This window comes from Hippoglossus hippoglossus, chromosome 16, assembly GCF_009819705.1.
Source record: "Hippoglossus hippoglossus isolate fHipHip1 chromosome 16, fHipHip1.pri, whole genome shotgun sequence".
Lineage (NCBI taxonomy): Eukaryota > Metazoa > Chordata > Actinopteri > Pleuronectiformes > Pleuronectidae > Hippoglossus > Hippoglossus hippoglossus.
The window spans coordinates 18,689,733-18,833,911 of record NC_047166.1 but is presented as its reverse complement, the minus strand read 5'-3'; the positions used below and the strand labels follow the sequence as shown (position 1 = coordinate 18,833,911).

Sequence of the window (144,179 nt, the reverse complement as noted above, 5' to 3'; positions counted from 1 at the left end):
ACAACCAGGAGTTGACTGATGGAATTGTGATTATATTTTGAGGCCATGATCCTCAAGAATTGCCAATGAGCGAAAATTTCAACCTGTACAACTTCAAATCAAATTGACAGCATCAGAGTTATGAGTGTGTGGAGATTATTTCATTTCAGTATAGCAATTGGGAAAAAAAGGCAATCATTTTTTTCTTAAACCTTTAGCAGACACAGAAACACAGAACAACATATCCTGTCTCTTAATATTTTGAATCTGGTGTCCATGAATGCGCAGCTCCTCTTAATAATTGGTCGACACTGTGCGTTGCCAAATGGCGTCTTTGCCAAACAGCCCTGCTCCTGTCATAGCATCAGGACACCCACTGTGCCAACACAGCGGTCTAACTGAAATGAAAGAAGGGGCAGCTATTTTCACACAGTGCAGATTCTGTCTGAAAACTTTTTTTATTCCAAAGAGCCAAAGAGGGGAAACTTGACTTGACCATTGAATTCTGAAGATGAACGTTAGACAGATTCCATCAAGATGCAAACCGCCTGATATGTAGCTCGTCCTACTTGTAATCTCAACACTGGGGAAGTGCTGGATTTAAATGTTGGGTTTTGTCAGAGATTAACAATTTGATCACTGCAGGCCAACAGAAGACATCTGTCACAAAAATACTTCTGAAGATATATCCTGTTGATCAGTCAAGGCCAAAGATAACATCAATAACATGTTTCCACAGTGGGGGAATGTGCTTTTATGGCTTAGGGGTTAAATCACTGACCATGAATGAAAAAGTCAGTGATTTAAGTCAAGATGAGGAGCTTTGTTGCATCTTTCGGCTGGAGCATGTATCTAAAAAAGAACTGTGAGTTGGTGACAAATTCTGGCAACACCTTGTACCTTTTGCTGAGGAACAGTGTGATCTCAAGTGGTAATTGCTTCTGTTGGGCTCTCACTGTGAACACTTAAGTGGTTTTCATGTACAGAAAACAAGGCCTATAATTTGTTCAACCAGAGCTATGACTGCATTATCCTACTCACAAGAACGAAAACAGTCAAACTGTGTGTTTTCCTTTTGATCTCTGGCTTCAGGAACCAGAAGTGTTGTAACAAACACCAAACTCTGTTTAGAATTCATGATATTTTGAAAGTTTCCTGGCCTAATATCCACGATGAACGCTGGCATTGATTTTGAACTTGCTGGACCTGATTACAGCAGTTTAAGCTCCTTATGAAGTTTATCATTCCCTTCTCACAGAAGATTGTCACCGCTCCCTTGTTACAAAGTAAGAACAGCGTGGGAATGAAAGATATGGTCAAGTCTTTATAGACTTACCATAACAACACAACACTGATTAATACTGTGCCCACATTCAGCAACAGTACATTTCTCCCTCTGTGTGCGTCATTCATTGACTTGTTACATAGTTTGATTTGCAGAACAGAGAGTAGTTTATATAAGCAGCTGAATAAAGCATTAGGTGTATTAATACACACGCAGAGATCAACTAAAAGAACATTTTGTGAAAGGTGTGGGAATGCTGAAGAACTGGTTCAGGATAAAGACGTGGACCAAAACAGGGAGTTGACAAATTCTGGGAATCTGACAGATGGGCAGGAACATAAACTCGACAGTCCTGATGAATTGTTTCCTTTGCACATGAAAGTATTTCAGGGTATGAATATACCAGATACTGAAAAATGAAGAGAGAGACATCACAATTGACTGGAAGGTATTATTCAAAAATACATCAGTAACAGATTTAAAAGCAACGTTTACACAGTTACTAAGAGTTAGATACACTTCTCTGCGTCTCTATTAAAGTTGACCACCTCAATTAATTTAATCAAAAGTAAACAGAGGAAGAGTAATACATAAAAGGTCTACAGAAATTAAGACTATTATAACAACAATAACCAAAAGATAGGTCAATTAAATGCGGACTATTAAATATTAGGTCACTTTGATCTATCTATCTATATTAGTCAATGATCTGATATCTGATCATGTGGTTTATTCAATATAACAAACCTGGTTGGAGCAAGAGGAATATGTTATTTTAAATGAACATACTCATATCAACTCTCACATACCTTGAAGCACAGGTTGAGATGGAGTTGGAGCAATTTTTCCATTCTGACGAATTTATCAACTAATTTGAAAACCACCTTCTTAGTCTCTCAGACCCCAGATGGAAAACAACAGTTCTACTAGTCACTGTATATCATCCACCAGCCATCTGAGTTAGTGCTTAGCACAGACAGGCATGGAGAAGTTGACAGCAATAGTCTTACTGCTGCATTTTATTCTCTGATAGACTAATAATGAGAAAAAACTAATTTAAGGAGAATTCTATCACATACTCACTGCCATGTGTTGATACATTATTATTATTATTATTAGTAGTAGTACAGCAGCAGTAGGGGTGGTAGTTCAAATTGTATTTGTTTTTTATTATATATTATCAGAATTAATATTATCATTATTACTAGATACTAGAATAAAGAGGATTTTATAATTTATAGGCTTTGTAATCAAATTGCCTGTGTTATCAATATATTGTAAAGCTATGGATACAATGTTGACTACAGTGTAGGTGTTTGCATTAAATGTCATAGGAGTAAAGAGTAAAGCTCACATAACTCTGTCTGTGTTGATTTGGCAGAGTTATAGTTGCAGGACATGCAGAAACATACCCTGAGTTCTGGTTCGGCCATCGTCAACCCCAGAGGCCAGAGACTCCATCATCTCAGCCCTCTTACAGTGAAATTCCGACGGGGCCATGAGGCCCTTGGCCACAGCTCTCTCCATTGTGCTCTCCAGCTGTCTGCGGTAGCCCCCTCTGCCGTCCAGACCAAACTGCCTCTGCACAGTCAACATACCACACAGGTTAGGTTGATACACTGCAGTTTTGTGAAAGCACAAGACTGAAAGTTTGTACATACCCAAACTTGTACAGAGTGGAACTACAGGCTACAGACAGTAAACATGACAGTGGAGCAATCAAGAGGACGTACTGTGAGGCTGTATAGACTGCAAAACTGGGTCAGGAACCAATGATAAGTTTGTATGCCTTAGCTCCAGTATATCATATCCTGCGATTTATATGGGTTAAATAGGGTTCAATACCCTGATTGGCAGAACTCTATTATTTTTGTCTGCCACTTGAGCTCAAATTGCCCTGAGCTGGAAGGAGCTACAAGCATGCAATTTGGCCCAATAACTTAAAATTGTTTGCATGTGCTTCCAAATAAATATGAGACCAGTTGGCTAGATTGTGGTGCAGTCAAAAAAATGCAAATTGGAAAAACCCACCATGTTTCACACCAAAAGTTTGATATACTTGAAATTTGATGCTCTACAAAAAGCCTCTTGGATGTGGGTTAGCTCGATGGGATTTTTTAAAATCTCATAAAACCATGGGTTAGTATAAAGCTTGTCAACAACTGTTGACTCAGTCATCACAAAACTTCTCAAAATGTTCCAAAGTCATACCACAAATGTTTCAATTCAAATTAACCAGTGGGAGGCAGTACAAATGCAAAGTAGAATTTACCGACCTGTGATTATACCAGTGAAATTTCAGTCTACATTCTTTTTCTTTGAAGACTCATATAAGGTCACCATGGCGTTTTGTCTTTGACCACTGACATCTAATCAGTTCATCTTGGAGTCCGGGTGACAACTGGTCCAATTTTAAAGAAATTCCCCAAAGGCAGACATGAGATATCATGTTCAAGAAGGCAACAGGTTTTATGAGGCCACTGTGACCTTGACCTTTAGCCTTTGACCACCCACAACTAATCAGTTCATTTTCCAGGCCAAGCGAATGTTTGTATCAAATTTGAAGAAATTCCCTCAAGGTGTTCTTTAGACATTAACTTCACAATCTTCAAAGTTGGATTCAAAGTGCCAACTTACCAGCTTGTGTTGCTATGCTTCTGTTCTATTCATTGTGCTTAATACATAGAGTCTGCTCATGTCGTTCAGTGTCTTGTAGTAATTTATATTTGTGCAGATGTCTGTCATGTCTGCTCATAACAGTGAACACCGAGTATAGAGCGGAGAGATGTTTACAGAATGAGACGTAAGGGCAGAGTGTGGATTCATTTTGAGTGAACTTTTAATGAGAGGTGGAAAGTGTGTACTCGCAGCGGTTGTACAAGTTTGAAACCAGACCAAGGTTGATGACATCCCGCAGAGAACTATCATCCCATATGCTCATTAGAGTGTGAGATTAATCTGTGTTAGTTATTTTGCTGACTAATCATCAATAACAAAAATTGAAATGAATTTAGTACATTGAAACCCCTAATTATTGCACATTTCCTGAAAAGGAAATGATACTGCCACAGTGAAAACTCCTTTGCTGTAGTCTGCACACAGCTGAGATGTGTGGAAACTGTGAATATTTTCAATAGTTTAGTTACTCCAGAGACTTTTTACTCCTACAGGGTTGGATGGATGAGATCTGTAGTGGGAGTATTTGAACAATGACACTTTTGGCCCTTTACTCTGAAGAAATAAAAAAAAGAATTCATCTTGGTTGAACAATAAAATAAGGAACTGCAGTTTAGTGGAGTTTAGATAGACACAGTGTTCTGCAGTGTAGAATCGAGACCTGCAGCTTCTTGAACTCCTTCTCCTCCTGGGCCTCCTCCTGCCTCCTCCTCTGCTCCTCCTCCTCCTGCTGCAGCTGTCTGGCCAGTGCCAGGTCGGAGCCAGGACTCCCTGCTGCAACACAGGTCAGCCAAAAGTTAGGACGGCAGTGGTTATAGAACTGTTCCTGGCAAACACATTAGACTTCGTAGAAAATTTGGGGAAAACGGATACACAGTGTGTCCACCTGCACAGTTCCCTGCTGCTCCGTGGTCTAAATGCAGTTCCACATGTTCCTGCAGGGAGACACTGTCACGGCACACAACAGAGCACATGGGGCACTCAAGTCTCTCCTCCCCTACAAAGCAGATTGCAAAACTCCATGTAAGTCCACAAACAAACTTTATGTAAGGGTTGACCACTTAGACGGAGGCTAATGATCTTTTCTCTGCTCCAGTTGATATCACCTGTTGATGGTCCAGTTAAAACCTGTTAAACCTACAGCCTAGTATTTACAATTCATGCTCCTGTGATTGTACTATGCAGGATGAAATAGTTCCTACAACAGTTAATACTGAAGTAAGTGCTTTCTTCTTCTTCTTTCTAATCTGACTCAGACCTGAACTGACTCTAGCATCAGTTCCGCTTTGATTATTATACCTATCCGATTCACGCTACTTGGGGTCAGACAGAGGTGCATACAAATCATGAAAAAAGTGGGTATGACAATTTGAGAGGCAAAGTCCACCAGAAAAATGGGACTGTAATAATGGCAGAGACAGGTCAACTGACTCTACCTCACAGCACTGGGCAGCTCCTTCAGCGACAGACTGATACAGCACCTGTCTGAAGGAGAGGTATCGCAGGTTGTTCCTTCCTGCAGCAGTGAGACTATACAACCAGCTCGCTCCCAGTAAAAACTACATTCACCACCATTGGACTGTATCTTTAACATTTTAAAGTCTCAACTGTGCAATATTCATCTGTGCATGTAATCCGTTCATGTGCAATTCATTAACTGTAAATATCCTCAAACTGCATATATTTCTTCCTGTCTTTACACTGTACTAGTTTAATTGCATTCATATGTTCCTATATTTCTATTTTTTGTATTTACACTCCTTACACTTAAGTATTGCATGTAACTTATTAATTGCTGATGTCTTTCTGACTCTTGCTGCTGTAACACTGCACATTTTTTTGTGTGACTAATAAAGGACTTCTTATCTTACCATTACACACTAACTCACTGTCAGCATGGAGATCATTCCATCAGATGCTCCCTGCTGTTTGTGTCACTATGTGTCACCATCTTAATTTAGAATTCTTGTACGCTCACGTTTGTTAATCAGCACTAAACACAGTCAACAGCTGAGAGTGAAGGTAATGTCATTAGTTCTGTGGCTATTTAATCATAAATGGGGGAATTAGAAACATTAAAATTTAGACCTGATGATGGCACAGTAGGAAAAGTCAGATGATCAGAAAAGGTTGTGAACGCAATGGGGGTCCATACAAAGCAAGAAAGCATAGTATCTAATAGTAATAATGGTAGTTCACACCGGATCAAACAGGTGGACAGACAGACAGACCTTGCCACTATAGTCTGTGTCACATACAGAGAACCAGTGAACCAATCACAGTCTCCTACAGAATCATGTTGTGTCTTCTTCTGCAGAAAGAGCATGACACATCATTTTGTTGCTGTATACTAACCAGTGCAACGAAAACAAACAATGCCATCTCAGCTTACAAAAAACAGTCTTGAGAGAGACTGCTGACTGGTGAACAGGCCAATCGTGCTGATCCTAAACAAACAGAAGCCAGAATAAAGATACAGCATGTACATATCTGGCTTAAGGCGCTTTAACAAACAATGAACTCTTCTGTCTGATCTAACTAAGCAAACTGGGCTGGTATTTGTGGAACTTGTTTGTTTTGCCTGAGAATTTTGAAGAGATCCTTATGATTGGCTGCGTGCTGATTACAACCGGTGAGAAGGACAGAACCGCACATTCTGTACAGGACCGCAGAGATGCTAATCTTAGAGGAAGAAGGTTACCTTCAGCTGAGCTCTGTTCTTGCAGGTGCAACTCTACATGTTCGTGCAGGATGACAGAGCTACTGCAGACCAGTTCACACATGGGGCAAGTAAACAGCTCCTCTGTAACAAACAGGGCAATTCATGTCAATGCTGACTTTATTTTGCAAATAAGTCTGAAAAACTTTAATCACCTCTTCTTGTTAGAGACAGTCGCTTCTGTTTGGCTTTGTTGTGCTGTTGTGATTTAGGTCCATTACTGTCCTCATTAAAGTGCCTGACAGACGCCTGTCTGGTTTCAGGGCTTCCAGTTGTCAACCTCAATTTGGTAGATGCAGTTTTTCCAGAAGACGAATCCCCACTTTCAAGTGTCTTGTTCTGTTTAGGTTGTATCAAGACAGTGGTGACACCAGTGGCACCGGTGTGTGACACGTCTCCAACTTCATCCCAGCTGTCTCTGGCCAAGCAGGACTGAGAGGTCTGAGGCTTCTCTCTCTCAGTTCCACCAGTGTTTGTTGCAGTAGAAGACCCTGGAGGGGATATGAGGTGAGCCGCACCCTGGGCTGTTTGCTGCCTCTCTGGATGTGCATTGCTGATATGGAAACAGAGTTCTTCATATGACACTCCAGACAAGGAGCAGAGAGGGCAGTGCAGTTCATTTTCCAGATGGCTGAGAAGAAGGTGAGTCTTCATGTCCTCTTCCAACAATACCTCTTCACCACAGATGTCACAGGTCAGCATGGCTGCAGCCTACAGACAGAAGCTAGTTTCACTTTCCCACAAAATGGCTTATTGTCACACCTCACAGTATAAACAGAAGCATGTATAAAGGTGCACTTTGTTAAGAAGACTTTGGATTGTAGTTTGCATTGTAGTATAATTTAAGAGAGCATAAACCACTGGTGAATTTGAGTTTGGGGAATAGTAACTCATTTTCTGGTCCCACAGAGAAACACAGGAAGCCGGTGATGTGAGTTGTCCTTGTCAGGAGTGACTCCTACTGTCTGTTTTGTGTAAAGTGTGGTTGAAACTGGAGTGAACATGCTGAACAAGCTCAAGCCACCATGGCAGCGTCATGTCTGACCACTTGTATGATGTTGCTAAATGAAAAAATAAACACTGTTTGTACTAGAATTCAGCTCTCTCTCTCTCTCTCTCTCTCTGCATAAATTCAAACAAAATATAACTAATACTAGACTACACGTCAAATTTGTTCAACTGTCTTTAATGTGAGTGGTCCTTTGCAAACATTACTTTTCAGGCATCAACTCTTCTGTCATCAATATTAATGTGTGTCATCACCTCTCATTCTCCAGCTCAATGGAAACAGGCCTGGCACTGAAACAACCTTGTTTAGAGACATCTACATCAATTCAGCAGTTAAATATGAATGTAACCCACTCCTCAGTGTGCCTGCAGACTGTGGCCCCTCTCCAAGCACCCTGGGACTCGGCCCCTGTGTTTCTAGGGTGAAGGTAGTGGACCACTAGCACTGGACACTGGAACTCTGGATTGTGGTTTGGCCCAAGACAACTTTAGACTCTTTAATCAGTAGTTGCCGGAGTTCAAGTTAATTCTTTTACCTGTGATACATTGACATATATATTGAAGGTCTTGTCGAAGAAAACCTTAGATGTACTTCACACCACCTTCATGTCACAGAGGACACAAACAGCGGTGGCAGTTGTTTTTGTTTCTCTTGTCATCCCTTAATCTTTGTTCATTCATATTGCCTAAAATGAATATGCATGTCGCAAAGAACTAAACGTGCGTGTTCTTAGGGTTCTTACATTTTTGACTAGTTTTAAAGGATATGACGAATCTGCGACTCTGGAATGTGTTCAAATAGACCGAAATGTAAACGAACAGCACCAGTTAACTTTGTCGCGAGTTAAACTAGAACACCGATAACATTGGCGGAGGAGCCACATTTCTCTTGTTTACTGATGAATGTAGCACAGGGGTAAAGTGGGTTTAATGTCTCTTGCTTGAATCGCACGTTTCTAAATAGTTAACTTTTGTCGATGAGGAGTGCTGCCCGTTACTCCGTGAGTAAGCCGAAATAAAGACAACTATTTATTCCCGAAGTCTGCTAATGTTACAAGGTGTGCAACATTGCCTTTCGCAAAGCTATCCGTAAATTAGCCTCTTTTTGATTGGACTTTGGCGTGTGAGGTGGACAGTGAGTGTTACCAAGCAGCGATGGGCTGTGGAATGAGCACGTGTATTTCTCACCTCTGTCTAAACGGTCTGAACATGATGAAAACGTACTCACGGTGTGTTTCTGTCTGTTCTGCAGTGAAACCTGCGCGATGAGCCGGCGCCACAACACTGTCACACTTCCGGCCAAACCTTTCAAAATAAATTCACTTTCAAACTGTATGCTGCCAACAGAAACAGATAACCAAGTGTCTTTTTGTGTCCCCCCCGATCATTTCGTTTTTCAAATAGAATAAATACGTGTAGGTGTGGCTTCCAAATTCAAATATATTACAGAAAACAAGGCATATCACAACCATGATGGCATATAACGCAGTATCCCAAAAATACTGAGCGGTTGGCAACAACAGGAAAATAGAGAATACACGATACAAAACACACACGAAAGAAAAATAAAGACAACAAAAAAGAACACACAAGTTCTCAATCTGGAATTAAGGTACATACACACTCGGGAAAAGATCAATAAGTCATCAAAGTCATGTCGTTTAAATATACAGAAAAGGGTGGGTTGTTTTTAGGAAACGACATTTGTGTGAGAAACACTTTGCTAAAATCCACGAAGTCACCCAGGCTGACCTCACGCAGCTGGCGGAAGTGACGTTGGCTGTTGTTGACGCGAGGGGTTTGCTGGGAGAGTTTTTAGCGGGACGCCATTTTGCTCCTGGACGCGGAGGGAGAGCAGAGGAGGTTGAAGTGATCGAGCAGCTGTACGCGTTCACAGGTACATCCTATCTGCAGTGGGTAAGACTCAGTGTTGTGGTGCTGTGCTGTGGAGGCTGACGTGGCTGTCAGGGGAGCTAATCCCCGCCGAGATGTGGATAAAACGCGGCATCAGCTGACGGGCTAGCCGTGCAGCTAGTTCAGTAACTGACCAGGAACAGTCCAAACACATGTAGTGACGTTGCCCGCAGCGGTGTCAGTATAGTGAAGTGCTACCACCGGTCTGGGGACAGCTCATGTCAGTACCGATCGTGAGCATGTACGGTGAGCTGGTTGTTGGAGGGTACTGGACATGACCTCCTTCTCCGGGCTGGTTAACGCCGCTTCACTCGGCCTACACCGGAGAAGCCCCTGACATGTCACTGTCCGTCACTGTGTTCGATCCTGATCTGTCTTCCAGCCACTAAGATGAACGAAGACACACTTGAACCTGAGCGGACATGTATTGAACAACACCTGCACCGCTAATGGTGTTAAACCACACAGTGCTGAGGTCCAGTTGCCTATGTGCGATGACTGGGAATCTTCCCTGAATGTTAAAGTCATCACTGTGTGGAAACTGACATGTGGTACCTGAGCATGATCAGGATAATGAGGGCGATTACAACCCCATCGATAAGAATCGTCTAATAGACAAACTGCGCCACCAGTCAGATCCATCATTTCCAGTTATCGGTCATCTTCAGTCTGGTTGGACCATCTCAGCTCGTAGTTTGACTTTACCTGGTATATGTGTTTGTATAGTAGACAGTATGTTGTGTTATCATTTTATGGTAAATGCGTCACAAACGTGTATCAGACCTTGAGGGAAAAAAAACTGCGTTTAATTGTATAGAGGTCGGTGTATTATAGAAATGTTTCTGTGGGACTCATTGGGTCAAATCATCACACTATTGGTTTGCACTTTTCCAAATCTCACTGGCCCTATGTCCCTTACCATAGGTCACAGAGAAATGGCTCTTGTATTGATCTTTATCAGTATACCATCCCACAATGTGTGAGGTTCAGTGTACATGTTGCAGCTGAATGCCCCTCACCTCACCATCCCCTTCTAAACATGAAAGAGAACCTGTTGTAGCCTTCAGTTGTCATAAAAGCACAAAAATTGTCTAGTTTGGACGACTGTAACAAAAACCCTTGCACCTTGCGATGTGCATTTATTGTTTTTCTTCTCCAGTGCTCGCCATAGTCTCATCAACACGCCCCAGCCATCAGATATTATTGAAACCACACTGTAACCTTTGATGCGGCCCAAAAGTGTGGTCATTTGACATGAATGACACACTTGTATATTGCTGTTTGTATTGGATTTATTTTCATTGCATTTTGTAGTGATTGTGGCGGAGCCCCCCCCAAAAAACTGCAGACTGAAAGTATCTAGTAACTGGAACAACCTGCCTCTGGATGTTTTCCTGTATTTGTACCAAATAAATGTGACAATGCTTAAGTCACAAGAAATCTGCACATTGACCTACAATATCTTTTTCAATACCCCCCATAGCTCCCTGTTAAAGAGTCAGTATTCATTTCTGGTCGTTTGTTAAAATTTTTTAGTGTAGCCATAAACCGAGCTTGCTGTTATAAAACATACACAACTCAGCCAACCACACCTTAATACATGTTAAATTAATTATAATCCATTGATGTCACAGTTTTGCTCTTTAGAACAAAATGCTGTCTGATTGTCTTACATCCTCATTATTTCCAGAGTGAATGCAGCTAAATGCTAACTGCTTGTCCACCCTTACTCCTCAGACACCATGGCGACTGAAGGGAAAGACGGCTTCAGGATGAAGAGCTACAAGAACAAAGCGTTGAATCCTCAGGAGATGCGTCGAAGAAGAGAGGAGGAAGGTATCCAGCTGCGCAAGCAGAAAAGAGAGGAGCAGGTAAACTTTTACCTTGAAGCACTTCATTAAAAACCTTTCTAGGTTAAGGCTTCTTTTTTTAACCGCACAGTCACAATGACAAATGCAAAGTTATAGTCCTGGCTGCACCATCTCTGTGGGCGTCTACAAGTGCACGTTTGGATCTTGTGTATGCAGCAGTGTCAAATAGGGATGTCGGGATTAACCGATTTTACCATAACCGCGGTTTCATAACCATAAGAATTGTAAAGACTACGATTATCTACTGATGGTGTCCTGCCTCTCGCGAGTCACGTAATTTGTGCATGCGCTGTGCTGTGAAATCTCCTGTTGTGAGTCATGTTTTGTGTGTGCGGTGCGCTTGTTTTGTGTGTGCGAGCCACCTAACTGAAACGACAACTGACGTACAGCCTTAAAAACTGGAGGAGTTCACAGCAAGAGGAGAAATCCTTGTTTACTTTCGGTCGTTCGGTTTCTCTCTCTTCATATTAACTGTTATAAATTACTTTGAATATGTCATTTTGTTCTGATAGAGTCCCCTAAAATGGCTTAAATCTAACACCTGCACTCCTTGTTTCATAACTGGGATCTCTGACTATGCTACTATCCCCCTACCAGCAAGTTAATCATGTGACTTTGACTCTTCCCTCAGCTGTTCAAGAGGAGAAATGTATCTGTACCTACAAATGAAGAATCGATGCTGGAATGTCCAATTCAGGATCCCGACGTCAGCTCCACAGTACCTGTTGCCGGTGTAAGTGTTAGTTTGCTACTGAGTTCTTTCTTTCAACTTGTCTGGGTTACATTTGTATCTATAACGGTGCTTGGCTACCAATGATTTCAACAGGAGTATGGTTTTGAATATGTATCTTTTTTGCAGGATGGGATAATAACTCCAGACATGATTCAGATGATATTTTCTGAAGACCCAGACCAGCAGCTCATTGCTACTCAGAAATTCAGAAAATTACTCTCAAAAGGTTTGTGCCGTATTTCTAAACAGTAAATAATTTGACCTGTAGTTTAAGTCATAATCTCTCACAGCGCTATTAGTGTCTACTTGTTGTTCCACTCTTTCACTGATTTAAAACAAGAGATTAAACAAAATAGTATCAACTGTAAAGAACAAACACACACACAAGTATTACAATTTAGTAAAAACATACAAATTCAAATCTTGATATTTTTTGCTGAAGGGTTATAGTTTGGGTGATCAACTGTGTCGCAAGTGGAAGAACTTAACTGCGCTGATGTACGTTGGTGTAATGTTACGACTCGAATGTACACGCATTCAGAAGTGCATGTGAACTGGCTTCTAATCTCTTCATGCATACGTGTTGATTTAAACCACTTTCATTCTTTTGATCGGTCACATTGAAGAAGGGATGAGTTCTGATCTGTTCTCCTGCACAGAGCCTAACCCACCCATAGATGAGGTCATTTCCACTCCTGGTGTTGTGAATCGTTTTGTGGAATTCCTGAAGAGGAGTGAAAACTGCACGCTGCAGGTGAGAGCTCCACAGCGCTGCACACAGCCTCTGATGCTGAAACCATTCAGGTTACACATGAGAGCTATGGTTTTGGAATAGATGCATTTCCGAACGCAGTGCAATGTGAACAGTGTCCAGAATTAGAGTTTTGGCTCTCTGAGATTTGGATAATTTATACCAGTGAAAATATTGAGTGGTACAAGTTACTATATAAAGTGCCTTGAATGTGTAATATGTAATGTGATTTGGTGCCATACAAATATAATTGAATTTTCTGTTATTCATTTCTTTGAAATAATACTTGAGCAGTGTAAAGAATAATACTTAATAGGTTATGTTCTTTATAATTTGAGCCCTTTGTATTTAATCGTGATGTAAATGATTGCCTGTGTGCTGATTTCAGACTGTTGGCTGACTGAAGTGCCGTGTGTGTTGTTTGTTTCTAACAGTTTGAGGCAGCCTGGGCACTGACCAACATTGCCTCAGGTACCTTCCTTCACACCAAGGTTGTGATTGAAACCGGAGCAGTTCCTATTTTCATTGAGCTGCTCAACTCTGAGTATGAGGATGTCCAGGAACAGGTGAGAGGCTCCAAGATAATGTGTTATTATAGACATCGAACAATATTGTTTCAAAAGTGAATATTAGGAGTCTGTTGGACTATGTTGACTGTGTGTTTTGTTTCAGGCCGTATGGGCACTGGGGAACATAGCCGGAGATAATGCTGAGTGCAGAGACTATGTGCTGAACTGTGGTATCCTGCCGTCTCTGCAGCAGTGAGTGTCCTTCCTCTCTCTCATTGAATGTGTCAATCATTACATTTCAACATTATATAACAATTGGATCCTGTTTTGTTGTGTCCAGGCTTCTTGCCAAATCCAACCGTCTCACAACAACCCGCAATGCAGTGTGGGCTCTATCCAACCTTTGCCGGGGGAAGAACCCTCCTCCGGACTTTGCCAAGGTGAGTCCTCTTGTCATGACTAAATTGGAATACTGTACCTCCAGTATTTCTGCTTTCAGCATTAATTCTTGATCATCCAGCGGTGGTAGTAAACTGTCCGTATGTCTTTGTTGTCCTTGTCTCTTGTGTGTGTCAGGTGTCTCCTTCTCTCAGCGTGTTGTCCAGGCTTCTGTTCAGCAGTGATCCAGATGTGCTGGCTGATGCTTGCTGGGCTCTGTCCTACCTTTCTGACGGCCCCAATGAGAAGATCCAGACGGTCATTGACTCTGGGGTGTGCCGCAGACTGGTGGAGCTGCTCATGTAAGAAAATTACAGTTTTACATCCTGCCACGATTTTATGTTTGGGCTGGAATGTTGTTGTTGCTTCACATTGCTTCATTTAACAGTTGTCGTCTCGGAACATATGAGATGTGTTTTTGAACTGCCAATCAGAAGAATGAACATGCAAGAGTCTGTCCAGTCTCAATTATCGCTGTCTCTTCTCTCTCATCTCTATATCACTCACCCATTGTTAGAATTCTCACCGGAATTCACAGATTTCATTAGTTGAGTAGCATCACACAAGATGATTTACAAAGCATGCAATTGGTCTGAGTTTCCTGGGACACTAAACCAGTGCCGTAAAAGCTATATAAGGGTTAGGGGGGGTAGATCCTTGTGCAGTCAGGCATATTGTTCACAATTCAACGTTCTTTCTACACCTTGATTTAGGCTCAAGACACAAATGTATTTGTAAAAGCTGGCAGGGGCTCACACTGCTCGCCCTGATTCACCAATTTTACAACACTTATTTTCTTCCCCCGAATCTCTACAACAAATCTGATGAGAACAAAATAGCACCACCCACAAAGCCACAGTGGCCACATGCATGGGAAATAGCCACCACTGTGAAATGGTCTTGAGTCGAAGTTTTTGGTGTCCGGTGATGTCCACTGTTGTTTAAAACCTGATAAACTGAACTGATGTCTGCACTTTTCTGAGCAAATCGATGCAGAGCACAGATGTAACCTGATCATCTTTAAAAGAATACTCAGTTTTTCCGTGTTTTAGCATAAATAATGTCACATTTTAATATGTCATTCACAATCTCAACACTGTTTTATAGGCACAGCGACTATAAGGTGGTTTCTCCTGCTTTACGTGCGGTGGGCAACATTGTAACAGGAGATGACATCCAGACTCAGGTACAAGCTCAGCTCCTGATTCCCCCACTTTATTTCTTTAATGGCTAGTTTACCAGTGATCAAATACTGTATTATGATATAGATATTAATGATAGAAAAATTACAATCTACTGTCTGTTTCCATGTTTGTTTTCTCAGGTAATCTTGAACTGTTCAGCACTGCCGTGTTTACTGCACCTCCTCAGCAGTCCCAAGGAGTCCATCAAGAAGGAGGCGTGCTGGACTGTGTCTAACATCACAGCAGGAAACAGGGCTCAGATTCAGGTAAAGGCCGCCTTACCTGGGTTTAGTGTTTCATGTCTGAAGAAAGGTTACCATTAAGTGCAGCTTACAATATAATTTTTCCTTGTAGAATGTGATCGATGCCAACATCTTCCCAGTACTCATTGAAATCCTTCAGAAGGCAGAGTTCCGCACAAGGAAGGAGGCAGCGTGGGCCATTACTAATGCCACCTCCGGGGGCACTCCTGCACAGATACGGTGTGTTTACCGGACTAATTCACGGCTTCTCTATGACTCTGAACAAGAGCAGTGCACAGACAATTCAAGATTTGATCGTCTGCTTTAGTTTTTCTGTCTGTTGGTAATGATTTCAGATCAAAAAGACACATATTTACAGTTAGGAAGTTTTTTAAAGATGATAATAAAATAATATGGATAATTTTAGCAGAAAAAGAGAACTTAAACTTATATCGTTTGTCCCTGTGTAAACAGGTATCTGGTGTCTCTGAATGCCATTAAACCCATGTGTGACCTGCTGACTGTGATGGATTCCAAGATCGTGCAGGTGTCTCTCAACGGTCTTGAGAACATCCTCAGACTGGGAGAACAGGAGGCCAAACAGAACGGAACAGGCATCAACCCTTATTGTGCTCTCATTGAGGAGGCTTATGGTACAACTCTCCAGCATATCACACATCCCAGAAATGTACAAAATGGTCAGGTTTTGTCACGTTGACTGAGCTAACCACTACTTGATTTATTTTTTAATTTTTTTACACTGCACACACAATCAGGGAAAAACAAGCAATAACCATGCGTGTCACAGACAGGGTAACACAAACTTAGTGCAGCTTATATCAACTGTATCAGCCTCGAGTTGGGTTCTGAAAAATGTGAAAAACCTACCGTTGGGTTCGGTTAGTTTTCTCTCGGGATTGGATTGGTTCAGACAGAGAAATGCAGCCTGACCCGCTCTTTGCTGCATAGTACTGTAGTTTGCTCCATGTGAGATATTTTAAAACCAAGACAACGGAGGTGCCCCCTTGTTTGGGAACACAAGTCTCCTCTCAGTGTCCCCGTCTGGTTCCGACACTCCACTCATCTCTACAGGCTTAAGTGTCTTTGTTTGACAAGGTCTCATCAGGCTTTTATCAGCTTGACCACATACCTTTCATGATGGCAGCAGCTGATATAGTATTTAAGTTAGCTTACTTTAATTGGCTAGAAGATTGCCCTCTAAAGTGTGACAAACAGCTGTGGAATCTACACACAGCTCTATGGTGTCTTCTGTCACCACCCACATTCTTCTCACACTCTGCGGACAACTGTGTCATTCAAACTATCCTCTTCACATCCACACCTCTCATAACCATTAGAAGTTTACTTTCAAAGTATTGTTTTTTTACATTGGTGTTGTAATGTAGAAAACAATTAATCTGTGTATGTGTTGCTGCACCTCTGCAGGCCTAGACAAGATCGAGTTCCTGCAGAGCCACGAGAATCAGGAGATCTACCAGAAGGCCTTTGACCTGATTGAGCACTACTTTGGCGTGGAGGAGGAGGATGCCAGCCTGGCTCCACAGGTGGACCAGAGTCAAGGCCAGTTTGTCTTCCAGCCACAGGAAGGGCCCATGGATGGTTTCCAGCTTTAACCCCACCTCACCTCCTTCTTCCTGGTCTCTGAGCCTCGGCCTGCTGGCCTGCAGACTCTCCTGGGATCTCATCTCTGCTGGGCCAGCTCCACCAGCTCCTCCCCACATGGCCACTTCTATGGCTTCACAACAATGCATACTCTGAAGAGACGCAGAGATCTGTGGATAAGGAGATGGAAAGTGACAGCTCATTTGGGTCCTTGATACCGTTTGAAACTGTGGGAGCCTGAATGGAGGGTCAGCTCTGCTGGTTTGCATTCCCTTGATGAGAGGCCTATGCCATGGAAAGCCAATTCACTTTAAGAAGAATTCTCTGTTTTAGCGCTACAATATGATATTCCTTTGACTTCCTGTGATATTTTTTTTTATCATTCTAAATGAAGTTAATATTTATGTTTCAATTAGAATCTACTGTCTCCAAATCAGCATCCATATCCCTTTTTGAATGTGAAACTACCTCTTTAGTCTTCAGAGAGAAAGAAAATGAAAGAAGTGGAAGAAAAGCCCTAAATGAACAGATAAAAAAACAACGCATCAGATTTATTTTTTTTATTTTTTATTATGGCTTAAATCCAATCTTGAAAGATTCAGTGTGTAGTAGCTGACCTCTCAGCAGGCTATGGGCAGGCATTGGCCGTAAATACAGTATTACTGTACATCCTGGTCTTTCCATACTTCTGTAAGTCTGAAGCGGCTGCATGTGCTCTCTGGATTCTTTGTCCTCTCCCGTGAAAACACCTGGAGACTCAAGGTTTTTTATTTATTTGTCTTCTGAGAGCAGTGAGGGAGCCCCTCAGTCTCTTCTGAAGGCAACGGCTTCCTGGATTACGTCACCGCCCTACTGGCCCGAGTGAGACTGTGACAGTGTCGGCTGCGACTGCTTTTGTTTTTGCTGCTTTTTTTGAGTGGTCTTTATTTCAGAAAGCAGTATGAGAGCAGGCCGGGTCCTGTCAGTTACACGATGCAGTCTGTGCAACAACCCTGTGAGTTAAATGAGATCTATTTTCTGTTTGTCTCTCTGAACTAGCACCATGGTTTATCTTGTTTTTTTTTCTGGCTGCAATCATTTCCTTCTTGTGATGGGATTCGTCAAATGATTTGGGAGGTTTTGTATATTATATATACATGTAAGAAAGTGTAAAAGTATTTAAGTGGCAACAGGAAGGTGTGATGAGCGATTATGTTTTCTGTCTTGTAATGCATTATTAGTATTTTCAGTCACTGTGTTCACACACCACTCATCCTGAATCACTACTTTTCCTTTTCCATACCCCGGACAGTTTTTTAGTTTTGAGTCGTTGTTTTTTTTCTTCTGAGCTGTTATACTTACATCTTTATTTTTTCATGTTCTCATTTCGTGGTTAGTCTAAAGATGGAAGCGCAGTGTTTTTGTTCCTACCTTTGGCTCCACCCCTGAACTATGATTTGACCGTTTTTTTTTTTTATCATGCGCATTTAAGTACAAAAACATTAATTGGTGGAGAACCAAACATGAAATGAATCTATATTTATGTGAAATGGAAAATGTTTGTAATGCAGAAATTACATCAAGCACATTGAATTGTGTATAGTTTTCTAATATTTCTGGTTTGTATAATTGTATAATTTTTTTTTTAGTTTTTGGTAGTGTCTTTGTTTTCCCCTGAATTTGCTGTGTTGTTGTGGCTCTCAGTAGAAATGTGTTAGAACTCCAGCAGCTCGTGTCCAGGAGTGAATTACTGTATGCAGCCACAGTCTGTGCTTCCTAACACTGACTGGATGACGGAGGTGTGACAGTGAACCTGGTACAGGCTGTCTCTAGTGATGCCTGTGGGGTGATGCACGCTTACATTGTGTAACAAGAATTAATAAACTGATCTGTTGGCTGCAAACCTTACTCACTGGCATCAAAGTTTTTATTTTTATTTGAATTCTCATGCTCTTGTTTTAACTGGTGAATTGAGCTGACTGCTACGTTTACTCTCCCACCAGTCAGAGGGGCATATTTTTTACTCCTACATTTATTTGACAGCTATAGATAGCTTTTTTCCAGATTACTTTTTCTTACTAGTGAGTAGGATAGTTAATATACATTAAGAACCCAAAAGTTTAGATAAAGCATTAACTGCCAGTGCTTGTTGATAGGCATCTGTTATTACCACCCTCTGGGCAGAGGGGGAGCAAGCAAGGGTTGCAAGTGGAGAGCATAAGGGACTCAGTATAGCTCCTTGAGAGTAGCAATGTAGCAGATGGGCGAAAAACACTCGACTACAAAACCAATGACACCAGCACCTGTAACGTTTAGGCTGGTCACACTCTACAACCGGTCCACTCCCAAATCCACCACACAGCAGTGTGTAGCACTAACGTAGCTACACTCACACAAATCAGTGGCCTGATGGTGAGTAAAACACTTATTTCTCTCGTCGACAACACATTCGTCTTCCCCAGGCGAGAAAACATCAGCAATACTGGTCAGTCAGTGCCCAAGTTATTTAAAATACATTTGATTTAGGATTTTAAGAGGAAAACTAAACACACCTGAACTAAACTTATGGGAGAGTGGATGTTCAATGTCTAAATATCATCATGAGCCTGAGGACGTACAGTGCATCCGGAAAGTATTCGCAGCACTCCACTTTTTCCACATTTTCTTATGTTTCAGCCTTATTCCAAAATGGATTCAATTCATTTTTTTCCTCAAAATTTGACACAATGCCCCATAATGACAAAGAGATAAAAGTTTGTTGAAAAGTTTTGCAAATTTATTAAAAATAAAGAACAAAAATATAACATGTACATAAGTATTCACAGCCTTTGCTCAATACTTTGTTGAAGCACCTTTGGCAGCAATTACAGCCTCAAGTCTTTTTGAGTATGATGCTACAAGCTTGGCACACCTATTTTTGGGCAGTTTCTCCCATTCTTCTTTGCAGGACCTCTCAAGCTCCATCAGGTTGGATGGGGAGCATCAGTGCACAGCCATTTTCAGATCTCTCCAGAGATGTTCAATCGGGTTCAAGTCTGGGCTCTGGCTGGGCCACTCAAGGACATTCACAGAGTTGTCCCGAAGCCACTCCTTTGTTATCTTGTGTGCTGTGTGCTTAGGGTCGTTGTCCTGTTGGAAGATGAACCTTCGCCCCAGTCTGAGGTCCAGAGCGCTCTGGAGCAGGTTTTCATCAAGGATGTCTCTGTACATTGCTGTATTCATCTTTCCCTCGATCCTGACTAGTCTCCCAGTTCCTGCCGCTGAAAAACATCCCCAGAGCATGATGCTGCCACCACCATGCTTCACTGTAGGGATGGTATTGGCCAGGTGATGAGCGGTGCCTGGTTTCCTCCAGACATGACGCTTGGCATTCAGGCCAAAGAGTTCAATCTTTGTTTAATCAGACCAGAGAATTTTGTTTCTCATGGTCTGAGAGTCCTTCAGGTGCCTTTTGGCAAACTCCAGGCAGGCTGTCATGAGCCTTTTACTGAGGAGTGGCTTCCGTCTGGCCACTCAGGCCTAATTGGTGGAGTGCTGCAGAGATGGTTGTCCTTCTGGAAGGTTCTCCTCTCTTCACAGTGCAACGCTGGAGCTCTGTCAGAGTGACCATCGGGTTCTTGGTCACCTCCCTGACTAAGGCCCTTCTCCCCCGATCGCTCAGTTTGGCCGGGCGGCCAGCTCTAGGAAGAGTCCTGTGGTTCCAAACTTCTTCCATTGACGGATGATGGAAGCCACTGTGCTCATTGGGACCTTCAATGCTGCAGACATTTTTCTGTACCCTTCCCCAGATCTGTGCCTCGATACGATCCTGTCTCGGAGGTCTACAGACAATTCCTTGGACTTCATGTCTTGGTTTGTGCTCTGACATGTACTGTCAGCTGTGGGACCTTATATAGACAGTGTGTGCCTTTCCAGATCATGTCCAATCAATTGAATTTACCACAGGTGGACTCCAATCAAGTTGTAGAAACATCTCAAGGATGATCAGTGGATCATTTGAGTGTCATGGCAAAGGCTGTGAATACTTATGTACGTGTTTTTTTCGTTTTTAATTTTTAATAAATTTGCAAAAATTTCAAAAGAAAGTTTTTCAAGTTATCATTATGGGGTGTTGTGTGTAGAATTTTGAGGGAAAAAATGAATTTAATCCATTTTTGAATAAGGCTGTAACATAACAAAATGTGGAAAAAGTGAAGTGCTGTGAATACTTTCCGGATGCACTGTATATAAAATAGTCCAAACGGCTAATAACTCAACCTTTAACCACGGAAGTTCTTAAAGTATTTTAGGATGTTTGAGCTTATCACGTCATGTATCAAATGAAACAATGAAATACCCGTCAGGATGTTAATTCTTAAATGTCACTATATTCCTAAGTGTGGGATAGAATGGATGACAAGACTGTGGTATGTCAGCTCAAACGTATCCATTACAATGTGGCGGTTTTTCCTCAGAGCAGGTTACATTCCTCACAGCTGCGCCAGAGTTTCCAGTTTCTGTTGATCTGCTTGGCTTGTACTTTCCCTGCAGTCACTAAACAATGCTTTCCAGGAGATCCTGTGTCTTTCAGTTGTACAGTTATCGCAACCCTACTTTCCGTTTCTCAAAAACACAGGGGTAGAGCAGAAGGTCAACGGTTCAACCCCTGTCTTCCCCACTCCACATGCTGAAATGTCCTTGGGCAAGATACTCGTTAACAGAGTTAGTTACCTCAGGGGCAGAGGAGGGACCAGAGACAGGAGAGGAGCACGAGGTGGAGGATACACAAGGAACCTAGACAACTTCAACCTGAGGGGCAAGAGAGAATATGATCGACACAATGGAACAGTGTTTTTCGTGCACACCCAGTACTAGACCAGGACACTTTATTGATTGCATCACACACAGATCGCGTGCCATTTACAGCATCTCTTATTGGCTGTCATTAGTCCTCACACATCACCTGCTTCCACATAAACTAAAGCTAAGTATTTACAATTAGAATTATTATTATAATTGAGAGCATATTTTACATACATAGGTCAACTCCCCCACTTGCTCTCACATTGTTCTCTCCTAAACAAAACAACAACATTAGGCTCATGCATATTTTACATAACTTCCAAACAAAGTTTTCAAACATTAACAACTTAAACTTTGTTGCAGGTTTTGTCATCACGTCTGCCACCATCTGATCTGTTGGACAATATTCCAAGTTTATCTTTAAATTCTTCACAGTTGACCTTACAACATGATATTTTATGTCAATATGCTTGCATCTCTGTCTGCCTACAGGATTTTTCGCCAATGCTATTGTGCTATTTATCCTCGTAAACCTGAGGTGGTGTGTATTGACATCCATCAATGACTTCTAGCAGTTGTACTAGGTACATACACTCTTGTGCTGTTGCAGCTAAAGCTATATATCCTGCCTCACAAGTTGAGAGGGCAACAGTTGGCGGCTTTTTGGTTTTCCAGGATATCAAAGGACCATTCTCATTTAAGCTTACACAATAACCAGTTGGGCCCCAAAACTGCCCCTTCTTATAGAGAAACTGTTCTGTGTGTGTGTGTGTGTGTGTGTGTGAGAATGGCAAAAACTGAGTGGTCATCAAAACCAGAAAATATCTAAATACAGGCCATTTACCATCACTTCAAGAACAAGGATGTTGAGAAGAAGTTAGCTGTGCAATCTGATATGTTAAGTTGTCACATTTTCCCCCAGTTATTTTTTTTCTTATCGTCTTATTTGATGTTGCACAACCAGAGGGATGAGTTCAGAGCAGGGGATTTTTTTACTGTGAAACCTGATGACGAGCAGCACCTGAAGCCTTTCACCTTCCCATCAGGACTGATTACGTCATTTTGTGCAATACTTTCGATGTCCTTTTGATTTTCTGCAGCAGTTAATTAAATTGTGTCTTTGTTTTGTCTCTGCCAGCATCACATAATTATGGTGGCGGATTAAATAATCTTCACAAACATATAAACAGATGAAACAGATAATAAGAGGAAGAAGTCGCTCTGTGGTTTGACAGCAGTTTGACATAAAACTCAGACACAGCCATGATAATAACCTGGTCTGTGTAAATAACAGAGCTGTGCTTTCTGCCTCATACATCCAGAACACCTGTCCATACACAGCCTCTATAAACTGGCATGAGGAACATGTCATTTAGCTTTTATCCAAATCAACGTCCAATTATTGTATTCAACATCTATGAGGGGCCATTCAGGGTTCAGCATCTTGCCCAAGGACACTTTGCATGGGGTGGGATTCAAACCACGACCTTCTGGTTGAAGGAAGACCGTTCTACCCCTCATCCACAGCCACCCCTTTTAATATGGGCTCCCATCAAACACGCTCAAATGACTGGATCACACAGCAGGTGCCAACTGTTTTTACTGAGCTCAGTAAATCCATTTTTTGGAGCCTGCAACATGGAATCCAAAACTCAATTCATTTTTTCCTTCAGCACAATTTAAGTATTTAATCTCACCTTTTTTCCTCCAGCTGTTCTTGTTGTAGTTGATTCACTTTCTTCAAGTTAAATTGTATGAACTCATGATTTAGCATTTTGCTAACAAACTCACATTTACTATATGCTGAAGTACACAACAAGACAGTGTGTATGTGTCCAAATGCAGACTTTGAGCAGCTTCTTGTGCAGTCTGTTCTTAGTGTGACATCCTACCACTTGATTTCTGAGACATTTTTAAGTGTTATCTTAAGAACTTTAGCTTTTCAGCCATTCTCAGTCAAGCAGCTTACTCATATTCACACAAAGTGGAGGAACCTGTTTGGCTGCAGAGAGTCCTGCCCAGCTCTCACCCTCACCTCTGGCTACCTATAACGGGTTCTTGCCTTCAGGTTGGCTAATCTTAAATTGCTTATACTTGTTTGAGTGTTTAATAGTGTAAAGAGTTCTAAATAAAATAAGTACTACATTGTTTTCTTTACAAAAGGTTAATGCCCCACCAACGTTCCACACATATCTAACAAATCACATCCCAAAAATCTGAAATATTTTTGGCAGAGCCAACCCTTAAAAGTGATGCAACAATGTTAAGCACTCATGCAATGTTAATGGCTGCATTATAATGTCCTTTTATAGTCTTGGTGTCCACTCAAAACATTTCACACTATGAGTCACATACACCCATCACACACACAATCAGATGGTGCTTCTATAAATAGCGCTTCTCTATCAATCATCCATTCACTCACTGACAGCACAGTCATCGGGGGAAATTTGTTTGCAGTATCTTGCCCAAGAACACATTGCTGTGTTTGTCTTGACTATGTGACTAGACAGTTGTTAGTTCTTCCTCATTACTGAAAAATCCTCACAAGCTCATCACAGAAAACACCTGAGTGAGAGTTTATCACCCATCCCACAGACACGGTTAATGCTGGTCATTGTGGTTAAATCCTCTCAGGACTTCAGCGAAGGTCCATTTCAGTGGCCATTTAAAGCTTATTATCTTATTGACGGTTCAAAAATTTGATTGAAAATCACATTGAAAAAGATATATATGTGTGTATATATACACACACACACACACACACTCTTCTACTATATATTCTATATTATATTTATGTCTTATGTTTTGTTTAGTGTGTTGTATTCGTAAATTGTTTGGCTTTTTTGCTGATTTCCCAGGGAGTAATGCATAGATCTTGATTTAACAAAACAAAAAAGACACCCAGATTTAGGGGACGAAGAAGACAGAGAAGATCTGATGGGAGCTTATGACTATCTGCAAATAGGTGCGACCTAATTGAATTTAAGGGGACTGTTGAGCTTTGGCCAGTCTGACCTGAAGCAGCACAAAAATTCAAAAGCAGAAAAACAAGTTATGTCCACTGTGCCGGTCTTTGTTATTCACATTCTCCGTCCTTCGTTGTTAAACACAGTCACCAGTTTAGCATTACCTTGTAGCAGAAGCAGTCATAAATTAGATACAGAGATGGTGAGTTACAAATGATCTGTTTAGAGCCCCAAATTAACATGACACAAAAAATATTGACACTTAAGAATTATGTATCTATTTATTTACTTAATTTACTTAATTCGTACTGAATAAAACTTCAAACCATGGTTAATGTTAAGGATATAAATCAGTCATAAATAAGACAATGTTCCTGATTGTTATGAAATTATGATTGTGATGCATTCAAGCAACAAAATATACATTGTTGAAAATGTTTTTTAAGTTTATTTTTTTTCAAACAATTGTAGTTGTCCCACTTTATCAAACATGATTGATAATGTGGGACAGCATGCTTTGGGTAATCTGGGACAGTCACTTAATTTTCTAAAAGGTGTAATGTACATTTAGGGTCTTCCTGGAGTAAAAAAAAAGATAAACTACAGAGGTGTAGCATAATGTCAGCAGTTGTCAGACTGGAGTTAAGGGTAAATACAGTTTGTCCCTGTCTGTTTAAACTGATTGTCTGGTTAGCAAACTAGCACATAATCAGTCAGCTCTCTAAAACAGAGATGATCCAAAAAGAGTCCGTCCTGTGTTCTGCAGCCACTGGTCTCACCAAACATGTGGAGAAGACAATGGGGTGATCGATGATGATGAGTCTCTCACCTGCAAGGACTGTCTGTTCCCTGAGTCGCCCAAATGGAATGACAAATTACTGAAGAATAATCTGTTATTGTTACTTGCTGTTGATTGAATTTTGATTGATTTTATAAAAATGTGATACACCTTTAATAGAATGTTTTAAATACATATTATAATTTATTTATTTAGGCTAGGGTTCTTTATGAAAATGATGTTTACATGTTATAATAATACACATTTTCTTATTTATTTTATTTTCCTTTTTTTTATAATGCTTTTTAAAAATAGGTAATATTGAGCTTGACAAGCATAAAGCAAGGTGATAAAAGCCTATTACAAGTGTCCCATTACAAAGAGACCCCTCCCAGATGATCAAATTCCGGCAGAATTTTCTTTTTTGAGTATGATCTCTCCATTCGTTCTTCTGATGTGGTTAGAAAACATCTTAAGCATTACAGAAAGGTATAATTTGTGAAAAACAGATATTGGAATATTTACCCGATTTCACCCTACATTTTGTTTTGCAAAGTTAGGAAAGCAATGTTCAAGCCACGCCTGATGTTGCATTACACATGAAGAATGCTCCAGTGTCTTTCACACAACTACGTATAAAGGGATTAATTAACAGAAAAAATAAAAGGTCAAATAGCTGCGTCCCTCCTCACAACCCATTTTAAATAATGACAGTTATATGCTGTTTCTTCTGAGGAAGTGTTGTGTTGCTGGACCTAGGTAACCAGCTGCAGGTAGAGAGGGTGGCAGAGCACAGATGAAGTCACGACCGATAGACTGTTTCTCTGACACTGAACTCCAAGATACGGAGATAGATTCAGAGGTTTTGCTGGAATATTGATACACATTGTTTCTGAAAGCACTCGTGGTGTTTTGTTCCTTCTTGAAAATGATAACGTAGCACTTTGGTAAGAAATGGCAGCTGAGGATGCCGTAGTTGGACATGAGAATGACCACCATCTCCACAGCCGAAATGTAAATTCCTGAGGTGGTAACGTAGACAGGAACAAAGAGCATCCAGGAGATAAGGTAGAGCAGCATACTGAAGGTGATGAACTTTGCCTCATTGTAGAACTGTGGAAGTTTGCGGCCTTTGAAGGCACAGATCAAACACACAAACGCTAGGAAAGCTATGTAGCCCAACATCACCCCGAAGGCCAAATATGAGCCCTCGTGACACTCCTCCAGCAAAGTGGTTGGTTGCATGACGATTTGATGAAATGGGCTCTTGAGGACTAGCCAGCAGATACAAATAATCACCTGCAAGGCCACACAGAGGCTGGCCATGACGTAAGGCTTGAAGAGCCTCCGCAGAACCTCCTGCAGTGCAGGGTTGAACTGGAAGGCCAGCAGGATCTGCAGGGTCTTGACCAGGATGCAGGAGACGCACAGAGTGAAGCTGATACCGAAGAGCACCTGTCGAGCCTTACACTGGAAACTGTTGGGCCGACCGACAAACAGCACAGCGCTGATGTAACCGATGACCAGAGAGAATAGGATGACCTGGCTCAGTGGCCCTCCGGCAGCCTTCACTACAGGAGTGTCGCGCTGATGTAAAAACAGAGCTGACACCATCACAGCCAGGATGATACCCAGGGCAGAAAAGGTCAGGAGCACCACAGCAAATCTGTCCTGCCAGGAGAAGAAGAGCACGACTTTGGGGGTGCAGCTGGAGCTGCCCTCTGCTGACCACTCTCTGCTTATGTCACAGCTCAGACACTGATCCATATCTGCAGGGATGGAGGATTACAAGCACAGGTACAGATTAAAACAATAAAAGATCCTATCTGACTCCACAGAATCCCACACCCATCCTGGTGATTAAGCTAACTTGGCTCTGGGTAAACATAAGCATGAGCATAACCAGGTAAGTGAGAAGTGCTTAGTTTATTTTAAAAGATGTTTATCAGTTTCCATCACTTCTACTGCCAAGCAGGGAGTTTCCAGGCATTCAGATCTTTATCAAGTTGTTATCAACATGAAGTGTGACTGCCTTGGAAGGAACATCAGTTTCTACAGTAACAAGTGTCACACCAGCTCACACTTTGTGGTTCTTAGTATTTCTGTAAGGGACAAGATTTTACTTAATTTATTTTGTGTTGTTCTTTCAGTCTATTATTGTGAACTAGTATACATGTTGAAAAGTAAAGAACAGAACCTTTCCATTGTGGTTACTTGTTTGTACAACTGATTATGTGGAGAGATTTGTCTATTCAGGAGCTCTACTTGCCTTGCAACCAGAGGAAACTGGGTCTAAATTGAGTTCAGCTATCATGGTTCCTGCTTCCTGAAAGTCTCTGCTCTGCAGGTCACACTCTCTAATGGCTACGGGACTAACCTGACATCTTGTTCCATCGTTGTTGTCATGCAGTATGATGCTGACACAAGATCATTTACACATGGACACAGAAACCGGACACACTAGTGTTCTGTTTATACTGCAATGTGTATCTGCATATAGGGTGAATTCAGGTAATCTTGGACATTGGGTAATGTGGGACACCTAAGCTTCAGTCTGTTCATTTCCTGTTCTAACCAAATCTAGTCAACAGGACTTTTACTGTAGGTTACCATGGACATCATGTTACTGAAATCACATGACTTCATGGGGGGTCACAGAAAGGGGCAGGACCAGTTTTAATCAGAGGCTCCCCCTTGGAATTGCATGACAAGCTCAATGACATCGGATTCTGACAAGATTAATGTTGTGCAATAATGCATTAAACGTGATACCTAAAATGGTGTGCCTTTCGGCATTCAATAAATTTGGTTACCAAAATGATAACAAACAGCATCAAAGGGTTCATTGTTGAGATGTATGATTCTAAATTTCCACAGGCAAATCAACCTCGCCTGTCAGAGCAAAGCAGCCGTGGAACAAGAGATAAATGCCCTGAGATCGCAAAATGCTCTTCTCCTCCAGGAGGTTCAAACTGCTAGTAAGAAAGCCCTGCACTATTTAGAAGACCAGCACTCAGCAGAGTCAGATCTCTATTCACACAAGGAGGAATTGTTAAAACTTAGATTAGAAGGCCCGGCCTCACATCAGTTTTTCAGCCAATGTGATTCTTGTTATTCCGATTCACACTCCTCCAATAGTGTACGGTTAACTCCCTCTTCACTTCCAAGATGGGACAGAATCCCATCCGACCCGAAGTCTTTGGGAATTAAGTCACCTCCTGATCCTCCACTGACAGGAAGAGGTAACAGCTTCCTAACTTCCCATCTCTCTGACTCTGACACTGACATTGATGACGCATGTAGTTTATCCTCAAGAACACATTGTGCCTCATATACTTCGCATCCACTGATGCATGACACATTTTTCCATGCACAACTCTCCAAAGGGGGGACTTCAACATTCAAGAATGTTTTAGCACCTCCCCCTCAACCAGAGAGACCTGTAGCAGGTGATGCACGTGCCTGGACCTCACAGTGTCCTCGCTTTGATTTGCTTGAGTTTCTAGCTAAAGATAATTAACAATTTGATCCAGACAACTGTGATAACAATATTGATAATTACTTTATGTATACTTCCATGTATACGCACACATGTTGTACTGATGACACAGCAAGAAAAACCTTCAATGCAGCAGATCAGGAAGATGTCACAGGTGGCTTGGGAAACTATTGTCACTTCCAAGGCTACAGTAGGTGCAACCGAGCCTGTCAAAACAAACAGCACGGTGTCAAATTCATCCGCAGCCTCAAAACTTCATCCTCACAACAAAACAAAGGGGGGGTGACAACAGGCAGCGTAGGGACACAGAGCGTACCCGCCATGTCCACCAACTTCTCAGAGATAGGCATTCCCAGATGTAGCCAGATGCGCGCTCCCTCCCTGCCGCTGCGGGGCGCTCTACCTGTTCTAATGGCGCACCAGTCATTAGGCGACGTCAGGCGTCCCGTATTTAAGGAGGCGGCCGTGTTTGGCTCGCACTCCTTCCGTTTCCGCTCCTCTCCGGTGGGTCGTGGATAGCGCGGAAGAGCTACCTCTGTAGCCGCGGCGTGGTTGTGCAGCAGCCAGCGCCTCCTCTAATTTTTTCCCCCTCGTACGCAGCGTGACTGACTGCTGGCGTGGGATCGCTCCGCCGGGGGACCTTCGGGGTGCAGTTGCGGGTCTGCTTTGTAAGTAACGTTGTCTGCCGTCTCTTGCTTCTCTTACCCAAGCTGACTGTTTATGTCATGCAACAGCTGGACTCATCTACGGCTGGGGGAGACTCCCACCCTCCGGTTTTCTGTGAAGGTGCCTTGGCTTGCAGGGTGGTGCGTATGGCCCCATTATTCACCCAATTCAGTTATGTTGTCATATTAATTATTAAATTTGTTTATTTCGCCCTCCTAGAGGCCCTGCTCCTTCGTCGGCCGTCATTGGCCACCACGTCTCAGACGGACCTGCTGTTTTGGCTTTACCGGAAATTGCACTATCCTAAATCACACTTTTAATGAACTGTTGCAGCTAATAAGAGCACGGCTCCACAGTTGAAGACTGCCCGGGCTCAGGACCAAGGAAGTGGGTTCTTAAAGTATTGTCTCGTGCACTGTGGCTCTCCACGCTACACCTTCACGGCGCGTGGAGTGATCACCACAAAGGGACGCCTAGTTTTTTAGCAACCTTTAAATCCCGTTTATATTGGTTGGTGTTTTGTTGTTCTGTTTTGTTTTTGTTGTTTCAATGCAGACATGTTTTAATTATTTTATTGTTGGTCAGGTGCTGTGGGCCTGAGGCGGCGACCCAATTCCTGGTGGCGGCGTTTTCTTCACAACCCGTTTTGTTGGTTTGCTGTGTCACGGGTGGCGAGTTTATTAATCCTTCCCCTTTTTCTTTGGTTGTCGTCGCAGTGGTAAATCCCAGCCCTGTCCCTGTGTTGCTCCTGTCAAGCGTTTTATTGCATGTTAATTGGTGTTCTGTTTGTTTTCATTTTGCTTGTTGATTTATGCATTTATTTGAGTTATATTAAAGTTCTTTTTTTTATTAGTTAAACACGTCTCTTGCCCCATGATTTAAACGAACCTGTGCTGTTGCACTTACAATACTTGAGTTATTTCCTGGAGGTGAAATTCCCCAGGTGGCGTTGTGGCAACCTCTCACTATCCCCGCTTTCCCACCTCGCTACACACAGTAGAAGCTGTAGGAAGCCATACTCTGACATTCTGGCCCAGACAAATTACTACTGCTCAGAAGATGACGACAGCATCTCTGAGTACAGTTCAAAACATGGTTATGACCAAGCACACAGTGACAGCGCCTCTGAAGTCCTCTTGGACTCTGGCTCCCCAGAGCGTTACAGCCCTGAGCAACGACACAGGCGATCCAGAGCTCGCTCCTCACGGCCATAACCAACACCGTTAACCCCGGTACTGACAGTGGGTATTAAGTTTCTTACAGTTAATAGGAAAACTGTTTTGTTAGCAACAGCAGCAAACTCCAAAACCTAAATTCTGATTCAACTTATATACCACTGCCAACTTTGTAAATATGTTTGGATCGACTACTTTCCATTCCATAATAATGTAGTCCATACAACACATGTTAGGACATTAGCATATTATGACAGAAACAATGATACCATCATTTTGATTTTGAGACTTTGAAAAATTATGACACCCTTTCGCAGAAAAAAGCTGCCTGGAGGTTAAAATTGTTAAATCTGCCAGATCAGACTGAGTACTACATTGAGTAGGATCCAATGAGTGAACACAAAACTCTTGGACATTCCAAATATGACCTTATCATTGTATGTGCCACTCTCTCTGCATCCTAGCGTACAATTTGTCAAATTTTTCCTTTTTCTCCCTAACCTAGTGAAGAGCACAGGTTATTCATATTGTACTGTCATTGTAATCTTTATTATTATTATTTGTCTAATTTTAATCTTGCTTAGCCAAACTAGATAGTATAAACAATGCCCAGATGTTACCATCCAAATGAACTGACAATTGACTTTTCCAGCTTTGGACTAAACATGTTCAAGTTCGCCCTCAGGAACACACGTCCGGTGCGATCCTGAGAACCTGGTATTTGTGAACTACAGTTCGGCCTACATGTGTAGTCAAAAGCCTAAGGCCGCATGTCCTTTGTTCTGGAGAAAACCAGAAACCTCCAGAACTGTCTCCCAGGGTGCCTCAACGTCACACAGAGGTGTGAAAACCGACCGGGGGCACAAGTTTCAACTACTATTGGTCACTCTGGGCCCATGACCTATGAGGTCACCAAGCCAATATAAGGCCAGTTCTCCCCCCTTCTTCCTCTTTCCATGCACCCCTCCGAGAGGAGCACACCGCTCTTCCTCGATTCCTCTCTCCGATTCCTCTCTCCGAGAGGAGCTCGAAGATGCAGCTTTCCACTCACCTCAACAAGGAAACCTCCTAATCCAAGCTCTACCAACCTTCAGGCAGCGACACGAGGTCCGGCCTAAACAACGAACAGCAAAACCGTTGCACCGCACAGCAGAACCACAAAGACAGGAGACGCAACCCAGCAAGACGACTTCACAGAACTTCGAACAGCACAGCAACCTTTTTTTTCCCCTTTCCATGGACGGGTAACACAACTGGGCCTAATAATTATACTAGGCTAAGCAAAGACTGTTTATTTGATTCCTTGTGATGTTTATAAGTTTGATTTGTGTTGCTGTGATATTTTGGTTACAAGTTATTTGAAAGTTAATGTTAGTTATGCTCTTCAGTCTTTCCTTGCATGCATCTAGTAACTTTCTCTAATTTGGCACCAACACAGAAACACGCATATCTCAGCACCCATCTCTCTGACCCCCGCTACATGTCGTAAACATTCCAAAGGGGGGAGTCCGTTATCTTTAGAGTGGCCAGCCGCCTTTTTGGAAGCACGCTCACTCACACAGACACACACACACACGCATACTCACATACACATCTTTGTTTAGTAAGTACACCGTTAGTAATTTGTCTTTTTATACTTTATTACCTTCATAATAAATGTTTTTCTTTCACAAATGTTTTTTCATTAATGTTGCATAAGTGAATTTTGCCAACCTCTACACTGTCAAGAACTCTATATCCTTCAACTTAGCTAACTATCTATATGGTAATTTTGGTTATAGTTATTAATTTAATTGTTAATCAGAGTTCCAAATTTGTAGTTAGTACTTTTATGAGACTTAATCAATAAATTGGCTATCTTTTCCCTTCCTTTGAAGGGTGGTGCCCCGAATAACTTTAATCAATTAAAGTTATTTAATATTCATATTTTTAATAATTTTCAATGTTTTATTTTGATATCCAAATTTATTGAATGCCGAAAGGCACAGCATTTAATGGTATCACGTTTAATGCATTATTGCACAACATTAATGTTAAGGATACAAATCTGTTGTAAATTAAACAATTTGAAACAAAAGCTTGGTAATTAAGCATTGCTTCAACAAAATGAAATCTGTGCTTTTACTCTGAAGACAAAGGCAGAAAAAGGTAGATGCAGTTACATTCTAAGTCAACAGTAGATTACTGATAAACTGATGAATTACTGATAAACTACACATCTTAAAACCTAATTTTATAGACTTGCTTTCATGTGATGTTGGGTTTTTACTGTTTTTATCATTTTCTTACACCTTTTATTTTACTTGTTCATTTATTTTTATTGTCATATTACTGCTTTTATGTGTTCAAATTTTCATTTACTTTTCTTGCTTTGCTATTAAAGCACTTTTTAAAATCTTTCTTTTAAAAAGTGATATATAAATAAAGTTTATTATTATTGATATCCTCCCTCTTTGCTCCTTGGATGTGATAACACCTGGGTTTCTGTACTTGTAAGCACACACACCCCTAATGACAGCTTTTATTTACTGTGCACGTGTAGTAAATGTGTCCAGTGAATCCGATGTGTGCAGGGGTGACAAACCTGTTTTATTCGAGTAGTAGTTCGCAGTACAGTTGATGCACTCATAACAACAGGTGTGTTGACCTTCGGCTGTTTTTTTTAACTCTCCAGGGACGCAGCTATTGGAGCACTTGGAGATGATGTCCTGCAGAAATCAGAGAGATTACATTCAACACTTCATTTCATTATTCTTGTCTTATTTTGTATTATATTTCTTATATCAAATGTATTAGATTTTTCCTGAATTCTGCTTTTTGTATATACAAACTGAAATGGTGTTTTCAGCTTCAATGGTCTGCATGGTTTCAGTTAACACATTTTGCAGTAATGCATGTGTGTCACGTTCCTAAGGGCAGCAGGATTAGGGCCTACCTTCAGGTCCTGGAGGTGATGGGTGCTCACATTGGTGTAAGTGAAGTTGTTGGTGTTTAGGTTGTATTCAGCCACAACCTCAGTGATATGATTATTTCCTCCATCTGAGTACCACATTTTCAGGTCGTAGCCCAGGTTGATGTCACCGCTGCCGTCAAACTTATAGGTTTTTCCTCGAAATTTAAACTCTTGCGAAAACAGAGGTTTCAGCAGCTACAGGATAGAAAACATTTCATTATCAGCCCAGTACCTTGGAAAAGTCTAAACCGCACTATCTTGATGTGACAATGATAAATAGCCCTGTGCAGAGTCCATCTCCTATCCCTTTGGCTGTGGGGTCTGCTGCTCACTTGTTGCACTTCAGCTCAACTCAGTGTCAGAGACCTCTGGGTACCTCCACAGCCTTGTTTTTACACACACACACACACACACACACACACGTGTAATTACCTCCCAGGGTTGCATTGTGCCTGGTGTTTTGCAGTCTCTGCTCCTGCAGACAAAAGCCACAGTCTGAGTAATGGCGCTGACAGCCATCTCAACACTAATGATAGTGGGGGCATGAGTGTGTTTCCTGAGATTTTTCACAGCTTCTGAAATAAGCTTAGTGTCTTCAAAATCTTTACTGGCATTTAGCTGCCAATAGAACTCCTTCATGAAGGGGTTATTCCTTGTAAATTCATGTCCAGCTGCCTCCAGCCTGCTCAGGTAGTCCTTAATTGATGACGGGTCTCCACTCTTGAAGGTGAAGCCCACAACGTATCCTATGTCCCTCAGAGTCGCGTTTACTTGCACAGAGTTGCTAGAGGACCAGGTGTCACTGGCCACCCAAACTCTTCTCATTGACTCCATGTTCTGTCCTGCTCTCAGTGTCTTATGCTTCAGCTCCTGGAAAAGATACCTCATGTGAGTTGACTTGGCAAATGATACAATGACCTGCACCTTGGGATTGTTGAGAATGGTTGTGGCAGTGTCCCCGATATCAGAGTAGACATCATGACTGGTCACAGCCTGAGGTAGAATCGATATGAAAGCCACACAGATCCCCTTTTCAGAGGCCTGGGACACAAAGTGTTCCAGAGCTGATCGGCCATAATCTCCATCTGTGGTAACTATTCCCACCCAGTTCCAGCCGTAGGTGTGGAGCAGACTGACCATGGCAGCTGTCTGATGTTTATCATTAGGAACAGTCCTCAAAAACGAAGGGAAGCGGCTCTTATCACTCATAATGACAGCAGTTGATGAATAGCTGATCTGGAGAAAAAAACAGATGATATCATTTTTAAAGATGTGACCTAATGGTTGAATGAATGCACTTATTGGAAGTCACTTTGGATAAAAGTGTCAGATAAATGATCTGTAATGTAATTTAATATGTATCTACTCAGATCTTGAGTTGCAACTTACAACCTCTAATAAACACTTGTTCGTATGTCGTCACCTTCCTAAAATAATGGCCTAAGTCATTTTTTGACAAAAATGATTTTTATGCCTAAATCATCTCCTCATGATGCTGGCCACCTCTGGTAAAATCGCCTACATCCTCAGTTGAACAGATCATGCAATTCTACCCCTGTTGTATAATGGCCTATGTCAAGAGTGTGACTTAGGCTGTTTTATTTTGTCTAAGTCAAAAGACAATGTGACTAAGGCAATTTTACAAGCTTTTCAAGATGGCGGCTGCATCAAGAAGAATGAAAATCTACCTAGCCGCTGAAGTTATTTCCATGATTCAGGGCTCGTCCCCTATTGGTAAGTGATGAGGTTTACTATAATATAGTCTAGGCTATAAATATTGCATAGTTATTTAGTCTTTTAATCAGTCTTTTTAGTCAGCATTTTAGTCAGCAAAATAGCTAAGTCCATGAAGCTAGCATTTAGCTAGCAAGAGTGGAAAGGCTCCAGAATCTGTGGCTGTTACAAGTGATAGGCTTTCAGGATCCTCTTTACTTTTGTGTTTTTATTTAATGAAAATCTCACTTGAACATAATATTAGTAATCATAACATCATTTGACCGGTATAATAGTATGCCTGTTGTGCAGTGTCTAGAGGCAGCTTGTGCACCCCTAGGGGTGCATGCACACCACTTTGGGAATCCCTGATGTAGCTTAATACAAGTGACCACAAGGCAATGGATGTTTTTCAGAATGATCACACATTTGTGACTGTACACCTCAAAGGGTTGAAATGTTTTTCCTTTTTGGTAGGAGATGCACTTGACAATTCTGACACCGATCAGGCCTCATCCACTGAAAATGACAATGAGACCGTCGTTGAAAAGATGAAGCAGCATGTACCAGGCCAAGACTCTGTTTCAGATGGAGCAGACAATACCTTAAACACTCCCGTGGATTTAGTTCAAGATGCCAAGCAGACACATCCACACCATAAAGAGGACATATCTGATGATGATGATTTCATAAGCGATCCAGACTATACCCCATTCTGTAATGAGTCCTCTGCCCCTGAAAATGTAGACAGCCTAACCATGGTAGCAACAACTCCAGAACAGCAGGATGAGGATGAGGATGAGGATGTGGATGAGGATGAGGATGAGGATGAGGATGAGGATTTAAACAATACGGTCAAAAGGAAAAGAAATAAAGGCCTTAGTCCGGGAACATGGAAGCAAAATGAATCGAAGGAGAAACGTCTCAAAGGAATGTCATACAAGAGCAAAGGTGGCAAAGAAATAAGTGTAAAGGCTGTGGGTCCTCCCTGCAACTCGAAATTATGTCAGCGAGTCTCAACTCGAGACCGCAAAGTCATTACAGAAGAGCAGCGGCACTGGATCTTTCAGAAGATTTGGGCAATGAACACCTGGGAAGAACGTCGGTTATACGTCACCACTTTGGCCACAAAGGTTAAAATAAAGAGTGGCAATCATGCAAAGCTTGAAACTGATGTCAAGGATTTCCTTAAGGACTGCTTGAGGGACCTGCCCACTGTTGATTCACACTACTGCAGAAGCACAGAGACCTACAAAGACAAGAAGTTCCTTCAACCAGGCACAACCATCTCCCAACTACATCGGGAAGTATTCTGTATTCATTCCGCGAAAAGATCAGTGTGATGTTTATGTTTCATTCAAGCATGGGAATATCAGTAAGACTGCACCCGAGGTATTTGCACACCTTCAATATCGCCATTTTGAAGGTGTGATCAAAGACCATCCAGAACTCAAGCAGATCATAGTGTGGAGCGACGGTTGCGGTTATCAGAACCGCAGTGCATGTGTGGCGAATGCATTCTCTGAGCTTGCAAGGAAATATGGCAGTAATAACACAGAAATACCTTGTTGCAGGGCACACACAAATGGAGTGTGACAGCATGCATAGTACTATTGAATGCAAAATAGTTACGGATATCTTCACCCCGAAAGACTATGTCATCATACTCCAGACTGCAAGAATTAGGCCATCACCTTACCATGTGAAGGTGCTCAAGCATGATGAGTTCCTGAAAATGAATGGATCTTACTTCATTAGCATCAGACCAGGCAAAAAAGCTGGAGATCCGACTGTGCATCACTTGCGGGCTCTTCAGTTTAGCAGTGAAGGCAAGGTCCATTTCAAGCTGTCCTTCTCAGAGGACTCTGCGTGGGAAGCACTGCCACAGAGGGTACAGGTGCCAAATGAGCCGATAGCATGGATAAGAATGTTTCCATGTGCTCTGCCAATCAAGGAGAGAAAGTTCCAGGACCTCCAATCAATGAAGCACGTCATGCCCGTTGAGTGTCATCACTTCTTTGACAATTTACCACATTAATAGGCATCAGTCAAGAACCCAGCAAAGAAGAGCTGGAGGGAGAAGTGAGGAGATGCACATGCCTCCTCAGCATTATGTTTAGTTAGTTTGTTAGTAATGCTTTATTGTTGACAGAGTTGAAGGTTTAAAATTGCTTAAGTCACAAAGGCATGTTCAAAAATTTGCCTAAGTCATTTATTCCTCTTATTGTACATAATTGACAGACATTGTTATTAGTATGTCAATAGTCATCTATTGTCATAACCTTTTTGAGTGAAATTATTAATAAATATCATATATTCAATATTTGGTAAACATTTTTGTGTTTTCTGAAAAACCTGAAAAAATGACTTGGGCCATTAGTTTAAGAGGGTGACGATGTGTAAATTTCCAACTTTTTTGTTTGGTCACAGTTTTGTTTGGTAACGCACAAAACTGCTTCACCTTTAACTTTCCCAGCAAAAAGGTTAAGATGCATATGTGTCTCAATTCAGGGGCTGCATCCTACGGAGGACACAGGGGCCCACGAAAGAGGAGGTCTTTGTAGAGGCCGAACTGAAGTTATATGGTCTGGTTTACAGAGGATTTTTTCAATTTTCAAGTTCTCCATCAACAGAGGATGCAGCTTTATCTGTGGATCCTCACTTTGAATATGTCCTGGACTGTGCAAATGTTCATGATCATAAAAGGTACGGCTGCTGATGTTTATCAGCTGCCACTGCAAACCTGTTCTGCTGCTTTCTATAACAGTCAACGCTATGTGTGTCAGTGTTGCCACAGAGGGTCAGCAGCTTACTTGAGGAATCATCTGGAGTGTCAGTTGCCTGGCGATGGCAATGGATACTTCAGAGTAAGAGGCACCTATAACAGCCATGACTGGCTGTCCACAGGCAGAGGTGTTGCTCTCTGTGTAGCAGTTGTCCCGCTGCATGAAGTCTCCTATGGCTCTCAGAGCTGTGCTGGGATCATCGCAAGAGTCCGCGATTAGGTAACCCAGAGTGACGTTCACAGCCTTGAGCAGAGGGGACTTATTCATGACCTCGATCGCATTGATCATAGCCAGAGCCAAAATCAGGCTTCTTTCATCAAACCTGTGAGAACAATACATTTATTATTCCAATAATAAATACAGGATGTATGTGATAGAATGGAGACTGTGAGGGACAAGAAGACAGAGAACAAATAACTGTGTGACAAATAAAAATAATTCTAAAACTAAAAATCTATTTCTTTTACTTGAAATCTCTACATATGAGACAAAGGTTGAATTATCCAACACCCAGTCTCTGGCGGGTGCGTTCTTCATCAAATGAGTCTAACCCACACAATAAGGAGGTAAGGTTGACTCGTCTCAGTGAACAAAATTACATCTTGAAGTGTCAGTGAGAAAATCTTTGTATGTTTCCTAATATGTATTTGTTGCCGTACTTCAGTTGAGTGTTACCATCTCATAATGCATTTTCTTCTTTCTATTTTTTCTTGACATTTTAGAGGGAAATATTACTTTTTATTCCACCACATTTATATGAGAGCAACAGCTCGCAAGTACTATGTTAATTGTTAATTACCAAAAATATTAATTTAACCCTAACCCCAAAGTTTGGTACAGTATATTGTAACTGTGTTTCTGTTTCTGATAATACTTCACATTTGACTGCTATCAATATTATTATCAATATTTAAATATACACATTGACAACTTTAGTACTTTTACACTTTGAATACATTTGGAGTATCACTTTGAGTGCATGATTGCTACATTTATTTGTTATGGCACGTTTTGAAATATGCTGTTACTACTTCAAGTCTCTGAAAACATTTTTGAGAAACAAATGTTTGGATAATTGATTTCATTAATCTGGATGATATCACCTGATACATGGCTGTGGTTGTGGTATGAAAGAGTGGTCTTTGTCGTGTGCATCCTCATGAATGGGAAAGATTCCTGCGATGACGATATCTCCTGCAGCTGTAGCTTCCATCCTCCTGGTATAATTTTCAGTGGCATGTCCTGTATCCATAATAAAAAGGAAAACTGTGATATGAAAGTTGATTACAAGAACAACCCAGGCCATATCACTATCCTCTGTGTTTGCTGTCTGAGCTCTCGCTGGTTTTTCACCTCTGGCAGAGTGATACCTTTTTAAGCATCTTCCCAAGGCTAAAAGAAAACTCTCTCTTGCTTCCTCATTCACACTTTTCTCTTCTCACATTCTCCCCTGTAGCCCTGCCCACTTCATGACTGACAGTGAGGGAGTCATTGTTCTGCAGCTTTCATCATATCTGCTCTTGTGCCTACGCATTTTGCAGCCCACAGCACATTTTCAAATGTTGTGTTGTGTAAAAAACGAAATGCATCAGTTTACGATCATATACCACAGAAAAAGATTAAACCCCCACGTTAGAGGAGCTTTAACTAGACAAATAAATCCATCATTAAAATTAGTACTTGGAAGAATTTATATTGTATATAGCACCTTTCAAAACACAGTTATAAGGTGTTTCACAAGTTAACAATGAAACATTTTAAGTAAACAATAAAAACAATTGCAAAAGCAGTTTGAAGATCACCGACAATAGAGCACTGACTGTTGAAGAATTAAAAAGAGTAAAAAGTAGATCAAATAAAAACTAGGGCTACGTTGTAGCACTAACGGGCCCGAGCACAGGCATTTTGAAGCCTGTTGCGGTTAGTGGAGAGAGCGATCAATGACCAAGCGCACGTCTCTGCGTTGCATGTGTTTTGCGCACTGCGGCAAGGACAAATGCTTCACTTCCTGCGTCCGTCGAGCGATGTCGATCCTTGCCTGCTAATTGCTCATTACGGTCCACGCTATCATTTGCACATCACACTGTGAACATTTTATGTAAATCGAATGATAGTTGTAAAACAAAGCGTACTTCCTGTTGCCAGTAGGTGGCGCCAGCACTATTATTACATACAGACTAATAGATCTGTTCAAGTAGGGGCTCTGATGTAGCGTGAGCAATTTTGTGTCAATTGGACAATGTTACAACAACTTAATTATCACACTGATCAGTAGGTGGCACTATGACCCTGAACTAATATTAATATATGGATGTGTTCAGGTCAGGATTGTGATCATAGGTCAGTAGTTCGGAGCCGGTTGGATAATGCAGAGTGGATTTACAAAGTACTTCCTGTTTCATGGCGAATCAGTAGGTGGCGCTATGACACTGAGGAAATGTTGACACATAGAGCTGTTCAGGCTTGGTCTCTGATCATGAGACATCAGTTTGGCGGTGATAGGATTATGCACACTGGACTTATGACAACATCGTCTCCTTTGGCGAAGGATGATCCTTCGCCGCACCTCAATGTTTACACGGTTTGAGGAAATGTCACAATTCTGACCATGATCCAATGACTTGACTGAGCTCTTTTGAGCTGTATATTGGAAAGCAGCCAGGAGCAGTTCATCAAAGTAAAAACATGTCACTTCCTGTAGCCAGCAGGTGGCGCTGTGATTTTAAGTCAAGATTTCTGTGTAGATGTCACCAGGCCGGGACTCTTGTCTTACATGTCTAGTTTGGAACTTGATTGGGACAAATATGTCAGTGATGGTTGCGGTCAGTGGATGAGGAGGAATACATCCAAGTGTAAGACATGCAAAAAACAAGACATTTCCTGTTCCTGACAATGCACAGTGGAGTTATGACAACATCGTCTCCTTTGGCGAAGGATGATCCTTCGCCGCACCTCAATGTTTACACGGTTTGAGGAAATGTCACAATTCTGACCATGATCCTATGACTTGTCTCAGCTCATTTGAGCTGCATATTGTAAAGCAGCGAAGAGCAGTTCATCAAAGTATAAAACATGTCACTTCCTGTAGCCAGCAGGTGGCGCTGTGATTTTAAGTCATGATTTCTGTGTAGATGTCATCAGGCCGGGACTCGTGTCTTACATGTCTAGTTTGGACTCGATTGGACCAAATATGTCCGAGATACAGAACCTCAAGTTTTGATGGCGTGTAATCAAACTTTGACGCCACGCCACGGTCACACCGTGTGATGAAATCGAATATACCGAGGCAGATTATATCTCCATCTTGTTGAGATGACATTCCCAGAAGTTGAAGTTGATCTGATGAAAGCCCTAGGACAAGTTCATCAGAGTAAAATTGTAGAAAATGGCCAAAATGGCCACCAAAGCCACAATGGCCACCAAAGCCAAAATGGCGGGCTTCCTGTTTGGTCTAGCATATTTATCCAAGAGACTTTTTTGTTTGTCATGAAAAGACACATGTCCCTATCGATTTTTGTAGATGTCGGCCAATCGTAGTGCCAGGGCTATCCTTTAGGGTGCGCTAGTCAATTATTTTGACACGCCCATTCCTTAAAACCATATAAATGTGCTGTTGCTGCACAAATGTAGTTTGAGTGAGATAGAACAATGAACACTGAAGTTACAGCAATTTCGTGTGTCACGGCGAGTTGATGAACTTTAACGCCACACCATTAATATGGTGTTTGACGAAAAGTCCCAGTAATCTTATGCCTACATTATCAATGTCTTGAGACCCGTTTGATACAGTTTGACATGGTTGCGGTCAGTGGATGAGGAGGAATACATCCAAGTGTAAGACATGCAAAAAACAAGACATTTCCTGTTCCTGACAATGCACAGTGGAGTTATGACAACATCGTCTCCTTTGGCGAAGGATGATCCTTCGCCGCACCTCAATGTTTACACGGTTTGAGGAAATGTCACAATTCTGACCATGATCCTATGACTTGTCTCAGCTCATTTGAGCTGCATATTGTAAAGCAGCGAAGAGCAGTTCATCAAAGTATAAAACATGTCACTTCCTGTAGCCAGCAGGTGGCGCTGTGATTTTAAGTCATGATTTCTGTGTAGATGTCATCAGGCCGGGACTCGTGTCTTACATGTCTAGTTTGGACTCGATTGGACCAAATATGTCCGAGATACAGAACCTCAAGTTTTGATGGCGTGTAATCAAACTTTGACGCCACGCCACGGTCACACCGTGTGATGAAAAATCGATCTTTGAGGTAGTTTTCATCTCCATCTTGCTGTGATGACACGCATCTCCATATGAAGTTGATCTGATGAAAGCCCTGGGACAAGTACATCAAAGTAAAAATGTGGAAAATGGCCAATATGGCCACTAAAGTCAAAATGGCGGGCTTCCTGTTGCTTTTTTCCAATTGCACCACTGACCTTTTTTGTTTGTCTGGTCATGATAGACCTGGGCTACGATTTTTGTGAAGATCGGTGAGGTGCTCGGGCCCTAATAAATGTTTTCTGAGATAATTATCTCAGAAAAACAGAGCTTTTTATTTATTTTTTACTTTGTAAAAGAAAGTCCTGCCCTAAGGTTATCAATGTGTGTCCTCTGTATGTGGCTGCACCTTCACAGCAAGTGGAAGTTGTCTATTTGATCTGTTAACAATTTATAAAACTAAGATTCGGTTCCAAAAATATTCAACAATCTTAATTTGCCAAATAAATCAAGTCGATCAAAACAAATATTTTTTGTACAGTCCCTAAGCTATGTGATGTTTGTGTGTTGCACAATTTTTTTATAAAAAAACAATTTAAAAACAACACTTTTGATGTTTATTTTTCACCGGGATAATGTACTTGATAAAAGTATTAAAATTGAAAATAATAAAATGAATAAAACAAAATACATGTTCTATCAGGGTTTTATTTTTATTTATTTTGTTAAATGAAAACTTATCTCGGAATATCCGAGATAATTATCTCAGAAAAACAGTTCTTTATGCCAAAAAAGAAAATTCACCCTGAATCTGGGACAGGTCACTCTAATTTAAACCTTTCTATAAAAGGTTTTTTAAAAATCTAGTGACTTCAATCAACAGCAAGCAAAAGTAACAATAACAGATTATTCATTCAGTAATTTGTCATTCCATTTGGGCGACTCAGGGAACAGACAGTCCTTGCAGGTGAGAGACTCATCATCATCGATCACCCCATTGTCTTCTCCACATGTTTGGTGAAACCAGTGGCTGCAGAACACAGGACAGACTCTTTTTGGATCATCTCTGTTTTAGAGAGCTGACTGATTATGTGCTAGTTTGCTAACCAGACAATCAGTTTAAACAGACAGGGACAAACTGTATTTACCATTAACTCCTGTCTGACAACTGCTGACATTACACTACACCTCTGTAGTTTATCTTTTTTTTTATTCCAGGAAGACCCTAAATGCACATTACACCTTCTAGAAAATTAAGTGACTGTCCTAGATTACCCAAAGCATGCTGTCCCACATTATCAATCATGTTTGATAAAGTGGGACAACTACAACTAAAAAGTCAAATAGCTGCGTCCCTCCTCACAACCCATTTTAAATAATGACAGTTATATGCTGCTTCTTCTGAGGAAGTGTTGTGTTGCTGGACCTCTGTGTAAAATTGTGCAACTCGTTCCCTTTGTCACGACTCCATATTCGAGGTAACCAGCTGCAGGTAGAGAGGGTGGCAGAGCACAGATGAAGTCCCGACCGATAGACTGTTTCTCTGACACTGAACTCCCAGATACGGAGATAGATTCAGAGGTTTTGCTGGAATATTGATACACATTGTTTCTGAAAGCACTCGTGGTGTTTTGTTCCTTCCTGAAAATGATAACGTAGCACTTTGGTAAGAAATGGCAGCTGAGGATGCCATAGTTGGACATGAGAATGACCACCATCTCCACAGCCGAAAGGTAAACTCCTGAGGTGGTAACGTAGACAGGAACAAAGAGCATCCAGGAGATAAGGTAGAGCAGCATACTGAAGGTGATGAACTTTGCCTCATTGTAGAACTGGGGAAGTTTGCGGCCTTTGAAGGCACAGATGAAACACACAAATGCTAGGAAAGCTATGTAGCCCAACATCACCCCGAAGGCCAAATATGAGCCCTCGTGACACTCCTCCAGCAAAGTGGTTGGTTGCATGACGATTTGATGAAATGGGCTCTTGAGGACTAGCCAGCAGATACAAATAATCACCTGCAAGGCCACACAGAGGCTGGCCATGACGTAAGGCTTGAAGAGCCTCCGCAGAACCTCCTGCAGTGCAGGGTTGAACTGGAAGGCCAGCAGGATCTGCAGGGTCTTGACCAGGATGCAGGAGACGCACAGAGTGAAGCTGATACCGAAGAGCACCTGTCGAGCCTTACACTGGAAACTGTTGGGCCGACCGACAAACAGCACGGCGCTGATGTAACTGATGACCAGAGAGAATAAGATGACCTGGCTCAGTGGCCCTCCGGCAGCCTTCACTACAGGAGTGTCGCGCTGATGTAAAAACAGAGCTGACACCATCACAGCCAGGATGATACCCAGGGCAGAAAAGGTCAGGAGCACCACAGCAAATCTGTCCTGCCAGGAGAAGAAGAGCACGACTTTGGGGGTGCAGCTGGAGCTGCCCTCTGCTGACCACTCTCTGCTTATGTTACAGCTCAGACACTGATCCATATCTGCAGGGATGGAGGATTACAAGCACAGGTACGGATTAAAACAATAAAAGATCCTATCTGACTCCACAGAATCCCACACCCATCTTGGTGATTAAGCTAACTTGGCTCTGGGTAAACATAAGCATGAGCATAACCAGGTAAGTGAGAAGTGCTTAGTTTATTTTAAAAGATGTTTATCAGTTTCCATCACTTCTACTGCCAAGCAGGGAGTTTCCAGGCATTCAGATCTTTATCAAGTTGTTGGCAGTTAATTGTCGTCACATGAAGCGTGACTGCCTTGGAAGGAACATCAGTTTCTACAGTAACAAGTGTCACACCAGCTCACACTTTGTGGTTCTTAGTATTTCTGTAAGGGACAAGGTTTTACTTAATTTATTTTGTGTTGTTCTTTCAGTCTATTATTGTGAACTAGTATACATGTTGAAAAGTAAAGAACAGAACCTTTCCATTGTGGTTACTTAATTGAAAAACTGATTATGTGGAGAGATTTGTCTATTCAGGAGCTCTACTTGCCTTGCAACCAGAGGAAACTGGGTCTAAATTGAGTTCAGCTATCATGGTTCCTGCTTCATGAAAGTCTCTGCTCTGCAGGTCACACTCTCTAATGGCTACGGGACTAACCTAACATCTTGTTCCATCGTTTGTTGTCATGCAGTATGATGCAGACACAAGATCATTTACACATGGACGTACTGGATACACTCCAGTACGGATACAGAAACCGGACACACTAGTGTTCTGTTTATACTGCAATGTGTTGTTGGGGATCGAGCTCAGACAAAGGCCGATGATGAGGCCTACCTGGGCTTTGAGAAGCCTGCCTATAGTTTTTGTCTCGGCCATGAGGCAAAACACCCAGAATGCTTCATGGGACCCCCATGTTTTTTAACCGCCGCCCGAGGTTAAACTCGGGCCTTCCATTGGCTGAGAGCCAACAGACCCCACGGCCCCCCCTGAAGATAGGACCAGAACCTCTCCCGGTTCCTCCAGATGATCCAGACACTTAAAGGGAGCAACCAATCCAAACGTTTGTATTTTTATTTTTAACTTAAGTTTACGCTTTTATTTTTGTGAGTCCGCCGAGTGCATTTGTTTTGTGCCAGCGTGTCGTGACGAATCTGCGTTTCCGGCCACATCGCGGCACTGTTTACGTTAGACCAATTTTGCGGAGATTTTAACCCATTAAAAGGCCGGTACACAGCTGGACGGATCTTAGTTCGTCTGCTTGGGTACCGAGTGGTAAGGTCCCCGCAAAGTTGTCTCTGGCGGTGTTTGAGATCTCCTCTGATCATTCTTTGCATGTTTCCTTTTCTCTCTCTCTCTCTTTTCTCCTAAACCCGCCTGCACACACGTTCCGACCTGCATCCACACAATTCACGTGTTATATACATTCTGGGACTTGGATAGTGCGATTGCATCTCGACACCATTCGGCGCTTTGAACCACGAGATAGACCAAAGCATCCCTTTGTTCTCCATTTCCTGTTGGTCAAACCACGAGTTTATACCGCCATCTTGAATTCGATCCTACGTCAAATCACGTGGTTAGACCGCCATCTTGAATTCAGTAACACGACACCACGCGGTTAGACCGCCATCTTGAATTCAGTAATACGATGTCATCCCCCATGACTTTGTACACCATCTTGACTCCCCCTCCTCTCTCTCACACACAGACACAGACACAGACACACACACACACACACACACACACACACAGACACAGACACACACACACACACACACACACACACACACAGGTATTGCATGTGTGTTATAAATCGTGATAGGTGTTTGTGGTTTTATCTTTGATATAGTGGTTCTTGTTAGGATAGTAGTCATTAATTAACATTGATGTTATTATCTTAAATAAATTCTATGATAGCCAGTGCTTGAACTTAAAACCTTCACTGTTCATTATATAATCATCAACAGTAAATATTGAGATTTCTAATTGAACTTTTTCAGATTATGAGACTGATCTTTACATATTGATTGTTGGTCCCTGATACCAGGGTGGTGCCCCGTCTTTTGTAAATTATAATTACAGATTTTATTATTCTTAATTGATCATTTTATTGTTTTTCATTAATAATTTCATTATTCTTAATTGATAACTTTATCGTTTTTAATTAATAATTTTATTATTTTTAATAAATAATTGTATTATTTTAATAATCATATTTTATGATTATTAATAATTAGCCAACATCAAGTCTACCTATTATTGCACAACAGTGTGTCTGCATATAGTGTGAATTCCGGTAATCTGGGACATTGGGTAATGTGGGACACCTAAGCTTCAGTCTGTTCATTTCCTGTTCTAACCAAATCTAGTCAACAGGACTTTTACTATAGGTTACCATGGACATCATGTTACTGAAATCACATGACTTGATGGGGGGTCACAGAAAGGGGCAGGGCCAGTTTTAATCAGAGGCTCCCCCTTGGAATTGCATGAGAAGCTCAATGACATCGGATTCTGACAAGATTAATGTAAAGGATATTAATCTGTTGTAAATTAAGCAGGGAATGTGCTTTTACTCTGAAGACAAAGGCAGAAAAAGGTAGATGCAGTTACATTCTAAGGGAACAGTAGATTACTAATAAACTGATAAATTACTGATAAACTACACATCTTAAAACCCATTTTTATAGACTTGCTTTCATGTGATGTTGGGTTTTTACTGTGTTTTTATTGTTTTCGTTACACCTTTTATTTTACTTGTTCATTTATTTTTATTGTCATATTACTGCTTTTATGTGTTCAAGTTTTCATTTACTTTTCTTGCTTTGCTATTGTAGCACTTTTTTAAATCTTTCTTTTAAAAAGTGATATATAAATAAAGTTAATGAATATCCTCCCTCTTTGCTCCTTGGATGTGATCACACCTGGGTTTCTGTACTTGTAAGCACACACACCCCTAATGACAGCTTTTATTTACTGTGCACATGTAGTAAATGTGTCCAGTGAATCCAATGTGTGCAGGGGTGACAAACCTGTTTTATTCGAGTAGTAGTTCGCAGTACAGTTGATGCACTCATAACAACAGGTGTGTTGACCTTTGGCGGTTTTTTTGAACTCTCCAGGGACGCAGCTATTGGAGCACTTGGAGATGATGTCCTGCAGAAATCAGAGAGATTACATTCACCACTTCATTTCATTATTCTTGTCTTATTTTATATTATATTTCTCATATCAAATGTATTTGATTTCCTGAATTCTACTTTTTGGAGATACAAACTGAAATGGTGTTTTCAGCTTCAATGGTCTGCATGTTTTCAGTTAACACATTTTGCAGTAATGCATGTGTGTAACGTTCCTAAGGGCAGCAGGATTAGGGCCTACCTTCATGTCCTGGAGGTGCTGGGTGCTCACATTGGTGTAAGTGAAGTTGTTGGTGTTTAGGTTGTATTCAGCCACAACCTCAGTGATATGATTATTTCCTCCATCTGAGCACCACATTTTCAGGTCGTAGCCCAGGTTGATGTCACCGCTGTCGTCAAACTTATAGGTTTTTCCTCGAAATTTAAACTCTTGCAATAACAGAGGTTTCAGCAGCTGCAGGATAGAAGACATTTCATTATCAGCCCAGTACCTTGGAAAAGTCTAAACCTCACTATCTTGAAGTGACAATGATAAATAGCCCTGTGCAGAGTCCATCTCCTATCCCTTTGACTGTGGGGTCTGCTGCTCACTTGTTGCACTTCAGCTCAACTCAGGCCTCTTGCCAAGTTGATGAAGAGCAGCGGAGCCAGAGACCTCTGGGTACCTCCACAGCCTTGTTTTTCCACACACACACACACACACACACACACACACACACACACACACACACACACACACACACACACACACACACACACGTGTGTAATTACCTCCCAGGGTTGCATTGTGCCTGGTGTTTTGCAGTCTCTGCTCCTGCAGACAGAAGCCACAGTCTGAGTAATGGCGCTGACAGCCATCTCAACACTAAGGATAGTGGAGGCATGAGTGTGTTTCCTGAGATTTTTCACAGCTTCTGAAATAAGCTTAGTGTCTTCAAAACCTTTACTGGCATTTAGCTGCCAATAGAACTCCTTCATGAAGGGGTTATTCCTTGTAAATTCATGTCCAGCTGCCTCCAGCCTGCTCAGGTAGTCCTCAATTGATGATGGGTCTCCACTCTTGAAGGTGAAGCCCACAACGTATCCTATGTCCCTCAGAGTCGCGTTTACTTTCACAGAGTTGCTAGAGGACCAGCTGTCACTGGCCACCCAAAATCTTCTCATTGACTCCAAGTTCTGTCCTGCTCTCAGTGTCTTATGCTTCAGCTCCTGGAAAAGATACCTCATGTGAGTTGACTTGGCAAATGATACAATGACCTGCACCTTGGGATTGTTGAGGATGGTTGTGGCAGCGTCCCCGATATCAGAGTAGACATCATGACTGGTCACAGACTGAGGTAGAATCGATTTGAAAGCCACACAGATCCCCTTTTCAGAGGCCTGGGACACAAAGTGTTCCAGAGGTGATCGGCCATAATCTCCATCTGTGGTAACTATTCCCACCCAGTTCCAGCCGTAGGTGTGGAGCAGACTGACCATGGCAGCTGTCTGATGTTTATCATTAGGAACAGTCCTCAAAAAACGAAGGGAAGCGGCTCTTATCACTCAGAATGACAGCAGTTGATGAATAGCTGATCTGGAGAAAAAAACAGATGATATCATTTTTAAAGATGTGACCTCATGGTTGAATGCATGCACTTATTGGAAGTCACTTTGGATAAAAGTGTCAGATAAATGATCTGTAATGTAATTTAATATGTATCTACTCAGATCTTGAGTTGCAACTTACAACCTCTAATAAACTCTTTGCGACTGTTCGTATGTGTAAGTTTCAAACTTTTTAGCTTGGTCATAGTTTTGTTTGGTAACGCACAAAACTGCTTCACCTTTAACTTTCCCAGCAAAAAGGTAAAGATGCATATGTGTCTCAATACAGGGGCTGCATCCTACGGTGGACACAGGGGCCCACGAAAGAGGAGGTCTTTGTGGAGGCCGAACTGAAGTTATATGTTCTGGTTTACAGAGGATTTTCAAGATCTCCATCAACAGAGGATGCAGCTTTATCTGTGGCTCCTCACTTTGATCATAAAAGGTACGGCTGCTGATGTTTATCAGCTGCCACTGCAAACCTGTTCTGCTGCTTTCTATAACAGTTACCGATATGTGTGTCAGTGTTGCCACAGAGGGTCAGCAGCTTACTTGAGGAATCATCTGGAGTGTCAGTTGCCTGGCGATGGCAATGGATATTTCAGAGTAAGAGCCACCTATAACAGCCATGACTGGCTGTCCACAGGCAGAGGTGTTGCTCTCTGTGTAGCAGTTGTCCCGCTGCATGAAGTCTCCTGTGAGCCTCAGAGCTGTGCTGGGATCACTGCAAGAGTCCACGATTAGGTAACCCAGAGTGACGTTCACAACCTTGAGCAGAGGGGAATTCATGACCTCGATAGCATTGATCATAGCCAGAGCCAAAATCAGGCGTCTTTCGTCAAACCTGTGAAAACAATACATTTATTATTCCAATAATAAATACAGGATGTATGTGATAGAATGGAGACTGTGAGGGACAAGAAGACAGAGAACAAATAACTGTGTGACAAATAAAAATAATTCTAAAACTAAAAATACTTGAAAATCGTGGAGGGGCGCTGCATCCTCACCCAGGATCAGTGCCCACAACCCAAAATGGCCGCCGGGCTAGAGACTACAGCTCCCAGACTGCCTCATCGTGCACCCAGCTGCAGGTGCTTAAGGCCCCTAATTGAGGCAGGGCTGGGAAACTGAATAAAGGGCAGAGGGGAGAGCACCACAAGAGGAGAGTTGGGCCCGGAGTAGGAGAGAGGACGCCTACATGGAGGAACAGCTACCGAGGACCTTGCAGGTGTTGTGCCATAATGCATTAAACGTGATACCATAAAATGGTGTTCCTTTCGGCATTCAATAAATTTGGTTATCAAAATAAAATACTAAATATTAATATTTTATTATTAATATTAAATAATAACTTGAATTGATTAAAGTTACCTCGGGGCACCACCCTTCAAAGGAAGGGAAAAGATAGCCAATTTATTGAATAAAGTCTCATAAAGGTACTAACTACAAATTTGAAACTCTGATTAACAATTAAATTAATAACTATAACCAAAATTACCATATAGATAGTTAGCTAAGTTGAAGGATATGGAGTTCTTGACAGTGTAGAGGTTGGCAAAATTCACTTATGCAACATTAATGAAAAAACATTTGTGAAAGAAAAACATTTATTATGAATATAATAAAGTATAAAAACACAAATTACTAACGGTCTTTTTGCTAAACAAAGATAGGTATGTGTTTATACATGTGTGTGTGTCTGTGTGAGTCAGCGTGCTTTCAAGATGGTCGCTGGCCAAAGAGATAACACCCGTCCCCCACCTATTGGAATGTTTACGACCTGTAGAGATAATGAGGTGAAGAGTTATGCGTGTGTCTGTGTGTGTGCCAAATTAGAGGAAGTTACTAGATTGGATGCAACAAAAGACTGTGAAGAGCATAACAGACAAACATTACTTTCTCAATAACTTGTACCCAAAATATCACAACACCACAAATCAAACTTATACACATCACACAGAATCGAATAAACAGTCTTGCTTAGCCTAGTATAATTATTAAGCCCAGTTGTGTTACCAGTCCGTGGAAAGGGGAAAAAGGAAGTTGCTGTGCAGTTCGCAGTTTTGTGTCGTCTTGCTGGTTTCGGTTGAGCTGTGTAGCTCAGTTGCTGGCTGAAGTTTGCAAGCAGGACATCGAGTCGCTGCTAGGACGTTGGTAGAGCTTGGAGGGCGAGGAGGTTTCCTTGGTGAGATGAGCTGGAAGCTGCACCTTTGTGCTCCTCTCGAAGAGTTGGATGGGAAGAGAAGATGTGAGCTGGAGAAGAGGCTCCACAGCCTTCCCTCCTGTAGAAGGATTGTAGGAAGAGGCAGGACGAGGCTCGACAGCCTTCTCTCCATTGAGGGAGTTTCGAAAAAAGGGGCAAAAGGATTGGATAAACCTGGCTTTATATTGGCCCGGTGACCTCACAGGTCATGGGGTCCAGAGTGACCAATGGGAGTTGAAACCTGTGTCCCTGGGGGGGTTTTCACACCTCTGATGCCCCCTGGGAGACTGAGTTCCTTGCTCTGGTTTTTGATGGCCCCTGAGAGACTGAGTCTTGGAGGAACATGCGGCTTCAGGCTTTGACTGAACGTGTAGGCCGAAGTGCGGTTTCACAAAGAACCATGGCCCAACACAGGGTTGGATTACTTTTGTTTGGTGAAGAAACCACTTTCTCCTCCGGGACGCTTTATGTTTGTTCATGGACTTTTTTGTATTTTTTATTTTTGAGTTAAAGGGGACATAGCATGCAAATTCCACTTTGTTAGTGCTTCTACAGGTTAATGTGGGTATCTGGCATGTCTACCAACCCAAAAACTCTGGGAAAAAAACACTTGCGCGTTTTGTTATAGTTCCTCTAAGTCAGAAACGTCATGCTTGAGCGACTCGATTGAGCTTCCTGGGCTTTGTGTCGTAACAAGGTACTGGAAGTCTCCCTACATGGTCTTGCCCCCCCCGTCACGGCGGGTTTACACCGGAGGCAGCGAGGCTGCGAGGCAGCGCAGCGCAGCGCCGTTCCCAAGCACGCAGCCGCCTGGCTGTTCACACAGGACGAGCATTTCTCCGCTGGTCAGCCCGCGATTCACTCACATGTGGCATTTGTCTGGATCGTTGGGACTGGGAGGCTGCAGCAGTTGCTCAGGCGCGACCGCTCGCTCTCCCGTGTGTGAGCTGGAATTTGTGTCAGCGCCACACAGCCAGCAGTGTGGAAGACTTCCGCAGTGTTCCGCACTACTGTAACACTTCCGCAGTGTTCAGCACTACTGTACGCCGGGTTACAGTAGTTACGCCGGGTTAACACCGGACGCGGAAGTGCAGCGCTGTTCTCAAGCGCGCAGCCGCCTGGCTGTTCACACGGGACGAGCATTTCTCCGCGCTGGTCAGCCCCATAGACTGTATATATAAGGTCAGCCCGCGAATCTGCTTTCTCCGCTTGTTGTGGTACCCGTTGAATGTCGGGGTTCGGGGGTAAATTATGGTCTTCATAGCCCCCCCACCCCACCCCTCTCTTTCTCTCTCTGTCTGTCTGCTTGTGTGCTTGTAGTGGATGGGCAGAGGGGGACATTTCATTATGTGATTGGGAAAATTAAAACTCCAGGACAACAGAAGGGGAATACAAAGTATGGGATGCATATTTGATCATTTTTATCATATAAAATATGTAATTTATATCATTTAAAATCATGAGGGGGGAGGGGGGAGCTGGCTCATTAGCATTTAAAGGAACAGGCACTCAAAACAGGTCACTCTGTGGAGGGCTGTTTTAGACAGGGTAAAAAGGGTGCTGTTTTAAATGATCCTTGTGGTATTTTGACCAAAGTATGTTACAGACATTTCATTAAGACCCCAAGGAACCATATCAACTTGTGGTAAAATGGGCATGCTATGTCCCCTTTAAAGGAACTGCCAGTGGGACGGACCAATAAACCTTTATTTTTCATTTATACTGTCTGATGGTGCCTGTTTTACGCTCTCTTTTGCACTGCCCCACCCTAGGGACAACCCGTGACACTACACTACATATGAGACAAAGTTTGAATTATCCAACGCCCAGTCTCTGGCGGGTGTGTTCTTCATCAAATGAGTCTAACCCACACAATAAGGAGGTAAGGTTGACTCGTCTCTGTGAACAAAATCACATCTGGAAGTGTCAGTGAGAAAATCTTTGTACGTTTCCTAATATGTATTTGTTGCCGTACTTCAGTTGAGTGTTACCATCTCATAATGCATTTTCTTCTTTCTATTTTTTCTTGACATTTTAGAGGGAAATATTACTTTTTATTCCATCACATTTATATGAGAGCAACAGCTCGCAAGTACTATGCCAATTGTTAATTAACAAAAATATAGATTTAACCCTAACCCCAAAGTTTGGTACAGTATATTGTAACTGTGTTGCTGTTTCTGATAATACTTTACATTTAAGTGCTATCAATATTATTATCACTATTTAAATATACTGGATGATCTCACCTGATACATGGCTGTGGTTGTGGTCAACCCAGTCTCATCAGAAAACGTACACCACCTACGTTGGTCCACTTGGAAAAACGTAGTATTCTCACAATTTGGCCTCTCAGATTGTGAGATACCTACGTTTTTGTCTGCCCATTGTTTTGCATTGGCCTGTGCCCACGTCACGTGACTCTCAAGTTCCCGTCTGCGAAAACGAAAACATGGCGGACATTCCTTGTATTTTCAGATAAAAATGTCATTTTATAATATAGTTTGGGCATTAAAATACATTCTGACACCATTTCTAGCGAGAAATATGCTCTTTGCTTCCACAATCTTCAGCCAGTTCATGCTTACGATCTATATTTTATTAGTTATCACGAATATTTTTCAGATCTCGCCAGAAAAATCGTAGTAATGTAACGTTTTTATCGTTGCTATGGTGGTTGCTGTGAACGCTGCCATGCCGTAAACCACGTCGTAGCGTGCTGTTTGAATCATCGTCCGTGCGTTGCGTCGTTCAGTGAGCGTGACCGTTATTCACGTTATTTGATATTAATATTTGATGATAGATTACACCTCTAATTCGAAGGATCTAAGAAGTCCCCGCAACTACATTCATACCGAGGCGGGCCCGAGTGCGCATGCGTGGATGGCTTAGTATAGCGAGTGCACATTTTTACAGTATATATGCCTATTGTGTATTTGATAAATTTGATATGGACTGATGATGAACATTAAGATTATTTTTCGTATATCATTAATACATTTTTTATCTTTACTTTTTTCTTATAACTTTGTATTTGTATTTCTGCTATGTAAAGAGTTGTTTGTACATACTGTTAATCTTCATGTGCTCTGTAATAGCGATGAATAATAACAAATCTGCTGTCTACTTGAATTTTAATTTTTTTATTTTGTATTACTGTATAGAGATGATAGACATACTGTATAAGGCAAGGGCTAAATCAATTATATAATTTATATATAAAATTCAGCAAACAATTCCAGCAGCAAATGGTTTCAGCAGTTCACACAAGGCGTTGGGGTTTGAAGGGTTTTTAATTAATGTAGGTACCATACATACAAAACAAATGTGACTACATTCCTAAAATGTAAATTAACAGTAAGCTAAAGAAACAGCAAGATAGTCTTTTCAATTAAACAAATACAAATAATAGTAATATTACATTATTAATATATACTGTATATACAGTATATATTATATATACTGTATACATATTGACATGCTCTGTTGTAATACATCTATATATCTATCTATATATGTGTATATATTTATATATATTAACAAATATTAACAAAAACTTCTTGAAAAACAAACACTTAACATTGAACCTTTTATGTCACATTTGTGTGTGTGTATGCGTTTTGTGTATATTCATGTTGTGTGTATGTATGTCAACTCCCGGTGTTCTCCTTTGGCACACACTGCAAGTGCCACGTCTTCCCACTGTAATTAACCAAGAATTTTTTTTACATTAGCATTGAATGGAATTCAAAACTTGACAAGGAAGAAGGGCAACGAGACACAGCGAGCTATAAATGCCATATGCATTTAACATGCACACAGTAAGCTGATTAGTGTAAATGACCTGATTATTGTAAGAGTCAATTGTCAAGACAATAGTTTATACTTGTCCTTTTTTAAATATTTTTCAAATAAATAAATAGCACCACATTAGCAGCAACAATTTACATAAAAGTAAAGAAATGCATAATGTTATATAAGAAAAACTAACGATATATAATACAAATTTCTTAATTGTAATATTGCAGTAAACATTAAGTAATTTTAGGGACAATCAAATCCAATTAAGAGACATTGTACATACCACATGGAACAGGGCTCCCGCTCCACCAGTTCCATTACGTTCCCCTGAAACACATTAAAACATGTTTACCATTAAAAGCAAACCTATGGTCAGATGACTTTACAGTTTGAAGTTGTGGTGATTGTAAATCCAGTTAGTATCTCTGTAGTACAACATTTTTTTTGTATATTACAACTAAATTTTTTGACCTCAAATTACAACAAATAAAACCTTCAACCTTTTGCTTTTCAGTACCTTCTTCACCGGGTAATACTTCTCTCCTCCAGTGATTGAACGGTTGCTTCTGAAAGAGCAAAACAAGAGTACACTTACTCTCAATCTGACCTCATATATTTTAATATTAGCATTGTTGCACAATTTGATAATCAATTGTCAGTGAACATCCTAATACTCCTACCAGAGCTATGCATTTAGCACATGCATCATGGAGATCATGGGAACCTACTGGAAATGCTAAAAAACTGGGTGTGTCAATCTAGGGCTGCAACAACTAATCGATTAACAGTCGACTTCCACTCCAACAAAAAACAATAGTGTTTGGGGTTCCACAGGGTTCCTTCCTGTGCACTTTTAACTTGACATGATTCCCCTTGGCTTTATCATCAGCAAAAATAACATGATTACGTTGATGACCAGCTACATTTCATCTCATTATCCGCTGATGACTTCAAACCCATTAACTATTCAGCTGGTTGGAAAGAAATAACCACTAGATGGGAGCAAACCTTATTTGGCTTTAGAACAGGGAAAAAAACAGATCATGCTTATGGGTTTTAAATCATAGACACTAGGGCTGTACAAGATATCTAAAAATTACGGTCATCGCAATATCAACATGGGCGATGTACATATCACAAAAGACTGCTTGGACTGCGATAAATGGTGTTCAATGTGCCATGTATTCACGCTCTGCATGTCAATATATTTGGCCAATTAGATGGAGCCCTGCTGCCCTAGATAATAAATTAAAGATATTCAGTTCATTGTGCGCCGGCTCTGTCAAATTTCGTACTGCCTCCTTAAAAAATTGTTAGTAATCACGCTTGTCCCGGGCCAAATTGATGTCTATAAATGGATGATTATATAAAAGAATTGCACAGCTTCTTTAATATAGTCCCAGAATCTGAGGGAAAGGTAACGGCGCACAAACACAGACTCCGCTGCTCACTTTTCTCACTTTTGTCGCCCTACGACATATGTTTGTGAGTCCAAATCCACTAAAAATATGTGAAAAGATAAAAAATCTAAAGAGTAAACATGAATGATGAGCTCGGTTTTAGGGATCATATCCATTCACACACTCAGATATATATATATGAATATAATACTCCAATTTATTACCACAATATCACAACTCTAGCAAAACAAATTCCTATTTACATAATGTGATGTAGTGTCATGACAATTGTAGAAACAAAGTTCACAAACATCAGTCATCTTTAGGAAGATTTCAAAGGTTAGTTACTCTGACCTACATGTATGTATTATTTACTTGTGTAACACCTTAGTAAAAATACAACGTTATTGTGTTCGTTTTCTAAAAATGTCACCACAACATACCCTGGCACTGGGAGGCTGCATGCCAGGACTGATGGAGGGTTGGTTGAGAGGACAAGCGGCCAGTTGGCTGATGGGTGGCTGGTTGGCAGGGATGATGGAGGGTTGGTGAGTGGAGGGATGCTGGTTACTCCAACCTCAATGGAACAAAAACACATTAATATCAGAGTAATGTTTTGTGGTGCATACTAGCATATTCATTATTTTCAATACATATAAATAAAATACATCCATACAACTTAATTTGAGCTATGCTTTAAATGTGGTGTTTATGACTTTTGCAGTAGACTGAGCTATATGTTGAGATTTCACATTCAAGTTAGTATACACATACACACTACACTACACTATACATTCCTAACGTTTCACACCAAACTGAAACGTTAGGAACCAATATAAACTCTGCTCCATGGTAATTATTAACAAATGCCTAATACTTTTCAATACTGAAATATTAAAATTCATAATTGCTCGTCCCATACCTGTCCAGGAGCATCAGCTGTTGTGGAGCGTGTCAGGATTCCTGCGATGATGACAATGCCCGCCCCCTACTCTGGTTCTGATTGGCTAACCCCTGACCCTAACTCTGACGGTCCTCATTCCTAAACACCAATACATAGCTCTGGCGCCAATCAGGATTACTAGCCAATCAGAGGGAGAGTAGGGCGGGTGATGACTTCGTCATCCCACAGGCCCCCCCCACCACCACCACCATCCCTAACTTGCAGCCACCCCTCCCCCACACACACTGTGTACATGCTCTCTGGACTACTTATGTATTCTCTCACAACAATATTTATACTTGTGTCCATATATTATGTCCATATACTTACACCAGTACTCTTCTGCATGATATATTTTGAATACTTCTGAACATTTTTTATGTGTTCATACTGTATGTATCTTAGTGTATTCATTTTCTACTTTCACTACCAATGACATTGACTCTGTATAAATCTATGGTATCCATCTGACTTGATACATACAGTGCCTTGCATAAGTATTCACCCCCCTTGGACTTTTTCCCATTATGTACTGTTACTAACTGGAATTCAAATAGACTTAAATAAACTTTTTCCCGTTTGATCAACAAAACATGCATAGTACTTTGGAGGTGCAAAATAAATTTTATTGTGACACAAACAATAATGAGAACAAAAAAGTTGACATCTGTTGGGTGCATAAGTATTCACCCCCCTGTGTCAATACTTGGTAGAACCCCCTTTCGCTGCAATTACAGCTGCAAGTCTTTTGGGGTATGTCTCTACCAGCTTTGCACATCTAGAGATGGAAAGGTTTGTCCATTCTTCTTGGCAAAAAAGATGAAGCTCAGTCAGATTGGATGGAGACGTCTGTGAACCGCAATCTTCAAGTCTTGCCATAGATTCTCTATTGGATTGAGGTCTGGGCTTTGACTGGGCCATTTTAAGACATTAACATTCTTTAATCCAAACCATTCCTTTGTAGCTCTGGCTGTATGTTTAGGGTCATTGTCCTGCTGGAAGATGAACCTCCGCCCCAGTCTCAAGTCTTTTGCAGACTGCATCAGATTTTCTTCAAGGATTTCCCTGTATTTGGCTCCATCCATCTTTCCCTCTATTCTGACCAGTTTCCCTGTACCTGCTGAAGAGAAGCATCCCCACAGCATGATGCTACCACCACCATATTTCACTGTTGGGATGGTGTGCTCAGGGTGATGGGCAGTGTTGGGTTTTCGCCACACATAGCGTTTTGCATTGAGGCCAAAAAGTTCAATTTTGGTCTCATCTGACCAGAGCACCTTCTTCCACATGTTTGCTGTGTCTCCCACATGGCTTCTGGCAAACTCCAAACGGGATTTTTTATGGATCCCTTTCAACAATGGCTTTCTTCTTGCCACTCTTCCATAAAGGCCAGATTTGTGGAGTAGACGACTAATAGTTGTCCTGTGGACAGATTCTCCCACCTCAGCTGTGGATCTCTGCAACTCCTCCAGAGTAACCATGGGCCTCCTGGTTGCTTCTCTGATTAATTTTCTCCTTGTCCGACTCTTCAGTTTGGGTGGACGGCCTCCTCTTGGTAGGTTTGCGGTTGTGCCATATTCTTTCCATTTTCTTATGATGGATTTTATGGTGCTCAGAGAGATGTTCAAAGCTCTGGATATTTTTTTATAACCTAACCCTGCTTCATATTTCTCCACAACTTTATCCCTGACCTGTTTGGTGAGCTCCTTGGTCTTCATGATGCTGTTTGTTCAGTAATGATCTCCAACAAACTCTGAGTCCGTCACAGAACAGGTGTATTTATACTGAGATTAAATTGCAGACAGGTGGACCCTATTTACTAATTATGTGACTTGCAAATGTGACTTGTGAATGCAATTGGTCGCACCAGATCTTTGTTAGGGGTTTCACAGTAAAGGGGGTGAATACATATGCACTCAACACTTTTCAGATTTTTATTTGTAAATAATTGTGAAATCCATGTAATATTTCCCCCCACTTCCAAATGATGCACTATTTTGTGTTGGTCCATTACATAAACTCACGATGAAATAAATTTTAATCTGTGGTTATACCATGACAAAATGTAGAAAAGTCCAAAGGGGGTGAATACTTATGCAAGGCACTGTATATCTGCATTCAATTTGGGCAAGTGTAGACCTAATTTTCCTTGTGAAACACTTTTCATATCACAGTCTTCCCTTTGATTTTTAACATTGCTACTCCCTTCCCCTAGACCCCAATGTAGCATGGTCCCTGGTTTTTAGGATTACAGTATAGAGTACCTAGTGGGTGCATGTTTTAAGAGGACCCAAATATGAACTACTAAGACGTCACATTGTTTCTCTTGAGCTCATGGAAATGACCTTCAACTTCCACCTACTGTCACCTGAACCATACCGTACTGGGTGTGATTTGAGGTTTTGACTGTTCATACCTGGACTATATCTTCACTCCAAGTGGTGGGACAGCCTCACACTTGGATGTAAACCAATTTTAGAACATATTTGCTTATACTGGAGATCTTTTAAAGTAATGTCCCAGAAATGATTTCTGATAGAAACCCCTGCCTCATTACCGCTTACCAGCTACTGATTTAAAGTGAAACATCTATTGCTGTACTGCTGTGTTCATTTCTTTGATGTTAAGAATGTTTCTCATATGACCTTATCAGATTGCATTGTGAAACATCTGGGTCACCTAATTTTAGTGTAAACAAGAGGGTGGACTCTGACTTATGACTGGATGTATTTAGCACTGATACACAAGCTTGATGTTACACATCTTAAACAATATGATATGGGCGCCACTTAGACAACCAGACCTGTGTGCTTTGCTGTGACTATAAATGACTGAAACCTCAGATAAAGAAAGTAATTTTCTGACCTCAGTAGCTGAGGTACTCTCTACAGAATGTAATGTGCCCATTCTACTTCAAATCCATTTGATCCTTTTGTGTTTATTTTGCTTAAAGCAGAGCATTCACTGCTTTAACTCAATCAGCATCTTATCTGCCAATAACATGGTGTAGAAGTGCAAGGAAATCCCAATATGTTATGATCAATGTCATTTATTATGCACAAAAATTACATTAAGGCAGTTGCTGGAAATTATATGATCAACAATTCTCATGCAAAAAAATACAAAAATAGTGTTTGGGAGAGGGGGTTTCAGAGGGAGGGGGCAGCTATGGAGAAAGTTCTGTCACTCCAGGTTTGCTGCTTGGTGTGATGGAGACAGGAGGTTAGCATCAGGAGCGGAGGCTGCTGGAGGGAGTGTGGAGCTGGAGCACAGTGGTACAGCTTCACTTGAGAAGAACTGAAGGACACAAACAAACCATAGTGTTAAATTCTGAAGATGGTTCCCTCTGATTGTTTTTTTTTTTAAAGATAAACGTCAGACAGGCCACTAAACACTAAATATGCTAAAGCTAACAGCTACCCAACACAAAGCTAAGGCCTTCCTAAGGCTGCCAGGGAGTAGCAACAGTAGCAGTGCAGCAACAGAGTTATTCACACGTTTACCTAATCACAGCACTCGCAGTTCTTGAGCAGCGAAGAAGTAACTCTCCATGTTTTCCTCTTCCGAGGAGGAGTCATCCAAAGACATTGTTGCCGTTCCAGAATATGTCGGACCCACTGCAGCCTGCTGAGCTTGAACTTTGTGCAATCTTCTCTTGAGCACGCAGAGTAGACCCTCATGTCCCGTCTCCGTAAATGCCTCAGTACTGCCTGAGAATATATGATAAAAAACAAAACGTTTTAATAGTGCGTTTGTGTGTATGTATATATACACACACATACAAGGCTTTCTTTTCTACAGAAATCTTTTTCCTGAGTTGATGTCTCTGCTTATTGCCATCTAGAATGTGAAACCAAACACTAACATTTTAATGCCTCTGCAATAGCCAGTTGCCGGAGGCATAACTGTATGTTTTCGGGTTGTCCATCTGACTATTTGCCTTAAAGTCAAAAGGTCAAGGCCACAATGACCTCATCTTACGGTTTCAGTTGTCGAGGTTACAGTGACATTTATATGAGAAAAAGTATGTAGAGATATGTACACAGAAACTGCACTGGTTAGCGGAGTCATACAACCGCAGTGCGGTAATTCTAGTTTTGTTTTTTTTATAAATGGGTTAGCTATTTTTACAATCTACAAATAGTAATCAATACATTTTGTCACAGTATGTTACACAAAGAAATTGGCATTAAAGTTGGCATCTTGTTGTCTCACCAGCCTGACGATACAGCTGAAATCTTTGCTGCTTAATGCTCAAATAGAGTCCTCAATGGTGTTCTGCAAGTCATTTTGATTGGTTGGTCCTTGTGAAGAGGAGAATAAAATGAATTAGTGCCAATATCAGTTTACAATCAAACCTTTTTGTGTAGACCTTGTGTAAACAGAGTCAAAGGACATTGTGCAACAATGACATACATTTTTTCCACAGTACCTGTCGTCCACTGCTGAACATCTGACACCCATTACTGGACTGTGTCTTCCTGTAGAGTGGTGATGTTCTCAAGGTCCTTTGCACAGTCTGTCAAAACAAAATCAGAGTTACAAAATGTTAATGCTGCACAACCCTTTGCAGATACGGCTAGTATTTGCACACCACATCGGAGCAAAACAAAACTGCAGTCTGTGAAGCAAGCAGTTTTTGTAGATATAAGGGAAGTGCAAATATTTCTGCACGGAACATATTCAGTCCCTTAAGCAAAAAAACAATGGCCGACAGCAACCTCAACGCCTTCGTCTACTTACAGACTAGTGAGTCTCGTGCTGCCGCCCACTGACCGATACATCGCTCTTTTCTAAAACTAATGAAGGCAAATTCACACATGTAGACAGAAATAAACAGTATAAATTAAAAAGGTGTAAATATTGCTAACATGATGTTTGACGGGGTCATCATTATACATAACAGAGGAAAACTTTGCACATCTATTTCGTGAGACAGGCGACAGGTGCGTAGGAGAAGGATAAATTCAGAAGGTGGTGGGGTTTTTGTTTTCTACTTTCCAAACATCATTATTCATAAATAAAATTGGTAGGGTACAAGAAAACGTTGCGTCGTAAAATAAGGGACAATGTAATATAACTTTACGTGTTTTGTCGTCTCATGGATGTAGTCAACCAAGGAAGACACCTCAGAATCCTTGGCCAGAACAACAAAAAATCAATCAAGTCTCAAACATATAAAAATATATACATATTTACAAATGTACTGTTTATGGCACTCTAAATTTTTTACCCTGGTTGGCTCTTAAAGCCGTATAGTTTACGGATCCCATCCACTGCAAAAGCCAACATGGAGGGTGTGCACGCAGGGCACTGAATGCTGCACCTGAGACAGCCTCTCAACTTCAAATTTGGCATAGGTCTATTCCAGTAATGCATTCTGCATGGTATCCCCACATATCTTAATCTGCTAGAAAAAGACAAAAATCCAACACTATATTATAGTAAATATATGGGAAACATATTGCAAGCAGTGGGTAATTACTTCCATTTTATACTCACCGACCTAAGACTTTTGTGCGATGTTCAGGCATGCTAACAAAAGCTTGCCGTGACATTCCCAGAGCCGCAATCTTGAGATCCTCATATTTAGTGTACCAATCCACTGCATACAAGGTTTTAAAATTGACTGTTGCTGGCCAGTACCCACTTTCAACTAGATCAGCAATGTCCACTGAAAAAGTCTTTGAGTGTATCGCCCTGAAATTCAAAGACAAAAAGCAATTATTTCAATGCACAAGCAATCTTAAATGACATTACTGCATACATTTTTTTCCCCAAAAAACATTTAGATTCCTTCCAATCAAATTTACTTGCCTTCCTGTGGAAAAAGTTGTTTTCCCAGTTGAACAATCACAGCAGGGAAGCATGCTTGGTCAAAAATCAACCATTCTAGGAAGCAAGGGAAAAATAATTTGATGTACTAAATTCCAGTAACATCAACGTTAGTCAGCGGAGGTATTCTTTCAGTGTGATATTAACTTATATTTCACCCAGCGTACTTTGGGGATTTAATACAAAAATTATATTTAGTATATTATATAAAATGGTGTTTGTGGTATGTAACTTAAAAGTACCTCTTTAATGGTAGGAGAATTTCTCTCCCTCATCTTCCTCGATGTATGTGGATGGTGGCAGTGGCTTAAACCCGGCTTCTGTTTCTCTCCAGGTCTCCTTCTCTTTGGGAGAGGCTGCCCTTCCTGTTCCTCATCAAGCAAAACAAACTGTTCGGTCCCAGTTTTTGACGTTGCTGAAACTCCTGTAGCTTCACTTGGACCCTCCTTGATTAAAAAACAGAACATACCAATTGTTACTTAAAATGTATCGCAACGCACGAACATCTTGTTTTGAAAACATTATTGTCATATTGCATACTATAAATTAAACCAAATTGATCTGATATTGTGGAGTAATGGTAGACAAATACATCCCTTGTTAATCTAAAGCATTCATAAATCAAAGTTCAATCATAAACCATCCTTAATTTGAAAGACGAAATCAAACTATCACACTCCAAAAATAGGGAAGCTCTCAAAACTTAGAATGAATGTATAGTGAAGGCCCCACAATGGGCCTTTCACCCTGCACCCTACACTGTATCGTGTAGAACTATTTTATGGGCTGATTCGTGGTTTCTGTTAGTTTCCTTATACCATTACATTATCTGTTTATGTTTATATTTATATTGTAGCGTCCCTCAATGATGAGCTAAGCGTCTGGAACTGGTCTCACCAACCATGTATTCACATCCCAGGTAACACAGGCTACAATGGGCCGTAGCCTGTGGCAAAACAATAGAATATTAGCAAATGAATAGCATCCATTGTCTGTATCGACAGACTCCACATTCGCTGTGTCAGCACTCGGACTGTAAACCCAGATCGTTACAATATTTAAAAACAAAACAAAATAAACTACTTACCTGACAGAAGGATTATAACATCGTCGTCTTCCAAGCGCTCCATGTTTATGACGTAGCTTTGTGTTAAATGGACCGGAAAGTTAAAAAAAACTTTATTTACGACAGTCACACGACAGGTCCGCTCACACATGCGCACTCGGGCCCGCCTCGGTATGAATGTAGTTGCGGGGACTTCTTAGATCCTTCGAATTAGAGGTGTAATCTATCATCAAATATTAATATCAAATAACGTGAATAACGGTCACGCTCACTGAACGACGCAACGCACGGACGATGATTCAAACAGCACGCTACGACGTGGTTTACGGCATGGCAGCGTTCACAGCAACCACCATAGCAACGATAAAAACGTTACATTACTACGATTTTTCTGGCGAGATCTGAAAAATATTCGTGATAACTAATAAAATATAGATCGTAAGCATGAACTGGCTGAAGATTGTGGAAGCAAATAGCATATTTCTCGCTAGAAATGGTGTCAGAATGTATTTTAATGCCCAAACTATATTATAAAATGACATTTTTATCTGAAAATACAAGTCACGTGACGTGGGCACAGGCCGATGCAAAACAATGGGCAGACAAAAACGTAGGTATCTCACAATCTGAGAGGCCAAATTGTGAGAATACTACGTTTTTCCAAGTGGACCAACGTAGGTGGTGTACGTTTTCTGATGAGACTGGGTTGTTGTGGTATGTTTTTTTTTGTGTACATCCTCATGAATGGGAAAGATTCCTGCGATGATGATATCTCCTGCAGCTGTAGCTTCCATCCTCCTGGTATAATTTTCAGTGGCATGTCCTGTATCCATAATAAAAAGGAAAACTGTGATATGAAAGTAGATTACAAGAACAACCCAGGCCATATCACTATCCTCTGTGTTTGCTGTCTGAGCTCTCGCTGGTTTTTCACCTCTGGCAGAGTGATACTCTCCTTTTTAAGCATCTTCCCAAGGCTAAAAGAAAACTCTCTCTTGCTTCCTCATTCACACGTTTCTCTTCTCACATTCTCCCCTGCAGCCCTGCCCACTTCATGACTGACAGTGCGGGAGTCATTGTTCTGCAGCTTTCATCATATCTGCTCTTGTGGCTCCGCATTTTGCCACCCACAAATTAATCCATCATTAAAATTACTGTTGAGGGTGATGAACAGTTAATACTTAATATGAGTTAATATGAGTACTTGGAAGAATTTATATTTTATATAGCACCTTTCAAAACACAGTTACAAGGTGCTTCACAAGTTAACAATGACAATTTTTAAGTAAACAATAAAAACAATTGTAAAAGCAGTTTGAAGATCACCGACAATAGAGCACTGACTGTTGAAGAATTTTAAAAAATGAGAAAAGAATAAAAACTAGATCAAATAAAAATAAATGTTTTCTGAGATAATTATCTCAGACCAACTGTATTTACCATTAACTCCTGTCTGACAGGGAAGTGTGGTGGCAGTTTCTGTTTAATAATCATACTCTATTGTATAATAATACACACATAACATTGTCTCTAGGAAAGTTCAACCAAAACACCTGCAGGTGGGCTCACCCCACACAGCCACCTAGTGTGACGTGTATAGAATGAGCACAGAGCACAGGAGAATCACTTCACTTATACAATCAGAAGCCCCTCCCCGCGAGGAGCCAAAAGGTATTCTTCAGCCTCTTGATGTCTGACCAGGTTGGGCAGAGTTCCTGTCTCAGATCTCCGTCTCAGACCCCTGGTGTGCCTTTCTGGTGTGAGACAATCTGTCTCCGAGATCCCCTATCTAGATTTACAACATCAAAAGACCCCAGTCCTGTATACAATGCAGAGTTCCCCTCACCCATCTCTATCAGACACACTAAGTAACCCCCTGCAGTGAAGCATTTGCTAAGACACACATGTGGGGGCCATAAACACTTATAGTCCCCTCTGCAACTTTTGTAAGTCACAGAAACACATTTGTTATCTACTTCTTCTAAATACATATCTGTTCTTCTATTAAACATTACACAAATGCAAATCTGCCATTACAGAAGCTTCTGATTGACACTTGCCCCGCCCTTTCTGTGACATCAACCAATAAAGTCATATGATTTCAGTCGCATGATATCCATGCTAACTTATCGTAAAAGTACTGTTGACTAGCTTTCGTTTGAAAAGGAAATAGACATACTGGAGTTTAGTTGTCCCACATTACCCAATGTCTCAGATTACCAGAATTCACTCTCTATATAAAACACACGCGCACACACACGCAAACACACACACACACACACACACACACACACACACACACACACACACACACACACTCTCTCTCTTTGTCATTCCATTCTGTTAACTGGCCTGTTCTCACTGTTCCAGTTATTCCAGCTATTCTGTTTTGTAAATGTGTAATGGGGTCAATCCTTAATAAAAAGCTTTAGCTAAAACAGGATAGTTTTAGCAGTGTTACTTTACCAGTTATGCTTACATGTCATTGTAGATATAAAATCACAGCTCTAATTAACCTGACAGGACGGCGATGCCTATAGGATGAGGGGAGTTGGCAGTTTATTTAGGGACCCCGTAGTCGCTCTCTCCCTCTCTCTCTCTCTCTCTCTCTCTCTCTCTCTCTCTCTCTCTCTCTCTCGGCGTGGGTCTCTGCTTTATTTTAATGAATTGAAGGTATGGCATAACGATGTGTTTTATATTTGTAAATGTTTTTAAACATTTTGATAAACTTGTTTAATAATTGTGTGACCTAATATGACATGTTTGTTTCATAGGGCTGCCTTCAGGCAGAATATTTACGGTCACTGTTTTTTCCCACATTTAGATTTCATTTAGATTATTTGGCCTTGTTTAGATTTAGTTTCTTTCTGATTAATTGGTTTGATTTCTGGTTTCTTTGTTCATTTTATTTTGTTCTTTGTTCTATGGGTAATGTGCAATATGGTTGACGGGTACTGTGCAATCCTGGTTTAATGGCTTGAATATTGGTGAGTTATTGGCTCCGTAAACTAGAGGCCCTCTTCTGTTATTTCATTGTATAATATCGCTTGCAGTGATAATCCACTGGTGCAATTACACCAGTATTGGGATTCTTAAAGTGTGCTGTGTTTGTTTTATGCATGATATTTTAGCTTTGTTAAATTGGGTCTGGAGCCTTTAACTGCAAATAGGTGCGGCCTAATTGAATTTAAGGGGACTGTTGAGCTTTGGCCAGTCCGACCAGAAGCAGCACAAAAATTCAACAGCAGAAAAACAAGTTGTATCCTCTGTGCCGGTCTTTGTTATTCACATTCTCCGTCCTTCGTTGTTAAACACAGTCTATTTTATTCCACCACTGCATTGACCAAGTCACCAGTTTAGCATTACCTTGTAGCAGAAGCAGTCATAAATTAGATACAGAGATGGTGATTTACAAATGATCTGTTTAGAGCCCCAAATTAACATGATGAGCCTTCAACTGGAAACAAATATTGACACTTAAAGAATTATGTACGAACTCTATTTATTTACTTAATTTACTTAATTCGTACTGAATAAAACTTAAGACCATGGTTAATGTTAAGGATATAAATCAGTCATAAATAAGACAATGTTCCTGATTGTTATGAAATATTGTTTGATTGTTTTTTTCAAACATTTTGTAGTTGTCCCACTTTATCAAACATGATTGATTATGTGGGACAGCATGCTTTGGGTAATCTGGGACAGTCACTTAATTTTTTAAAAGGTGTAATGTGCATTTAGGGTCTTCCTGGAGTAAAAAAAAAAAGATAAACTACAGAAGTTACGCTACGTAACTTCTGCAGTTGTCAGACTGGAGTTAATGGTAAATACAGTTTGTCCCGGTCTGTTTAAACTGATCGTCTGGTTAGCAAACTAGCACATAATCAGTCAGCTCTCTAAAACAGAGATGATCCAAAAAGAGTCTGTCCTGTGTTCTGCAGCCACTGGTCTCACCAAACATGTGAAGAAGACAATGGGGTGATCGATGATGATGAGTCTCTCACCTGCAAGGACTGTCTGTTCCCGGCAGAATTTTCTTTTTTGAGTATGATCTCTCCATTCGTTCTTCTGATGTGGTTAGAAAACATCTTAAGCATTACAGAAAGGTATAATTTGTGAAAAACAGATATTGGAATATTTACCCGATTTCACCCTACATTTTGTTTTGCAAAGTTAGGAAAGCAATGTTCAAGCCACGCCTGATGTTGCATTACACATGAAGAATGCTCCAGTGTCTTTCACACAACTACGTATACAGGGGATTAATTAACAGAAAAAATAAAAGGTCAAATAGCTGCGTCCCTCCTCACAACCCATTTTAAATAATGACAGTTATATGCTGCTTCTTCTGAGGAAGTGTTGTGTTGCTGGACCTAGGTAACCAGCTGCAGGTAGAGAGGGTGGCAGAGCACAGATGAAGTCCCGACCGATAGACTGTTTCTCTGACACTGAACTCCAAGATACGGAGATAGATTCAGAGGTTTTGCTGGAATATTGATACACATTGTTTCTGAAAGCACTCGTGGTGTTTTGTTCCTTCTTGAAAATGATAACGTAGCACTTTGGTAAGAAATGGCAGCTGAGGATGCCGTAGTTGGACATGAGAATGACCACCATCTCCACAGCCGAAATGTAAATTCCTGAGGTGGTAACGTAGACAGGAACAAAGAGCATCCAGGAGATAAGGTAGAGCAGCATACTGAAGGTGATGAACTTTGCCTCATTGTAGAACTGTGGAAGTTTGCGGCCTTTGAAGGCACAGATCAAACACACAAACGCTAGGAAAGCTATGTAGCCCAACATCACCCCGAAGGCCAAATATGAGCCCTCGTGACACTCCTCCAGCAAAGTGGTTGGTTGCATGACGATTTGATGAAATGGGCTCTTGAGGACTAGCCAGCAGATACAAATAATCACCTGCAAGGCCACACAGAGGCTGGCCATGACGTAAGGCTTGAAGAGCCTCCGCAGAACCTCCTGCAGTGCAGGGTTGAACTGGAAGGCCAGCAGGATCTGCAGGGTCTTGACCAGGATGCAGGAGACGCACAGAGTGAAGCTGATACCGAAGAGCACCTGTCGAGCCTTACACTGGAAACTGTTGGGCCGACCGACAAACAGCACGGCGCTGATGTAACCGATGACCAGAGAGAATAAGATGACCTGGCTCAGTGGCCCTCCGGCAGCCTTCACTACAGGAGTGTCGCGCTGATGTAAAAACAGAGCTGACACCATCACAGCCAGGATGATACCCAGGGCAGAAAAGGTCAGGAGCACCACAGCAAATCTGTCCTGCCAGGAGAAGAAGAGCACGACTTTGGGGGTGCAGCTGGAGCTGCCCTCTGCTGACCACTCTCTGCTTATGTCACAGCTCAGACACTGATCCATATCTGCAGGGATGGAGGATTACAAGCACAGGTACAGATTAAAACAATAAAAGATCCTATCTGACTCCACAGAATCCCACACCCATCTTGGTGATTAAGCTAACTTGGCTCTGGGTAAACATAAGCATGAGCATAACCAGGTATTTTAAAAGATGTTTATCAGTTTCCATCACTTCTACTGCCAAGCAGGGAGTTTCCAGGCATTCAGATCTTTATCAAGTTGTTGGCAGTTAATTGTCGTCACATGAAGCGTGACTGCCTTGGAAGGAACATCAGTTTCTACAGTAACAAGTGTCACACCAGCTCACACTTTGTGGTTCTTAGTATTTCTGTAAGGGACAAGATTTTACTTAATTTATTTTGTGTTGTTCTTTCAGTCTATTATTGTGAACTAGTATACATGTTGAAAAGTAAAGAACAGAACCTTTCCATTGTGGTTACTTGTTTGTACAACTGATTATGTGGAGAGATTTGTCTATTCAGGAGCTCTACTTGCCTTGCAACCAGAGGAAACTGGGTCTAAATTTAGTTCAGCTATCATGGTTCCTGCTTCCTGAAAGTCTCTGCTCTGCAGGTCACACTCTCTAATGGCTACGGGACTTACCTGACATCTTGTTCCATCGTTGTTGTCATGCAGTATGATGCAGACACAAGATCATTTACACATGGACACAGAAACCGGACACACTAGTGTTCTGTTTATACTGCAATGTGTATCTGCATATAGGGTGAATTCAGGTAATCTTGGACATTGGGTAATGTGGGACACCTAAGCTTCAGTCTGTTCATTTCCTGTTCTAACCAAATCTAGTCAACAGGACTTTTACTATAGGTTACCATGGACATCATGTTACTGAAATCACATGACTTCATGGGGGGTCACAGAAAGGGGCAGGACCAGTTTTAATCAGAGGCTCCCCCTTGGAATTGCATGACAAGCTCAATGACATCGGATTCTGACAAGATTAATGTTGTGCAATAATGCATTAAACGTGATACCTAAAATGGTGTGCCTTTCGGCATTCAATAAATTTGGTTATCAAAATGATAACAAACAGCATCAAAGGGTTCATTGTTGAGATGTATGATTCTAAATTTCCACAGGCAAATCAACCTCGCCTGTCAGAGCAAAGCAGCCGTGGAACAAGAGATAAATGCCCTGAGATCGCAAAATGCTCTTCTCCTCCAGGAGGTTCAAACTGCTAGTAAGAAAGCCCTGCACTATTTAGAAGACCAGCACTCAGCAGAGTCAGATCTCTATTCACACAAGGAGGAATTGTTAAAACTTAGATTAGAAGGCCCGGCCTCACATCAGTTTTTCAGCCAATGTGATTCTTGTTATTCCGATTCACACTCCTCCAATAGTGTACGGTTAACTCCCTCTTCACTTCCAAGATGGGACAGAATCCCATCCGACCCGAAGTCTTTGGGAATTAAGTCACCTCCTGATCCTCCACTGACAGGAAGAGGTAACAGCTTCCTAACTTCCCATCTCTCTGACTCTGACACTGACATTGATGACGCATGTAGTTTATCCTCAAGAACACATTGTGCCTCATATACTTCGCATCCACTGATGCATGACACATTTTTCCATGCACAACTCTCCAAAGGGGGGACTTCAACATTCAAGAATGTTTTAGCACCTCCCCCTCAACCAGAGAGACCTGTAGCAGGTGATGCACGTGCCTGGACCTCACAGTGTCCTCGCTTTGATTTGCTTGAGTTTCTAGCTAAAGATAATGAACAATTTGATCCAGACAACTGTGATAACAATATTGATAATTACTTTATGTATACTTCCATGTATATGCACACATGTTGTACTGATGACACAGCAAGAAAAACCTTCAATGCAGCAGATCAGGAAGATGTCACAGGTGGCTTGGGAAACTATTGTCACTTCCAAGGCTACAGTAGGTGCAACCGAGCCTGTCAAAACAAACAGCACGGTGTCAAATTCATCCGCAGCCTCAAAACTTCATCCTCACAACAAAACAAAGGGGGGGTGACAACAGGCAGCATAGGGACACAGAGCGTACCCGCCATGTCCACCAACTTCTCAGAGATAGGCATTCCCAGATGTAGCCAGATGCGCGCTCCCTCCCTGCCGCTGCGGGGCGCTCTACCTGTTCTAATGGCGCACCAGTCATTAGGCGACGTCAGGCGTCCCGTATTTAAGGAGGCGGCCGTGTTTGGCTCGCACTCCTTCCGTTTCCGCTCCTCTCCGGTGGGTCGTGGATAGCGCGGAAGAGCTACCTCTGTAGCCGCGGCGTGGTTGTGCAGCAGCCAGCGCCTCCTCTAATTTTTCCCCCCTCGTACGCAGCGTGACTGACTGCTGGCGTGGGATCGCTCCGCCGGGGGACCTTCGGGGTGCAGTTGCGGGTCTGCTTTGTAAGTAACGTTGTCTGCCGTCTCTTGCTTCTCTTACCCAAGCTGACTGTTTATGTCATGCAACAGCTGCACTCATCTACGGCTGGGGGAGACTCCCACCCTCCGGGTTGCTGTGACGGTGCCTTGGCTTGCAGGGTGGTGCGTATGGCCCCATTATTCACCCAATTCAGTTATGTTGTCATATTAATTATTAAATTTGTTTATTTCGCCCTCCTAGAGGCCCTGCTCCTTCGTCGGCCGTCATTGGCCACCACGTCTCAGACGGACCTGCTGTTTTGGCTTTACCGGAAATTGCACTATCCTAAACCACACTTTTAATGAACTGTTGCAGCTAATAAGAGCACGGCTCCACAGTTGAAGACTGCCCGGGCTCAGGACCAAGGAAGTGGGTTCTTAAAGTATTGTCTCGTGCACTGTGGCTCTCCACGCTACACCTTCACGGCGCGTGGAGTGATCACCACAAAGGGACGCCTAGTTTTTTAGCAACCTTTAAATCCCGTTTATATTGGTTGGTATTTCGTTGTTTTGTTGTTCTGTTTTGTTTTTGTTGTTTCAATGCAGACATGTTTTAATTCTTTTATTGTTGGTCAGGTGCTGTGGGCCTGAGGCGGCGACCCAATTCCTGGTGGCGGCGTTTTCTTCACAACCCGTTTTGTTGGTTTGCTGTGTCACGGGTGGCGAGTTTATTAATTCTTCCCCTTTTTCTTTGGTTGTCGTCGCCGTGGTAAGTCCCAGCCCTGTCCCTGTGTTGCTCCTGTCAAGCGTTTTATTGCATGTTAATTGGTGTTCTGTTTGTTTTCATTTTGCTTGTTGATTTATGCATTTATTTGAGTTATATTAAAGTTCTTTTTTTTATTAGTTAAACACGTCTCTTGCCCCATGATTTAAACGAACCTGTGCTGTTGCACTTACAATACTTGAGTTATTTCCTGGAGGTGAAATTCCCCAGGTGGCGTTGTGGCAACCTCTCACTATCCCCGCTTTCCCACCTCGCTACACACAGTAGAAGCTGTAGGAAGCCATACTCTGACATTCTGGCCCAGACAAATTACTACTGCTCAGAAGATGACGACAGCATCTCTGAGTACAGTTCAAAACATGGTTATGACCAAGCACACAGTGACAGCGCCTCTGAAGTCCTCTTGGACTCTGGCTCCCCAGAGCGTTACAGCCCTGAGCAACGACACAGGCGATCCAGAGCTCGCTCCTCACGGCCATAACCAACACCGTTAACCCCGGTACTGACAGTGGGTATTAAGTTTCTTGCAGTTAATAGGAAAACTGTTTTGTTAGCAACAGCAGCAAACTCCAAAACCTAAATTCTGATTCAACTTATATACCACTGCCAACTTTGTAAATATGTTTGGATCGACTACTTTCCATTCCATAATAATGTAGTCCATACAACACATGTTAGGACATTAGCATATTATGACAGAAACAATGATACCATCATTTTGATTTTGAGACTTTGAAAAATTATGACACCCTTTCGCAGAAAAACCTGCCTGAAGGTTAAAATTGTTAAATCTGCCAGATCAGACTGAGTACTACATTGAGTAGGATCCAATGAGTGAACAAAAAACTCTTGGACATTCCAAATATGACCTTATCATTGTATGTGCCACTCTCTCTGCATCCTAGCGTACAATTTGTCAAATCTTTCCTTTTTCTCCCTAACCTAGTGAAGAGCACAGGTTATTCATATTGTACTGTCATTGTAATCTGAATTATTTGTCTAATTTTAATCTTGCTTAGCCAAACTAGATAGTATAAACAATGCCCAGATGTTACCATCCAAATGAACTGACAATTGACTTTTCCAGCTTTGGACTAAACATGTTCAAGTTCGCCCTCAGGAACACACGTCCGGTGCGATCCTGAGAACCTGGTATTTGTGAACTACAGTTCGGCCTACATGTGTAGTCAAAAGCCTAAGGCCGCATGTCCTTTGTTCTGGAGAAAACCAGAAACCTCCAGAACTGTCTCCCAGGGTGCCTCAACGTCACACAGAGGTGTGAAAACCGACCGGGGGCACAAGTTTCAACTACTATTGGTCACTCTGGGCCCATGACCTATGAGGTCACCAAGCCAATATAAGGCCAGTTCTCCCCCCCTTCTTCCTCTTTCCATGCACCCCTCAGAGGAGCACACCGCTCTTCCTCGATTCCTCTCTCCGATTCCTCTCTCCGAGAGGAGCTCGAAGATGCAGCTTTCCACTCACCTCAACAAGGAAACCTCCTCCTAATCCAAGCTCTACCAACCTTCAGGCAGCGACACGAGGTCCGGCCTAAACAACGAACAGCAAAACCGTTGCACCGCACAGCAGAACCACAAAGACAGGAGACGCAACCCAGCAAGACGACTTCACAGAACTTCGAACAGCACAGCAACCTTTACGCATACTCACATACACATCTTTGTTTAGTCAGTACACTATTAGTAATTTGTGTTTTTATACTTTATTATCTTCATAATAAATGTTTTTCTTTCACAAATGTTTTTTCATTAATGTTGCATAAGTGAATTTTGCCAACCTCTACACTGTCAAGAACTCTATATCCTTCAACTTAGCTAACTATCTATATGGTAATTTTGGTTATAGTTATTAATTTAATTGTTAATCAGAGTTCCAAATTTGTAGTTAGTACTTTTATGAGACTTAATCAATAAATTGGCTATCTTTTCCCTTCCTTTGAAGGGTGGTGCCCCGAGGTAACTTTAATCAATTAAAGTTATTTAATATTCATATTTTTAATAATCTTCAATATTTTATTTTGATATCCAAATTTATTGAATGCTGAAAGGCACAGCATTTAATGGTATCACGTTTAATGCATTATTGCACAACATTAATGTTAAGGATACAAATCTGTTGTAAATTAAACAATTCGAAATAAAAGCTTGGTAATTAAGCATTGCTTCAACAAAACGAAATCTGTGCTTTTACTCTGAAGACAAAGGCAGAAAAAGGTAGATGCAGTTACATTCTAAGTCAACAGTAGATTACTGATAAACTGATGAATTACTGATAAACTACACATCTTAAAACCTAATTTTATAGACTTGCTTTCATGTGATGTTGGGTTTTTACTGTTTTTATCATTTTCTTACACCTTTTATTTTACTTGTTCATTTATTTTTATTGTCATATTACTGCTTTCATGTGTTCAAATTTTCGTTTACTTTTCTTGCTTTGCTATTAAAGCACTTTTTAAAATCTTTCTTTTAAAAAGTGATGTATAAATAAAGTTTATTATTATTGATATCCTCCCTCTTTGCTCCTTGGATGTGATAACACCTGGGTTTCTGTACTTGTAAGCACACACACCCCTAATGACAGCTTTTATTTACTGTGCACGTGTAGTAAATGTGTCCAGTGAATCCGATGTGTGCAGGGGTGACGAACCTGTTTTATTCGAGTAGTAGTTCGCAGTACAGTTGATGCACTCATAACAACAGGTGTGTTGACCTTCGGCTGTTTTTTTGAACTCTCCAGGGACGCAGCTATTGGAGCACTTGGAGATGATGTCCTGCAGAAATCAGAGAGATTACATTCAACACTTCATTTCATTATTTTTGTCTTATTTTGTATTATATTTCTCATATCAAATGTATTTGATTTCCTGAATTCTACTTTTTGGAGATACAAACTGAAATGGTGTTTTCAGCTTCAATGGTCTGCATGTTTTCAGTTAACACATTTTGCAGTAATGCATGTGTGTCACGTTCCTAAGGGCAGCAGGATTAGGGCTTACCTTCAGGTCCTGGAGGTGCTGGGTGCTCACATTGGTGTAAGTGAAGTTGTTGGTGTTTAGGTTGTATTCAGCCACAACCTCAGTGAAATGATTATTTCCTCCATCTGAGCACCACATTTTCAGGTCGTAGCCCAGGTTGATGTCACCGCTGCCGTCAAACTTATAGGTTTTTCCTCGAAATTTAAACTCTTGCGAAAACAGAGGTTTCAGCAGCTACAGGATAGAAAACATTTCATTATCAGCCCAGTACCTTGGAAAAGTCTAAACCTCAATATCTTGATGTGACAATGATAAATAGCCCTGTGCAGAGTCCATCTCCTATCCCTTTGGCTGTGGGGTCTGCTGCTCACTTGTTGCACTTCAGCTCAACTCAGTGTCAGAGACCTCTGGGTACCTCCACAACCTTGTTTTTACACACACACACACACACACACACACACACACACACACACACACACACACACACACACGTGTAATTACCTCCCAGGGTTGCATTGTGCCTGGTGTTTTGCAGTCTCTGCTCCTGCAGACAGAAGCCACAGTCTGAGTAATGGCGCTGACAGCCATCTCAACACTAATGATAGTGGGGGCATGAGTGTGTTTCCTGAGATTTTTCACAGCTTCTGAAATAAGCTTAGTGTCTTCAAAATCTTTACTGGCATTTAGCTGCCAATAGAACTCCTTCATGAAGGGGTTATTCCTTGTAAATGCATGTCCAGCTGCCTCCAGCCTGCTCAGGTAGTCCTTAATTGATGACGTATCTCCACTCTTGAAGGTGAAGCCCACAACATATCCTATGTCCCTCAGAGTCGCGTTGACTTTGTTTGACTTTGCGTTGCTAGAGGACCAGGTGTCACTGGCCACCCAAACTCTTCTCATTGACTCCATGTTCTGTCCTGCTCTCAGTGTCTTATTCTTCAGCTCCTGGAAAAGATACCTCATGTGAGTTGACTTGGCAAATGATACAATGACCTGCACCTTGGGATTGTTGAGGATGGTTGTGGCAGCGTCCCCGATATCAGAGCAGACATCATGACTGGTCACAGCCTGAGGTAGAATCGATATGAAAGCCACACAGATCCCCTTTTCAGAGGCCTGGGACACAAAGTGTTCCAGAGCTGATCGGCCATAATCTCCATCTGTGGTAACTATTCCGACCCAGTTCCAGCCGTAGGTGTGGAGCAGACTGACCATGGCAGCTGTCTGATGTTTATCATTAGGAACAGTCCTCAAAAACGAAGGGAAGCGGCTCTTATCACTCAGAATGACAGCAGTTGATGAATAGCTGATCTGGAGAAAAAAACAGATGATATCATTTTTAAAGATGTGATGCTGGCCACCTCTGGTAAAATCGCCTACATCCTCAGTTGAACAGATCATGCAATTCTACCCCTGTTGTATAATGGCCTATGTCAAGAGTGTGACTTAGGCCGTTTTATTTTGTCTAAGTCAAAAGACAATGTGACTAAGGCAATTTTACAAGCTTTTCAAGATGGCGGCTGCATCAAGAAGAATGAAAATCTACCTAGCCGCTGAAGTTATTTCCATGATTCAGGGCTCGTCCCCTATTGGTAAGTGATGAGGTTTACTATAATATAGTCTAGGCTATAAATATTGCATAGTTATTTAGTCTTTTAATCAGTCATTTTAGTCAGCATTTTAGTCAGCAAAATAGCTAAGTCCATGAAGCTAGCATTTAGCTAGCAAGAGTGGAAAGGCTCCAGAATCTGTGGCTGTTACAAGTGATAGGCTTTCAGGATCCTCTTTACTTTTGTGTTTTTATTTAATGAAAATCTCACTTGAACATAATATTAGTAATCATAACATCATTTGACCGGTATAATAGTATGCCTGTTGTGCAGTGTCTAGAGGCAGCTTGTGCACCCCTAGGGGTGCATGCACACCACTTTGGGAATCCCTGATGTAGCTTAATACAAGTGACCACAAGGCAATGGATGTTTTTCAGAATGATCACACATTTGTGACTGTACACCTCAAAGGGTTGAAATGTTTTTCCTTTTTGGTAGGAGATGCACTTGACAATTCTGACACCGATCAGGCCTCATCCACTGAAAATGACAATGAGACCGTCGTTGAAAAGATGAAGCAGCATGTACCAGGCCAAGACTCTGTTTCAGATGGAGCAGACAATACCTTAAACACTCCCGTGGATTTAGTTCAAGATGCCAAGCAGACACATCCACACCATAAAGAGGACATATCTGATGATGATGATTTCATAAGCGATCCAGACTATACCCCATTCTGTAATGAGTCCTCTGCCCCTGAAAATGTAGACAGCCTAACCATGGTAGCAACAACTCCAGAACAGCAGGATGAGGATGAGGATGTGGATGAGGATGAGGATGTGGATGAGGATGAGGATGAGGATGAGGATGAGGATGAGGATTTAAACAATACGGTCAAAAGGAAAAGAAATAAAGGCCTTAGTCCGGGAACATGGAAGCAAAATGAATCGAAGGAGAAACGTCTCAAAGGAATGTCATACAAAAGCAAAGGTGGCAAAGAAATAAGTGTAAAGGCTGTGGGTCCTCCCTGCAACTTGAAATTATGTCAGCGAGTCTCAACTCGAGACCGCAAAGTCATTACAGAAGAGCAGCGGCAGTGGATCTTTCAGAAGATTTGGGCAATGAACACCTGGGAAGAACGTCGGTTATACGTCACCACTTTGGCCACAAAGGTTAAAATAAAGCAAAAGACAGTTGCTGAGGGATCCCGATGCAATTCATCATTGTCCTACCAACTGAAGCTTCAAGATGGAACAAGTCTCAAAGTGTGCAAGGCACTTTTTTCCTCTACACTTGGTCTCCCTGAAAGAACCATTACACACTGGCTGAACAAAGTCACCATCGACCATGACGAACAAGCGGCAGCACTGCCGTCTACATCTGGACCTAAGAGTGGCAATCATGCAAAGCTTGAAACTGATGTCAAGGATTTCCTTAAGGACTGCTTGAGGGACCTGCCCACTGTTGATTCACACTACTGCAGAAGCACAGAGACCTACAAAGACAAGAAGTTCCTTCAACCAGGCACAACCATCTCCCAACTACATCGGGAAGTATTCTGTATTCATTCCGCGAAAAGATCAGTGTGATGTTTATGTTTCATTCAAGCATGGGAATATCAGTAAGACTGCACCCGAGGTATTTGCACACCTTCAATATCGCCATTTTGAAGGTGTGATCAAAGACCATCCAGAACTCAAGCAGATCATAGTGTGGAGCGACGGTTGCGGTTATCAGAACCGCAGTGCATGTGTGGCGAATGCATTCTCTGAGCTTGCAAGGAAATATGGCAGTAATAACACAGAAATACCTTGTTGCAGGGCACACACAAATGGAGTGTGACAGCATGCATAGTACTATTGAATGCAAAATAGTTACGGATATCTTCACCCCGAGAGACTATGTCATCATACTCCAGACTGCAAGAATTAGGCCATCACCTTACCATGTGAAGGTGCTCAAGCATGATGAGTTCCTGAAAATGAATGGATCTTACTTCATTAGCATCAGACCAGGCAAAAAAGCTGGAGATCCGACTGTGCATCACTTGCGGGCTCTTCAGTTTAGCAGTGAAGGCAAGGTCCATTTCAAGCTGTCCTTCTCAGAGGACTCTGCGTGGGAAGCACTGCCACAGAGGCTACAGGTGCCAAATGAGCCGATAGCATGGATAAGAATGTTTCCATGTGCTCTGCCAATCAAGGAGAGAAAGTTCCAGGACCTCCAGTCAATGAAGCACGTCATGCCCGTTGAGTGTCATCACTTCTTTGACAATTTACCACATTAATAGGCATCAGTCAAGAACCCAGCAAAGAAGAGCTGGAGGGAGAAGCGAGGAGATGCACATGCCTCCTCAGCATTATGTTTAGTTAGTTTGTTAGTTATGCTTTATTGTTGACAGAGTTGAAGGTTTAAAATTGCTTAAGTCACAAAGGCATGTTCAAAAATTTGCCTAAGTCATTTATTCCTCTTATTGTACATAATTGACAGACATTGTTATTAGTATGTCAATAGTCATCTATTGTCATAACCTTTTTGAGTGAAATTATTAATAAATATCATATATTCAATATTTGGTAAACATTTTTGTGTTTTCTGAAAAACCTGAAAAAATTACTTGGGCCATTATTTTAAGAGGGTGACGATGTGTAAATTTCCAACTTTTTTGTTTGGTCACAGTTTTGTTTGGTAATGCACAAAACTGCTTCACCTTTAACTTTCCCAGCAAAAAGGTTAAGATGCATATGTGTCTCAATTCAGGGGCTGCATCCTACGGCGGACACAGGGGCCCACGAAAGAGGAGGTCTTTGTAGAGGCCGAACTGAAGTTATATGGTCTGGTTTACAGAGGATTTTCAAGTTCTCCATCAACAGAGGATGCAGCTTTATCTGTGGATCCTCACTTTGAATATGTCCTGGACTGTGCAAATGTTCATGATCATAAAAGGTACGGCTGCTGATGTTTATCAGCTGCCACTGCAAACCTGTTCTGCTGCTTTCTATAACAGTGACTAAGTGACTATGTGACTAAGGCAATTTTACAAGCTTTTCAAGATGGCGGCTGCATCAAGAAGAATGAAAATCTACCTAGCCGCTGAAGTTATTTCCATGATTCAGGGCTCGTCCCCTATTGGTAAGTGATGAGGTTTACTATAATATAGTTTAGGCTATAAATATTGCATAGTTATTTAGTCTTTTAATCAGTCTTTTTAGTCAGCATTTTAGTCAGCAAAATAGCTAAGTCCATGAAGCTAGCATTTAGCTAGCAATAGTGGAAAGGCTCCAGAATCTGTGGCTGTTACAAGTGATAGGCTTTCAGGATCCTCTTTACTTTTGTGTTTTTATTTAATGAAAATCTCACTTGAACATAATATTAGTAATCATAACATCATTTGACCGGTATAATAGTATGCCTGTTGTGCAGTGTCTAGAGGCAGCTTGTGCACCCCTAGGGGTGCATGCACACCACTTTGGGAATCCCTGATGTAGCTTAATACAAGTGACCACAACGCAATGGATGTTTTTCAGAATGATCACACATTTGTGACTGTACACCTCAAAGGGTTGAAATGTTTTTCCTTTTTGGTAGGAGATGCACTTGACAATTCTGACACCGATCAGGCCTCATCCACTGAAAATGACAATGAGACCGTCGTTGAAAAGATGAAGCAGCATGTACCAGGCCAAGACTCTGTTTCAGATGGAGCAGACAATACCTTAAACACTCCCGCGGATTTAGTTCAAGATGCCAAGCAGACACATCCACACCATAAAGAGGACATATCTGATGATGATGATTTCATAAGCGATCCAGACTATACCCCATTCTGTAATGAGTCCTCTGCCCCTGAAAATGTAGACAGCCTAACCATGGTGGCAACAACTCCAGAACAGCAGGATGAGGATGAGGATGAGGATGAGGATGTGGATGAGGATGAGGATGAGGATGAGGATGAGTATGAGGATGAGGATGAGGATTTAAACAATACGGTCAAAAGGAAAAGAAATAAACGCCTTAGTCCGGGAACATGGAAGCAAAATGAATCGAAGGAGAAAAGTCTCAAAGGAATGTCATACAAGAGCAAAGGTGGCAAAGAAATAAGTGTAAAGGCTGTGGGTCCTCCCTGCAACTCGAAATTATGTCAGCGAGTCTCAACTCGAGACCGCAAAGTCATTACAGAAGAGCAGCGGCAGTGGATCTTTCAGAAGATTTGGGCAATGAACACCTGGGAAGAACGTCGGTTATACGTCACCACTTTGGCCACAAAGGTTAAAATAAAGCAAAAGACAGTTGCTGAGGGATCCCGATGCAATTCATCATTGTCCTACCAACTGAAGCTTCAAGATGGAACAAGTCTCAAAGTGTGCAAGGCACTTTTTTCCTCTACACTTGGTCTCCCTGAAAGAACCATTACACACTGGCTGAACAAAGTCACCATCGACCATGACGAACAAGCGGCAGCGCCGCCGTCTACATCTGGACCTAAGAGTGGCAATCATGCAAAGCTTGAAACTGATGTCAAGGATTTCCTTAAGGACTGCTTGAGGGACCTGCCCACTGTTGATTCACACTACTGCAGAAGCACAGAGACCTACAAAGACAAGAAGTTCCTTCAACCAGGCACAACCATCTCCCAACTACATCGGGAAGTATTCTGTATTCATTCCGCGAAAAGATCAGTGTGATGTTTATGTTTCATTCAAGCATGGGAATATCAGTAAGACTGCACCCGAGGTATTTGCACACCTTCAATATCGCCATTTTGAAGGTGTGATCAAAGACCATCCAGAACTCAAGCAGATCATAGTGTGGAGCGACGGTTGCGGTTATCAGAACCGCAGTGCATGTGTGGCGAATGCATTCTCTGAGCTTGCAAGGAAATATGGCAGTAATAACACAGAAATACCTTGTTGCAGGGCACACACAAATGGAGTGTGACAGCATGCATAGTACTATTGAATGCAAAATAGTTACGGATATCTTCACCCCGAGAGACTATGTCATCATACTCCAGACTGCAAGAATTAGGCCATCACCTTACCATGTGAAGGTGCTCAAGCATGATGAGTTCCTGAAAATGAATGGATCTTACTTCATTAGCATCAGACCAGGCAAAAAAGCTGGAGATCCGACTGTGCATCACTTGCGGGCTCTTCAGTTTAGCAGTGAAGGCAAGGTCCATTTCAAGCTGTCCTTCTCAGAGGACTCTGCGTGGGAAGCACTGCCACAGAGGCTACAGGTGCCAAATGAGCCGATAGCATGGATAAGAATGTTTCCATGTGCTCTGCCAATCAAGGAGAGAAAGTTCCAGGACCTCCAGTCAATGAAGCACGTCATGCCCGTTGAGTGTCATCACTTCTTTGACAATTTACCACATTAATAGGCATCAGTCAAGAACCCAGCAAAGAAGAGCTGGAGGGAGAAGCGAGGAGATGCACATGCCTCCTCAGCATTATGTTTAGTTAGTTTGTTAGTTATGCTTTATTGTTGACAGAGTTGAAGGTTTAAAATTGCTTAAGTCACAAAGGCATGTTCAAAAATTTGCCTAAGTCATTTATTCCTCTTATTGTACATAATTGACAGACATTGTTATTAGTATGTCAATAGTCATCTATTGTCATAACCTTTTTGAGTGAAATTATTAATAAATATCATATATTCAATATTTGGTAAACATTTTTGTGTTTTCTGAAAAACCTGAAAAAATTACTTGGGCCATTATTTTAAGAGGGTGACGATGTGTAAATTTCCAACTTTTTTGTTTGGTCACAGTTTTGTTTGGTAATGCACAAAACTGCTTCACCTTTAACTTTCCCAGCAAAAAGGTTAAGATGCATATGTGTCTCAATTCAGGGGCTGCATCCTACGGCGGACACAGGGGCCCACGAAAGAGGAGGTCTTTGTAGAGGCCGAACTGAAGTTATATGGTCTGGTTTACAGAGGATTTTCAAGTTCTCCATCAACAGAGGATGCAGCTTTATCTGTGGATCCTCACTTTGAATATGTCCTGGACTGTGCAAATGTTCATGATCATAAAAGGTACGGCTGCTGATGTTTATCAGCTGCCACTGCAAACCTGTTCTGCTGCTTTCTATAACAGTCAACGCTATGTGTGTCAGTGTTGCCACAGAGGGTCAGCAGCTTACTTGAGGAATCATCTGGAGTGTCAGTTGCCTGGCGATGGCAATGGATACTTCAGAGTAAGAGCCACCTATAACAGCCATGACTGGCTGTCCACAGGCAGAGGTGTTGCTCTCTGTGTAGCAGTTGTCCCGCTGCATGAAGTCTCCTATGGCTCTCAGAGCTGTGCTGGGATCATCGCAAGAGTCCACGATTAGGTAACCCAGAGTGACGTTCACAGCCTTGAGCAGAGGGGACTTATTCATGACCTCGATAGCATTGATCATAGCCAGAGCCAAAATCAGGCGTCTTTCGTCAAACCTGTGAGAACAATACATTTATTATTCCAATAATAAATACAGGATGTATGTGATAGAATGGAGACTGTGAGGGACAAGAAGACAGAGAACAAATAACTGTGTGACAAATAAAAATAATTCTAAAACTAAAAATCTATTTCTTTTACTTGAAATCTCTACATATGAGACAAAGGTTGAATTATCCAACGCCCAGTCTCTGGCGGGTGTGTTCTTCATCAAATGAGTCTAACCCACACAATAAGGAGGTAAGGTTGACTCGTCTCAGTGAACAAAATCACATCTTGAAGTGTCAGTGAGAAAATCTTTGTACGTTTCCTAATATGTATTTGTTGCCGTACTTCAGTTGAGTGTTACCATCTCATAATGCATTTTCTTCTTTCTATTTTTTCTTGACATTTTAGAGGGAAATATTACTTTTTATTCCATCACATTTATATGAGAGCAACAGCTCGCAAGTACTATGCAAATTGTTAATTACCAAAAATATTAATTTAACCCTAACCCCAAAGTTTGGTTCAGTATATTGTAACTGTGTTTCTGTTTCTGATAATACTTCACATTTGACTGCTATCAATATTATTATCAATATTTAAATATACACATTGACAACTTTAGTACTTTTACACTTTGAATACATTTGGAGTATCACTTTGAGTGCATGATTGTTACATTTATTTGTTATGGCACGTTTTGAAATATGCTGTTACTACTTCAAGTCTCTGATAACATTTTTGAGAAACAAATGTTTGGATAATTGATTTCATTAATCTGGATGATATCACCTGATACATGGCTGTGGTTGTGGTTTGAAAGAGTATTTTTTGTCGTGTGCATCCTCATGAATGGGAAAGATTCCTGCGATGACGATATCTCCTGCAGCTGTAGCTTCCATCCTCCTGGTATAATTTTCAGTGGCATGTCCTGTATCCATAATAAAAAGGAAAACTGTGATATGAAAGTTGATTACAAGAACAACCCAGGCCATATCACTATCCTCTGTGTTTGCTGTCTGAGCTCTCGCTGGTTTTTCACCTCTGGCAGAGTGATACCTTTTTAAGCATCTTGCCAAGGCTAAAATAAAACTCTCTCTTGCTTCCTCATTCACACGTTTCTCTTCTCACATTCTCCCCTGTAGCCCTGCCCACTTCATGACTGACAGTGAGGGAGTCATTGTTCTGCAGCTTTCATCATATCTGCTCTTGTGCCTACGCATTTTGCAGCCCACAGCACATTTTCAAATGTTGTGTTGTGTAAAAAACGAAATGCATCAGTTTACGATCATATACCACAGAAAAAGATTAAACCCCCACGTTAGAGGAGCTTCAACTAGACAAATGAATCCATCATTAAAATTAGTACTTGGAAGAATTTATATTGTATATAGCACCTTTCAAAACACAGTTATAAGGTGCTTCACAAGTTAACAATGAAACATTTTAAGTAAACAATAAAAACAATTGCAAAAGCAGTTTGAAGATCACCGACAATAGAGCACTGACTGTTGAAGAATTAAAAAGAGTAAAAAGTAGATCAAATAAAAACTAGGGCTACGTTGTAGCACTAACGGGCCTGAGCACAGGCATTTTGAAGCCTGTTGCGGTTAGTGGAGAGAGCGATCAATGACCAAGCGCACGTCTCTGCGTTGCATGCGTTTTGCGCACTGCGGCAAGGACAAATGCTTCACTTCCTGTGTCCGTCGAGCGATGTCGATCCTTGCCTGCTAATTGCTCATTACGGTCCACGCTATCATTTGCACATCACACTGTGAACATTTTATGTAAATCGAATGATAGTTGTAAAACAAAGCGTACTTCCTGTTGCCAGTAGGTGGCGCCAGCACTATTATTACATACAGACTAATAGATCTGTTCAAGTAGGGGCTCTGATGTAGCGTTTTTCAATTTTGTGTCAATTGGACAATGTTACAACAACTTAATTATCACACTGATCAGTAGGTGGCACTATGACCCTGAACTAATATTAATATATGGATGTGTTCAGGTCAGGATTGTGATCATAGGTCAGTAGTTCGGAGCCGGTTGGATAATGCAGAGTGGATTTACAAAGTACTTCCCGTTTCATGGCGAATCAGTAGGTGGCGCTATGACACTGAGGAAATATTGACACATAGAGCTGTTCAGGCTTGGTCTCTGATCATGAGACATCAGTTTGGCGGTGATAGGATTATGCACACTGGAGTTATGACAACATCGTCTCCTTTGGCGAAGGATGATCCTTCGCCGCACCTCAATGTTTACACGGTTTGAGGAAATGTCACAATTCTGACCATGATCCAATGACTTGACTGAGCTCTTTTGAGCTGTATATTGTAAAGCAGCCAGGAGCAGTTCATCAAAGTAAAAACATGTCACTTCCTGTAGCCAGCAGGTGGCGCTGTGATTTTAAGTCAAGATTTCTGTGTAGATGTCACCAGGCCGGGACTCTTGTCTTACATGTCTAGTTTGGAACTTGATTGGGACAAATATGTCAGAGATACAGAACCTCATGTTTTGATGGCGTGTAATCAAACTTTGATGCCACGCCACGGTCACACCATGTGATGAAATCGAATATACCGAGGCAGATTATATCTCCATCTTGTTGAGATGACATTCCCAGAAGTTGAAGTTGATCTGATGAAAGCCCTAGGACAAGTTCATCAGAGTAAAATTGTAGAAAATGGCCAAAATGGCCACCAAAGCCACAATGGCCACCAAAGCCAAAATGGCGGGCTTCCTGTTTGGTCTAGCATATTTATCCAAGAGACTTTTTTGTTTGTCATGAAAAGACACATGTCCCTATCGATTTTTGTAGATGTCGGCCAATCGTAGTGCCAGGGCTATCCTTTAGGGGGCGCTAGTCAATTATTTTGACACGCCCATTCCTTAAAACCATATAAATGTCTGCAGGGGGGTGCTGTTGCTGCACAAATGTAGTTTGAGTGAGATAGAACCATGAACACTGAAGTTACAGCAATTTCGTGTGTCACGGCGAGTTGATGAACTTTAACGCCACACCATTAATATGGTGTTTGACGAAAAGTCCCAGTAATCTTATGCCTACATTATCAATGTCTTGAGACCCGTTTGATACAGTTTGACATGGTTGCGGTCAGTGGATGAGGAGGAATACATCCAAGTGTAAGACATGCAAAAAACAAGACATTTCCTGTTCCTGACAATGCACAGTGGAGTTATGACAACATCGTCTCCTTTGGCGAAGGATGATCCTTCGCCGCACCTCAATGTTTACACGGTTTGAGGAAATGTCACAATTCTGACCATGATCCTATGACTTGTCTCAGCTCATTTGAGCTGCATATTGTAAAGCAGCCAAGAGCAGTTCATCAAAGTATAAAACATGTCACTTCCTGTAGCCAGCAGGTGGCGCTGTGATTTTAAGTCATGATTTCTGTGTAGATGTCATCAGGCCGGGACTCTTGTCTTACATGTCTAGTTTGGACTCGATTGGACCAAATATGTCCGAGATACAGAACCTCAAGTTTTGATGGCGTGTAATCAAACTTTGACGCCACGCCACGGTCACACCGTGTGATGAAAAATCGATCTTTGAGGTAGTTTTCATCTCCATCTTGCTGTGATGACACGCATCTCCATATGAAGTTGATCTGATGAAAGCCCTGGGACAAGTACATCAAAGTAAAAATGTGGAAAATGGCCAATATGGCCACTAAAGTCAAAATGGCGGGCTTCCTGTTGCTTTTTTCCAATTGCACCACTGACCTTTTTTGTTTGTCTGGTCATGATAGACCTGGGCTACGATTTTTGTGAAGATCGGTGAGGTGCTCGGGCCCTAATAAATGTTTTCTGAGATAATTATCTCAGAAAAACAGAGCTTTTTATTTATTTTTTACTCTGTAAAAGAAAGTCCTGCCCTAAGGTTATCAATGTGTGTCCTCTGTATGTGGCTGCACCTTCACAGCAAGTGGAAGTTGTCTATTTGATCTGTTAACAATTTATAAAACTAAGATTCGGTTCCAAAAATATTCAACAATCTTAATTTGCCAAATAAATCAAGTCGATCAAAACAAATATTTTTTGTACAGTCCCTAAGCTATATGATGTTTGTGTGTTGCACAATTTTTTTATAAAAAAACAATTTAAAAACAACACTTTTGATGTTTATTTTTCACCGGGATAATGTACTTGATAAAAGTATTAAAATTGAAAATAATAAAATGAATAAAACAAAATACATGTTCTATCAGGGTTTTATTTTTATTTATTTTGTTAAATGAAAACTTATCTCGGAATATCCGAGATAATTATCTCAGAAAAACAGTTCTTTATGCCAAAAAAGAAAATTCACCCTGAATCTGGTACAGGTCACTTTAATTTAAACCTTTCTATAAAAGGTTTTTTAAAAATCTAGTGACTTCAATCAACAGCAAGCAAAAGTAACAATAACAGATTATTCATTCAGTAATTTGTCATTCCATTTGGGCGACTCAGGGAACAGACAGTCCTTGCAGGTAAAAGACTCATCATCGATCACCCCATTGTCTTCTCCACATGTTTGGTGAAACCAGTGGCTGCAGAACACAGGACAGACTCTTTTTGGATCATCTCTGTTTTAGAGAGCTGACTGATTATGTGCTAGTTTGCTAACCAGACGATCAGTTTAAACAGACAGGGACAAACTGTATTTACCATTAACTCCTGTCTGACAACTGCTGACATTACACTACACCTCTGTAGTTTATCTTTTTTTTAACTCCAGGAAGACCCTAAATGCACATTACACCTTCTAGAAAATTAAGTGACTGTCCTAGATTACCCAAAGCATGCTGTCCCACATTATCAATCATGTTTGATAAAGTGGGACAACTACAACTAAAAAGTCAAATAGCTGCGTCCCTCCTCACAACCCATTTTAAATAATGACAGTTATATGCTGCTTCTTCTGAGGAAGTGTTGTGTTGCTGGACCTCTGTGTAAACTTGTGCAGCTTATTCCATTTGTCACGACTCCATATTCGAGGTAACCAGCTGCAGGTAGAGAGAGTGGCAGAGCACAGATGAAGTCCCGACCGATAGACTGTTTCTCTGACACTGAACTCCCAGATACGGAGATAGATTCAGAGGTTTTGCTGGAATATTCATACACATTGTTTCTGAAAGCACTCGTGGTGTTTTGTTCCTTCCTGAAAATGATAACGTAGCACTTTGGTAAGAAATGGCAGCTGAGGATGCCGTAGTTGGACATGAGAATGACCACCATCTCCACAGCCGAAAGGTAAACTCCTGAGGTGGTAACGTAGACAGGAACAAAGAGCATCCAGGAGATAAGGTAGAGCAGCATACTGAAGGTGATGAACTTTGCCTCATTGTAGAACTGGGGAAGTTTGCGGCCTTTGAAGGCACAGATCAAACACACAAACGCTAGGAAAGCTATGTAGCCCAACATCACCCCGAAGGCCAAATATGAGCCCTCGTGACACTCCTCCAGCAAAGTGGTTGGTTGCATGACGATTTGATGAAATGGGCTCTTGAGGACTAGCCAGCAGATACAAGTAATCACCTGCAAGGCCACACAGAGGCTGGCCATGACGTAAGGCTTGAAGAGCCTCCGCAGAACCTCCTGCAGTGCAGGGTTGAACTGGAAGGCCAGCAGGATCTGCAGGGTCTTGACCAGGATGCAGGAGACGCACAGAGTGAAGCTGATACCGAAGAGCACCTGTCGAGCCTTACACTGGAAACTGTTGGGCCGACCGACAAACAGCACGGCGCTGATGTAACCGATGACCAGAGAGAATAGGATGACCTGGCTCAGTGGCCCTCCGGCAGCCTTCACTACAGGAGTGTCGCGCTGATGTAAAAACAGAGCTGACACCATCACAGCCAGGAGGATGCCCAGGGCAGAAAAGGTCAGGAGCACCACAGCAAATCTGTCCTGCCAGGAGAAGAAGAGCACGACTTTGGGGGTGCAGCTGGAGCTGCCCTCTGCTGACCACTCTCTGCTTATGTCACAGCTCAGACACTGATCCATATCTGCAGGGATGGAGGATTACAAGCACAGGTACAGATTAAAACAATAAAAGATCCTATCTGACTCCACAGAATCCCACACCCATCCTGGTGATTAAGCTAACTTGGCTCTGGGTAAACATAAGCATGAGCATAACCAGGTAAGTGAGAAGTGCTTAGTTTATTTTAAAAGATGTTTATCAGTTTCCATCACTTCTACTGCCAAGCAGAGAGTTTCCAGGCATTCAGATCTTTATCAAGTTGTTATCAACATGAAGTGTGACTGCCTTGGAAGGAACATCAGTTTCTACAGTAACAAGTGTCACACCAGCTCACACTTTGTGGTTCTTAGTATTTCTGTAAGGGACAAGATTTTACTTAATTTATTTTGTGTTGTTCTTTCAGTCTATTATTGTGAACTGTTGAAATGTTGAAAAGTAAAAAACAGAACCTTTCCATTGTGGTTACTTAATTGAAAAACTGATTATGTGGAGAGATTTGTCTATTCAGGAGCTCTACTTGCCTTGCAACCAGAGGAAACTGGGTCTAAATTGAGTTCAGCTATCATGGTTCCTGCTTCCTGAAAGTCTCTGCTCTGCAGGTCACACTCTCTAATGGCTACGGGACTAACCTGACATCTTGTTCCATCGTTGTTGTCATGCAGTATGATGCAGACACAAGATCATTTACACATGGACACAGAAACCGGACACACTAGTGTTCTGTTTATACTGCAATGTGTATCTGCATATAGGGTGAATTCAGGTAATCTTGGACATTGGGTAATGTGGGACACCTAAGCTTCAGTCTGTTCATTTCCTGTTCTAACCAAATCTAGTCAACAGGACCTTTACTGTAGGTTACCATGGACATCATGTTACTGAAATCACATGACTTCATGGGGGGTCACAGAAAGGGGCAGGACCAGTTTTAATCAGAGGCTCCCCCTTGGAATTGCATGACAAGCTCAATGACATCGGATCAAGATTAATGTTGTGCAATAATGCATTAAACGTGATACCTAAAATGGTGTGCCTTTCGGCATTCAATAAATTTGGTTATCAAAATGATAACAAACAGCATCAAAGGGTTCATTGTTGAGATGTATGATTCTAAATTTCCACAGGCAAATCAACCTCGCCTGTCAGAGCAAAGCAGCCGTGGAACAAGAGATAAATGCCCTGAGAGCGCAAAATGCTCTTCTCCTCCAGGAGGTTCAAACTGCTAGTAAGAAAGCCCTGCACTATTTAGAAGACCAGCACTCAGCAGAGTCAGATCTCTATTCACACAAGGAGGAATTGTTAAAACTTAGATTAGAAGGCCCGGCCTCACATCAGTTTTTCAGCCAATGTGATTCTTGTTATTCCGATTCACACTCCTCCAATAGTGTACGGTTAACTCCCTCTTCACTTCCAAGATGGGACAGAATCCCATCCGACCCGAAGTCTTTGGGAATTAAGTCACCTCCTGATCCTCCACTGACAGGAAGAGGTAACAGCTTCCTAACTTCCCATCTCTCTGACTCTGACACTGACATTGATGACGCATGTAGTTTATCCTCAAGAACACATTGTGCCTCATATACTTCGCATCCACTGATGCATGACACATTTTTCCATGCACAACTCTCCAAAGGGGGGACTTCAACATTCAAGAATGTTTTAGCACCTCCCCCTCAACCAGAGAGACCTGTAGCAGGTGATGCACGTGCCTGGACCTCACAGTGTCCTCGCTTTGATTTGCTTGAGTTTCTAGCTAAAGATAATGAACAATTTGATCCAGACAACTGTGATAACAATATTGATAATTACTTTAGGGAACTAGATCTCAGCCTAAGTGATGTGCCAAATGCAACAGAAAGAGAGAAGGTTAAACTTGTGTTAAAAACCAGCTCTACAGCTGTTCACAAGTTTATTCAGTCACTTCCTTCCAGTGTCACAAGTAACTACACAGAGCTCCGTCAAGCACTAGTCGAGGAATTCTCTTATACTGCTGACGAGATAACATCCATTGTTACAGCATCCCAAATTAAACATTCACGTTGCGAAAATCCCAGGGATTATTTCAGACGTTTGATGCATGTTTATTTTCAGGGAAAGAACGCACCAGGCCTAGAAGAACATCCCACCTTCAAGTCCTTATTCTTATGTAACCTACATCCATGTATACGCACACATGTTGTACTGATGACACAGCAAGGAAAACCTTCAATGCAGCAGATCAGGAGGATGTCACAGGTGGCTTGGGAAACTATTGTCACTTCCAAGGCTACAGTAGGTGCAACCGAGCCCATCAAAACAAACAGCACGGTGTCAAATTCATCCGCAGCCTCAAAACTTCATCCTCACAACAAAACAAAGGGGGGGTGACAACAGGCTGTGTAGGGACACAGAGCGTACCCGCCATGTCCACCAACTTCTCAGAGATAGGCATTCCCACAGTAGAAGCTGTAGGAAGCCATACTCTGACATTCTGGCCCAGACAAATTACTACTGCTCAGAAGATGACGACAGCATCTCTGAGTACAGTTCAAAACATGGTTATGACCAAGCACACAGTGACAGCGCCTCTGAAGTCCTCTTGGACTCTGGCTCCCCAGAGCGTTACAGCCCTGAGCAACGACACAGGCGATCCAGAGCTCGCTCCTCACGGCCATAACCAACACCGTTAACCCCGGTACTGACAGTGGGTATTAAGTTTCTTGCAGTTAATAGGAAAACTGTTTTGTTAGCAACAGCAGCAAACTCCAAAACCTAAATTCTGATTCAACTTATATACCACTGCCAACTTTGTAAATATGTTTGGATCGACTACTTTCCATTCCATAATAATGTAGTCCATACAACACATGTTAGGACATTAGCATATTATTACAGAAACAATGATACCATCATTTTGATTTTGAGACTTTGAAAAATTATGACACCCTTTCGCAGAAAAAAGCTGCCTGGAGGTTAAAATTGTTAAATCTGCCAGATCAGACTGAGTACTACATTGAGTAGGATCCAATGAGTGAACACAAAACTCTTGGACATTCCAAATATGACCTTATCATTGTATGTGCCACTCTCTCTGCATCCTAGCGTACAATTTGTCAAATTTTTCCTTTTTCTCCCTAACCTAGTGAAGAGCACAGGTTATTCATATTGTACTGTCATTGTAATCTTTATTATTATTATTTGTCTAATTTTAATCTTGCTTAGCCAAACTAGATAGTATAAACAATGCCCAGATGTTACCATCCAAATGAACTGACAATTGACTTTTCCAGCTTTGGACTAAACATGTTCAAGTTCGCCCTCAGGAACACACGTCAGGTGCGATCCTGAGAACCTGGTATTTGTGAACTACAGTTCGGCCTACATGTGTAGTCAAAAGCCTAAGGCCGCATGTCCTTTGTTCTGGAGAAAACCAGAAACCTCCAGAACTCAGTCTCCCAGGGTGCCTCAACGTCACACAGAGGTGTGAAAACCGACCGGGGGCACAAGTTTCAACTACTATTGGTCACTCTGGGCCCATGACCTATGAGGTCACCAAGCCAATATAAGGCCAGTTCTCCCCCCTTCTTCCTCTTTCCATGCACCCCTCCGAGAGGAGCACACCGCTCTTCCTCGATTCCTCTCTCCGATTCCTCTCTCCGAGAGGAGCTCGAAGATGCAGCTTTCCACTCACCTCAACAAGGAAACCTCCTCCTAATCCAAGCTCTACCAACCTTCAGGCAGCGACACGAGGTCCGGCCTAAACAACGAACAGCAAAACCGTTGCACCGCACAGCAGAACCACAAAGACAGGAGACGCAACCCAGCAAGACGACTTCACAGAACTTCGAACAGCACAGCAACCTTTTTTTTCCCTTTCCATGGACGGGTAACACAACTGGGCCTAATAATTATACTAGGCTAAGCAAAGACTGTTTATTTGATTCCTTGTGATGTTTATAAGTTTGATTTGTGTTGCTGTGATATTTTGGTTACAAGTTATTTGAAAGTTAATGTTAGTTATGCTCTTCAGTCTTTCCTTGCATGCATCTAGTAACTTTCTCTAATTTGGCACCAACACAGAAACACGCATATCTCAGCACCCATCTGTCTGACCCCCGCTACATGTCGTAAACATTCCAAAGGAGGGGCGTTATCTTCGGAGTGGCCAACCGCCATTTTGGAAGCACGCTCACTCACACAGACACACACACGCATACTCACATACACATCTTTGTTTAGTAAGTACACCGTTAGTAATTTGTGTTTTTATACTTTATTATCTTCATAATAAATGTTTTTCTTTCACAAATGTTTTTTCATTAATGTTGCATAAGTGAATTTTGCCAACCTCTACACTGTCAAGAACTCTATATCCTTTAACTTAGCTAACTATCTATATGGTAATTTTGGTTATAGTTATTAATTTAATTGTTAATCAGAGTTCCAAATTTGTAGTTAGTACTTTTATGAGACTTAATCAATAAATTGGCTATCTTTTCCCTTCCTTTGAAGGGTGGTGCCCCGAGGTAACTTTAATCAAATCAAGTTATTATTTAATATTAATATTTTTAATATTAATATTCAATATTTTATTTTGATAACCAAATTTATTGAATGCCGAAAGGCACAGCATTTAATGGTATCACGTTTAATGCATTATTGCACAACATTAATGTTAAGGATACAAATCTGTTGTAAATTAAACAATTCGAAATAAAAGCTTGGTAATTAAGCATTGCTTCAACAAAACGAAATCTGTGCTTTTACTCTGAAGACAAAGGCAGAAAAAGGTAGATGCAGTTACATTCTAAGTCAACAGTAGATTACTGATAAACTGATGAATTACTGATAAACTACACATCTTAAAACCTAATTTTATAGACTTGCTTTCATGTGATGTTGGGTTTTTACTGTGTTTTTATCGTTTTCTTACACCTTTTATTTTACTTGTTCATTTATTTTTATTGTCATATTACTGCTTTTATGTGTTCAAATTTTCATTTACTTTTCTTGCTTTGCTATTAAAGCACTTTTTAAAATCTTTCTTTTAAAAAGTGATATATAAATAAAGTTAATTATTATTATTATTGATATCCTCCCTCTTTGCTCCTTGGATGTGATAACACCTGGGTTTCTGTACTTGTAAGCACACACACCCCTAATGACAGCTTTTATTTACTGTGCACGTGTAGTAAATGTGTCCAGTGAATCCGATGTGTGCAGGGGTGACGAACCTGTTTTATTCGAGTAGTAGTTCGCAGTACAGTTGATGCACTCATAACAACAGGTGTGTTGACCTTCGGCTGTTTTTTTGAACTCTCCAGGGACGCAGCTATTGGAGCACTTGGAGATGATGTCCTGCAGAAATCAGAGAGATTACATTCAACACTTCATTTCATTATTCTTGTCTTATTTTGTATTATATTTCTTATATCAAATGTATTAGATTTTTCCTGAATTCTGCTTTTTGTATATACAAACTGAAATGGTGTTTTCAGCTTCAATGATCTGCATGTTTTCAGTTAACACATTTTGAAGTATTGCATGCGTGTCTGTGAGTGTGTAACGTCCCTAAAGGCAGCAGGATTAGGGCCTACCTTCAGGTCCTGGAAGTGATGGGTGCTCACATTGGTGTAAGTGAAGTTGTTGGTGTTTAGGTTGTATTCAGCCACAACCTCAGTGATATGATTATTTCCTCCATCTGAGTACCACATTTTCAGGTCGTAGCCCAGGTTGATGTCACCGCTGTCGTCAAACTTATAGGTTTTTCCTCTAAGTTTAAACTCTTGCGATAACAGAGGTTTCAGCAGCTACAGGATAGAAGACATTTCATTATCAGCCCAGTACCTTGGAAAAGTCTAAACCTCACTATCTTGATGTGACAATGATAAATAGCCCTGTGCAGAGTCCATCTCCTATCCCTTTGGCTGTGGGGTCTGCTGCTCACTTGTTGCACTTCAGCTCAACTCAGGCCTCTTGCCAAGTTGTTGAGGAGCAGCGGAGCCAGAGACCTCTGGGTACCTCCACAGCCTTGTTTTTCCACACACACACACACACACACACACACACACACACACACACACACACACACACACACACACACACACACACACACACACACACACACACACACACACACACACGTGTGTAATTACCTCCCAGGGTTGCATTGTGCCTGGTGTTTTGCAGTCTCTGCTCCTGCAGACAGAAGCCACAGTCTGAGTAATGGCGCTGACAGCCATCTCAACACTAAGGATAATGGGGTCATGAGTGTGTTTTCTGAGATTTTTCACAGCTTCTGAAATAAGCTTAGTGTCCTCAAAACCTTTACTGGCATTTAGCTGCCAATAGAACTCCTTCATGAAGGGGTTATTCCTTGTAAATTCATGTCCAGCTGCCTCCAGCCTGCTCAGGTAGTCCTTAATTGATGACGCATCTCCACTCTTGAAGGTGAAGCCCACAACGTATCCTATGTCCCTCAGAGTCGCGTTTACTTTTTCAGAGCTTCTGGAGGACCAGCTGTCACTGGCCACCCAAACTCTTCTCATTGACTCCAAGTTCTGTCCTGCTCTCAGTGTCTTATTCTTCAGCTCCTGGAAAAGATACCTCATGTGAGTTGACTTGGCAAATGATACAATGACCTGCACCTTGGGATTGTTGAGGATGGTTGTGGCAGCGTCCCCGATATCAGAGCAGACATCATGACTGGTCACAGACTGAGGTAGAATCGATTTGAAAGCCACACAGATCCCCTTTTCAGAGGCCTGGGACACAAAGTGTTCCAGAGCTGATCGGCCATAATCTCCATCTGTGGTAACTATTCCGACCCAGTTCCAGCCGTAGGTGTGGAGCAGACTGACCATGGCAGCTGTCTGATGTTTATCATTAGGAACAGTCCTCAAAAACAAAGGGAAGCGGCTCTTATCACTCAGAATGACAGCAGTTGATGAATAGCTGATCTGGAGAAAAAAACAGATGATATCATTTTTAAAGATGTGACCTCATGGTTGAATGCATGCACTTATTGGAAGTCACTTTGGATAAAAGTGTCAGATAAATGATCTGTAATGTAATTTAATATGTATCTACTCAGATCTTGAGTTGCAACTTACAACCTCTAATAAACACTTGTTCGTATGTCGTCACCTTCCTAAAATAATGGCCTAAGTCATTTTTTGACAAAAATGATTTTTATGCCTAAATCATCTCCTCATGATGCTGGCCACCTCTGGTAAAATCGCCTACATCCTCAGTTGAACAGATCATGCAATTCTACCCCTGTTGTATAATGGCCTATGTCAAGAGTGTGACTTAGGCCGTTTTATTTTGTCTAAGTCAAAAGACAATGTGACTAAGGCAATTTTACAAGCTTTTCAAGATGGCGGCTGCATCAAGAAGAATGAAAATCTACCTAGCCGCTGAAGTTATTTCCATGATTCAGGGCTCGTCCCCTATTGGTAAGTGATGAGGTTTACTATAATATAGTCTAGGCTATAAATATTGCATAGTTATTTAGTCTTTTAATCAGTCATTTTAGTCAGCATTTTAGTCAGCAAAATAGCTAAGTCCATGAAGCTAGCATTTAGCTAGCAATAGTGGAAAGGCTCCAGAATCTGTGGCTGTTACAAGTGATAGGCTTTCAGGATCCTCTTTACTTTTGTGTTTTTATTTAATGAAAATCTCACTTGAACATAATATTAGTAATCATAACATCATTTGACCGGTATAATAGTATGCCTGTTGTGCAGTGTCTAGAGGCAGCTTGTGCACCCCTAGGGGTGCATGCACACCACTTTGGGAATCCCTGATGTAGCTTAATACAAGTGACCACAAGGCAATGGATGTTTTTCAGAATGATCACACATTTGTGACTGTACACCTCAAAGGGTTGAAATGTTTTTCCTTTTTGGTAGGAGATGCACTTGACAATTCTGACACCGATCAGGCCTCATCCACTGAAAATGACAATGAGACCGTCGTTGAAAAGATGAAGCAGCATGTACCAGGCCAAGACTCTGTTTCAGATGGAGCAGACAATACCTTAAACACTCCCGTGGATTTAGTTGAAGATGCCAAGCAGACACATCCACACCATGAAGAGGACATATCTGATGATGATGATTTCATAAGCGATCCAGACTATACCCCATTCTGTAATGAGTCCTCTGCCCCTGAAAATGTAGACAGCCTAACCATGGTGGCAACAACTCCAGAACAGCAGGATGAGGATGAGGATGAGGATGAGGATTTAAACAATACGGTCAAAAGGAAAAGAAATAAACGCCTTAGTCCGGGAACATGGAAGCAAAATGAATCCAAGGAGAAACGTCTCAAAGGAATGTCATACAAGAGCAAAGGTGGCAAAGAAATAAGTGTAAAGGCTATGGGTCCTCCCTGCAACTCGAAGTTATGTCAGCGAGTCTCAACTCGAGACCGCAAAGTCATTACAGAAGAGCAGCGGCACTGGATCTTTCAGAAGATTTGGGCAATGAACACCTGGGAAGAACGTCGGTTATATGTCACCACTTTGGCCACAAAGGTTAAAATAAAGCAAAAGACAGTTGCTGAAGGATCCCGATGCAATTCATCATTGTCCTACCAACTGAAGCTTCAAGATGGAACAAGTCTCAAAGTGTGCAAGGCACTTTTTTCCTCTACACTTGGTCTCCCTGAAAGAACCATTACACACTGGCTGAACAAAGTCACCATCGACCATGACGAACAAGCGGCAGCGCCGCCGTCTACATCTGGACCTAAGAGTGGCAATCATGCAAAGCTTGAAACTGATGTCAAGGATTTCCTTAAGGACTGCTTGAGGGACCTGCCCACTGTTGATTCACACTACTGCAGAAGCACAGAGACCTACAAAGACAAGAAGTTCCTTCAACCAGGCACAACCATCTCCCAACTACATCGGGAAGTATTCCGTATTCATTCCGCGAAAAGATCAGTGTGATGTTTATGTTTCATTCAAGCATGGGAATATCAGTAAGGCTGCACCCGAGGTATTTTCACACCTTCAATATCGCCATTTTGAAGGTGTGATCAAAGACCATCCAGAACTCAAGGAGATCAAAGTGTGGAGCGACGGTTGCGGTTATCAGAACCGCAGTGCATGTGTGGCGAATGCATTCTCTGAGCTTGCAAGGAAATATGGCAGTAATAACACAGAAATACCTTGTTGCAGGGCACACACAAATGGAGTGTGACAGCATGCATAGTACTATTGAACGCAAAATAGTTACGGATATCTTCACCCCGAGAGACTATGTCATCATACTCCAGACTGCAAGAATCAGGCCATCACCTTACCATGTGAAGGTGCTCAAGCATGATGAGTTCCTGAAAATGAATGGATCTTACTTCATTAGCATCAGACCAGGCAAAAAAGCTGGAGATCCGACTGTGCATCACTTGCGGGCTCTTCAGTTTAGCAGTGAAAGCAAGGTCCATTTCAAGCTGTCCTTCTCAGAGGACTCTGCGTGGGAAGCACTGCCACAGAGGGTACAGGTGCCAAATGAGCCGATAGCATGGATAAGAATGTTTCCATGTGCTCTGCCAATCAAGGAGAGAAAGTTCCAGGACCTCCAGTCAATGAAGCACGTCATGCCCGTTGAGTGTCATCACTTCTTTGACAATTTACCACATTAATAGGCATCAGTCAAGAACCCAGCAAAGAAGAGCTGGAGGGAGAAGTGAGGAGATGCACATGCCTCCTCAGCATTATGTTTAGTTAGTTTGTTAGTTATGCTTTATTGTTGAGAGAGTTGAAGGTTTAAAATTGCTTAAGTCACAAAGGCATGTTAAAAAATTTGCCTAAGTCATTTATTCATCTTATTGTACATAATTGACAGACATTGTTATTAGTATGTCAATAGTCATCTATTGTCATAACCTTTTTGAGTGAAATTATTAATAAATATCATATATTCAATATTTGGTAAACGTTTTTGTGTTTTCTGAAAAACCTGAAAAAATAACTTGGGCCATTAGTTTAAGAGGGTGACGATGTGTACATTTCCAACTTTTTTGGTTTGGTCATAGTTTTGTTTGGTAACACACAAAACTGCTTCACCTGTAACTTTCCCAGCAAAAAGGTTAAGATGCATATGTGTCTCAATTCAGGGGCTGCATCCTACGGAGGACACAGGGGCCCACGAAAGAGGAGGTCTTTGTGGAGGCCGAACTGAAGTTATATGGTTCGGTTTACAGAGGATTTTCAAGATCTCCATCAACAGAGGATGCAGCTTTATCTGTGGCTCCTCACTTTGAATATGTCCTGGCCTGTGCAAATGTTCATGATCATAAAAGGTACGGCTGCTGATGTTTATCAGCTGCCACTGCAAACCTGTTCTGCTGCTTTCTATAACAGTCAACGCTATGTGTGTCAGTGTTGCCACAGAGGGTCAGCAGCTTACTTGAGGAATCATCTGGAGTGTCAGTTGCCTGGCGATGGTAATGGATATTTCAGAGTTAGAGCCACCTATAACAGCCATGACTGGCTGTCCACAGGCAGAGGTTTTGCTCTCTGTGTAGCAGTTGTCCCGCTGCATGAAGTCTCCTGTGAGCCTCAGAGCTGTGCTGGGATCAGCGCAAGAGTCCACGATTAGGTAACCCAGAGTGACGTTCACAGCCTTGAGCAGTGGGGACTTATTCATGACCTCGATCGCATTGATCATAGCCAGAGCCAAAATCAGGCTTCTTTCATCAAACCTGTGAGAACAATACATTTATTATTCCAATAATAAATACAGGATGTATGTGATAGAATGGAGACTGTGAGGGACAAGAAGACAGAGAACAAATAACTGTGTGACAAATAAAAATAATTCTAAAACTAAAAATCTATTTCTTTTACTTGAAATCTCTACATATGAGACAAAGGTTGAATTATCCAACGCCCAGTCTCTGGCGGGTGTGTTCTTCATCAAATGAGTCTAACCCACACAATAAGGAGGTAAGGTTGACTCGTCTCTGTGAACAAAATCACATCTTGAAGTGTCAGTGAGAAAATCTTTGTACGTTTCCTAATATGTATTTGTTGCCGTACCTCAGTTGAGTGTTACCATCTCATAATGCATTTTCTTCTTTCTATTTTTTCTTGACATTTTAGAGGGAAATATTACTTTTTATTCCATCACATTTATGAGAGCAACAGCTCGCAAGTACTATGCAAATTGTTAATTACCAAAAATATTAATTTAACCCTAACCCCAAAGTTTGGTACAGTATATTGTAACTGTGTTTCTGTTTCTGATAATACTTCACATTTTACTACTATCAATATTATTATCAATATTTAAATATACACATTGACAACTTTAGTACTTTTACACTTTGAATACATTTTGAGTATCACTTTGAGTGCATGATTGTTACATTTATTTGTTATGGCATGTTACTACTTCAAGTCTCTGATAACATTTTTGAGAAACAAATGTTTGGATAATTGATTTCATTAATCTGGATGATCTCACCTGATACATGGCTGTGGTTGTGGTATGAAAGAGTTGTTTTTTTTGTGTACATCCTCATGAATGGGAAAGATTCCTGCGATGACAATATCTCCTGCAGCTGTAGCTTCCATCCTCCTGGTATAATTTTCAGTGGCATGTCCTGTATCCATAATAATAAGGAAAACTGTGATATGAAAGTTGATTACAAGAACAACCCAGGCCATATCACTATCCTCTGTGTTTGCTGTCTGAGCTCTCGCTGGTTTTTCACCTCTGGCAGAGTGATACCTTTTTAAGCATCTTGCCAAGGCTAAAATAAAACTCTCTCTTGCTTCCTCATTCACACGTTTCTCTTCTCACATTCTCCCCTGTAGCCCTGCCCACTTCATGACTGACAGTGAGGGAGTCATTGTTCTGCAGCTTTCATCATATCTGCTCTTGTGCCTACGCATTTTGCAGCCCACAGCACATTTTCAAATGTTGTGTTGTGTAAAAAACGAAATGCATCAGTTTACGATCATATACCACAGAAAAAGATTAAACCCCCACATTAGAGGAGCTTCAACTAGACAAATGAATCCATCATTAAAATTAGTACTTGGAAGAATTTATATTGTATATAGCACCTTTCAAAACACAGTTATAAGGTGCTTCACAAGTTAACAATGAAACATTTTAAGTAAACAATAAAAACAATTGCAAAAGCAGTTTGAAGATCACCGACAATAGAGCACTGACTGTTGAAGAATTAAAAAGAGTAAAAAGTAGATCAAATAAAAACTAGGGCTACGTTGTAGCACTAACGGGCCCGAGCACAAGCATTTTGAAGCCTGTTGCGGTTAGTGGAGAGAGCGATGTGGTGGCAGTTTCTGTTTAATAATGATACTCTATTGTATAATAATACACACATAACATTGTCTCTCGGAAAGTTCAACCAAAACACCTGCAGGTGGGCTCACCCCACACAGCCACCTAGTGTGACGTGTATAGAATGAGCACAGAGCACAGGAGAATCACTTCACTTATACAATCAGAAGCCCCTCCCTGCGAGGAGCCAAAAGGTATTCTTCAGTCTCTTGATGTCTGACCAGGTTGGGCAGAGTTCCTGTCTCAGATCTCCGTCTCAGACCCCTGGTGTGCCTTTCTGGTGTGAGACAATCTGTCTCCGAGATCCCCTATCTAGATTTACAACATCAAAAGACCCCAGTCCTGTATACAATGCAGAGTTCCCCTCACCCATCTCTATCAGACACACTAAGTAACCCCCTGCAGTGAAGCATTTGCTAAGACACACATGTGGGGGCCATAAACACTTATAGTCCCCTCTGCAACTTTTGTAAGTCACAGAAACACATTTGTTATCTACTTCTTCTAAATACATATCTGTTCTTCTATTAAACATTACACAAATGCAAAATCTGCCATTACAGCGATCAATGACCAAGCGCATGTGTTTTGCGCACTGCGGCAAGGACAAATGCTTCACTTCCTGCGTCCGTCGAGCGATGTCGATCCTTGCCTGCTAATTGCTCATTACGGTCCACGCTATCATTTGCACATCACACTGTGAACATTTTATGTAAATCGAATGATAGTTGTAAAACAAAGCGTACTTCCTGTTGCCAGTAGGTGGCGCCAGCACTATTATTACATACAGACTAATAGATCTGTTCAAGTAGGGGCTCTGATGTAGCGTTTTTCAATTTTGTGTCAATTGGACAATGTTACAACAACTTAATTATCACACTGATCAGTAGGTGGCACTATGACCCTGAACTAATATTAATATATGGATGTGTTCAGGTCAGGATTGTGATCATAGGTCAGTAGTTCGGAGCCGGTTGGATAATGCAGAGTGGATTTACAAAGTACTTCCCGTTTCATGGCGAATCAGTAGGTGGCGCTATGACACTGAGGAAATATTGACACATAGAGCTGTTCAGGCTTGGTCTCTGATCATGAGACATCAGTTTGGCGGTGATAGGATTATGCACACTGGAGTTATGACAACATCGTCTCCTTTGGCGAAGGATGATCCTTCGCCGCACCTCAATGTTTACACGGTTTGAGGAAATGTCACAATTCTGACCATGATCCAATGACTTGACTGAGCTCTTTTGAGCTGTATATTGTAAAGCAGCCAGGAGCAGTTCATCAAAGTAAAAACATGTCACTTCCTGTAGCCAGCAGGTGGCGCTGTGATTTTAAGTCAAGATTTCTGTGTAGATGTCACCAGGCCGGGACTCTTGTCTTACATGTCTAGTTTGGAACTTGATTGGGACAAATATGTCAGAGATACAGAACCTCATGTTTTGATGGCGTGTAATCAAACTTTGATGCCACGCCACGGTCACACCATGTGATGAAATCGAATATACCGAGGCAGATTATATCTCCATCTTGTTGAGATGACATTCCCAGAAGTTGAAGTTGATCTGATGAAAGCCCTAGGACAAGTTCATCAGAGTAAAATTGTAGAAAATGGCCAAAATGGCCACCAAAGCCACAATGGCCACCAAAGCCAAAATGGCGGGCTTCCTGTTTGGTCTAGCATATTTATCCAAGATACTTTTTTGTTTGTCATGAAAAGACACATGTCCCTATCGATTTTTGTAGATGTCGGCCAATCGTAGTGCCAGGGCTATCCTTTAGGGGGCGCTAGTCAATTATTTTGACACACCCATTCCTTAAAACCATATAAATGTCTGCAGGGGGGTGCTGTTGCTGCACAAATGTAGTTTGAGTGAGATAGAACAATGAACACTGAAGTTACAGCAATTTCGTGTGTCACGGCGAGTTGATGAACTTTAACGCCACACCATTAATATGGTGTTTGACGAAAAGTCCCAGTAATCTTATGCCTACATTATCAATGTCTTGAGACCCGTTTGATACAGTTTGACATGGTTGCGGTCAGTGGATGAGGAGGAATACATCCAAGTGTAAGACATGCAAAAAACAAGACATTTCCTGTTCCTGACAATGCACAGTGGAGTTATGACAACATCGTCTCCTTTGGCGAAGGATGATCCTTCGCCGCACCTCAATGTTTACACGGTTTGAGGAAATGTCACAATTCTGACCATGATCCTATGACTTGTCTCAGCTCATTTGAGCTGCATATTGTAAAGCAGCCAAGAGCAGTTCATCAAAGTATAAAACATGTCACTTCCTGTAGCCAGCAGGTGGCGCTGTGATTTTAAGTCATGATTTCTGTGTAGATGTCATCAGGCCGGGACTCTTGTCTTACATGTCTAGTTTGGACTCGATTGGACCAAATATGTCCGAGATACAGAACCTCAAGTTTTGATGGCGTGTAATCAAACTTTGACGCCACGCCACGGTCACACCGTGTGATGAAAAATCGATCTTTGAGGTAGTTTTCATCTCCATCTTGCTGTGATGACACGCATCTCCATATGAAGTTGATCTGATGAAAGCCCTGGGACAAGTACATCAAAGTAAAAATGTGGAAAATGGCCAATATGGCCACTAAAGTCAAAATGGCAGGCTTCCTGTTGCTTTTTTCCAATTGCACCACTGACCTTTTTTGTTTGTCTGGTCATGATAGACCTGGGCTACGATTTTTGTGAAGATCGGTGAGGTGCTCGGGCCCTAATAAATGTTTTCTGAGATAATTATCTCAGAAAAACAGAGCTTTTTATTTATTTTTTACTTTGTAAAAGAAAGTCCTGCCCTAAGGTTATCAATGTGTGTCCTCTGCATGTGGCTGCACCTTCACAGCAAGTGGAAGTTGTCTATTTGATCTGTTAACAATTTATAAAACTAAGATTCGGTTCCAAAAATATTCAACAATCTTAATTTGCCAAATAAATCAAGTCGATCAAAACAAATATTTTTTGTACAGTCCCTAAGCTATATGATGTTTGTGTGTTGCACAATTTTTTTATAAAAAAACAATTTAAAAACAACACTTTTGATGTGTCATGGGAATTTCTGTAAAGTCAAGCACAATCATACAGTTGTCTCTCTGGTAAGTTTAATTTACACCTGCAGGTGGACTCAGAGTACAAATCACCGGAAGGACATCATACAATGAGCAAAGACTTAGAGGAGAATGAACATCTTTATACACTACAAGCCCCTCCCCTAGAGAAGCAAAAGGTTATCAATAAACTTCTTTGATCTATGATCAAGGTGTATAGACATCGTGTCTCCATCTCTGTCTCAACCCCCTGGAGTGACCCCTTTCATGTACCATCTGTCTTAGAGGTCCCTTATCTTCGTTTACAACACAAAAGACCCCCTTCCTGTATACATGTAAGGAATCCCTGCACCCCTCTGATCAAACCCCCTTTGAGTGACCCCTGCAGTGATCATTTGTCAAGTGTCAAACAAAAGGAGGAAGGCCATAAACATCTACTACCTTTAAACAACACTCATAAAGTTAGTTAAACCCACGAGAACCACATCTGTTCATTCCTCTTTCAACATACATGTCTGTTTCATCCATTAATCATTACACAAGAATAAAAAACAGCCATTACAGATGTTTATTTTTCACCGGGATAATGTACTTGATAAAAGTATTAAAATTGAAAATAATAAAATGAATAAAACAAAATACATGTTCTATCAGGTTTTTATTTTTATTTATTTTGTTAAATGAAAACTTATCTCGGAATATCCGAGATAATTATCTCAGAAAAACAGTTCTTTATGCCAAAAAAGAAAATTCACCCTGAATCTGGGACAGGTCACTCTAATTTAAACCTTTCTATAAAAGGTTTTTTAAAAATCTAGTGACTTCAATCAACAGCAAGCAAAAGTAACAATAACAGATTATTCATTCAGTAATTTGTCATTCCATTTGGGCGACTCAGGGAACAGACAGTCCTTGCAGGTAAAAGACTCATCATCGATCACCCCATTGTCTTCTCCACATGTTTGGTGAAACCAGTGGCTGCAGAACACAGGACAGACTCTTTTTGGATCATCTCTGTTTTAGAGAGCTGACTGATTATGTGCTAGTTTGCTAACCAGACGATCAGTTTAAACAGACAGGGACAAACTGTATTTACCATTAACTCCTGTCTGACAACTGCTGACATTACACTACACCTCTGTAGTGTATCTTTTTTTTTACTCCAGGAAGACCCTAAATGCACATTACACCTTCTAGAAAATTAAGTGACTGTCCTAGATTACCCAAAGCATGCTGTCCCACATTATCAATCATGTTTGATAAAGTGGGACAACTACAACTAAAAAGTCAAATAGCTGCGTCCCTCCTCACAACCCATTTTAAATAATGACAGTTATATGCTGCTTCTTCTGAGGAAGTGTTGTGTTGCTGGACCTCTGTGTAAACTTGTGCAGCTCGTTCCCTTTGTCACGACTCCATATTCGAGGTAACCAGCTGCAGGTAGAGAGGGTGGCAGAGCACAGATGAAGTCCCGACCGATAGACTGTTTCTCTGACACTGAACTCCCAGATACGGAGATAGATTCAGAGGTTTTGCTGGAATATTGATACACATTGTTTCTGAAAGCACTCGTGGTGTTTTGTTCCTTCCTGAAAATGATAACGTAGCACTTTGGTAAGAAATGGCAGCTGAGGATGCCATAGTTGGACATGAGAATGACCACCATCTCCACAGCCGAAAGGTAAACTCCTGAGGTGGTAACGTAGACAGGAACAAAGAGCATCCAGGAGATAAGGTAGAGCAGCATACTGAAGGTGATGAACTTTGCCTCATTGTAGAACTGGGGAAGTTTGCGGCCTTTGAAGGCACAGATGAAACACACAAATGCTAGGAAAGCTATGTAGCCCAACATCATCCCGAAGGCCAAATATGAGCCCTCGTGACATTGCTCCAGCAAAGTGGTTGGTTGCATGACGATTTGATGAAATGGGCTCTTGAGGACTAGCCAGCAGATACAAGTAATCACCTGCAAGGCCACACAGAGGCTGGCCATGACGTAAGGCTTGAAGAGCCTCTGCAGAACCTCCTGCAGTGCAGGGTTGAACTGGAAGGCCAGCAGGATCTGCAGGGTCTTGACCAGGATGCAGGAGACGCACAGAGTGAAGCTGATACCGAAGAGCACCTGTCGAGCCTTACACTGGAAACTGTTGGGCCGACCGACAAACAGCACGGCGCTGATGTAACTGATGACCAGAGAGAATAGGATGACCTGGCTCAGTGGCCCTCCGGCAGCCTTCACTACAGGAGTGTCGCGCTGATGTAAAAACAGAGCTGACACCATCACAGCCAGGAGGATGCCCAGGGCAGAAAAGGTCAGGAGCGCCACAGCAAATCTGTCCTGCCAGGAGAAGAAGAGCACGACTTTGGGGGTGCAGCTGGAGCTGCCCTCTGCTGACCACTCTCTGCTTATGTTACAGCTCAGACACTGATCCATATCTGCAGGGATGGAGGATTACAAGCACAGGTACAGATTAAAACAATAAAAGATCCTATCTGACTCCACAGAATCCCACACCCATCTTGGTGATTAAGCTAACTTGGCTCTGGGTAAACATAAGCATGAGCATAACCAGGTAAGTGAGAAGTGCTTAGTTTATTTTAAAAGATGTTTATCAGTTTCCATCACTTCTACTGCCAAGCAGAGAGTTTCCAGGCATTCAGATCTTTATCAAGTTGTTGGCAGTTAATTGTTGTCACATGAAGCGTGACTGCCTTGGAAGGAACATCAGTTTCTACAGTAACAAGTGTCACACCAGCTCACACTTTGTGGTTCTTAGTATTTCTGTAAGGGACAAGATTTTACTTAATTCATTTTGTATTGTTCTTTCAGTCTATTATTGTGAACTAGTATACATGTTGAAAAGTAAAGAACAGAACCTTTCCATTGTGGTTACTTAATTGAAAAACTGATTATGTGGAGAGATTTGTCTATTCAGGAGCTCTACTTGCCTTGCAACCAGAGGAAACTGGGTCTAAATTGAGTTCAGCTATCGTGGTTCCTGCTTCCTGAAAGTCTCTGCTCTGCAGGTCACACTCTCTAATGGCTACGGGACTAACCTGACATCTTGTTCCATCGTTTGTTGTCATGCAGTATGATGCAGACACAAGATCATTTACACATGGACGTACTGGATACACTCCAGTACGGATACAGAAACCGGACACACTAGTGTTCTGTTTATACTGCAATGTGTTGTTGGGGATCGAGCTCAGACAAAGGCCGATGATGAGGCCTACCTGGGCTTTGAGAAGCCTGCCTAGAGTTTTTGTCTCGGCCATGAGGCAAAACACCCAGAATGCTTCATGGGACCCCCATGTTTTTTAACCGCCGCCCGAGGTTAAACTCGGGCCTTCCATTGGCTGAGAGCCAACAGACCCCACGGCCCCCCCTGGAGGGAGGCCGGACACTTCTCAGGTAATAAATACAGAGAATCCCTTCAATTCATTGCTTTTCCCCGTGCGCTGAAGATAGGACCAGAACCTCTCCCGGTTCCTCCAGATGATCCAGACACTTAAAGGGAGCAACCAATCCAAACGTTTGTATTTTTATTTTTAACTTAAGTTTACGCTTTTATTTTTGTGAGTCCGCCGAGTGCATTTGTTTTGTGCCAGCGTGTCCTGACGAATCTGCGTTTCCGGCCACATCGCGGCACTGTTTACGTTAGACCAATTTTGCCGAGATTTTAACCCATTAAAAGAGCGGTACACAGCTGGACGGATCTTAGTTCGTCTGCTTGGGTACCGAGTGGTAAGGTCCCCGCAAAGTTGTCTCTGGCGGTGTTTGAGATCTCCTCTGATCATTCTTTGCATGTTTCCTTTTCTCTCTCTCTCTCTTTTCTCCTAAACCCGCCTGCACACACGTTCCGACCTGCATCCACACAATTCACGTGTTATATACATTCTGGGACCTAGATAGTGCGATTGCATCTCGACACCATTCGGCGCTTTGAACCACGAGATAGACCAAAGCATCCCTTTGTTCTCCATTTCCTGTTGGTCAAACCACGAGTTTATACCGCCATCTTGAATTCGATCCTACGTCAAATCACGTGGTTAGACCGCCATCTTGAATTCAGTAACACGACACCACGCGGTTAGACCGCCATCTTGAATTCAGTAATACGACGTCATCCCCCATGACTTCGTACGCCATCTTGACTCCCCCTCCTCTCTCACACACAGACACAGACACACACACAGACACAGACACACACACACACACACACACAGGTATTGCATGTGTGTTATAAATCGTGATAGGTGTTTGTGGTTTTATCTTTGATATAGTGGTTCTTGTTAGGATAGTAGTCATTAATTAACATTGATGTTATTATCTTAAATATATTCTATGATAGCCAGTGCTTGAACTTAAAACCTTCACTGTTCAATATATAATCATCAACAGTAAATATTGAGATTTCTAATTGAACTTTTTCAGATTATGAGACTGATCTTTACATATTGATTGTTGGTCCCTGATACCAGGGTGGTGCCCCGTCTTTTGTAAATTATAATTACAGATTTTATTATTCTTAATTGATCATTTTATTGTTTTTCATTAATAATTTCATTATTCTTAATTGATAACTTTATCGTTTTTAATTAATAATTTTATTAATTTGAATAAATAATTGTATTATTTTAATAATCATATTTTATGATTATTAATAATTAGCCAACATCAAGTCTACCTATTATTGCACAACAGTGTGTCTGCATATAGTGTGAATTCCGGTAATCTGGGACATTGGGTAATGTGGGACACCTAAGCTTCAGTCTGTTCATTTCCTGTTCTAACCAAATCTAGTCAACAGGACTTTTACTATAGGTTACCATGGACATCATGTTACTGAAATCACATGACTTGATGGGGGGTCACAGAAAGGGGCAGGGCCAGTTTTAATCAGAGGCTCCCCCTTGGAATTGCATGAGAAGCTCAATGACATCGGATTCTGACAAGATTAATGTAAAGGATATTAATCTGTTGTAAATTAAGCAGGGAATGTGCTTTTACTCTGAAGACAAAGGCAGAAAAAGGTAGATGCAGTTACATTCTAAGGGAACAGTAGATTACTAATAAACTGATAAATTACTGATAAACTACACATCTTAAAACCCATTTTTATAGACTTGCTTTCATGTGATGCTGGGTTTTTACTGTGTTTTTATTGTTTTCGTTACACCTTTTATTTTACTTGTTCATTTATTTTTATTGTCATATTACTGCTTTTATGTGTTCAAGTTTTCATTTACTTTTCTTGCTTTGCTATTGTAGCACTTTTTTAAATCTTTCTTTTAAAAAGTGATATATAAATAAAGTTAATGAATATCCTCCCTCTTTGCTCCTTGGATGTGATCACACCTGGGTTTCTGTACTTGTAAGCACACACACCCCTAATGACAGCTTTTATTTACTGTGCACATGTAGTAAATGTGTCCAGTGAATCCAATGTGTGCAGGGGTGACAAACCTGTTTTATTCGAGTAGTAGTTCGCAGTACAGTTGATGCACTCATAACAACAGGTGTGTTGACCTTTGGCGGTTTTTTTGAACTCTCCAGGGATGCAGCTATTGGAGCACTTGGAGATGATGTCCTGCAGAAATCAGAGAGATTACATTCAACACTTCATTTCATTATTCTTGTCTTATTTTGTATTATATTTCTCATATCAAATGTATTTGATTTCCTGAATTCTACTTTTTGGAGATACAAACTGAAATGGTGTTTTCAGCTTCAATGGTCTGCATGTTTTCAGTTAACACATTTTGCAGTAATGCATGTGTGTCACGTTCCTAAGGGCAGCAGGATTAGGGCTTACCTTCAGGTCCTGGAGGTGCTGGGTGCTCACATTGGTGTAAGTGAAGTTGTTGGTGTTTAGGTTGTATTCAGCCACAACCTCAGTGATATGATTATTTCCTCCATCTGAGCACCACATTTTCAGGTCGTAGCCCAGGTTGATGTCACCGCTGCCGTCAAACTTATAGGTTTTTCCTCGAAATTTAAACTCTTGCAATAACAGAGGTTTCAGCAGCTGCAGGATAGAAGACATTTCATTATCAGCCCACTACCTTGGAAAAGTCTAAACCTCACTATCTTGATGTGACAATGATAAATAGCTCTCACACACACACACACACACACACACACACACACACACACACACACACACACACACACACACACACACAATTGTAATTACCTCCCAGGGTTGCATTGTGCCTGGTGTTTTGCAGTCTCTGCTCCTGCAGACAGAAGCCACAGTCTGAGTAATGGCGCTGACAGCCATCTCAACACTAATGATAATGGAGGCATGAGTGTGTTTCCTGAGATTTTTCACAGCTTCTGAAATAAGCTTAGTGTCTTCAAAACCTTTACTGGCATTTAGCTGCCAATAGAACTCCTTCATGAAGGGGTTATTCCTTGTAAATTCATGTCCAGCTGCCTCCAGCCTGCTCAGGTAGTCCTCAATTGATGATGGGTCTCCACTCTTGAAGGTGAAGCCCACAACGTATCCTATGTCCCTCAGAGTCGCGTTTACTTTCACAGAGTTGCTAGAGGACCAGCTGTCACTGGCCACCCAAACTCTTCTCATTGACTCCATGTTCTGTCCTGCTCTCAGTGTCTTATGCTTCAGCTCCTGGAAAAGATACCTCATGTGAGTTGACTTGGCAAATGATACAATGACCTGCACCTTGGGATTGTTGAGGATGGTTGTGGCAGCGTCCCCGATATCAGAGTAGACATCATGACTGGTCACAGACTGAGGTAGAATCGATTTGAAAGCCACACAGATCCCCTTTTCAGAGGCCTGGGACACAAAGTGTTCCAGAGCTGATCGACCATAATCTCCATCTGTGGTAACTATTCCCACCCAGTTCCAGCTGTAGGTGTGGAGCAGACTGACCATGGCAGCTGTCTGATGTTTATCATTAGGAACAGTCCTCAAAAACGAAGGGAAGCGGCTCTTATCACTCAGAATGACAGCAGTTGATGAATAGCTGATCTGGAGAAAAAAACAGATGATATCATTTTTAAAGATGTGACCTCATGGTTGAATGAATGCACTTATTGGAAGTCACTTTGGATAAAAGTGTCAGATAAATGATCTGTAATGTAATTTAATATGTATCTACTCAGATCTTGAGTTGCAACTTACAACCTCTAATAAACTCTTTGCGACTGTTCGTATGTGTAAGTTTCAAACTTTTTTGTTTGGTCATAGTTTTGTAACGCACAAAACTGCTTCACCTTTAACTTTCACAGCAAAAAGGTTAAGATGCATATGTGTCTCAATACAGGGGCTGCATCCTACGGAGGACACAGGGGCCCACGAAAGAGGAGGTCTTTGTGGAGGCCAAACTGAAGTTATATGTTCTGGTTTTCAGAGGATTTTCAAGATCTCCATCAACAGAGGATGCAGCTTTATCTGTGGCTCCTCACTTTGATCATAAAAGGTACGGCTGCTGATGTTTATCAGCTGCCACTGCAAACCTGTTCTGCTGCTTTCTATAACAGTCACCGATATGTGTGTCAGTGTTGCCACAGAGGGTCAGCAGCTTACTTGAGGAATCATGTGGAGTGTCAGTTGCCTGGCGATGGCAATGGATATTTCAGAGTAAGAGGCACCTATAACAGCCATGACTGGCTGTCCACAGGCAGAGGTGTTGCTCTCTGTGTAGCAGTTGTCCCGCTGCATGAAGTCTCCTGTGACTCTCAGAGCTGTGCTGGGATCACTGCAAGAGTCCACGATTAGGTAACCCAGAGTGACGTTCACAGCCTTGAGCAGAGGGGACTTATTCATGACCTCGATAGCATTGATCATAGCCAGAGCCAAAATCAGGCTTCTTTCATCAAACCTGTGAGAACAATACATTTATTATTCCAATAATAAATACAGGATGTATGTGATAGAATGGAGACTGTGATGGACAAGAAGACAGAGAACAAATAACTGTGTGACAAATAAAAATAATTCTAAAACTAAAAATAATTGAAAATCTCTACATATGAGACAAAGGTTGAATTATCCAACGCCCAGTCTCTGGCGGGTGTGTTCTTCATCAAATGAGTCTAACCCACACAATAAGGAGGTAAGGTTGACTCGTCTCTGTGAACAAAATCACATCTTGAAGTGTCAGTGAGAAAATCTTTGTACGTTTCCTAATATGTATTTGTTGCCGTACTTCAGTTGAGTGTTACCATCTCATAATGCATTTTCTTCTTTCTATTTTTTCTTGACATTTTAGAGGGAAATATTACTTTTTATTCCACCACATTTATATGAGAGCAACAGCTCGCAAGTACTATGCAAATTGTTAATTACCAAAAATATGAATTTAACCCTAACCCCAAAGTTTGGTACAGTATATTGTAACTGTGTTTCTGTTTCTGATAATACTTCACATTTAACTGCTATCAATATTATTATCAATATTTAAATATACACATTGACAACTTTAGTACTTTTACACTTTGAATACATTTGGAGTATCACTTTGAGTGCATGATTGTTACATTTATTTGTTATGGCACGTTTTGAAATATGCTGTTACTACTTCAAGTCTCTCATAACATTTTTGAGAAACAAATGTTTTGATAATTGATTTCATTAATCTGGATGATCTCACCTGATACATGGATGTGGTTGTGGTATGAAAGAGTTGTTTTTTTTGCACACATCCTCATGAATGGGAAAGACTCCTGCGATGACGATATCTCCTGCAGCTGTAGCTTCCAACCTCCTGGTATAATTTTCAGTGGCATGTCCTGTATCCATAATAATAAGGAAAACTGTGATATGAAAGTTGATTACAAGAACAACCCAGGCCATATCACTATCCTCTGTGTTTGCTGTCTGAGCTCTCGCTGGTTTTTCACCTCTGGCAGAGTGATACTCTCCTTTTTAAGCATCTTCCCAAGGCTAAAAGAAAACTCTCTCTTGCTTCCTCATTCACACTTTTCTCTTCTCACATTCTCCCCTGCAGCCCTGCCCACTTCATGACTGACAGTGAGGGGGTCATTGTTCTGCAGTTTTTGTCATATCTGCTGTTGTGCCTACGAATTTCGCATTCCACAGCACATTTTCAAATGTTGTGTTGTGTAAAAAACGAAATGCATCAGTTTACGATCATATACCACAGAAAAAGATTAAACCCCAGAGATAGAGGAGCTTCAACTAGGCAAATGAATCCATCATTAAAATTAGTACTTGGAAGAATTTATATTTTATATAGCACCTTTCAAAACACAGTTATAAGGTGCTTCACAAGTTAACAATGAAACATTTTAAGTAAACAATAAAAACAATTGCAAAAGCAGTTTGAAGATCACCGACAATAGAGCACTGACTGTTGAAGAATTAAAAAATTAGAAAATAGTAAAAAGTTGATCAAATAAAAATAAATGTTTTCTGAGATAATTATCTCAGAAAAACAGAGCTTTTTTTTTTTTTACTCTGTAAAAGAAAGTCCTGCCCTAAGGTTATCAATGTGTGTCCTCTGTATGCGGCTGCACCTTCACAGCAAGTGGAAGTTGTCTATTTGATCTGTTAACAATTTATAAAACTAAGATTCGGTTCCAAAAATATTCAACAATCTTAATTTGCCTAATAAATCAAGTCAATCAAAACAAATATTTTTTGTACAGTCCCTAAGCTATATGATGTTTGTGTGCTGCACAATTTTTTTATAACAAAACAATTTAAAAACAACACATTTGATGTTTATTTTTCACCGGGATAATGTACTTGATAAAAGTATTAAAATTTAAAATAATAAAATGAATAAAACAAAATACATGTTCTATCAGGGTTTTATTTTTATTTATCTCGTTAAATGAAAACTTATCTGAGATAATTATCTCAGAAAAACAGTTCTTTATGCCAAAAAAGAAAATTCACCCTGAATCTGGGACAGGTCACTTTAATTTAAACCTTTCTATAAAAGTTGTATCACATTTTTTTTAAATCTAGTAAATTCAATCAACAGCAAGCAAAAGTAATAACAGATTATTCATTCAGTAATTTGTCATTCCATTTGGGCGAATCAGGGAACAGACAGTCCTTGCAGGTAAAAGACTCATCATCGATCACCCCATTGTCTTCTCCACATGTTTGGTGAGACCAGTGGCTGCAGAACACAGGACAGACTCTTTTTGGATCATCTCTGTTTTAGAGAGCTGACTGATTATGTGCTAGTTTGCTAACCAGACGATCAGTTTAAACAGACAGGGACAAACTGTATTTACCATTAACTCCTGTCTGACAACTGCTGACATTGCGCTACACCTCTGTAGTTTATCTTTTTTTTTACTCCAGGAAGACCCTAAATGCACATTACACCTTTTAGAAAATAAGTGACTGTCCCAGATTACCCAAAGCATGCTGTCCCACATTATCAATCATGTTTGATAAAGTGGGACAACTACAATTGTTTGGGGAAAAAAAATAACTAAATCACATTTTAAAAGACTCATGCATATTTTGTTGCTTGAATACATCACAAATTTGATAACAATTGGGAACATTGTCAAATTAAAGACGTATTTATATCCTTAACATTAATCTTTTCTGAATCCTAAGTCATTGACGTTGTCAATCAATTCCAAGGGGGAGCTTCTGATTGACACTTGCCCCGCCCCTTTCTGTGACATCAACCAATAAAGTCATGTGATTTCAGTCGCATGATATCCATGCTAACTTATCGTAAAAGTCCCGTTGACAAGCTTTCGTTAGAAAAGGAAATAGACATACTTTAGTTGTCCCACATTACCCAATGTCTCAGATTACCAGAATTCACTCTATATAAAACACACACGCGCGCACAAACACACATACACACTCATTCCATTCTGTTACTGGCCTGTTCTCACTGTTCCATTTATTCCAGCTGTTCTGTTTTGTAAATGTCTTGTCTTTGTCTTTAGTAGAGCTTTAAAAGAGAATAAGGAGTTTATCAGACACATCTCCTCAGGGAGATTGTTCCACAGAGTGGGATCCCTGACAGAAGAGGCCCGGTCTCCTCTGGTCCTCAGCCTGGTCTGTGGGATGTGAGCAGGGTCTTCACTGAGGACCTCAGGTTACGACCGGGCACGTATGATGTCAAAAGATCCAAAATGTAGTTAGGTACGAGTCCAGAGCAGGCCTTAAAAGTTAGCAATAAAATCTTCACTTCAATTGTAAAATATTGCAAGCCAATGAAGAGAAGCTAAACACAGAGTGGCATGCTCCCTTCTAGCAGATTTGATGAGGAGTCTGGCTGCTGTGTTTTGGATTAGCTGTAATCTATGTAGACTCTGTTGGCTCAGGCAGGTGAAGAGGTTGCACTGATCCAAACGAGAGGAAATGAAGGCATGAATAACAATCTCAGATTTCCTCTGGTTAAAAACACACTTGAGTGTGGGTGTGCATCATATTTATCCCTTGCCCCTGGAGCCAGCTCACTGATTCCCAATCATCCCATCAACTGCTCTCCCACCTGACCCGTCATGTTAGTAAAGATTATAACAAATGACACTTCTGAGGTGTGGTTCTATTTTACTTTTTATATACAGTCTATGCCAGGTGTAAATGCTGTAAAGTTTACAGCATTTACACCTGGGTCGGCCCTAATCACCAAAAACTCACTTGGCAACTTTGTTGTCATCTTGTGTGCATGGCACCACTTTTTCACTTTGTCCACAGATATGTCTTTCCTCTTTGTTTTAATTTTTGCGTCGTGTGTTGGAAATGTCATCAACACCCCCACTCACTTGTGGTTCACACATACAGCCCATCAAGAGAATGTCCGGAAGATATCCGTAGTTTAGTGCATGTCTGATGGGAGCTTATGACTATCTGCAAATTGGTGCGGCCTAATTGAATTTAAGGGGACTGTTGAGCTTTGGCCAGTCCGACCAGAAGCAGCACAAAAATTCAACAGCTGTCAGGGTGTGTGAGGCAGTAGGACCCAGACGTATTAACAAAAAGTGTAGTTTAATGCAAAAAAAAGAGTCTTTAACAGACAAAACAACAAAAGCAAACGGGAGAACACACAGGAGGCTTACACAGGAGATGCAGAGGTGCAGAGGCCCAGGAGACACAGGATACGAAAAGGACCGGAGATCAGGACAGGAGATCAGGACAGGAGATCAGGACAGGAGATCACAACTAACAGACCAGAGAACACAACTGACATACGATCTGACAAGGACAAAGGGAAGCACAGAGGCTTAAATACACACACAGGGAAGGCAGGGGCAATTGGGCACAGGTGTAACACATGAGGACTGGTGCAGACAATCATAGACAGGAAGTAAATCTAGACACGGGACACAAGAACCCAGACAACAAAATAAAACAGGAAGTGAAGAGAAAAAACACACTATGAACAGAGACTACAAAATAAAACAGGAAACAGAACATGGAGTGGGAAAACCAGAGACACAGAAACACATACAAACATAAGCACAAGAATATACATGAGACACGAGGTACTAATAAACTGAAAACTCTTTGGAAACGGTGGAAACTAAACATTGACAAATACAAAACCCTGACAGAACCCCCCCCTCAAGGGCCGAATTCTAGACGGCCCAAAACGCGAACTTAGACGGGAAGGAGGAGGGGGGATCCGGAGGAGGGAATCCTGGACAGAGCACCGGGGCTCGGGCGGGCGGCGCGGAGGCCGGTCAGGGACAGAGAACAGAGATTCGGGCGGGCGGCACCGTGGCCGCTCAGGGACAGAGTACAAAGATTCGGGCAGACGGCACCGTGGCCGCTCGGGGACAGAGTACAGGGGCTCGGGAGGACAGCACCGTGGCCGATCAGTAACAGAGTACAGAGTCTCGGGCGGGCGGCGCGGTGGCCGATCAGGGACAGAGTACAAGGGCTCAGGTGGACGGCCTGGAGGCCGGTAAGGGACGAAGCACTGGGACTCAGGCGGACGGCCCGGAGGCCGATCAGGGACGAAGCACGGGGACTCGGGCGGACGGCCCGGAGGCCGATCAGGGACAGAGTACAGAGTCTCAGGCGGGCGGCGCGGAGGCCAGTCAGGAACAGAGAACAGAGATTCGTATCCATTCTGAAGAGGAGTGGCTCTATAAGCGAGTAGAGCCAGGTAGGGGTCATTTGCTTTTTTAAGAAGATTTTTCACCATCTGGACCGCCCGTTCTGCTTCGCCGGTACTTTGTGGGAACCTCGGGCTGCTGGTGACATGTCTGAATCCGTATGCAGCTGCAAACAAGGCGAAGGCCTGTCCAGAAAACTGAGGTCCGTTATCTGACATCATTACCTCTGGGATGCCATGGTGAGCGAAGATCGATTTTAGATGAGTGATGATGTCGGTGGACCTGGTGTGAGATAAGAGTGCAATCTCAATATATCTCGAGAAGTAGTCGACGACAAGTAAGTACGTCTTACCTCCCAGTTCAAAGAGGTGCGCCCCCAACCTTTGCCATGGTCGGTCAGGGCGCTCTGAGGGCATGAGCGGCTCATTGCGATTGTGTCTCTCTTGTATGCATGTTCTGCATTTGAGTACCATGTCGTTTATCTGCTGACCGAGTCCCGGCCACCATACAGACTGGAGTGCGCGTGCTTTACATTTCACGACACCTTGGTGTCCTTCATGAAGCTTGGCTAGCACATCGTTCCGCAGTGTTGCAGGTATTACCAGCCGTGAGTCTTTTAGTAGCAAGCTGTCTTCCACTGTGAGTGTGGCTCGCTCTAGCCAGTAGTTTTTCAGCACTGATTCCTGTTTTACATGCGCTGGCCATCCTTCTCTGCACAGCGTCATGACCCGTGAGCAGACACTGTCAGCTTTGAGCTGCTCTTTCAGATTTTCTATGTATGAGGGACTGGCAGGCAGATTTTCAATGATACAGTCCACGTATATGTTCGTGCTCTCCATCAGTTCGTTTTCATCTGGGGACATGTTCACTTTCACAGGCGAGCGTGACAGTGTGTCCGCTGTCCAGAGTGACTTCCCTGGCACATGTACAATTGTGTATGAGTAGCGCATGAGCCTCATTCTGAAGCGCTGAATTCTTGGCGGCAGAAGATCGAGTGCTGGGCTCCAAGTAGGCTGAGAAGAGGTTTATGGTCGGTCTCCAGGATGAAATGCTTTCCCAGGAGGAAATCCCGGAACCATTCACAGGCCCATGTGAGGCCCAGAGCCTCCTTTTCAACTTGTGCATAGCGTTGTTCAGTTGGAGAGAGTGACCGCGATGCATAAGCCACAGGACGCCATTCACCGTCCGCTTTCTGGAGAATAACGCCTCCCAAGCCATATGATGACGCATCGGCTGATACTTTAGTGTCTCTGTTTGGATCATACATGGCCAGCACTGGAGGAGAAGCAAGTGCCTCCTTCAGCTCCTTAAACGCCATTACCTGGTCCGTGTCCCACACCCAGCAGTTATTTTTCGAGAGGAGATCACGGAGTGCTTTGTCTTTTTTTGCCAGCTGAGGAATGAATTTTCCCAGCTGGTTGACCATGCCGAGAAAACTCCTCATCTCACTCACATTTGTGGGCTCCTTCATCTCCATGACAGCCTCAGTCTTCTTCGGATCGGGCCGTATGCCCATGGCTGTGATGATGTGGCCCAAAAAGGCCATCTCGCTCTTGGAGAGTTCACACTTTTCCACATTCAGGGTGATGCCTGCTTTCTCCACTCTTTGCAGCACCGCATGGAGTTAAGTGTCATGCTCGTCTTGGTCCCGCCCCCACACTAGTAAGTCATCGATGTGGCAGACCACACCCTCCAACCCCTCTATGACTTCCGCCATCATGCACTGAAAGTGTTCTGGTGCTGAGTTGATGCCGAAGGGAAGACGGTTAAAGTGGAACCTCCCGAAGGGTGTTATGAATGTGGTGTACTTGACTGACTCTTTGGCTAAGGGGATCTGCCAGAACCCCATGTTAGCATCCAATTTACTGAACACTTTAGCTCCGGCAAGCATTCCGAGGGACTGATCCACAGACGGCAGAATGTACTTTTCACGGCGCACATACTCATTCAAGCCAGTATAGTCCACACACAGTCTCAGGCGTGCACTGTTTTTCTTTGGTACGACCACCATACCGGCACACCAGTCTGTTGGCTCCTCCACACGGCTGATGATGCCCAGCTCTTCCATTCGCTGGAGCTCTTCCTTGACTTTCCCCACCAGCGGCAGGGGAATTCTCCTAGGGGTTTTCAGTGAGAAAGGCACAGCGTTTGGTTTAAGTTTTATGTGATATGCCCGTTTCACCTCACCTAACCCGCTGCACAGTCTAGGGTAAGTCGACTTGAGAGTCCAAATCTATGCTGTCAACACGTTTGAGCAGGCCAAGGGCTGTGATGGCTGGAAATCCAAGCAGGGGCGTGCTCAGATTTTTGACCACATAAACCTTCTGCATGGTCTGCTTGACTCCACTCCTCAGCTGCAGTCTGGCGAACCCTGACACATCCAGCGGGATCCGTCCCGGACCCAGCAAGGGTCTCTCTGCTTTCTGGAGAACAGGTTGCTGTGCACCGGAAAATATGCTGTTTGAACCTGATTGTGGTGTTCATTATTCCTATGTTAGCGGTCCATGCAGCTTTGTCGGACGTCACAGAACCCAGGAAGAAACTTTCATCCTCCTCCTCCGTCTCAATTCTGTCCACGTTTTCGCTTGCACGACAGACACGCTGAAAGTGACCTTTTTTTCCACATGAATGACACTTTGCATCATTGGCAGGGCACTCATGTCTAGGATGGGGTGGGCCACCACATTTCTAGCACTGGGAGCTATGTGGATTTCTACTTTGGCTGCTGAAGTGTGGCTTTGCTCCATCACTTTTGTATTTGTTGAACTTGGGCTTTTCTCTTTGCTTTCTGCCTTCAAACACTCTGTCCACAGTTGCGGCATCCATCTGCACTACACTACTGGCATCACTCCTCAGTGTGTACTGTTGCTTTTTTATCTCCTTTTTCCAGGTTTAAATCCTTCTCCATTTGCATGCGTTTGGAGAGCCTTGCATCAGCCAGTCCCACTACTATCCTATCTCTGATTAGCTAGTCATGCAATGTCCCATAGTTGCAGTGCTCTGCTAATGCATGTAGGGCAGTTACAAAAACGTCAACTGTTTCATTTGCCTCCTGTTTGCGCATGTTAAAACGTGCGCGCTCATATACAATGTTCTTTCTAACAATGAAGAAAGACTCAAATCCGTCTCTCACATTTGTGTATTCATGCTGGTCTGCAGCACTTAGTTTTAAGCCTCTCAAGACGTCATCTGCTTCGTCTCCCATGCAGTATATCAAGGTGTTAACCTGGTTGTCTTCGGAGCTTGCAGACAGGTTGCTTGCCTGACGGAATCTCTCAAATCTCCGAATCCATTTTGTCCAGTCGTTCGGCTTGGAAAAGTCAAAGGGCTCCGGCGGCTGGATGTTAAACGTAGCGCTGGGAGCGTTAGCCGCCATGCTAAGGTTAGCTGCTTCCCGGTCCTGCTCGTTATCACTCATCTAACTTCACCGAACACTTCTTCCGAACTTTTACCTACGCCCCTACAGTAGTAGACCTTTTACATGTCCTGCTTTAGCTACACAGCACTTCTGACACCATGTCGGGTTTGCCTCCGTGTCTGACCCCGCTCCCCACATTCACAGCCTCATCCTATTGGTCCACAACATACCAACACAGGGGCTTCCTATTGGCTAAACCTACATGTCAATCAACTGTTGTGAGTAACATTGAACAATACCACAGCGGGGTCCCCCAAGAGCCTGGCGGCTTCCCGCGTACGGGTTTGAGGATGGGGCTGGAGGCTGGTGGCTGAGAGCAGGCTGTAGAGGTGAGTGGTTTTTACTCCGACGTCTGCCACCCACAGCGGAAACTTTCTGGAGGCTGCGGGGTCCTCCAAGAGCCAGGCGGCTTCCTGCGTACGGGTTTGAGGATGGGGCTGGAGGGTTGAGGAATTCCTGTAGCCTGTGCCGTATCGCCACAAGCTGTGGGACGAAATGGCTCACCAAAGGTTGGTCCTTCAGCCATGCCTCAAAAACAGAGATCTCTTCCCGAGTCTCTGCTTGGTACCGGGTGCCCGCTGAATACAGCTTGTCCACCAAGAAATCATAATACAAAATTTTTTCGTAAAAAAAATCCATCTCTGCTGGGTCCATGTTTTTTGGTCGGATCGTTCTGTCAGGGTGTGTGAGGCAGTAGGACCCAGACGCAGAGTATTAACAAAAAGTGTAGTTTAATGCAAAAAAACGAGTCTTTAACAGACAAAACAACAAAAGCACACGTGAGAACACACAGGAGGCTTACACAGGAGATGCAGAGGTGCAGAGGCCCAGGAGACACAGGATACGAAAAACACCGGAGATCAGGACAGGATACCAGGACAGGAGATCACAACTAACAGACGACAGACCAGAGAACACAACTGACATACGACAACGATCCGACAAGGACAACGGGAAGCACAGAGGCTTAAATACACACACAGGGAAGGCAGGGGCAATTGGGCACAGGTGTAACACATGAGGACTGGTGCAGACAATCACAGACAGGAAGTAAAGCTAGACACAAGACACAAGAACCCAGACAACAAAATAAAACAGGAAGTGAAGAGAAAAAACACACTATGAACAGAGACTACAAAATAAAACAGGAAACAGAACATGGAGTGGGAAAACCAGAGACACAGAAACACATACAAACATAAGCACAAGAATATACATGAAACACGAGGTACTAATAAACTGAAAACACTTTGGAAACGGTGGAAACTAAACATTGACAAATACAAAACCCTGACAACAGCAGAAAAACAAGTTATATCCTCTGTGCCGGTCTTTGTTATTCACATTCTCCGTCCTTCGTTGTTAAACACAGTCTATTTTATTCCACCACTGCATTGACCAAGTCACCAGTTTAGCATTACCTTGTAGCAGAAGCAGTCATAAATTAGATACAGAGATGGTGATTTACAAATGATCTGTTTAGAGCCCCAAATTAACATGATGAGCCTTCAACTGGAAACAAATATTGACACTTAAAGAATTATGTACGAACTCTATTTATTTACTTAATTTACTTAATTCGTACTGAATAAAACTTAAGACCATGGTTAATGTTAAGGATATAAATCAGTCATAAATAAGACAATGTTCCTGATTGTTATGAAATATTGTTTGATTGTTTTTTTCAAACATTTTGTAGTTGTCCCACTTTATCAAACATGATTGATTATGTGGGACAGCATGCTTTGGGTAATCTGGGACAGTCACTTAATTTTTTAAAAGGTGTAATGTGCATTTAGGGTCTTCCTGGAGTAAAAAAAAAGATAAACTACAGAAGTTACGCTACGTAACTTCTGCAGTTGTCAGACTGGAGTTAATGGTAAATACAGTTTGTCCCGGTCTGTTTAAACTGATCGTCTGGTTAGCAAACTAGCACATAATCAGTCAGCTCTCTAAAACAGAGATGATCCAAAAAGAGTCTGTCCTGTGTTTTGCAGCCACTGGTCTCACCAAACATGTGGAGAAGACAATGGGGTGATCGATGATGATGAGTCTCTCACCTGCAAGGACTGTCTGTTCCCTGAGTCGCCCAAATGGAATGACAAATTACTGAAGAATAATCTGTTATTGTTACTTGCTGTTGATTGAATTTTATTTTATTTTATAAAAATGTGATACACCTTTAATAGAATGATTTAAATACATATTATAATTTCTTTATTTAGGCTAGGGTTCTTTATGAAAATGATGTTTACATGTTATAATAATATACATTTATTTATTTCTTTTCTTTTCCTTTTTTTAATAATGCTTTTTAAAAATAGGTAATATTGAGCTTGACAAGCATAAAGCAAGGTGATAAAAGCCTATTACAAGTGTCCCATTACAAAGAGACACCTCCCAGATGATCAAATTCCGGCAGAATTTTACTTTTCAACACCATGTGTCCCATGTCTTCCTCTGAGTATGATATCTCCATTATTTCTTCTGATGTGGTTAGAAAACATCTTAAGCATTACAGAAAGGTATAATTTGTTGGTCTGATGTGAAAAACAGATATTGGAATATTTACTCGATTTCACCCTATCGCCTGATGTTGCATTACACATGAAGAACTACGTATACAGGGGATTAATTAAACATCATTATTGTATATTGGCGCATACCCAAAGCCCAGGTATCAGTTTCACTATCGGGACAGAAAAATTTAAAAGTCAAATAGCTGCGTCCCTCCTCACAACCCATTTTAAATAATGACAGTTATATGCTGCTTCTTCTGAGGAAGTGTTGTGTTGCTGGACCTCTGTGTAAACTTGTGCAGCTTATTCCATTTGTCACGACTCCAGCTGCAGGTAGAGAGGGTGGCAGAGCACAGATGAAGTCCTGACCGATAGACTGTTTCTCTGACACTGAACTCCCAGATACGGAGATAGATTCAGAGGTTTTGCTGGAATATTGATACACATTGTTTCTGAAAGCACTTGTGGTGTTTTGTTCCTTCTTGAAAATGATAACGTAGCACTTTGGTAAGAAATGGCAGCTGAGGATGCCGTAGTTGGACATGAGAATGACCACCATCTCCACAGCCGAAAGGTAAACTCCTGAGGTGGTAACGTAGACAGGAACAAAGAGCATCCAGGAGATAAGGTAGAGCAGCATACTGAAGGTGATGAACTTTGCCTCATTGTAGAACTGGGGAAGTTTGCGGCCTTTGAAGGCACAGATCAAACACACAAACGCTAGGAAAGCTATGTAGCCCAACATCACCCCGAAGGCCAAATATGAGCCCTCGTGACACTCCTCCAGCAAAGTGGTTGGTTGCATGACGATTTGATGAAATGGGCTCTTGAGGACTAGCCAGCAGATACAAGTAATCACCTGCAAGGCCACACAGAGGCTGGCCATGACGTAAGGCTTGAAGAGCCTCTGCAGAACCTCCTGCAGTGCAGGGTTGAACTGGAAGGCCAGCAGGATCTGCAGGGTCTTGACCAGGATGCAGGAGACGCACAGAGTGAAGCTGATACCGAAGAGCACCTGTCGAGCCTTACACTGGAAACTGTTGGGCCGACCGACAAACAGCACGGCGCTGATGTAACTGATGACCAGTGAGTATAGGATGACCTGGCTCAGTGGCCCTCCGGCAGCCTTCACTACAGGAGTGTCGCGCTGATGTAAAAACAGAGCTGACACCATCACAGCCAGGAGGATACCCAGGGCAGAAAAGGTCAGGAGCGCCACAGCAAATCTGTCCTGCCAGGAGAAGAAGAGCACGACTTTGGGGGTGCAGCTGGAGCTGCCCTCTGCGGACCACTCTCTGCTTATGTTACAACTCAGACACTGATCCATATCTGCAGGGATGGAGGATTACAAGCACAGGTACAGATTAAAACAATAAAAGATCCTATCTGACTCCACAGAATCCCACACCCATCTTGGTGATTAAGCTGCCAAGCAGGGAGTTTCCAGGCATTCAGATCTTTATCAAGTTGTTGGCAGTTAATTGTCGTCACATGAAGCGTGACTGCCTTGGAAGGAACATCAGTTTCTACAGTAACAAGTGTCACACCAGCTCACACTTTGTGGTTCTTAGTATTTCTGTAAGGGACAAGGTTTTACTTAATTTATTTTGTATTGTTTTTTCAGTCTATTATTGTGAACTAGTGTGCCTGTTGAAAAGTAAAGAACAGAACCTTTCCATTGTGTTTACTTAATTGAAAAACTGATTATGTGGAGAGATTTGTCTATTCAGGAGCTCTACTTGCCTTGCAACCAGAGGAAACTGGGTCTAAATTGAGTTCAGCTATCATGGTTCCTGCTTCCTGAAAGTCTCTGCTCTGCAGGTCACACTCTCTAATGGCTACGGGACTAACCTGACATCTTGTTCCATCGTTTGTTGTCAAGCAGTATGATGCTGACACAAGTTCATTTATACAGGGACGTACTGTATACAGAAACCGGACACACTAGTGTGTATTACTGCTTTCATGTGTTCAAGTTTTCATTTACTTTTCTTGCTTTGCTATTAAAGCACTTTTTAAAATCTTTCTTTTAAAAAGTGATATATAAATAAAGTTAATTAATATCCTCCCTGTTTGCTCCTTGGATGTGATCACACCTGGGTTTCTGTACTTGTAAGCACACACACCCCTAATGACAGCTTTTATTTACTGTGCACATGTAGTAAATGTGTCCAGTGAATCCGATGTGTGCAGGGGTGACAAACCTGTTTTATTCGAGTAGTAGTTCGCAGTACAGTTGATGCACTCATAACAACAGGTGTGTTGACCTTCGGCTGTTTTTTTGAACTCTCCAGGGACGCAGCTATTGGAGCACTTGGAGATGATGTCCTGCAGAAATCAGAGAGATTACATTCAACACTTCATTTCATTATTCTTGTCTTATTTTGTATTATATTTCTTATATCAAATGTATTTGATTTTTCCTGAATTCTACTTTTTGGAGATACAAACTGAAATGGTGTTTTCAGCTTCAATGGTCTGCATGTTTTCAGTTAACACATTTTGCAGTAATGCATGTGTGTCACGTTCCTAAGGGCAGCAGGATTAGGGCTTACCTTCAGGTGCTGGAGGTGCTGGGTGCTCACATTGGTGTAAGTGAAGTTGTTGGTGTTTAGGTTGTATTCAGCCACAACCTCAGTGATATGATTATTTCCTCCATCTGAGCACCACATTTTCAGGTCGTAGCCCAGGTTGATGTCACCGCTGTCGTCAAACTTATAGGTTTTTCCTATAAATTCAAACTCTTGCAAAAACAGAGGTTTCAGCAGCTACAGGATAGAAGACATTTCATTATCAGCCCAGTACCTTGGAAAAGTCTAAACCGCACTAGCTTGATGTGACAATGATAAATAGCCCTGTGCAGAGTCCATCTCCTATCCCTTTGGCTGTGGGGTCTGCTGCTCACTTGTTGCACTTCAGCTCAACTCAGGCCTCTTGCCAAGTTGATGAAGAGCAGCGGAGCCAGAGACCTCTGGGTACCTCCACAGCCTTGTTTTTCTACATACCTTCTGGACACCTTGAATGCATACATTTGCATTCAGCCTTCAGTCAAATTCAGTGGGGGAACAGTTTGTAAAAAGTCTCAACCCTGGATTTCTGGTTAGTTTATCTAGGTATCCTATTTAGTGTGGATCTGTCTCCGCAGCCAAAAAGAAATCCTTTATAGGAATTTTATTTGATCCCAAATCCTTACTGCCTACAGATCTAAACCCTCATTCTCAGACTAAAATTAACCCACGTGGACCCTGTAAATGCAATGCAACACAAGAGCACACACACACACACACACACACACACACACATATGTGTGTAATTACCTCCCAGGGTTGCATTGTGCCTGGTGTTTTGCAGTCTCTGCTCCTGCAGACAGAAGCCACAGTCTGAGTAATGGCGCTGACAGCCATCTCAACACTAAGGATAGTGGAGGCATGAGTGTGTTTCCTGAGATTTTTCACAGCTTCTGAAATAAGCTTAGTGTCTTCAAAACCTTTACTGGCATTTAGCTGCAAATAGAACTCCTTCATGAAGGGGTTATTCCTTGTAAATTCATGTCCAGCTGCCTCCAGCCTGCTCAGGTAGTCCTTAATTGATGACGGGTCTCCACTCTTGAAGGTGAAGCCCACAACGTATCCTATGTCCCTCAGAGTCGCGTTTACTTGCACAGAGTTGCTGGAGGACCAGCTGTCACTGGCCACCCAAACTCTTCTCATTGACTCCAAGTTCTGTCCTGCTCTCAGTGTCTTATGCTTCAGCTCCTGGAAAAGATACCTCATGTGAGTTGACTTGGCAAATGATACAATGACCTGCACCTTGGGATTGTTGAGGATGGTTGTGGCAGCGTCTCCGATATCAGAGTAGACATCATGACTGGTCACAGACTGAGGTAGAATCAATTTGAAAGCCACACAGATCCCCTTTTCAGAGGCCTGGGACACAAAGTGTTCCAGAGCTGATCGGCCATAATCTCCATCTGTGATAACTATTCCCACCCAGTTCCAGCCGTAGGTGTGGAGCAGACTGACCATGGCAGCTGTCTGATGTTTATCATTAGGAACAGTCCTCAAAAACGAAGGGAAGCGGCTCTTATCACTCAGAATGACAGCAGTTGATGAATAGCTGATCTGGAGAAAAAAACAGATGATATCATTTTTAAAGATGTGACCTCATGGTTGAATGAATGCACTTATTGGAAGTCACTTTGGATAAAAGTGTCAGATAAATGATGTGTAATGTAATTTAATATGTATCTATTCAGATCTTGAGTTGCAACTTACAACCTCTAATAAACTCTTTGCGACTGTTCGTATGTGTAAGTTTCAAACTTTTTTGCTTGGTCATAGTTTTGTTTGGTAACGCACAAAACTGCTTCACCTTTAACTTTCACAGCAAAAAGGTTAAGATGCATATGTGTCTCAATTCAGGGGCTGCATCCTACGGAGGACACAGGGGCCCACGAAAGAGGAGGTCTTTGTGGAGGCCGAACTGAAGTTATATGGTCTGGTTTACAGAGGATTTTCAAGATCTCCATCAACAGAGGATGCAGCTTTATCTGTGGCTCCTCACTTTGATCATAAAAGGTACGGCTGCTGATGTTTATCAGCTGCCACTGCAAACCTGTTCTGCTGCTTTCTATAACAGTCACCGATATGTGTGTCAGTGTTGCCACAGAGGGTCAGCAGCTTACTTGAGGAATCATCTGGAGTGTCAGTTGCCTGGCGATGGCAATGGATATTTCAGAGTAAGAGCCACCTATAACAGCCATGACTGGCTGTCCACAGGCAGAGGTGTTGCTCTCTGTGTAGCAGTTGTCCCGCTGCATGAAGTCTCCTGTGAGCCTCAGAGCTGTGCTGGGATCACTGCAAGAGTCCACGATTAGGTAACCCAGAGTGACGTTCACAGCCTTGAGCAGAGGGGACTTATTCATGACCTCGATAGCATTGATCATAGCCAGAGCCAAAATCAGGCGTCTTTCGTCAAACCTGTGAAAACAATACATTTATTATTCCAATAATAAATACAGGATGTATGTGATAGAATGGAGACTGTGAGGGACAAGAAGACAGAGAACAAATAACTGTGTGACAAATAAAAATAATTCTAAAACTAAAAATACTTGAAAATCTCTACTGTGGCATCACAAGGGGACAGGTTGTGGAGGGGCGATGCATCCTCACCCAGGATCAGTGCCCACAACCCAAAATGGCCGCCGGGCTAGAGACTACAGCTCCCAGACTGCCTCATCGTGCACCCAGCTGCAGGTGCTTAAGGCCCCTAATTGAGGCAGGGCTGGGAAACTGAATAAAGGGCAGAGGGGAGAGCACCACAAGAGGAGAGTTGGGCCCGGAGTAGGAGAGAGGACGCCTACATGGAGGAACAGCTACCGAGGACCTTGCAGGTGTTGTGCCATAATGCATTAAACGTGATACCATAAAATGGTGTTCCTTTCGGCATTCAATAAATTTGGTTATCAAAATAAAATATAAAATATAAATATTTTATTATTAATATTAAATAATAACTTGAATTGATTAAAGTTACCTCGGGGCACCACCCTTCAAAGGAAGGGAAAAGATAGCCAATTTATTGAATAAAGTCTCATAAAGGTACTAACTACAAATTTGGAACTCTGATTAACAATTAAATTAATAACTATAACCAAAATTACCATATAGATAGTTAGCTAAGTTGAAGGATATGGAGTTCTTGACAGTGTAGAGGTTGGCAAAATTCACTTATGCAACATTAATGAAAAAACATTTGTGAAAGAAAAACATTTATTATGAATATAATAAAGTATAAAAACACAAATTACTAACGGTCTAATTGCTAAACAAAGATAGGTATGTGTGTATACATATGTGTGTGTCCGTGTGAGTCAGCGTGCTTTCAAGATGGTCGCTGGCCAAAGAGATAACACCCTTCCCCCACCTATTGGAATGTTTACGACCTGTAGAGATAATGAGGTGAAGAGTTATGCGTGTGTCTGTGTGTGTGCCAAATTAGAGGAAGTTACTAGATTGGATGCAACGAAAGACTGTGAAGAGCATAACAGACTAACATTACTTTCTCAATAACTTGTACCCAAAATATCACAACACCACAAATCAAACTTATACACATCACACAGAATCGAATAAACAGTCTTGCTTAGCCTAGTATAATTATTAAGCCCAGTTGTGTTACCAGTCCGTGGAAAGGGGAAAAAGGAAGTTGCTGTGCAGTTCGCAGTTTTGTGTCGTCTTGCTGGTTTCGGTTGAGCTGTGTAGCTCAGTTGCTGGCTGAAGTTTGCAAGCAGGACATCGAGTCGCTGCTAGGACGTTGGTAGAGCTTGGAGGGTGAGGAGGTTTCCTTGGTGAGATGAGCTGGAAGCTGCACCTTTGTGCTCCTCTCGAAGAGTTGGATGGGAAGAGAAGATGTGAGCTGGAGAAGAGGCTCCACAGCCTTCCCTCCTGTAGAAGGATTGTAGGAAGAGGCAGGACGAGGCTCGACAGCCTTCTCTCCATTGAGGGAGTTTAGAAAAAGGGGCAAAAGGATTATATTGGCCCGGTGACCTCACAGGTCATGGGGTCCAGAGTGACCAATGGGAGTTGAAACCTGTGTCCCTGGGGGGGTTTTCACACCTCTGATGCTCCCTGGGAGACTGAGTTCCTTGCTCTGGTTTTTGTTGGCCCCTGGGAGACTGAGTCTTGGAGGAACAGGCTTTGACTGAACGTGTAGGCCGAAGTGCGGTTTCACAAAGAACCATGGCCCAACACAGGGTTGGATTACTTTTGTTTGGTGAAGAAACCACTTTCTCCTCCGGGACACTTTATGTTTATTCATGGACTTTTTTGTATTTTTTATTTTTGAGTTAAAGGAACTGCCAGTGGGACGGACCAATAAACCTTTATTTTTCATTTATACTGTCTGATGGTGCCTGTTTTATGCTCTCTTTTGCACTGCCCCACCCTAGGGACAACCCGTGACACTACACTACATATGAGACAAAGGTTGAATTATCCAACGCCCAGTCTCTGGCGGGTGTGTTCTTCATCAAATGAGTCTAACCCACACAATAAGGAGGTAAGGTTGACTCGTCTCAGTGAACAAAATCACATCTTGAAGTATCAGTGAGAAAATCTTTGTACGTTTCCTAATATGTATTTGTTGCCGTACTTCAGTTGAGTGTTACCATCTCATAATGCATTTTCTTCTTTCTATTTTTTCTTGACATTTTAGAGGGAAATATTACTTTTTATTCCATCACATTTATATGAGAGCAACAGCTCGCAAGTACTATGCCAATTGTTAATTAACAAAAATATAGATTTAACCCTAACCCCAAAGTTTGGTACAGTATATTGTAACTGTGTTGCTGTTTCTGATAATACTTTACATTTAAGTGCTATCAATATTATTATCAATATTTAAATATACTGGATGATCTCACCTGATACATGGCTGTGGTTGTGGTATGAAAGAGTTGTGTTTTTTGTGTACATCCTCATGAATGGGAAAGATTCCTGCGATGATGATATCTCCTGCAGCTGTAGCTTCCATCATCCTGGTATAATTTTCAGTGGCATGTCCTGTATCCATAATAAAAAGGAAAACTGTGATATGAAAGTAGATTACAAGAACAACCCAGGCCATATCACTATCCTCTGTGTTTGCTGTCTGAGCTCTCGCTGGTTTTTCACCTCTGGCAGAATGATACTCTCCTTTTTAAGTATCTTCCCAAGGCTAAAAGAAAACTCTCTCTTGCTTCCTCATTCACACGTTTCTCTTCTCACATTCTCCCCTGCAGCCCTGCCCACTTCATGACTGACAGTGCGGGAGTCATTGTTCTGCAGCTTTCATCATATCTGCTCTTGTGCCTCCGCATTTTGCCACCCACAAATTAATCCATCATTAAAATTACTGTTGAGGGTGATGAACAGTTAATACTTAATATGAGTTAATATGAGTACTTGGAAGAATTTATATTTTATATAGCACCTTTCAAAACACAGTTACAAGGTGCTTCACAAGTTAACAATGACAATTTTTAAGTAAACAATAAAAACAATTGTAAAAGCAGTTTGAAGATCACCGACAATAGAGCACTGACTGTTGAAGAATTAAAAAAATGAGAAAAGAATAAAAACTAGATCAAATAAAAATAAATGTTTTCTGAGATAATTATCTCAGACCAACTGTATTTACCATTAACTCCTGTCTGACAGGGAAGCTTCTGATTGACACTTGCCCCGCCCCTTTCTGTGACATCAACCAATAAAGTCATATGATTTCAGTCTCATGATATCCATGCTAACTTATCGTAAAAGTACTGTTGACTAGCTTTCGTTTGAAAAGGAAATAGACATACTGGAATTTAGTTGTCCCACATTACCCAATGTCTCAGATTACCAGAATTCACTCTCTATATAAAACACACACACACACACACACACACGCACACGCACGCACGCAAACACACACACACACACTCTCTTTGTCATTCCATTCTGTTAACTGGCCTGTTCTCACTGTTCCAGTTATTCCAGCTATTCTGTTTTGTAAATGTGTAATGGGGTCAATCCTTAATAAAAAGCTTTAGCTAAAACAGGATAGTTTTAGCAGTGTTACTTTACCAGTTATGCTTACATGTCATTGTAGATATAAAATCACAGCTCTAATTAACCTGACAGGACGGCGATGCCTATAGGATGAGGGGAGTTGGCGAAGTTTATTTAGGGACCCCGTAGTCGCCCTCTCGCTCTCGCTCCTCGCTCTCTCTCTCTCTCCACTGCGAGGAAGTGTAGCGTGGGCGCAGCAGGTGTGGACGCCAATTGTTTGTTGCGAGCCCAGCGTACAGCTGTGTGTGTGTGCGCGCCCGTGTGTGTGAGAGACGGCATCAGCGTCGCCATACAGGCACGCTGTAATAATCTCCAGTCAGCGTGTACACACAAACTAATGGGAACGATATTTGTAAGTAATGCGCCGGAACATTTATCCAGAGTCTATACTATTGTGTCTGTGACATTAAGTGTAATTGTCCTTTCCTGTTTTAGTACTTGTCATCAAGACAATAAGGACGGCGTGGGTCTCTGCTTTATTTTAATGAATTGAAGGTATGGCATAAAGATGTGTTTTATATTTGTAAATGTTTTTAAACATTTTGATAAACTTGTTTAATAATTGTGTGACCTAATATGACATGTTTGTTTCATAGGGCTGCCTTCAGGCAGAATATTTACGGTCACTGTTTTTTCCCACATTTAGATTTCATTTAGATTATTTGGCCTTGTTTAGATTTAGTTTCTTTCTGATTAATTGGTTTGATTTCTGGTTTCTTTGTTCATTTTATTTTGTTCTTTGTTCTATGGGTAATGTGCAATATGGTTGACGGGTACTGTGCAATCCTGGTTTAATGGCTTGAATATTGGTGAGTTATTGGCTCCGTAAACTAGAGGCCCTCTTCTGTTATTTCATTGTATAATATCGCTTGCAGTGATAATCCACTGGTGCAATTACACCAGTATTGGGATTCTTAAAGTGTGCTGTGTTTGTTTTATGCATGATATTTTAGCTTTGTTAAATTGGGTCTGGAGCCTTTAACTTCTCTCTTGTTAATCTGTTATTTATATCAAGTATAGGCCAGTACTCCCTACATTGCACATGATCCTGTGCTGTTTGATCAGTCTTTTTAAATCCTTTGTCCAACTTGAATAAATTGTCTATTTCTGGAATCATCAGCCTCCCATCCCGTTTATTCTGGATATATGTGGTGAACCCGATTTGGCATTCAACTGTCGCACTAAACTTTTGACCACTACAAATGTCTTTGTCTTTAGTAGAGCTTTAAAAGAGAATAAGGAGTTTATCAGACACATCTTCTCAGGGAGATTGTTCCACAGAGTGGGATCCCTGACAGAAGAGGCTAGGTCTCCTCTGGTCCTCAGCCTGGTCTTTGGGATGTGAGCAGGGTCTTCACTGAGGACCTCAGGTTACGACCGGACACGTATGATGTCAAAACATCCAAAATGTAGTTAGGTACGAGTCCAGAGCGGGCTTTAAAAGTTAGCAATAAAATCTTCACTTCAATTGTAAAATATTGCAAGCTAATGAAGAGAAGCTAAACTCAGAGTAGCATGCTCTCTTCTAGCAGATTTGATGAGGAGTCTGGCTGCTGTGTTTTGGATTAGCTGTAATCTATGTAGACTCTGTTGACTCAGGCAGGTGAAGAGGTTGCACTGATCCAAACGAGAGGAAATGAAGGCATGGATAACAATCTCAGATTTCCTCTGGTTAAAAACACACACTTGAGTGTGGGTGTGCATCATATTTATCCCTTGCCCCTGGAGCCAGCTCACTGATTCCCAATCATCCCATCAACTGCTCTCCCACCTGACCCGTCATGTTAGTAAAGATTATAACAAATGACACTTCTGAGGTGTGGTTCTATTTTACTTTTTATATACAGTCTATGCCAGGTGTAAATGCTGTAAAGTTTACAGCATTTACACCTGGGTCGGCCCTAATCACCAAAAACTCACTTGGCAACTTTGTCGTCATCTTGTGTGCATGGCACCGCTTTTTCACTTTGTCCACAGATATGTCTTTTCTCTTTGTTTGTTGTTTTAATTTTTGCGTCGTGTGTTGGAAACGTCATCAACACCCCCACTCACTTGTGGTTTACACATTACAGCCCATCAAGAGAATGTCCGGAAGATCTCCGTAGTTTAGTGCATGTCTGATGGGAGCTTATGACTATCTGCAAATAGGTGCGGCCTAATTGAATTTAAGGGGACTGTTGAGCTTTGGCCAGTCCGACCAGAAGCAGCACAAAAATTCAACAGCAGAAAAACAAGTTATATCCTCTGTGCCGGTATTTGTTATTCACATTCTCTGTCCTTCGTTGTTAAACAGTCTATTTTATTCCACCACTGCATTGACCAAGTCACCAGTTTAGCATTACCTTGTAGCAGAAGCAGTCATAAATTAGATACAGAGATGGTGATTTACAAATGATCTGTTTAGAGCCCCAAATTAACATGATGAGCCTTCAACTGGAAACAAATATTGACACTTAAAGAATTATGTACGAACTCTATTTATTTACTTAATTTACTTAATTCGTACTGAATAAAACTTAAGACCATGGTTAATGTTAAGGATATAAATCAGTCATAAATAAGACAATGTTCCTGATTGTTATGAAATATTGTTTGATTGTTTTTTTCAAATATTTTGTAGTTGTCCCACTTTATCAAACATGATTGATTATGTGGGACAGCATGCTTTGGGTAATCTGGGACAGTCACTTAATTTTTTAAAAGGTGTAATGTGCATTTAGGGTCTTCCTGGAGTAAAAAAAAAAAGATAAACTACAGAAGTTACGCTACGTAACTTCTGCAGTTGTCAGACTGGAGTTAATGGTAAATACAGTTTGTCCCGGTCTGTTTAAACTGATCGTCTGGTTAGCAAACTAGCACATAATCAGTCAGCTCTCTAAAACAGAGATGATCCAAAAAGAGTCTGTCCTGTGTTCTGCAGCCACTGGTCTCACCAAACATGTGGAGAAGACAATGGGGTGATCGATGATGATGAGTCTCTCACCTGCAAGGACTGTCTGTTCCCTGAGTCGCCCAAATGGAATGACAAATTACTGAAGAATAATCTGTTATTGTTACTTGCTGTTGATTGAATTTTATTTTATTTTATAAAAATGTGATACACCTTTAATAGAATGTTTTAAATACATATTATAATTTCTTTATTTAGGCTAGGGTTCTTTATGAAAATGATGTTTACATGTTATAATAATACACATTTTCTTATTTATTTTCTTTAACTTTTTTTTATAATGCTTTTTAAAAATAGGTAATATTGAGCTTGACAAGCATAAAGCAAGGTGATAAAAGCCTATTACAAGTGTCCCATTACAAAGAGACCCCTCCCAGATGATCAAATTCCGGCAGAATTTTCTTTTTCAACACCATGTGTCCCATGTCTTCCTCTGAGTATGATATCTCCATTATTTCTTCTGATGTGGTTAGAAAACATCTTAAGCATTACAGAAAGGTATAATTTGTTGATCTGATGTGAAAAACAGATATTGCAATATTTACTCGATTTCACCCTATCGCCTGATGTTGCATTACACATGAAGAATGCTCCAGTGTCTTTCACACAACTATGTATACAGGGGATTAATTAAACATCATTATTGTATATTGGCCCATACCCAAAGCCCAGGTATCAGTTTCACTATCGGGACAGAAAAATTAAAAAGTCAAATAGCTGCGTCCCTCCTCACAACCCATTTTAAATAATGACAGTTATATGCTGCTTCTTCTGAGGAAGTGTTGTGTTGCTGGACCTCTGTGTAAATTTGTGCAGCTTATTCCATTCGTCACTACTTCATATTCGAGGTAACCAGCTGCAGGTAGAGAGGGTGGCAGAGCACAGATGATGTCCCGACCGATAGACTGTTTCTCTGACACTGAACTCCCAGATACGGAGATAGATTCAGAGGTTTTGCTGGAATATTGATACACATTGTTTCTGAAAGCACTCGTGGTGTTTTGTTCCTTCTTGAAAATGATAACGTAGCACTTTGGTAAGAAATGGCAGCTGAGGATGCCGTAGTTGGACATGAGAATGACCACCATCTCCACAGCCGAAAGGTAAACTCCTGAGGTGGTAACGTAGACAGGAACAAAGAGCATCCAGGAGATAAGGTAGAGCAGCATACTGAAGGTGATGAACTTTGCCTCATTGTAGAACTGTGGAAGTTTGCGGCCTTTGAAGGCACAGATCAAACACACAAACGCTAGGAAAGCTATGTAGCCCAACATCACCCCGAAGGCCAAATATGAGCCCTCGTGACACTGCTCCAGCAAAGTGGTTGGTTCCATGAGGATTTGATGAAATGGGCTCTTGAGGACTAGCCAGCAGATACAAGTAATCACCTGCAAGGCCACACAGAGGCTGGCCATGACGTAAGGCTTGAAGAGCCTCCGCAGAACCTCCTGCAGTGCAGGGTTGAACTGGAAGGCCAGCAGGATCTGCAGGGTCTTGACCAGGATGCAGGAGACGCACAGAGTGAAGCTGATACCGAAGAGCACCTGTCGAGCCTTACACTGGAAACTGTTGGGCCGACCGACAAACAGCACGGCGCTGATGTAACTGATGACCAGTGAGTATAGGATGACCTGGCTCAGTGGCCCTCCGGCAGCCTTCACTACAGGAGTGTCGCGCTGATGTAAAAACAGAGCTGACACCATCACAGCCAGGAGGATACCCAGGGCAGAAAAGGTCAGGAGCGCCACAGCAAATCTGTCCTGCCAGGAGAAGAAGAGCACGACTTTGGGGGTGCAGCTGGAGCTGCCCTCTGCGGACCACTCTCTGCTTATGTTACAACTCAGACACTGATCCATATCTGCAGGGATGGAGGATTACAAGCACAGGTACAGATTAAAACAATAAAAGATCCTATCTGACTCCACAGAATCCCACACCCATCTTGGTGATTAAGCTGCCAAGCAGGGAGTTTCCAGGCATTCAGATCTTTATCAAGTTGTTGGCAGTTAATTGTTGTCACATGAAGCGTGACTGCCTTGGAAGGAACATCAGTTTCTACAGTAACAAGTGTCATGCCAGCTCACACTTTGTGGTTCTTAGTATTTCTGTAAGGGACAAGGTTTTACTTTATTTATTTTGTATTGTTTTTTCAGTCTATTATTGTGAACTAGTGTGCCTGTTGAAAAGTAAAGAACAGAACCTTTCCATTGTGGTTACATAATTGAAAAACTGATTATGTGGAGAGATTTGTCTATTGAGGAGCTCTACTTGCCTTGCAACCAGAGGAAACTGGGTCTAAATTGAGTTCAGCTATCATGGTTCCTGCTTCCTGAAAGTCTCTGCTCTGCAGGTCACACTCTCTAATGGCTACGGGACTAACCTGACATCTTGTTCCATCGTTGTTGTCATGCAGTATGATGCTGACACAAGTTCATTTACACAGGGACGTACTGGATACACTCCAGTACGGATACAGAAACCGGACACACTAGTGTTCTGTTTATACTGCAATGTGTGTCTGCATATAGGGTGAATTCAAGTAATCTGGGACATTGGGTAATGTGGGACACCTAAGCTTCAGTCTGTTCATTTCCTGTTCTAACCAAATCTAGTCAACAGGACTTTTACTATAGGTTACCATGGACATCATGTTACTGAAATCACATGACTTGATGGGGGGTCACAGAAAGGGGCAGGACCAGTTTTAATCAGAGGCTCCCCCTTGGAATTGCATGAGAAGCTCAATGCCATCGGATTCTGACAAGATTAATGTAAAGGATATTAATCTGTTGTAAATTAAGCAGGGAATGTGCTTTTACTCTGAAGACAAAGGCAGAAAAAGGTAGATGCAGTTACATTCTAAGGGAACAGTAGATTACTAATAAACTGATAAATTACTGATAAACTACACATCTTAAAACCCATTTTTATACTTGCTTTACTTTAATACTTGCTTTCATGTGATGTTGGGTTTTTACTGTGTTATTGTTTTCGTTACACCTTTTATTTTACTTGTTCATTTATTTTTATTGTCATATTACTGCTTTTATGTGTTCAAGTTTTCATTAACTTTTCTTGCTTTGCTATTAAAGCACTTTTTAAAATCTTTCTTTTAAAAAGTGATATATAAATAAAGTTAATGAATATCCTCCCTCTTTGCTCCTTGGATGTGATCACACCTGGGTTTCTGTACTTGTAAGCACACACACCCCTAATGACAGCTTTTATTTACTGTGCACATGTAGTAAATGTGTCCAGTGAATCCAATGTGTGCAGGGGTGACAAACCTGTTTTATTCGAGTAGTAGTTCGCAGTACAGTTGATGCACTCATAACAACAGGTGTGTTGACCTTCGGCTGTTTTTTTGAACTCTCCAGGGACGCAGCTATTGGAGCACTTGGAGATGATCTCCTGCAGAAATCAGAGAGATTACATTCAACACTTCATTTCATTATTTTTGTCTTATTTTGTATTATATTTCTCATATCAAATGTATTTGATTTCCTGAATTCTACTTTTTGGAGATACAAACTGAAATGGTGTTTTCAGCTTCAATGGTCTGCATGTTTTCAGTTAACACATTTTGCAGTAATGCATGTGTGTCACGTTCCTAAGGGCAGCAGGATTAGGGCTTACCTTCAGGTCCTGGAGGTGCTGGGTGCTCACATTGGTGTAAGTGAAGTTGTTGGTGTTTAGGTTGTATTCAGCCACAACCTCAGTGATATGATTATTTCCTTCATCTGAGCACCACATTTTCAGTTCGTAGCCCAGGTTAATGTCACCGCTGCCGTCAAACTTATAGGTTTTTCCTCTAAGTTCAAACTCTTGCAAAAACAGAGGTTTCAGCAGCTACAGGATAGAAGACATTTCATTATCAGCCCAGTACCTTGGAAAAGTCTAAACCTCAATATCTTGATGTGACAATGATAAATAGCCCTGTGCAGAGTCCATCTCCTATCCCTTTGGCTGTGGGGTCTGCTGCTCACTTGTTGCACTTCAGCTCAACTCAGGCCTCTTGCCAAGTTGATGAAGAGCAGCAGAGCCAGAGACCTCTGGGTACCTCCACAGCCTTGTTTTTCTACATACCTTCTGGACACCTTGAATGCATACATTTGCATTCAGCCTTCAGTCAAATTCAGTGGGGGAACAGTTTGTAAAAAGTCTCAACCCTGGATTTCTGGTTAGTTTATCTAGGTATCCTATTTAGTGTGGATCTGTCTCCGCAGCCAAAAAGAAATCCTTAGCTGTTATAGGAATTTTATTTGACCCCAAATCCTTACTGCCTACAGATCTAAACCCTCATTCTCAGACTAAAATTAACCCACGTGGACCCTGTAAATGCAACACACACACACACACACACACACACACACACGTACGTGTAATTACCTCCCAGGGTTGCATTGTGCCTGGTGTTTTGCAGTCTCTGCTCCTGCAGACAGAAGCCACAGTCTGAGTAATGGCGCTGACAGCCATCTCAACACTAAGGATAGTAGAGGCATGAGTGTGTTTCCTGAGATTTTTCACAGCTTCTGAAATAAGCTTAGTGTCTTCAAAACCTTTACTGACATTTAGCTGCAAATAGAACTCCTTCATGAAGGGGTTATTCCTTGTAAATTCATGTCCAGCTGCCTCCAGCCTGCTCAGGTAGTCCTCAATTGATGACGGGTCTCCACTCTTGAAGGTGAAGCCCACAACGTATCCTATGTCCCTCAGAGTCGCGTTTACTTTCACAGAGTTGCTAGAGGACCAGCTGTCACTGGCCACCCAAACTCTTCTCATTGACTCCATGTTCTGTCCTGCTCTCAGTGTCTTATTCTTCAGCTCCTGGAAAAGATACCTCATCTGAGTTGACCTGGCAAATGATACAATGACCTGCACCTTGGGATTGTTGAGGATGGTTGTGGCAGCGTCCCTGATATCAGAGCAGACATCATGACTGGTCACAGACTGAGGTAGAATCGATTTGAAAGCCACACAGATCCCCTTTTCAGAGGCCTGGGACACAAAGTGTTCCAGAGCTGATCGGCCATAATCTCCATCTGTGATAACTATTCCCACCCAGTTCCAGCCGTAGGTGTGGAGCAGACTGACCATGGCAGCTGTCTGATGTTTATCATTAGGAACAGTCCTCAAAAACGAAGGGAAGCGGCTCGTATCACTCAGAATGACAGCAGTTGATGAATAGCTGATCTGGAGAAAAAAACATATCATTTTTAAAGATGTGACCTCATGGTTGAATGAATGCACTTATTGGAAGTCACTTTGGATAAAAGTGTCAGATAAATGATCTGTAATGTAATTTAATATGTATCTACTCAGATCTTGAGTTGCAACTTACAACCTCTAATAAACTCTTTGCGACTGTTCGTATGTGTAAGTTTCAAACTTTTTTGTTTGGTCACAGTTTTGTTTGGTAACGCACAAAACTGCTTCACCTTTAACTTTCACAGCAAAAAGGTTAAGATGCATATGTGTCTCAATTCAGGGGCTGCATCCTACGGAGGACACAGGGGCCCACGATAGAGGAGGTCTTTGTGGAGGCCGAACTGAAGTTATATGGTCTGGTTTACAGAGGATTTTCAAGATCTCCATCAACAGAGGATGCAGCTTTATCTGTGGCTCCTCACTTTGATCATAAAAGGTACGGCTGCTGATGTTTATCAGCTGCCACTGCAAACCTGTTCTGCTGCTTTCTATAACAGTCAACGCTATGTGTGTCAGTGTTGCCACAGAGGGTCAGCAGCTTACTTGAGGAATCATCTGGAGTGTCAGTTGCCTGGCGATGGCAATGGACACTTCAGAGTTAGAGCCACCTATAACAGCCATGACTGGCTGTCCACAGGCAGAGGTGTTGCTCTCTGTGTAGCAGTTGTCCCGCTGCATGAAGTCTCCTGTGACTCTCAGAGCTGTGCTGGGATCAGCGCAAGAGTCCACGATTAGGTAACCCAGAGTGACGTTCACAGCCTTGAGCAGAGGGGACTTATTCATGACCTCGATAGCATTGATCATAGCCAGAGCCAAAATCAGGCTTCTTTCATTAAACCTGTGAGAACAATACATTTATTATTCCAATAATAAATACAGGATGTATGTGATAGAATGGAGACTGTGAGGGACAAGAAGACAGAGAACAAATAACTGTGACAAATAAAAATAATTCTAAAACTAAAAATCTATTTCGTTTACTTGAAATCTCTACATATGAGACAAAGGTTGAATTATCCAATGCCCAGTCTCTGGCGGGTGTGTTCTTCATCAAATGAGTCTAACCCACACAATAAGGAGGTAAGGTTGACTCGTCTCAGTGAACAAAATCACATCTTGAAGTGTCAGTGAGAAAATCTTTGTACGTTTCCTAATATGTATTTGTTGCCGTACTTCAGTTGAGTGTTACCATCTCATAATGCATTTTCTTCTTTCTATTTTTTCATGACATTTTAGAGGGAAATATTACTTTTTATTCCACCACATTTATATGAGAGCAACAGCTCGCAAGTACTATGCAAATTGTTAATTAACAAAAATATAGATTTAACCCTAACCCCAAAGTTTGGTACAGTATATTGTAACTGTGTTGCTGTTTCTGATAATACTTTACATTTAAGTGCTATCAATATTATTATCAATATTTAAATATACTGGATGATCTCACCTGATACATGGCTGTGGTTGTGGTATGAAAGAGTTGTTTTTTTTGTGTACATCCTCATGAATGGGAAAGATTCCTGCGATGACGATATCTCCTGCAGCTGTAGCTTCCATCATCCTGGTATAATTTTCAGTGGCATGTCCTGTATCCATAATAATAAGGAAAACTGTGATATGAAAGTAGATTACAAGAACAACCCAGGCCATATCACTATCCTCTGTGTTTGCTGTCTGAGCTCTCGCTGGTTTTTCACCTCTGGCAGAGTGATACCTTTTTAAGCATCTTGCCAAGGCTAAAAGAAAACTCTCTCTTGCTTCCTCATTCACACGTTTCTCTTCTCACATTCTCCCCTGTAGCCCTGCCCACTTCATGACTGACAGTGCGGGAGTCATTGTTCTGCAGCTTTCATCATATCTGCTCTTGTGCCTACGCATTTCGCTGCCCACAGCACATTTTCAAATGTTGTGTTGTGTAAAAAACGAAATGCATCAGTTTATGATCATATAACATAGAAAAAGATTAAACCCCCACGATAGAGGAGCTTCAACTAGACAAATAAATCCATCATTAAAATTACTGTTGAGGGTGATGAACAGTTAATAGTTTGAGTATTTGGAAGAATTTATATTTTATATAACACCTTTCAAAACACAGTTATAAGGTGCTTCACAAGTTAACAATGAAACATTTTATGTAAACAATAAAAACAATTGTAAAAGCAGTTTGAAGATCACCGACAATAGAGCACTGACTGTTGAAGAATTAAAAAAATGAGAAAAGAATAAAAACTAGATAAAATAAAAATAAATGTTTTCTGAGATAATTATCTCAGACAAACTGTATTTACCATTAACTCCTGACAGGGAAGCTTCTAATTGACACTTGCCCCGCCCCTTTCTGTGACATCAATCAATAAAGTCATGTGATTTCGTTAGAAAAGGAAATAGACATACTTGAGTTTAGTTGTCCCACATTACCCAATGTCTCAAATTACCAGAATTAACTCTCTATATAAAACACACACACACGCGAGCACAAACACACACACACATACACACGCACACACACACAAGCGCACGCACGCACACACACACACTCTTTGTCATTCCATTCTGTTACTGGCCTGTTCTCACTGTTCCAGTTATTCCAGCTATTCTGTTTTGTAAATGTCTTGTCTTTGTCTTTAGTAGAGCTTTAAAAGAGAATAAGGAGTTTATCAGACACATCTTCTCAGGGAGAT

General features: G+C 41.7%; 8 protein-coding genes and 1 pseudogene across 17 annotated transcripts in view; 1 reads left to right on the top strand and 8 right to left on the bottom strand.

Annotated features, from left to right (window-relative positions):
• zufsp (zinc finger containing ubiquitin peptidase 1) overlaps nt 1–9,031 on the bottom strand; it is a 15,122-nt gene extending 6,091 nt beyond the window's left edge. The window contains exons 1-6 of one of the 7 annotated variants that reach the window (XM_034611861.1): nt 8,896–9,031; nt 6,815–7,370; nt 6,642–6,743; nt 4,827–4,937; nt 4,602–4,714; nt 2,677–2,845 (exon numbers count right to left, since the gene is read on the bottom strand). In XM_034611861.1, coding sequence (XP_034467752.1) covers nt 2,677–2,845; nt 4,602–4,714; nt 4,827–4,937; nt 6,642–6,743; nt 6,815–7,361 — 1,042 coding nt within the window. In that variant the 5' untranslated portion in view covers nt 7,362–7,370; nt 8,896–9,031. Of the gene's footprint in view, nt 1–2,676; nt 2,851–4,601; nt 4,715–4,826; nt 4,938–6,641; nt 6,744–6,814; nt 7,371–8,203; nt 8,343–8,891 lie in introns of those variants that run through there. The other 6 variants (XM_034611864.1, XM_034611865.1, XM_034611866.1 and 3 more) reach the window with 6 other exon arrangements.
• A 446-nt stretch (nt 9,032–9,477) lies between these two features.
• kpna5 (karyopherin alpha 5 (importin alpha 6)) lies at nt 9,478–18,819 on the top strand. 4 transcript variants are annotated; one of them, XM_034611870.1, is made up of 14 exons: nt 9,478–9,564; nt 11,319–11,452; nt 12,084–12,185; nt 12,312–12,411; nt 12,845–12,939; nt 13,371–13,502; nt 13,609–13,697; nt 13,786–13,885; nt 14,022–14,185; nt 14,991–15,069; nt 15,208–15,333; nt 15,422–15,549; nt 15,784–15,962; nt 16,756–18,819. In XM_034611870.1, exons 2-14 carry the CDS (start codon nt 11,324–11,326, stop codon nt 16,941–16,943), a joined length of 1,611 nt encoding a protein of 536 aa, XP_034467761.1. In that variant the 5' UTR covers nt 9,478–9,564; nt 11,319–11,323; the 3' UTR covers nt 16,944–18,819. The 4 variants fall into 4 exon arrangements, with proteins under 4 accessions (XP_034467761.1, XP_034467759.1, XP_034467760.1 ...); XM_034611868.1 differs by having other exon boundaries at nt 12,812–12,939; XM_034611869.1 differs by having other exon boundaries at nt 9,482–9,584; nt 12,812–12,939.
• Nucleotides 18,820–26,154: 7,335 nt separating this feature from the next.
• On the bottom strand, nt 26,155–39,538 carry LOC117776442 (G-protein coupled receptor family C group 6 member A-like). Its single transcript, XM_034610360.1, has 6 exons — nt 39,336–39,538; nt 38,260–38,554; nt 34,166–34,969; nt 33,716–33,928; nt 33,365–33,488; nt 26,155–27,209 (listed from the first exon to the last, which is right to left on the bottom strand). The coding sequence occupies exons 1-6, from the start codon at nt 39,536–39,538 to the stop codon at nt 26,155–26,157; spliced, it is 2,694 nt and encodes an 897-aa protein (XP_034466251.1).
• A 4,298-nt stretch (nt 39,539–43,836) lies between these two features.
• Nucleotides 43,837–60,360, bottom strand: LOC117776441 (annotated as a pseudogene).
• Nucleotides 60,361–69,219: 8,859 nt separating this feature from the next.
• On the bottom strand, nt 69,220–85,374 carry LOC117776440 (G-protein coupled receptor family C group 6 member A-like). Its single transcript, XM_034610359.1, has 6 exons — nt 85,172–85,374; nt 84,096–84,390; nt 76,904–77,713; nt 76,424–76,636; nt 76,075–76,198; nt 69,220–70,274 (listed from the first exon to the last, which is right to left on the bottom strand). Exons 1-6 carry the CDS (start codon nt 85,372–85,374, stop codon nt 69,220–69,222), a joined length of 2,700 nt encoding a protein of 899 aa, XP_034466250.1.
• A 3,922-nt stretch (nt 85,375–89,296) lies between these two features.
• LOC117776439 (G-protein coupled receptor family C group 6 member A-like) lies at nt 89,297–102,036 on the bottom strand. The gene is made up of 6 exons (XM_034610357.1): nt 101,834–102,036; nt 100,775–101,069; nt 96,512–97,315; nt 95,954–96,166; nt 95,591–95,714; nt 89,297–90,399 (listed from the first exon to the last, which is right to left on the bottom strand). The coding sequence occupies exons 1-6, from the start codon at nt 102,034–102,036 to the stop codon at nt 89,297–89,299; spliced, it is 2,742 nt and encodes a 913-aa protein (XP_034466248.1).
• Nucleotides 102,037–107,046: 5,010 nt separating this feature from the next.
• On the bottom strand, nt 107,047–113,560 carry LOC117776438 (G-protein coupled receptor family C group 6 member A-like). The gene is made up of 5 exons (XM_034610356.1): nt 113,321–113,560; nt 111,959–112,768; nt 111,578–111,790; nt 111,229–111,352; nt 107,047–108,194 (listed from the first exon to the last, which is right to left on the bottom strand). The coding sequence occupies exons 1-5, from the start codon at nt 113,558–113,560 to the stop codon at nt 107,092–107,094; spliced, it is 2,490 nt and encodes an 829-aa protein (XP_034466247.1). The 3' UTR covers nt 107,047–107,091.
• Nucleotides 113,561–122,294: 8,734 nt separating this feature from the next.
• LOC117776430 (G-protein coupled receptor family C group 6 member A-like) lies at nt 122,295–132,416 on the bottom strand. The gene is made up of 9 exons (XM_034610334.1): nt 132,170–132,416; nt 129,425–129,719; nt 128,058–128,861; nt 127,296–127,508; nt 126,945–127,068; nt 125,060–126,069; nt 122,726–122,809; nt 122,461–122,634; nt 122,295–122,372 (listed from the first exon to the last, which is right to left on the bottom strand). The coding sequence occupies exons 1-9, from the start codon at nt 132,370–132,372 to the stop codon at nt 122,295–122,297; spliced, it is 2,985 nt and encodes a 994-aa protein (XP_034466225.1). The 5' UTR covers nt 132,373–132,416.
• Nucleotides 132,417–136,855: 4,439 nt separating this feature from the next.
• LOC117777346 (G-protein coupled receptor family C group 6 member A-like) lies at nt 136,856–143,202 on the bottom strand. The gene is made up of 6 exons (XM_034612053.1): nt 142,943–143,202; nt 142,039–142,333; nt 140,677–141,480; nt 139,924–140,136; nt 139,575–139,698; nt 136,856–138,145 (listed from the first exon to the last, which is right to left on the bottom strand). The coding sequence occupies exons 1-6, from the start codon at nt 143,143–143,145 to the stop codon at nt 137,043–137,045; spliced, it is 2,742 nt and encodes a 913-aa protein (XP_034467944.1). The 5' UTR covers nt 143,146–143,202; the 3' UTR covers nt 136,856–137,042.
• Between the last annotated feature and the right edge of the window lie 977 nt (nt 143,203–144,179).

Coding starts and splice junctions, on each gene's coding strand:
- LOC117776439 (XM_034610357.1), bottom strand. CDS start 102,036: ATGGCCTGGGTTGTTCTTGTAATCAACTTTCATATCACAGTTTTCCTT. Junction 101,070..101,833: donor CAACCACAGCCATGTATCAG/GTGAGATCATCC, acceptor TTGTTCTCACAG/GTTTGATGAAAGAAGCCTGA. Junction 96,167..96,511: donor GCACAATGCAACCCTGGGAG/GTAATTACACAC, acceptor TCTATCCTGTAG/CTGCTGAAACCTCTGTTATC.
- LOC117776442 (XM_034610360.1), bottom strand. CDS start 39,538: ATGGCCTGGGTTGTTCTTGTAATCAACTTTCATATCACAGTTTTCCTT. Junction 34,970..38,259: donor CACTCCAGATGATTCCTCAA/GTAAGCTGCTGA, acceptor TTTTTTCTCCAG/ATCAGCTATTCATCAACTGC. Junction 27,210..33,364: donor CTACTACTCGAATAAAACAG/GTTTGTCACCCC, acceptor CCATCCCTGCAG/ATATGGATCAGTGTCTGAGC.
- LOC117776440 (XM_034610359.1), bottom strand. CDS start 85,374: ATGGCCTGGGTTGTTCTTGTAATCAACTTTCATATCACAGTTTTCCTT. Junction 84,391..85,171: donor CAACCACAGCCATGTATCAG/GTGATATCATCC, acceptor TTGTTCTCACAG/GTTTGACGAAAGACGCCTGA. Junction 70,275..76,074: donor CTACTACTCGAATAAAACAG/GTTCGTCACCCC, acceptor CCATCCCTGCAG/ATATGGATCAGTGTCTGAGC.
- kpna5 (XM_034611868.1), top strand. CDS start 11,324: ATGGCGACTGAAGGGAAAGACGGCTTCAGGATGAAGAGCTACAAGAAC. Junction 12,412..12,811: donor CAGAAAATTACTCTCAAAAG/GTTTGTGCCGTA, acceptor GTCACATTGAAG/AAGGGATGAGTTCTGATCTG. Junction 12,940..13,370: donor GTGAAAACTGCACGCTGCAG/GTGAGAGCTCCA, acceptor TGTTTCTAACAG/TTTGAGGCAGCCTGGGCACT.
- LOC117776430 (XM_034610334.1), bottom strand. CDS start 132,372: ATGGCCTGGGTTGTTCTTGTAATCTACTTTCATATCACAGTTTTCCTT. Junction 127,069..127,295: donor AGCACCTCCAGCACCTGAAG/GTAAGCCCTAAT, acceptor TGATTTCTGCAG/GACATCATCTCCAAGTGCTC. Junction 122,810..125,059: donor CTCTACCTGCAGCTGGAGTC/GTGACAAATGGA, acceptor TTGGTGGACAAG/CTGTATTCAGCGGGCACCCG.
- LOC117777346 (XM_034612053.1), bottom strand. CDS start 143,145: ATGGCCTGGGTTGTTCTTGTAATCTACTTTCATATCACAGTTTTCCTT. Junction 140,137..140,676: donor GCACAATGCAACCCTGGGAG/GTAATTACACGT, acceptor TCTATCCTGTAG/CTGCTGAAACCTCTGTTTTT. Junction 138,146..139,574: donor CTACTACTCGAATAAAACAG/GTTTGTCACCCC, acceptor CCATCCCTGCAG/ATATGGATCAGTGTCTGAGT.
- LOC117776438 (XM_034610356.1), bottom strand. CDS start 113,560: ATGAATAAGTCCCCTCTGCTCAAGGCTGTGAACGTCACTCTGGGTTAC. Junction 111,791..111,958: donor GCACAATGCAACCCTGGGAG/GTAATTACAATT, acceptor TCTATCCTGCAG/CTGCTGAAACCTCTGTTATT. Junction 108,195..111,228: donor CTACTACTCGAATAAAACAG/GTTTGTCACCCC, acceptor CCATCCCTGCAG/ATATGGATCAGTGTCTGAGC.